The sequence below is a fragment of the Syngnathus typhle genome, linkage group LG6, assembly GCF_033458585.1.
Source record: "Syngnathus typhle isolate RoL2023-S1 ecotype Sweden linkage group LG6, RoL_Styp_1.0, whole genome shotgun sequence".
NCBI lineage: Eukaryota > Metazoa > Chordata > Actinopteri > Syngnathiformes > Syngnathidae > Syngnathus > Syngnathus typhle.
In genome coordinates, this window is record NC_083743.1 from 1,031,735 (window position 1) to 1,157,028 (window position 125,294).

The window sequence follows — 125,294 nt, forward strand, 5'->3', positions numbered from 1 at the left end:
AAACATCAGCAGGGGTCAAAAGGGGCCAGGCGACGCTCTGCGACTAATCGATGCGCGTCACACGACACAAAAGAGAACAAACAAAACCCGGAAACGAGAACAGAAAGCTAATTGGAAGTGACGACAGGAAGCTAAACGTCACGCGGGAGCAAAGTTGACTCGTTGCAAACTTTTTACTTGTTGCCTTGGAAGAACGAAAGCGTTCATTGTTGGACAAAAAAAACGGCGCTCATCGATCAACGAGGGCTTTCCGTTTCTCGGCAGGTGGATTCGTTGATTTGTGCGTCACGTGCCGTTGATGCTTATTGATCACACGTCGACTCGCATTTCAGCGTGACATGCAACTCTTTAGTAATCACATTTATCGCATGCGTTACTATTAAAATTGTTAATTAAGTAACAAATAATTCTTTAGGAATAATACAATCATATTTCAATTTAAAGTAAAATACAACAGAACTCCACTTAGCCACCAACATTGTACGTACACACTTTGAAAATTGGAAAAATGGCTGACGTACAGAAGTTGCTAACGCTACTCCTTCCAAGGCAGGTTCATTATTTTTTAAAAGTTATGCCCAATCCAACAATTGCTGCTTCATCCCGTGGCTTCGAAGCACAAAAGTTGAACCACGAAGAATGAGCGAGCGAAACCGCCTCGATGCTAACGATTTGTTCACGCGAGTACATTTGACAATGATTAGCGAGTGTTGCAAACTTTGGCACCCAATCACTGTTTATCTAAGCGAGCCGACGCGGCCGATAATAGTCGCGCGGGGGCGAATGGAAGAAATTCTAATCAATACCATTCACAAGAGAAGCGTAAAGAAAACTCATTAGCTCTTAGCGCCGCTCTTCAACTTCTCGTATGAAAAAGCCCCAAACAATCATCAGATCATTTTGTGCTTTGTCTTTAGTTAATAACAAATCGATCGCTTTTAATATAGTCGCGCCGACACTTTTACAGCTTTTACATGAATTAATGAAAAATCAGGAGAGTGAAGCAGAATGGCGGCGCATGCTAAAAGGCCAAGCTTGGTCGTCGCTGTCAAAGGACTGTGAGGAGCAAACGGATGGCGCCGTTCCACTCCGCTTGGGTTGTCATCAAAGTGCCGATGGCAACATGCAATTACAGCATAGAATCGATAGAAGCCCTCCTTTATTAATTGCATACGGGCTTTAATGGGCACACGCTGGGATTCCTTACATTGATTTTTTTTTTTTTTTTTGAGAGCTGTGTCCACGCGTGGAATAACATCACTGAACATAAGAGAATTTATAGGGGCATGTTGTCACTGTCCTATTAAATCGTCTATATCATTCTCAAATCAATGAATCAGAATACGCATTTCTATGTAGGAATAAATATAATTAAAATCCGAGAAACGAGCGTTTCATTTGATAGAAACAAAAAAACTAAAGACTTGCTCCTACGAAGAAAAGACAAAGTAGTTTTCTCACGTTTGGCTCAAAGTATCCGCATGCACGTTTTCATGCAGTCGCACATTTTCTGATACTGTGCGGTAATGTCCATTTTTGGGATTGATGTTCTTAAGTGTCGACTCTACTGCGTTTGCATCGCGGGAAGGGTCATAGTCGATTCACATCATGTTGTGAGATGTGAGCTTGCATGCTGGGAAAGGGAGGTTGCATCAAGAGAGCCCTGCAGACATTTTATAGAACATCGGAAGTTCTCGTGCACGCCTCCATGTTTCGCAGGTGGAGGTTGAAGGCTTATCGACGATGGACATCTCGCCTGCTGGGTGGTCCGCAACATGAATTGGGAAGCGCCCTTTGATGCGTGCGCCAATTCGGCAAATAGCGTGACATCATAGCGTGGTGACTCAAGCGCCGTTAAATTCGCCGAGGCCACGCAGTAAACAACAATGGAGGACATTTTTCTTCTTGACATTTATGACAAGAAAAAGACAAGCTTTTGGTTTTTGACATCTTTCCCGTTCGGGAAGTGATCACTCTTTTTCCCTCATCTGGAAATAGACAGCAGCCATGTTGTGGCATTACCTAGTGCAATGTTTTCCAAGATTCGAGCCAAGACGCAAATTTTGCAGGAGAAACATCTTTATATCTAAAAGTTACACGACCTGTTCGTGTTGCAACTAAAAAGTCTCGTAATTTTTTTTTAAAAAAAGGGGCATTTGCTTCTACAACACGCACACACCGAGTTGACTATTAAAATCATTTAATGCTTAAAACAAATACAAGTTACTTCACTGGGTCATCACAATTTTGAACAATTGTTTTTTTTTTTCCATCTTTGTAACACCCTCAGAAATATACATTCACATAGCTGAAGAAAAACAATTTCTCTCTTTTTTTTCCCCATTGCCATCGATATCCCGGAACGTAACGTAGACATTAAAAGCGAACGTATCAACTGGCGCCCCCTAGTAGTGGTAAACTGAGAAACACGAGCGTGGGGGGGAACGAGGGGGGTGGGGGGGCGCTTGACGTCTCTGGGGCTGCAGTTCCATTTAGATAACACCCTAACACACACACGCTCACACACACACACACAGTGGACCTACACTCTCAATCTTATGTACACTATTTACAGTGCGATGAGTACAAAAAAAGCAGGATGGAATGAAGTTACAGTCATTATTATTATTACAAAATGGTAAGACCATGTAAAAAAAATGTCAAACAGCGTCTATGGCAGGACGTTGATTTTGTGCTTGGACAGCGTGCAAGTTCGTAATCTCTTTGATGGGGTTGTGCTTACACATGGGGGGGCTAAGACTTGCTTTTTTTTTTTTTTTACTTGGGGGGGGGGAACAGAACAACTGGCTGTGATAGGCACTGAATGCACCGGGATATTAACATGGAAGGAAAAACTCAAATTTTTCTTACGTGAAAAAGACAAAAACAGACGTCAAAGGTGGAGAAAAAAAAACTTGTTGGGTATTTAAATGGAATCCATATAAAAAAAAATGACACAGAAGAGAAACGTCTTGACACCCTTTACTTTGTTACATTTTTACAAAAACGTTGACATGCTACTCTGAAAAAAAATTTGTAAAACATTCACCACCTAGATGCTTTCCCTCTCTCCTATTTATTTATCTATTATATTTATATATTTATATCGATGTCATAAAAACGCGCTAGCGTTGTTTGTGTGCCCATCAACTTTTGACTGCAAATGAAAACACGCAAACACTCTCTCTCACACACACGCGCACACAAACATGCAGGCAGTGGAGGAAATAACGACTTGATCCCCTGCTGAATTTTTAACAAGGATCATTAAAAGTCTTACATTTGATGGATTTTATGGACACCCTAAAATAAAAGTTGTGACAATGTGGAATTCCGCCAAATCATCTGGTGCCTGTCAACCAATCGGCCACTACTGATCTTAACAGGTCATGTGGAGGAAGATGGCCGTTGTGGGAATTTCAAAAGCTCTCAAAATCCAGACCCAGAAATTAGAAATGCACAGTTTGGTTTAAGCCACAGGCGCTAATCGATTGATTAGAAACCAAAGTTCGGCAGACTTTTTACTTTCTGAACCTGGTCTTGACCGTAAAGTCTTGTGCCTGAACCTCTCGCCCAAGACCAGCTGGGCTACGCTCCAGCACACTCTGGGCTCAAATGAGGACAATCGTTATAAAAACTGGATGGACAGATGGATTCTGTCTTATTACCATAATCAATTCTAGAAATTGGACATTTTTCCAAGTGAGCAGACTTACAATTACTACCAGCAGGGAATCAAATTCTCATTTGTCCCACTGTAACGTAAGGCCTAATACAATTTCTGTATTTTTCCACTCATTAACAGTGATTTTTTTTTTAATATATTAAAAAGACAAACAAGCATTCATTCTCATCAAAATAAACAAACATGAAAGCTGTAGGCAACCTGTCCCGCTCCAAGACGGCCGCCGTTCATGTTGGAATTCCCTTTTAATAGGTTGGAGGTTCCGCTGCAGTCCTTGTACCATAAACAGACGCTTAGCGCGCGACCTCAATCGCAGTGAGCGCTCGAGTGTCATTGATGACATTTGCCACCCCCTTGAGCGCTCTTGTAAATGTCACGACATGGTGGACAAGGGGGCGGATTGAAAGGGGGGGCTCCAGTCCGTCTCCAAAAACGCCCCCCCCCCCCCCAAACCAAACAATAGCTGCTGTCTTTTTGATCGCAATATTACAAACCAAGTGAGACACGTAAAAGAAAACGATTTTTAAAAGCCACGATGAATCCAGTGTCAGACTTTTTTTTTCCCCCATAAATGTGCCTGAAAAAAAAACTCCACCGGCAAGTGATCTACACGATAAGACATTTACAACAAAGAGATCAGAGACACCAATGAGCTCTCGCCTCCAGACTAAAACGGCGGTAAATGATCTTTGACTGGCGATGATTGGTGTCTGGCGAGACGAGCGGGCTTTGACCGACGTGGGTTGGAAATAGACATACCGGAAGAAAAAAAAAAAAGGACCGATGTATCCAGTGTCAAACTTTTTGCCGGGCGAAATCTCTCCCAGCGAGTGGTCTACACCTTATGACATTTACAACATGATGATCAATTAAGTCTGTGTAGATTCTGCGTCTTCCAGGTAATTGGCAACACTTGAATGGCGGCAAGTGGACTCTTCTTGTTGGTGAAAGAACTTTCACATATCATCTAAAACATTTCTTCAGTTCTAAAATTCTAAGTGTGGTGTCCAACAATAACATTTTATCTATACTATCGTGAACCTTGGGGCGTTCAAACCTAAAACTGAAGAATCGTTTTCGATGAAAGTAGAAAGTCTTCACCGACCAAAAAGTAGCCAGTTGCCTCGAATCAATTTAAGCGAGCATGGGTTGTGCCACCGTCCGGGTTCCCCACGCGTTTTTTCCAACGAAAAACCCTTCCACCTGCAAGCAGTCCACACGTTAAGACATTTACAATAAGATAATCCAAGAGATCAAAGACACTAAAGAACCAGCAGCTCTCGGCACCGGGTCAAAGTTTGTGATCCGATGGGGCTCCAGACAAAAACGGCGGTAAATAGAAGTGATTTCGAGGGTCCGGCAAAGGGGGGCGGGGTTAGTGAGGAAAGGACGGAGGGCTCCGAGGGTGGGGGGGTGCAGTTTGACCAGTGTGGGTTGGTGATGGAGGTGAAGGGGTTGGGGGTGCGCCACCGCAGGGCTGGTAGGCTTCCTGGTGGGGGGCGGCGCCCGCTACACGTACCACTCCTTCTTGGAGATGACAGAGCCGTCGGTTTGGGAGATCATGTCGTCGGCTATCTCGGGTTCGGCGTCGTACTGGAAGGCCAGAGTCCGCTCGTCGTAGTCGCGGCTCTCGCCCTCGTCCACCGTGAAGTAGGGCCTCTTCAGGTCCTCGGCTTCTGCGTCAAAATCGCGCTCGCCCCCCATCTGCGTGGGTTTCTTCTCATCGTCCGAGTCGTCCGGGTACTGCAGGTTCTTGGGCATGGGGGGGTGCACCGGGTGACCCCCGCCGCCACCCGCCTTGCTGTAGCCGTTGCCGAACACGTGCTTCTTGGTGCTGTAGTCGCCCTTGAAGGTGCGCTGGCGGCGGCGGAGGAATACGAAGAGCAGTATGGCGGCAACCCCCAACAGGGCCACGCCCCCTACCGCCAGCCCGATGGCCACGCCTGCACTGTGTTGCTCCGGCGGGATCTCATTGCGCCCGGATGGGTTGTTAGGGAATTCTGGGTAGGAAAAGACAGATGGAAGGGAGTGTGTCAGTGCTCTGGTGGGAGGAGGTGTGGTTGTGCAGATGGAAGGACGGGAAAGACAAGGATGGGAAAGCAAAGGGGGAAAGGGAGGACACCCCAAGCCCGTGGCGGACCCCCGAACCACCCGACCCAAAAGGAGGCGGCATGCAAATTCAGACTGGAAAAACAAAAGTAGAGAGCCCCAAGCATAACCAAAAAATTGTGGCCACAATACAGTCATGGTTAACCAATTCCGGACCTTGGACTCCTCTGGTGACCCCTGGTCTCTGGACCACAAATTCACAAACGACTTTGTGAGGGCTGACTGTTTTCTATATTGTGGCCACAATTGAATCCCCCGCCCCGTGCTTCATACAAAAGTGCATCGTGAGTTGAAAAGGGGAAAAAAAAAATGCATGCATGAACTTGGAATTGTCTGGAATTCCACGAGGTGTCATCAGACAAGCGACAAACATTCAATCAAAGCTCATCATCAGCTTGGAGGCAATGAAAGCAAACAGCCAGAGAGCAAACAAAGCAGCCGAGCCGTCACACAAACCAAGACGACCTCCTAAAACCACACCGAGGTGCTTTCTGTCAAATTTGCGTGGCACAAAAAAAACTTTCAAGTCGCAGCCTGCACAACGATGACATCATCCACTTCCTCAGGCCGGGAGAATACCACACCCGACTGACAACAATTTCTTCAGCCGAGAATGAATTACCTGCGTTCCTCCACAATTTACGACACCGTAATTCCATCCACTGATCAATCAGAAAACATATTTTGATGAGCGAAATGCATGAACAAACACATTTGCCATCACATCCCAGGCTATAAATTCTCAATTTTACCACCCTTTGGTCATTATTTAAAAGCAATTAAAATAAAGACATGCTTCTGACAACACATTATTTTCACTGTACCAAAGCGTCTGCCCATCCAGGCACTCAATTTTGTCACCAAAACGTTCTCGGCTATAAATCTTTCACCTAATCGCGTCTGATGTAAACGCGCTATGATGAATGCACTTCTACAGGGCATGGCGCAGTTGAAGCAATAAAAAAAAGAAAAAAAGATACAAGAAAAAAAAAAGGCTGCAGTATTTCATGTTATTCATTGCCCGTATAAATCTATCACACCCCTGGATTGAATTATCGCCTCTCACTGCGCATCTTGGCACCTATTAATCTCAATGGTAGCTTTTAGTGCTTCCAAGTCAAGGTTAAGGCGCTATTGGAATATTTTCTCGGCGCATCGCGAATAGAGGCTGCCTTGTGTTGCTGGGAACAGGATCAGGGCTGTTTTATCAGTCTGTTGGCAGGTGTTGCCGCTAGCGACGACGCGTCGGTGGGACGTCGGCTCCCTCCCGCGCGCTGTCACAGACGATTCCGCACAGGCGACGTCACCTTCAATGTGCCATATTAATAGCGTTTCAATAACGACAAATTAAGACAAGGTAAGGATGCTGAGATTTTTGGCGGAAGGCCGACACCAGTGAGGCGGGGATGGACTTTTAGTTTAAATATATATATATATGTACACACACACACACACACACACACTATTTCATTCTCTCTCTATATATATAACAGTTTATTTTTATGTGTCAAACGCAAAGGATTGGAAAAGATAACATCAAGGCCATTAAATGACACGAGTAAGACATTAATAGCAATTCAATTTGCGTTCTCTTACAGGCAGACAAAAGAACAATGACCAAATGTGTGAACATCTCTCGACAGTTTTGATCCACCGCTTTGTGTTTTAATCCAGATGTAAAAAAAAAAAAATTCCAACACGCTGCATGTCATCGTTGTATTTGTTCTTGCCGACTTGTAATTTCCCTCTTCTCCTTTTCATCCTCACTTTGTCACGTTACCACGCCCTATGTTTCTCTTTGAAAGGACCCCCTCTCGCCCCCTCATCCTCGCAGGGATGGGAATGTCTCATCGAAGCGTGTGCAGACACGCAAGTGGAAAAACGAGCGGCTGCAGGTTGCTTTTGATAAACTTGTTTCCTTCACAGCAGTGTTTTCTTGTCGCATTCTTGCTGGCGTCATGTTTATTTAACGTACGAAAATGCGCCGTGGTGCCTTCATGCCCGAGGGGATAGACCAAAGTCTTTGGACACGCCTTTGAATCAATGTTACATCTGTCGAGGGTGGGACTCCACCCCTTGAATGTTGATTCCTTATCGACGCAAACAGTTATTTGTGTTTGTGAGCCGTAGGCTCATGGCTACACTTACTTAGGTCTTCAAAAGGCCACAGCCAACCAAGATAAAGCTATGAGACTGGGATAAAGCCGCACCGTTGTCCGTATAGTTGAATGCCTTAAAAAAAAACAAAAAAAAAACAACAACAACTGGCAGACCTTTGTCTGCTTTGATATACTCGTATTAGTGCTACACCTAGCTTGAAATGCTAACCAACGTCAACATTCATCGGCTCTTACCTGGCCTTTATTGTTAAAAAAAATCATTTGATACCTTTTAAAGTAAAAAAACTAAACCCAAGCCAACCAAGTGAACCCATGCGGCTATGTAGTCTTATTCAATTCCACACCGATCAAAAGCCACATCTTTGTCGTAGCTGTAAAATCCCCATATGTTGTTGTCAGCTTCAAAGCTAACGTTATACTACCAAGGCAGCGACATTACACGCCCCCTACTGATCAAACGTGAATTAGTCAAAAGAGCACACACGGCAATTTCCATTGTTCTTTTCTTAATCTCAATGGCACTCAATTCAAAGACTTGGTCTCTCTCTTTTACAAAGACGGCGTCTCCAATATCAACTTTTAAGCATAGCAGCTAATGGGATTACAGAGACACAGCTCCTCATTACACACATGAATCAGAGGTCACCCTCCGCAGGAACACCTTGTCCCACCCAGCCAAAAGGGGGATAAATATGGGAAAGGCTTTCCCGTAATCCTCAGCCTTCGATTCACGGGTGCGTCGTCGCTCTCGTTATCGGAGCCTAATTAGCTCGGACAAATGGACGACATGAAAGAGCGCCAGCCGCCCGGTTCCCATAAAAGATCAGGTGATGCCACCCTTTGACATCCGCCTTGGAAATTTTGCTACAACTCACGGCAGGAGAACAGGCATGAAAGAAGCCGTTTAAAGCAGATCTATTTTTAAAAGTTCCCAAACTAGAAATATTAGGATCGTTAGCTCCAGAGGGTTAAAGATCACAATATCTTGCTCTGAAGCCGTTCTACCCGATTGACCGGTATTGAAAATGATTTCAATCCAACTAAATGTTGACATAGTGATTAAAGTCTATTCACAGAAACGACATGAGGGCCACGCATTTTTACTTTGCTTCCCATGGAGGGAAGCCTGTGGAGCCTTTTGCCTTTCACATAAGTCTGCTTCACCTGCCACACTTACTAAAACCCCCAAAGTGGTTTGAAAGAGGCCAATACAAGTCATAACGGGTGGAAAAAAAAATCTAACAACTTTCTTTTTAAAAGCCAAAAGCATGTCAAATGTTCCCCCGGTAGAGCCTCAGCGTACGTGTGGGACAAGATAACTGCGCATCAAAACACCAATGACGTCATCGGTGGAGAATGTGTGGACACAGAGGATGCTTTTTTTATTTATTTATTTTTAACGTGCACAGCGGCAGCCTGCCCAAAAAAATCATTTTATTTTCATTTGTGCAATATTTGCTATTTCATTCATTTGTGACATACATCTCTTCTTTGATTCATTGCTGGCTATTCTTTGTGCTACTTAATGTATTTGCGGAGGCGGCCATTTTGCTGAAGGGCTCCATAATGCGTGCGTCTGTGTCAACAACTCGTCTGGCCTCCTTGATGCACTTTATTGCCATCGAGAGTCTGGAGCGCTGAGCGGACGCGACGTAAAGACGAGTTACTGGGTCAGCGGGTATTCCACCGCGAAGGCTTTTGCTCTTTTTAAGCAAGCGGCCATTTTACCCCAAACCTTCTACTTGTCTTCTTGCTTCTTAAATGTATTCTTTTTCCCCCTATTTTATTCGTTGATCGTTATTATTTTTACATATCTAGAGCCGACGGCGTGTGACCTACATGACGCGCTGTCGTTGAGGCGTGACTTGGAGATTGTGAACCGAGAACGCTCGGGCAGACGCGTCCCCGCTGCTCGTATCCTCGGGAGAAGCCAAACAAGCAGAGCTGGCGGAGAAAAATGTTGATGATAAATGGAGCTCGCCTGTCACGTGCGCTCTCCTGGTGACATTTTATTCCTTCACAACAACAAGATGGAGGAGCATGCCCCTAAGCCCCTTCTCCATCTTGTCGAGCCTCTGTCAATACTTTTGCATTATTTAGAAAATATGTGCTAGCGGGACCAAGGAAATCCAGCACGGATTCGTTCGTTGTTGACGAAAACTGCAAATCTGGTCATTGTTGACACTAAATTGTCTTTAGTAATTGCAAAATTGTACGTGAAATCATATATTAGGGTACTTGGAAGTGGTTTTGATGTTCTACATTTACTACATATAGTCTGATGTTTCGGAACTATACGCTCAGAGATTAAAAATGTATTAGATTAAAAATTGAGATTAAAAAAATTAACATTCAAGAGATTAATCTCATCCTCACGATTAAAAATTGAGATGAATAATTGTCTTTGGCGCTAACAAACAAATTGTACAAGACTAAATGGGATTGTCATGATAGGACGCACAAGTCTGAAGACCACCAAATAGACCTTTCAAGTGGTTTTAATTAGCATTAGCCGAAGCACTAACTCAACTACAGCACGCACGTACATGTGGTCTGGAGGCGCGTTGACGCTAATGCCTCATTTGGATAATGAGGGGTGATCTTGGCCGAGGCAAGGCCTCCCGCAGCGAGGACGCGTCGCTTCGCCGTCGGCCCGACTGTGTCTGCGAAAGAGCGTTTCGGCCGACAACAAGGTCGAACCAGACGAGTCAACCTGCCCCAGTGTGCGATTATAAATATCTTTGCATTGCTACTAGCAGAAGGTGGCGGTTTGGCCTCTGAAAACTCTCTTGGAAAATGTCAAATCTTTTTGTAGATGTTCTCCAACATCCAAACTTTTCATCTCCATTTTGTATTTTTCTCAACACCGACCGCTGCTTTCTTGCTAACATGGGAATCTTTAAACAGAAGCACTGGATTATTCACACGTTCTCCAAAAAGAGGTTAGTTAAGGGAGTAAAGTTTCTTTTGGCCTTCAATCCTTTCCAAAATCCACTTTCATCATGTGCCTGAGCCCATCTTATTTCCCATTTTTTCCTACTGCCGGATGTTAGCAATGCATTTGTCTACTTTCCTCCTGTTCTTGACGGATCTGGTTGAACAAAAAGCTTTAGTGCACCTTGACTCAGATAAAAAAAGAAGCTTCAGATAGAATAAAATATATCTCTGGAAGCTAGGTTCGCCCATGGGCTGAACCTTAACTTCTCTGATATCATCTCCTCCTCCTTGATGGCGATAAAACAAGGATATAAAAATTGTTTACAGCGCAAAGCACATTACAAGTATGGTTGCCTTCCTTAGGCTGGTTAAAACAGTGGAACCGCACAAATGTATAATTGTGTAATAAAAAAAGTGTATAATATAAACAGGCTTATCCTTATCATGAACTATGTCAGTGATTCTCAATTATTTTCTGTTACGCCCCCCCCTAGCAAGAAGAAAACTATTCGCGCCCCCCCTCCCCACCGTGACTATCCTAACTTGTCTTGTAAGTCGTAAAATGTTGCACTGTCGCAAACGTGACAGAAGTAACAATGAGAGCGCCACTGCCCCCTGCTGTAGTAAACGCGCAATTACACTTTATTCTAGTACTGCCAAAAAAAAAAGCCTGTTCCCCAGGGTCACACGCGCCCCCCCAGGAATAGCACCGCGCCCCCCAAGGGGGGCGCGCCCCACTATTTGAGAAGCACTGAACTATGTCAACGTGAATTGATGAGTTTCGTGCGGTGCTTTGCCGCTACCTTATGGCCGTTACTTACATCGCACCACATCTACAGTAAGATGGAATCCTAATAATAACAACAATAAACCCGATAAATTACACAATTGCCTCAGCATTTGATTGCTGTGAGGCTGCGGTGCAAACTTTGAGACAGAACAAGTTTCCCACCTGTGCGATAAAACGTCTCTGTGGGGGGGGTGTTTAAAAAAGAAAAAAAACTAACAATAATAATATTTAAATGAAAATTTCCACAGGTCGACCCACCAGAAGGGCAAATAAATGTTCCCACATTTATCAGTACAATGAAAACAAAAGACAAGAGGATGGGTGATTATGGCATAATTGTGAGGCCTTTGCGAACAGAGAGGCCATTCATTAGCACTTATTGTGTGGGGAAGAAAATGAAGACGGCGGTATCATTTTGCCCACCGCACAAAAACAGAGCGGGCTTGTTTCCGAAGGTGATTAGTGTAAAAAAAAAAAAAAAAGAGGCTGATTTCCGTTTCTTAGATGACCACAGCGCAAGTTCATTGCATGTTTATAAAAACTCGATTAGTTTGAAGTCTCAACATTTTCTTTGAAATGTACGATTATATACGGAATGCTCATTAGGTTGATGACTCGGAACTGTCTTTTGCTTTTACAAAAAAAGATTCATTCAAAACTTAACTGCTTTTGATGTTTAATGAATGCTCAATTGTCTTTCATGTTTATATAAACATACTCTAGCGCAAATGAAAACACTTGTCTTTGTTGGTAATGGTCTTTGATGGTCCCCAAAAAATCCTAAAGAGTGAATCGTCTTATTAATTGACAGTCATGGAAATGTTGAGTTCATTAAAGACTGAATTGCGTTATAAAATAGTATTTTAAAAAAGAAAACACTAAGTAGTCATCATTGTCCAAAGTTGGGCATCACTTTTGCTACCGAGAAGGAATTGGACAAATATCCGACTGCATCCCTAGCAGGAACTCTGAGTGTCAGTATATTGTATTTTTCTTGAAATTTCCGATTTCCTAGTTATTGGAACAGCCTCAAGATTGACAGCTTTGACAGACTTCAGCCAGTCTGTGACGGTGACCGGAATAGGCAGAAGAAAAAATAATGGAAAAATGGACAGATGGATGGATGGAAGCTAGCCACAACTATTCCACACTGTTGCAAAGATGATACACACAGTTGAATTCACCAGCCAATTGCGGATGCGTACAAATTAATCTTGACCTTTCCAATTTGCTGCCTTGATTGTTGAGAATTAGATGATCAAACGTTCCCAACTTCAACAGCCAGCTGTGCATAGATTAATTTTAGAGCAACTATTTTGTTTCCGGGGTTGATTAGCATATCAGTAAATTTTCATTGACAAAAATTTAAGACCTAAGATTTGAGAATTTGCTTGATTAAAAGTAGGTAACATCAATATATTGCCAGTTGTGGGCGCAATTTATTCGAGTCCAGCTATGTAGTTAGCTGCTAACCTAGGCGATAAGAGAAGCTAGTATCCCCATATCTATAGTAATAAGTATGGAAATTTGGCCAAATTACAATTTCACTCGGCTAATTTGCTACCGAGACAAGCTAAGCGACCAGGTTTGTTTAACATCCGATGCCCTTCTCCAACGAGTTGATTAATCGGAGCGGAGTACCTGTCGGCTTCCCTTCTGTAGAGTTGTGAGCGAAATGGGAATAAGCAATTTGTTTTGAAGAAAAACAGGCCTGTTTTTCTTTGGTTTATCTTAAGGGAGAAGTGATTAAAAGACGAAGGTGCTTCATTAGATTGCAACGAACGACGCGCGTCCTTGGAGGAAGCGCTCCGTGCCCGCGTGACTCATTGCGGTTCGACGCCTCCCCCCCCCAAACTAATTGAAACAAGGTGCTCCTTGGCCGTCGCTATCTGCTGAGCGCTGACAAACGGTGGGGCGAAGAGCGAAGAGCTTGATTAAAATTTGCCTCTCTTAAGTGCTCCATCAGCGTTGCTTCCCGGCGCGGTGAAAACAGATTTCCTCGGATACGCAACACCTTGTCTCGGACGTTTTATCTTGGCGAAAAGTGGAAGCAGGGATGTTTTCCCTGGCAGACTTGTACTGCTGTGTCAGTCCACGCTCATGCATAATGCACATCGCACGCAGCGACCGCGCATTCGAATAACATCCCATTTTGATAGACGCCGGACGTCTGATATTTTCTGTCAGCGTCTCGGGTACAGTTCGGAGCCGGCGGGAAAAGGCCAAGGCGTGAACGCGTTATTGACTAAATATGAAATGATTACATTTCTGCCCTTTAAAGCAACATTTGGAAATCAAATGTAAGAGCAGGTAAACAAACTTGTCTGGAAGGCGAGAAACAAGAATTGACCGGAAGCCGACACCATAAAATGAAGTTATTCAACCACGAGAAACAATCTGTTGACATTTTCCAGACCGCAAAATCACATTGCTGCGGACTAATGCTACCTGTTAGCAGGTACGCAATATTAGCTACCAGTTGGTTCAGGAGTCTTCTCATCAAAAGATATATAGCACTTTTTCTTAATCAGTAAGGCGCTAAATGTTAGCTTTACATGGACCTGAAAATTTAACAGAACCTAATACCAAAAAAGTGCTATTGAAAGAGTCGAGAGGTCCTTTGTCGCTAAGCACTCGGCTAGTTATATATAATGTTCGCAATGTTAATCCCTTTTGTGACACACTACTAATCTTGGAGCGAGCAGAAATCAAGCTGTTAGCATTTTAGAGACTTCAAAATCAAATCGCTCCGGATAATGCTACCTGTTGGCAATGACACAGTTAGGTGCCGACAAGTCGCTGCTAAGCTTGCCCCAAGAGTCTTCGAATCAAAACTTAGCATGTCCTCGCTCGTTCTATCCCGACAATATGTTGCTACACATTCGCATTTCATCCAAAGAAAAACCTTTTGCATCTGTTTTAATTCAAAACGCTTAAAAATAGCTGTATGGAACTCAAACGTTGAGATCGTAAACAATCTTGTCTGAGACAAATAAGGATTCCCCTGGAAACTGAGGTGCTTTATGTATTGTAAACAATGCCAATCGTTTTGCAGACAGGTCATGTCAATATTTAGATGAAGCATTCCAAAAACAAATAATTACTTTGGCATTAAGGTCGTTAGGTTAAACAGGCTTATGAGGCTCTTTGCAAATGTACTCTCTTGAACGGAAAGAGTTTAAGAACCTCTGGCTTAGAGCGTGTCTTGCATTTGCCGCTCCAGATAACAAACAAGGAATTGGCATTGTACATTACGAAAACAAGTCTCGACCTGAATCGGCCCAGGAAACAGTTTCATCTCCCCGTCACGTAGCACCTGCAATGTCGAGGCGCGTGGGCATGTTCCGGCAAGCCGCCGCATTCCTCGCCACATCAAACGGCAACCAACCCTGTGTTTGACAGTCATCTGTTACCCTGAAATTTGACAGGCCGGCGTGTTGGAACTCCCAGCAGCTATGTTGGGTTAGACTGTGACCTTTCACCGCTCATATAAAAAAAATTGTGAACCTTTGGGAACTTGTCCAAAACAGATTTTTTGTTGATCAAACTTGAAAACAAACGTTTGTTACTTCACCAGCCACCAGTAAGAACAAGTCAAGTCTGTCCTTACTCGTTGACTAGCTAGATAGGTTGCGCCTCGATTGTGCTTTATCGACCGACTCGCACTCGGCCACTTTCAGTGAGCTACGCAACCAGGCAGAAAAACCAAGTCGTGCATTGAAACGGCGTATGCAAACATCCAGCAGCTGAATGTGCTTAAATGAAGTATCGTCTCTCTAGAGTCACTCAGCACAAAGACACAGACGGCGGCAGTAGAACAAAGCATGCTCATTGACAATAAATAGAGAAAATGACTTCAGTGGCTTTTCCTCTTTGTCTTTGCGTCGCATTGTGTGGCGTTCAGGGGCCTTTCGTATGAGCCGATTGCTTCCTCGCTTTCCTGTCTGGTGACTAACGGCCGCCTCTCACACCTGAATTATCACACAATACACCCCCCACCTCTCCTATCAAGAAAGAATAGCAAATAAAAATAAAGGCACTGTATGACAAGTTGTTCCCGAGACAGGATGTGAGTCACTAACTAGAGTGTTGGTACAGCACCACCCCCGCCTGGGAGGAGCGCAAAAAAAATCCATACGTTTAAGTAAGATGTTTCTACGCCCACCACGATGTTGCTGAATCATCCGTCAATAAACCCGCTACCAACTTCCCCAACGTTATTCAGGGTTGCACAACACTGGTTCATTCCCGCACTTTTATGATATTAGCATCGACGTATCATCGGCTACATCCGAGTGAAGCTAGCTTCTCCAATTTTGTCGCTAACCAATGAAAATCTCAAAACAACAAAAAGCTCACGGCGATGGCATTTTGGCAAACCTTGTCACTTAGCCAGCTAGCGCTTAGCGACTGCGGATTTTTGGCAGCTGCTTAGTCACTTAAGTCCTTCCAACACTAGCAACTTGCATTTTTTACAACTTCTTTCATTTGTCAGCGCTAAGCAATTGCTTAGCGACCCCACCGGTCGCTACACAGTCACTACCACACTCATTCATGAGCAAGCTGTTAGCAAAACATAGAATCGGAGACGGCTTGTAGCTTTGTTAGTAGCTTTTTGCTCTTGCCAGTTATGAAGCCATGCCAGAGAACGGCAAAAGAACAAGAAAGCGCCGAAGAACGGCCGCCTACCGGTGATGTTGACGTCCACGATGCCGGTGCGCGTGCCGATGCCGTTGGTGGCGTCGCACACGTACGTGCCGGCCAAGTCGTAGGTGACGGGGCCCTTGAAGAACAAGCTGTTGTTCTTGATCTCCACGTTGCTCGGCAGTGAGCCGTTCAAGCTGGAAGGTGGAGGGAAAGAGCGTTAGAGAGAAAAGCAGAAAATACGGCACCGCGCACAGATCGCGACCATCGTCCATCTTTCTAAATTACGAGGGAGGCCCCAACAGGGACGTTGCACACTGAAAGCTGAAAATTTATACGAGAAACAAACATCCAATATAGTAAATAAAAAATGTCCTGAAATAAAATGAATTGTAAAAAATGTCAAAACTGGAAAAAAAAAGACATTTCAATGACAAAAAACAAAATATAAATAGCAAAGACACATATTGAAATAAAATGAATTGTACAAATGTCAGAAGACTGAAAATGACGTCAGTATACGAGGGGACTTATAGGTTGTGTTTCGGGGCTTACTTTGACAAACGGCTTATTGTCTGCATTTCATCAGGTAAGCTAGCTGCCCTGCGGGAGATTAGAAACCAGGAAAAAAAAAAAAGAGGAGCATTCGCAGGGCAGAAAATGGGGAAAACGTAGCGTGCATGTCTACGCAATATTAGACAGAGTTGCATGTTGAATGTAATCTGTCATACTTAATGACTGAGCAACCAGATCCCAATAGGTATGCTGCGGCCTGAGGGGGGGTCGTTAAACAGGTATGTAAGTGGGAGATGGAGTCAACATTTGTGTTCGGGGGGCTTACTCCCCCCCTACCCCGGAAGACCAACTGATGAAATGATAACCTGTCAATGAAGTGGCCTCAGGTGTTTGCCGCCACGGCAATGCTTCCGCTCGCTTGATCAGGTCATGCATCGGATAGCCTCTTTATTCATTTACACGTGAAGGAGGGGCCGCCGTGCCTGTTGCGGCCGTATCGATTTCCAACAACAAGTCGCCCGTTTCCTTCGTTGGCTTCATTGACCGCGAATGGACGAGAGTGTCGGACTCTGGCGAGTGCGCTTTGACGGTCGCTGTATTAACGGGAGTCCATTTCCTCGTGTTTGAAATCTTTAATAACATCTAAATAATGGTTAACATGTGTGTTTTATTGTTTTGACATTTTTAGTACTGACCGTTTAACATTTTTGACACATTTTGACACTTTTACTATTGACAGTAGTTAACATGAAGGATTATTGTTTGAATTTGAATGCGGTTAACTTTGTTTTTACACTCTTAGGTGGGTGATTGTTTTGACTTTGTTAACATTAACAGCAATTCAACAGACCTGAAATATGATGTCACGCTAATGACATGAATGTCAGTGGATGCCCTGACACCTCTGCTATGTGCTAAGTGTGTGTGCGCAAGCCCTGGACCAGCCTGTTCCGGACACTTCCGTCACAGCCTTGCGCTGACCTCCAGCGCCGAGCCCAGGGGAGCCTTCACAACAAATTTGGCGTCTGGCTTTCAGCGCCGCAATGGCCGTCCCCTCCGATCTGTCAGCGCCGCGCCCTCGTCTTCCTAGATCACATCTCTCCTATCTGCCGCATTTGATCCCCCCTCCCCCGCATCGTCCTTTGAGTTCTTTATCCGAGCTTCTCTTGCTGAGCGCTAGCTTGATATATATGCACGCATACATAAAAGCGCTAACCGGAGGGAGGCTCACGCCGTGGTTACGATGATCAATTAATCTACGTCTACTCCGCTGGCGTGACTTATTCGTTCACCTCGCCGCCGCTGAGCATTTAGCGCATAAATTGCCGCATTCATCTCTGTGTACTTGGGCTCGACGCTGCTGTTTACAAACAAAAGAAGCCACGGAACAGTTTTTGTGCTATAGTGCGAGAATACAAAAAGATGAAATCGTGGGAAACGTTAGCAATATTTGTTCCTATATGAACTCTAGCATGTTGGCATTCGATCAATATTAGCAGCTACGAGGGTATAAAAAAATAAATAAATAAATAAAAAATATTACATTGTCAACTCGTGAACAATTTGAAAGAGTCTCTGAATTTCCATTCAAGGACCGAGATTGGAACTGTTGTTTGTTTTTGGCATCATTGCTCCAATGGAGCCATTGTGATCGGCCTCGGGTCAGGCTTCTTATCGCCATCAAAACAAACAAGCCACCGGAGAGAAGTAGCACGGCAAGGACACTGAAGATATCCTAGACGTGTTTGTACAACTCCCAAAAAAAAAAGTGTCGAGCATGATACAGAAACTTTGGTCAAACGCACGAAATTTGAGGAATATTTTGATTGCGAAATGCTTTAGATGGATTTAAGAAATGTGTTTGTAAAATGTGTCGCATGTGGAATACTAAGAAATGTTACAGAATTACTGCAATATGCCATGCAGTAATGTTATTTAAATCTTTTACTTCCGAGTTTTATTGATGGGCACAATTGCACCATTTGTGAGACAGTCAAGACTTCTTTAGCTGTTTATCAGGAGGGCTGATTGTTGCGCTGTGTACAGAGCGCATCGACTGCTATGCGACGAGGCCCTGCTGTCATCATTTTAAAAATGCTTCGCCACACGGAGACCAAGCTGAGCGAGCCCACTCATTCTGTTAACTTGACTTCATTATGCGCTTTTATTATGCTTTATTACCCGCGGGGGGTGCAAATTTGTCATACATTAGCCTGCCGTGTCTGCTCGGCACAGAAACCTTTGCAAAACTCAAGAAAAAAATAAAGGAAGAAAATAGAGCTGTGCATCACTCTGCATGAAGCTTTAAAAAGAAAATGTTAAGAACGACAAACGAATAAATAGGGGAAAAACAAACAAACAAAACCTTTGAGTATTAAAAAAAGCCAGCCAAAAAGATCATTCGGATAAAAGAAAAATAGCTTAGGTGAAGTAAACAGACAAACCCCAAAATAGAATAACATAAAAAATGTATAATGATAAAAGAATAATAAAGATAATAAAAAAAGTAGAGGTTTTTTTTGTGACGTGTGGGCACCACTCACAGTTTCCATTGGTAGATGGTGACCGGCGGGTTGGCATCCGCCCGGCAGGTCAGCTGAACATTCTGGCGGTTCAGGTACCAGTTGGCGTCAAAGCCCTCGATCTTCACCTCGGGTTCATCTGCAGAGCGAGTACAAGAGGGAGCCGGGTCACACAAACATGCTTTTGTGGAAAACCAGATTAGAAAAAAAAAATGCAGGAATTTGCTTCCACTCAAAACAAGCGTGTTGAGTTCTGTCCTCGCTGCTTGGCTTCATACCGAAGTTCAGACGGCAGTCTCTACTCATCACGGTCGTATAATTTGTCAACAACTGATTCATTGCCGGGAGCTACATGCTGGTGATATACTGTACAAAACGTTTGACTTGGTTTACTGAGAGCAGCAAAAATTCAAGCTGCCAAGTGTTTTGTTGTTGTTCGAATAGCACGATTAATACTGCTTAACGCTAAACAATATTATTCTTGCTGCTCTGGTCGCCTCTAATCTTCCCCAAAACCCAACAAATTTCTGTAATTTACTCCTCAATAAAATAACCAAAAATATTCATCCAAAATCCAAACAAAATCTCAATATCCTGACCAAAACCGTAAATATAATTTTTACTCCCCTTAAATCCTAGAAAATTGGAAAAAAATAAAAATTCTATCACCGTCCCAAACCCTCCCCCCAAAAAATCTAAAAAAAGGATTAATTGGTGACCAGAATGTATTCCTGCTAAATCATCATCAAAAAATTAATATTGGTCAAACCCTATTTAAAATTGATACAGATCAATTGTTCTGATAGCCCAAATGTCTCCAAGGACAATAAAAGCAAATAAGCGGATGCTTACACTGCACATTGAGCACCACGCTGTCGGTGAACCTCTCGTTGCGGTAGGTGACGATGCACGTCAGCTTCTGCTTGTGCGTTTCCCGGCCGGGCACGACCACGTAGTTGCTGCGCACCGTCACCGTGCCGTTCTGGTTGCGGATTTCCTGGAAGGTGGCCTCGCCCTTCAGTCTGGTGTCCCAGCGGATGACACTGGGCGGCTTGCCGTTGGCCGACACACACGTGGCCACCGTCATCTTGCGGCGCTGCGAGCGGGCCACGATGGTGGGCGTGGTCAAGGTCATGCGAGTCATTGGGCGAGCTGCAGAGGCGGGCACAAAAATATTTCTTTAGGGGCCAACTTAATTTTTATTAATTATGCCAAAAAAAATACAAAGTTTTACCCCTACCTTTGATAATTGAATTAATTAAACAAAAAACTTTGTACATGACGTGCGTTACCTCCCAGGGGGGCGTGCTAAGTAAGCAAAGACGCGCTAATCAAGAAACGTTGTGCAGTGTTCTCAAAGTGAAAATGCAAGTCTCGCAGATGGAGAAGGCCAACGTGCGCACTCATCTTATTGGAAATCCTTTGTGAGGTGCCAATTAGCAATCTCCACTTAGTGCACGCTTGATCTAAAGTAAACGAAAAGAGGGTAGGCTCTTGCGGATGCGAAAGAGCTCAGCACGCTCTAAAGAAGCGCGCAAAGGGGCTCTCGGATCTAAAACGAGAATCTAAGAGTTGTTTGGGAACAAGGGCCACTTGGGGGTATTTCTTTCTTTCAAAGGAAAATGCATCAAGCCTCACATATTGGCTTTGATGAGAATCAATTCTTGTATTTTCTTCTAAAACCAGATGATTCAAGCACAAGTGGGTCCAAAACCTTTCAGCCTAACCGGTAATCTTCTTGAAAAGTGGATTAATCAAAGTTTTCCAGCCGAGTTTAACTCATTCACAATATCGCATGTTTCGCTTTCCTAGAATTTGCTTTCCTGGACATCGCAGTACCTTGAATTAAAATTCAAAGGAAATCAACTCTACATTTGGATTACAGAGATTCACCGGATTGGAAGAAGACATTAGATTTTATTAACATCAAATGAAAAAAAGCAACAAAGTAACACCCCAAATATCTTTTGGAAGGAAAAAAAATATAAGCCTAGTTAGCTGGCTAGCCAACGACACATTAGTTCCAAGACAGCTAGTTAGCCAGCTAGAGACAGCTTGAACTAGTAGTTGACTAGGTTAAATTAGCTAGCTAGCCAACAACACATTAGTTTCAAGACAGCTAGCCAGTGAGCTAGTAAACTAGCTAACTAGAGACAGATCGATACCAAGGAAAAGCGTGCGCCCATTGGAAGTCATTAAGTTACATGGTTTAAACATAGCTGTAACAAGAATATAACACAGAAGCGTGCTGTAGATTCTTCCCGAATCCTGCAAAAAAAAAAAACAACAACACTGTGGTGATGAGGCGTTCAAAAGGAGCGCCTCACCCCAATTATCGCACTCGACCCGTGGCGGCGTCACCGTCAGAAGGCGCGGCGGCTGACACAGAGGTTGCGTTTATGCAAACTGTAAAAAGTATTTTCAGACAAAAGTCTTCAGAGCGGAGGGGGAAAAAAAAGTGCTGCTTGCCCAAGGCCTTCAAAGGCAGTTTGGCCACACAAGCGCCGAATTCAAAATGCGACGATCATTCTTTAAACGCTTCACTAAATAGGAAAATGTACCTTTGACCTTGCTTTATCTGACTCGTAAGAAAAAAACATTCAAGCATTTAGAAGACTAATTCGACAGAAAAACCTTTGACCCTTATTAAAAGGATCTTTCAGCAACTTATCATTTTTGATCAATGGAAAAAAACATTTTTATGGAAGAAGCTCACTGCCATCCTCAAAGCAACTGGTAAATATTCTCAAAATTCAAGTTATTCTCTTTATGAAAGAAGAAAAACGTTTAATATCTTCTAAATGCAACATAGTTATAAATCCCATCTTACCAAAGACGGTGAGGTTGACCATGTTCTCGCGGTTGCCCGCCGGGAAGGTGGTGTACTCGCAGATGTACGCCGCCTCATCGTACAGCTGCAAGTTGGAGAAGACGATGGTGGTGTCCTCCAGCGAGGGCGTGCGGTGGCGCACGGCCGCCTGCTTGAAGCTGACGCGCTCCTTGAAGGGCGCCAGCACGGAGACGCCCAGGGCCGGGTTGGCGATGGCCACGTTCTGCTTGGTGCCGTTGAGCAGCTTCTGCCAGGTCACCTGCGAGATCTTCACCGGTGGGTTGCTGTTGATGAAAATGCAGCGCAGCTCCACCTGGGAGCCCACGAAGCCCGACTTGCTCGAGTCCATCTGGACCATCTGGGAGCGGGCACCTGAGGAGGTAAAGATGAGAACGTTCGTCAGGAATTGCAGCCAAGTTCCGTGACGGCAAGAAACTGCGATCTGCTTTCATAGATAAAATTCAAATTCAAAACGGTAATAAAACCTACATTGAAATCCCCAAAAAAGCTTTTTAGTTTTTTCACTCAAAACTATTAATGTCATGTCTTAATGATGACATTTTTCTTGAAAAGTATCATCTTTTTTTAATTCCCCTGCCATTTACCTCTGCATGATAATGTTTAATTGGCATACAGATTATGAGAAGGTCTTTGGGAAAAAAAAGAAAAGTTTGTAAAGGCCTTGCTGCACAAGCAAATGAGCAAAAGCCTGACCCTGGGACGCCCATTTACCGCTGAAAGTCAAAGCCTGCTGTTTAGGGACGTGCATAGATAGCAGTACAGTCGCTTAAAATGCGCTAAAAGCCGAGGGAACATCGGGGTCCGCCGTGGGTGTCGTTCCTGATGAGAAGGGAGGCTTCCCGCGAGAAGCAATGCATCGCTAATGAACGAGGGCGACCGGCTGACGCCAAAGTCGCCTCGCCGGCGTGTCGTTTCCCACCGACTGCCTCCTCCTCGTGTAGCGCCAATGCTATTGCGCTTTTAATTACCTCCGACTCGCTCCCACGAACTGCCTGCGGCCATTATCAACCATGTGGAAGCTCTTAATAAACGTAATGGGAGCATGCGCATAGAGAAAAATCAAGCTAGCTCGTTTGTCGCCGACATTCAAAGGCTTAAGTTATAAAATGAGGAAAAAAAAAGTATGTTTATTTAACCCACACAAAATAAGTCCCAGACTTGTAGCCCTTTTAATAGCCTAGCAAACAGGCTCGCTACAAGCTAATTTGAGATTATTTACACTTAATGTCCGCACAAATGGGAAACGAATGGTCACTATCTAAGGAAACGTGGTACTCTAACGGCCCCATAAGAACAATTAAGTGAATTAACGTTATCTTTCGTCGGTCACGAAGCCAAACGCCGGCCTGACAAGCGCACAACAGCGTGCCGTCACGTCCAGCGGTTTGCCTCATCCAGCTTTGTCTTTGCTGCATCTTTATTATCAGTCGGCCTTGATTAATGTTCACTTGCAGGTGAAGTAGGATGATGTCCCATTTCCTCCCCCCCCGGGCGTCTCCTCCTGAGAAGCCTCGGATTTACAAGCCGGTTGTAATCAGCCACAAGGCGCGAGCCAGCAGGACTAGCTGCGAGGGGAAAGTCTTGAGTTAACGACTCATAAAGCCACTGCTGAATCATGTCGTAAAAGCTGAGAAAATTTGCTGTGGTACTTAGCAAACACATGGACCCAAAACAGAAAACCTAACCCAGGCCTGAAACAGTCACTTCAAACCCTAACCGGTTTTGAAACCCGAATTCCAAACTGTAACCCAGTTTTGAAATGCTAATTTGATACCTTAAGAGAGTCTGGTAAATGCACCTTGAAACTCTAAGATGGGCTGGAAAGCTCAATACATCCTTGAAACCCTAACCCAGGATCACATTTTAAACATTTACCCAGACTTGAAGCCCTCTACCAAACCTCAACCCAATCCTAAAATCATAATTTGACTTGTTTGGAACCTTGAAACAAATCTGAACATTAACCAAAGTTTCAACCAAAGGTTAAACCCCTAACCCATGCCTGATATTCTGAACTAGACTTGAAACCCTAATTGGAAACTGATGGCTAAACGAGATAGAGAGATAGCGAGAGATGATCACATCAGATTGACAGGTGTGGCTCTGATGTGTCACGGCAAACTTTTCTGTCAAAGCCGTCTAAGCCGCAGCAAATAAACGGCAGCGCATTCCATCTCCGACACACTCATCACTTGCGTTCTGAGGCGGAACGTTGTGAAAAAAGACCAATTCCATGCATTGTTATGGCTTTCGCTCAAGCGCCGCCACCGCCGAAGAGACTTAAGTGACAACCTTTGGAAGTTAGCAAGCGCAACATCATCTTTCATTTCCCCCTCGTCCCCCGCATCGCGTCTGCGGAGATTTGGACTCGCACCACCCACCAGATGACAGATTGATTCACTAACCCGCTTTGACAGCGAGGACTAGCAACCTTGTCATATGTACCTTGAGGAACACCTGTGTCCTTGCGCACCTCTGCTCTGCTTTATCACCGCTAACATTAGCCGGCCTAACGCTAGCAGCCGTGAGATATTTCAGGAGACGGCAAACGCAATTTAGCGCCGCTTTAAGTTGGATCTGGAGCTCCTTCCTCAACGTTTAAAAACAGAACCGATCAAAGCCGTTGATGGCAACTGCTATGAAAACATTCTACGCTAACTTTTTGTAATATTTACAGACGTGTGCTAACGCCAGCGCTAAAGCCTGATATATTAGCTCGTCAATTAAAGGGATGGGGGAAAGAGATTAAAGGTGAAACACCATCAGGCCAAATCGAAGGAAAGCCTAAACCAGGTTGTTAACTTTGATCGTTATCTTCTCTCACCTTGAGGGTGTTGAATACAATTAATTGTCAGGTACATATTTAACATTATGTGAAAAACAATAGAACAAAGGGTGTGAAATTTAGCACTCAACACTTGCTTCACTCATCTCTGTGTGAAAAATAGCTGATAAATGGCAGCTCTAATAGGCTGATTTGAAAAGAAACCATTACAGCTGTGTTCTTGATGCTGCGAAACAAACACGGAAGTCAAACTTTCCGGCAGTATTAAGTTAAAGAATAGCCCAGACGCTCACTCGCCTCGCTGAGTTCTGTGAGAAAGACCCCAGCTGCCACTCCTGTGCCGTTGCTATTTTCCAGAAATATTGGGTCGGTCATGTTCTTTAAAAAACACAAAGCCTGCCAGACCCACAAAATACTGGCAGGAGATTTTCTGGTGTGAAATACTGCAGTCCCTCCCATCATCTTTGCTGCTCTTCCTCCTCTTTTTTTTTCAACAGACTGAAGCTAATAAACAGGCCCTCGCGCAAATGGAAACCAGAGGGCTACGCGTAATTACGCAGCCACAGAGCCCAGATCCCCGCTGTCGAAGGGCCAGGGGGCGCCCACGGGGACTTGAAAACTGGAAGAGTCCTCGCCTGACACGGTGGAGCTGTAATTACAGCGTTACATGGAAAAGGTAGACTTTGGGATGAGTCCTGAGAGAAGGGCGGCGATTGAGGGAGATTTATTATCACGTGGTCGATTTAAAGCCGAGACGGCAGAGGACGTCCAGAGGACAAAGAGAGAGTACGAAACACTTTCAGGTGAGCCCGCTGGGATCGAAAATGGGGCGTCATTAAAGCAGCCGCAGTCGTCTGGCCCCCCACTGATAGTGACGCTCCCTCGGCCTTGCGACCAAGCATTCAGAACCGGTCGGGTCCAGCAAGCGTGGGCTTTGTGTTGTCTGGCAAAAAAAAAAAAAAAAAAACAGCCGTCTCTTAAAACCGCCTTCCCACTTTCTGATAAGAGCCGTCACAAGTACGATAAACATGGGGGAACGGGCTCGACTCGTTTCTCTCATGTGGCTGTGGGATGTTTGCTTTTTCATCTCGGCTGCTGGGAGAGAACGTGTGGGCCAATCACGTTGTTCTGTTCCTCGGTCTTGTGTCAGCGGAACAATAACTGCGGTGGTACCTTCAAGTGTGACCACAAACCAAACTGTCGCCGTCGTAAAGTTTGTTTGAACTGTACAAGCAATGTTTGAAGCCACGTTAACATTCGGAACTGTTACGCAAAATTACTTCTCCATTTGTGTTTTTGTCCTCTGTCACACCCTAAGAGAGCACAAAAGGACAACAGTAGGAGCTAAGGTTAGCCTGGGTTACATTTTTGTAAAAAAAAATAAACATTTGTAAGTTATTAATTTAATCATTTTATGGGATGAATTGGAAATAATAAGCAAAAATCATCTCAAATCCACCATACCAATCACAAAAAAAACTAAAGTTACTAAGTTGATCCGAAGGTGCTGTCAAGCTAGCAAGAAGCTAACACTACTCAGTGCTAATACTACTCAGTACTACTTGGACACCATCTTGCCAAACATCAACGTTAACACTTTGCATTAAAAACGAGGACACCCTTCCCCCTAAAGCCTTTTCTTTTTTTTTCGTCATGAAACAAGCGCTCCTTGGCAGTTACGCACCAATCCAGCTGGCGGGTGCCCAGCCAGCTTTTCATAAGACAATTATTGGCTCGTTTGCTGGCACGCTCATCCCAGAAAAAAACTCATTTGCGCCAGAGTCCAGGCATAATTCACGGGCCGCGACGTTGAGCGAGGCCAAGACGAAGTAGGACCCGTTGCATATTTCAGAGGAGACGCTCATTAATGTCGTCTATTTAAAGCCAAGCCAGGGAGCTTTGGCGGACAAATGGCGTGCTCGGAACGCTAGCGAGACGTCGCCGTCTTTTCAAGGGTGACGTGAACTTTACGCTGCGTTTAAAGTAGTGATGACAACACCTCCAGATGGGCGCAGCTGGTGAACCTTAGCGTAAACGTTTTGGTTAGTGGGACACGGAAGGATCAAACACGATGCGACCCACTCGGGATAATGAGCGTTTAATGCGGTCGCCGTTCCCACGACGACCGTGCCCAGGGTGTCCTCATTGGCCTCTGGCCACACATGCAGCTATTGAGGGTGGCAAGAGAAATCTTTGAAGTATCAGCTTTTATGGAAAAATCTCAAAATGATCACGTAAATCAAATTGGGGGGGAAAAAATGGATACCTAGGCGAATTCCCTATTTGAGGTTTGGCAAAGCGTGAAATGGCTGCTTCGAAACAAAATGGCTGCTTTCTTGTTCATTTTCGGGCACGAGTCCTTGAGACCTTTCATAGCATGCCCAACAAATTCATCAAATTTCATGTCTTTGTTCATGAGAATGTTTTCCAATTACAGTTTATTTCTTTAGTTGTTGTGAATTAAAAAAAATAAAAAACTTCATTCGACAGCACACTATGGAAAATTTGCTTCATGTTTATCAAGAGATTTATTTTTATATCCTGTCATGAAACGATTAGCAAAAATAAGAGAAATATTCTGTGGTTCAAGTGAGGTGCATTTTTCTCATGAGGATAAAACACCAAATCCCCATTTGACATTCAATGTCACAGATCAGACAGTTTTTTTTTTTCCAAGTGGCAATTTGTTTTCCCACAGATTTATTGCGAATCCTCCCGCCCCTTTTGTTTATCGCTCGTGCCAATTAGCGCGCTGCCGCTGCTTTGTCAGTATTTCTTCGTAACTGTGGCACTTGTCGAGGGACAGCAGCATTTTCTTTTTTCTTTGAAATGCGACATTTTGCAATTTGTGGAAAAAGTTCATTCACAGCCCGATGAGGTTTTGATGAATAAATTAGACTTATCGGGAAAATGTGCTTTGACGGCAGTGCATTTAAACGATGACTAATTAATGACAAAACATTCTTCTGTTCTGGCAGAAAGTAAATAAGAGACTTTTTGTCTACTAGGGAAATTAGTTCATATGACAAAAGCTTTGTGTAAACAAAAGAAAGTCTGTAGAAATAATAAGCGGTGCCGACAAACAAATACGATGACAAGGTAGCAAAGTAACTGATGAGATGGTTCAGAACACAACTCGCATTTCAGATGTTTCTTGGACCATTCCAAACCATCCTCACTTCAAAATGTTCATCATCAAAATGTTCGGTTCATTTAAAAGCATTTCTGTATTTCATATTGTCCAAAACAACTTCAGCGTCACATGAAGCTAATTCATTATGTGGCAACATTAGCATGTCAGCAACGAGCGCTTTCAACCCAAATGACAGACTGGACCTGTTTGAAATGGTCCAGCCACCTGCTTTTCATTTCCAACGCGCAACCCACCGAGAACAATGTAGCATCTGCTGCAGCGCTGTAAACGTTAATGATTATCGACAGTATTTACGGCCTTGGGCCAACGTCCCGGACTGACTTCTATCTGCGGCAAACGGTTGTTTGTTTTCAGTGATGGCTACGATCCCATCGATTCTAAGTAGGGATGTTCGATACTACTTCTTTTCAAACCGAAACCAGGACGACTGTTTACCTTTTGAGCAATGATACTGAGCACCGATACAGCTAGCATCACATTTCATTTAACACAATTACAAAAACATTTGTGCGTTTTGCTGAAGATGAGTCAAACTGCAGCAGTATAGCGCCAACTACTGCGGAGGAGGACTTACTAGAATTTTTCCCCTGGTATTAAGTATCGGTGGCTGGTATCGTCATCTTCTGTGAGTACCCAATACCTTAAAATAAGGCTCGATACTGATGTCCAGAATATACCTCAAACAAAAGGAAGCCGTGGCAGTAATTTGTCGCATTTTTGTTGCTAGTTGCAGTTTTTTTTTTTTTGCAATAGAACATCGTCCGGCCTGGGCAACGCTTGACTGTAGTAGTAAATGGTTACCATGGCAACGGCATTTGACTGAAACCACACAAATAAAAATGCCCAGAGCATCTTTAAGGCATTCCAAATGTCAAGGGAATTCATCAGTAGGATGGCTTTTCATGACAGTTCAGCGGAAAGCTGATTCGCCGAAGCGACGCAACGCTGCAAAACACGGCAACTCCATTTTGTCAATTTGGCTTTTTGCAATGGAAATACATGCGCCATTCTCATTCCTACAGAAGAGAATTAGGGCCACATTTGACACCATTCTTATCCATGCCACATCTATGGAATGTTTTTTTTTTTTTAAATAACCAAAATCACCACATTTCCATGGTAATATTTCCCCCCAAAAAATCTCAGGTTAGCTTTTTGCTATTTGCTAGCATACACATTTTAGCACTTGAGCTATTTTAATGAGAAACGATACATAAATTCAGGATCAACCGTATTTTCCTTCATTTCACTTCATTTTAGCTTTTCGGCATTCAGACTAGACAGCATCTTGACACAAATTACACTCTTGAGTTGTAATTAAAGCTTTCTTGTTTACAGACGACACAGCATGTAGTGTAATCTGGGATTTTGCTCATTTTTAACCACAGCAAAGACACACACACACACACACACACATTTTTTTTTGTGGCTAAATAAGTGTAAACAACGCCCCCCAATCCATGGAAGTACTCCCCCCCCCTCCTCCACCCACCCCCGTCTCGCTTCTCCCCTGCAGCTTAACTAAACAAGGGCACAACCGGTTTCGGTGCGACGACACAAAATAAACAGTGATGACGCAATGACCAAATGGTTGGATGACATCACCCACTGATACCCGATACTCAGGGACCAACCGTCTGAAAACAAGAACAGATCCTGTGCATGGGGGTCTGTCCACCTGGTGAACAAGTAGGCTCTCTAATTCGTTCCGTTCTGGACATGAAACTGACGCATTAGTGGTTGAGGGGGGAGGGCGCGTTGGGACTGGGTTGGGTTAGGTAATGCTGTCTAATGGAGCCGTTGTGATAAGAGCAGTAAAATAAAATTAACATTTAAATAAGAATAAAAAATAAAATAAGTGTAGTATTTGGACATTTAATCATCCATAAGAAAATTAGAGGATTAAAATCTTGCCTACATTAGCCACAGCCTGAATATGAAATAAAATGTATTTCATGCAAATAAAATACAAGGTACTAAATAATATAATATTTAGGAGGGCCTAAACATAAATAATTAAATATTCAACAATGTCATCCTTCTATTTGACCCTAATCAGGCACCATAAAATGAATTGTAACCAAAATAAAGTTGAATATTTATTGGCTGAAGAAAGTACGCCGAGGTCTTCGCGTACACAAGCACAGTGGGTCCATACACCCACTGCGAGGTGACCTTTACAAATACTCAACCAACCAGTTTTTTTTTTCTTTCTATTCTGTTTTTCTTCAAAAAAGGCCAGCTTGATATCTCCAATGTCTAAGGATATATATGTACACATGCGGAAGACCCCCGCTGTGCGCCCACCGGCTTTATTAAAGTGAGAAAAGCATACTAGCCTCCAATCAATATTTGATAAGAGGAGCGCATCGACTGTCGCCGAAAGAATCGTGCGTATCATGCATTTTTAAAGACGTGCGAGATGAAACAAACAAGGGCAGCCATCAAAGCGCATGCCTAATGTGCGGTAGGGACCTATGCAGGGCACGCTCTTCCTCAGCTCCTAAAAGCTCCTCCTCTTCCTCCAGCTGGATCCACCGTCTGCTATCAATTAGCTCATCGCGCCTGGATCGGCGACGTCGTGACCTGCACGCGTCGTCGCGTCTGCGCACGTGTCGGGAGGAATTAAAGGCAAATCGACGCGATTATGAATATAGCCCCCCCGCGGGTCACGTCGTTTAGGTACGGATTAGCGTCCCGTGTTTAGCCTTAGCTGATCCACTTAAGACGTGTTTTAGTGCGGAACCTGTTTTTCTCTTTATTGAAATCGGTTTTTCACACAATGAGAATGAAGGTGCTATGTTATCGGCGACCCTTCATCTGTGGCTGTAGTCCAAATCAATTCACTAGATGCTATGATATTTTTTACAAATTGATACGAGGAATGTTACAAATCACTTCTTTGGAGGCATCGTTAAAGGTAGAAGATTTCAGACCTGTCCAGTCACCAAACGCACTTAATCTCTCACTAATCTCGTCTCGTTAACCGCAGTGCTAACAAAATGCTAACAAAAAAACACTAGCGCAGCGCTAGCACATGGCGGTGGTGGCGGCTAGCACGAGAACACACCAAGCTTTTCAGCATAGCGGCTCAGCCGCCAACCTTTGCTGTTTTCATGTGTGTTTTTGATCGTAAATCTCGGCGGTTGTCGCCAGCTCTCCGAGGCCGGGCCTGAAGCGTTTCCTAAACCACGACCGCAGCCCAGTTTGACGAGGCCAGCGCGGCTCCATGTTCCACATACATATGAGCATTGGAATGCTGGCCGCGTCGCATCGCCACATTCGCGCCGCGCCGCATGTGCTCTCCAGCTGCGAGTCCTACTCGCCACTGTCACCCTTCCCCAATGTACTTTTCTCAAGTAGTTAATCAAAACCCAGCTGGAATAAATAACGCCTCTTTGTCACAATCCAGTTCACTAATAAAACTGTCCAGTTCTGGTGACAATCTTAAGAGCTGTGATTCTCAAACTAGGGCCCCAGTTATCTAACTCGGATTCTGGCCAATTGAAAGCTCTGATATGATTGTGATAAATGGTGACAAATTTGATATGAATTGTTGCTGGTTTTAAGAGCAAAGAGTCAATGACTACAGAGGTGTTCCTATTTTTTCAAACATAATGAGACGTTAGGATTGAGAGGGGGGCTCTTGGAAAAATATCAGTCCTGGACCCAAAAACTTCAGAAATTGAGCTTTCAAGGGGAAGGCGGGGGAACCACAAAGCCACAGCAAGAGGGAGAGCGAGTGCAGCTTGAAAGTAGCTTCGAGTTACTCGCATACCCGCCGCTTGTTAGATGTCTGACAATGAGTCGCGACAGGCTGCAACCTGGGCCGACGAGTCGTGCGCCGGATTTCAAGCGATGCGCGCCGCCAGAAAAACAAGACGCAGAGAAAAGGATGGCAGGCTGAGCTCAATCTGAGGGCGTCTGAATCGTTGGGCGAATCCGGGGTGTCGAGGGTTTGCGTAGCGCCGTGGTGGGTGGGCTGTGGGCACGGGGAAGGGCAGGAAATTAACTCATGCTTCCCCCCCAACCCCCCGCTGTCAAAAAAAAACGAGGAGTGGGATTCACATAGCGCCAGAGAAAGGAACCATAATTGCAAACAGGGCAGCTCGTACATCGGAGTAGGTGGGAGGGGGTTAAGCCTCCTCTCATGTTGCGGGTCAAAGTCGGCCATTTTAAATTGAAGAATAAGATAAGCATACAAACTCCTCTGAAGGCCTTATAGCTGTCTTCATTTTTCACATATCTATAATCATTTTTATGAATTTGCTAACAAGATCCACTCTTTCAGCCCGCTAGCTCAATGCTAACGTAGCCATTAGGTCAGAATTTAACCCATGTCATGCACATAGTAACTCTGGAACCTTAATCCCAGTAAAAATTGCAGTATTCCATAATGTCCCCCACACACACACTCAAAAGCAAACCCTTTATTTCCTCCCCGATTGAACACACGCAAGGCACAGAAAAGTGACAAGCTCGCAGGTAACAGTGCACTGAGCGGAGGTAATTGCGCACGTCATGCATTTCGAGCGCGGCCAAATGCTAAGCGTTTGACGGGCGCCCCCATTTGTGCGTTATCAGCGGCAATAAAAAGGGAGCCCAAATTACCCGGCAAGACGTTCGCTAGTCAAAGGTCGTCGCCAGCCGCCACGAGACGGCAAACGGACCTGAATGTGCTGCGACTCGCCAAGCGCTTTGATGAAACAAAGGCAAAAGCATCGCTGACACATCCTGATAGCGTCGTGCTATTGATCACGAGGCGGCCGAGTGAAGCGGGCGAGATCCAGGAACTCAATTAGGGCGTGTTGGAATCACTGTCACTCACCCCAGGAGAACCAACGATGCTAAAGTTCTGCTTTTTCCCCCCCTCCTAGATGAGACAAAACAGCCTAATTAGAATTCTCAAAGCAGACGAGAAGGTTTGCTTTGTTGTGTCACAGAGGGAAGGTTTGTGAATCCGTGGCCTCTTCATGTAGGACAAGATGTTTATCTCCAAATCGAACATCCTTGGACTAGCTTGGGCGTTTGCAGTTCTTTTTTTATTATTGTAATGTACAAGTATATAATTATTTGTTTGTGACTATTTAATTCAATATATTTGCATTTGGTCATAACAGTCAAATACTTATTAATAATTAATTAATTCATTCATTCTTAATTTTATTATTAATTTGCTATTATTAATGTATTAATATTTATTTTCCGTCTTTTTTTTTTTTTTAATTTAGACTTACCCACTACCTTAAATTTCCTTCTATCAGGTCGCCCCCCCAAAAATCTTAACAGAAAGCGAGGACGTGGCTCTCCAATGGAGCGCTTATCTTAATTCCCCATCATCCCGAGTAAATTGAAATGTCCGCTTGTGGATTATGACTCCCGGACAGCACGACCGGTCCATGTCGGACCCTCGCTCGCTGATGGAACTTAATCGAAGAGGTTTCAAATGAACTCGAGCATCTCTTTCATGATCTATAATCCCTCAGCGGGCAACCGAAGACTGAAACGTTATTTTTACCAGTATGTAGAAAAGGATGAAAGAAGATCTGACTCTGCACATTCTGGCGATGGGGGGAAAAAAGCATTTAAAAGACTAAAATCACTTTTAAAAAAATTAATAAAATTAAGATAAAACTAGGGATGTTTGATAGCACTTTTGAAATGTCATCGGATTCTGGAAGTCCTTTTAGCAAGACTTAAAGGCTGAGCGTTAGGCGTCATGTTGCTACGTGCACTTTGATACGCAGGAAACCCATGCAGGGTTTGTTTGTGCTGCCAAAAAATAGAAAACGTCCCTCATCGATCTTGGGCGAGCAAGTGAGGTGGGGACCTCCTCGGCGCGTACAGACAGGTGTTGTTCGATAGCCGTCCCACTTTCTTTGACCTTAAAGCTTTTAATCAACTCGGCCAGGGAGCTTGTCAATCCTGTCAAACAACGCGCGGGGCGTAAACTGGGGGAGGCAGGACGCCCGGGCCTAGAGCTGCAAATAATACTAGTGTGATGTGAGAAAAACGTAACCTTTCGGAGAAGAAAGATAACATTTGCTCAGGCTAAAATGTTACAAGGATGAGGGCAGGGTGTTTTCCAAAATAGTCATAAAGTCAAACTGTCACAACAACAAATTCATTAGGGGTGTATCAAAAACTAGTGGGACCACATGAAACCCTCTCGACCTGATTATTAGCATAATTTAATAGGATGGTAATGCCACTGAAGTGAGACCCCCTATTGCTTTTACAATAGTATTTTCCATCAGGCTTATCAAGGGTCGTGATACATTTTAGAGTCAATTTAGGCTCAACTGGAGATCATTGGGTGAAAATAAACAATGAGATTAATTCACATTCATGCCTGCTGTTACAGCAATAAACCGATTTTTGTGATTTTTCACTTGTCACATCATCAGGCCCTATCCCCTGCTAACAATGCTAACAATTTCCTAGCGATATGATTTCAATAGTTAACATCTCAAGCTAGGGCGACTCAGACACCTTTTATCGTGTTTCATCAAGCGGCTCGACCTTGAAGGCCAGCTTTTCCGCCGCCGTCGGCTGAAAGAAGAGAAGGTGCGTAACGCGGGGTTGGCTTGGTCGCCATTCAATTGCCGTCCACTTAAGGGAAATTTCATAACAGAATGTCAAAAGAGAAATGACCTTCAAGCACGCACATGCTATGCTGCTGTTTGACATAAGAGGAGAATTAGCTACATCATATGGAGCACTTAAAGCTGCTTTTACTTTGCGTGCCACCATGTACGTTCACATGCTATACACTCCGACTGCATATCCCTCATACATAATCAATGTGGATATAATAGCGGAGGAGGCTGGATGAAGGCCAAGAGTTGTTGTGGGCCAAATACACCATGAGGCTTTTGAAAGACGGATTTACCTTCTTTTTGCCTTGTTATTAGGTACTGACCATCAATGCTAATTTCAGCATAAATCAGCTAAACGTAGTGTAGTAGTAGTAGTAGTGTTTATAAAGTTTATGAAGAATGCTTAGAATACACAACCATCAATAAAGTTGATTAGTGTTAAGTAATATGATCGATTTAGATACATTTGTAGTACTAATTGCTATCAGCAGTAGCTAAGTTAGCCGCGCTAGCTAAAACAGTGAGTGCTAGAAATGAAAGCTATGGAATTCACCCATTTACGTCAACAACGCTTGACCAGTTTTGTGTCAAGATGACGATAACTAAGTAAACAGTGTCTCCATGTAAATCAAAGTGATTTGTGATGTCTTCCAGTGTGTATATTTGTACCAACAGGTAGCATAGATAATGTGAATCTAGCTAATGCTATACGGATGCTCCATATTTAAAGGCCCCAAATCACCGGCACAGTTTCTGAGTTGGAAATCAACCCTCGGGCTGACCCAGTTGTACAATTTGTTGCCCTGTTGAAAGAAAACAAACTAAAAATAAAGATGAAAAGAGAATCAAACCCTGAACCTGAGGAGTGCGAGACGGGCGTGCTACTCACTTGACCATTTCCCATCATGTCCAACGAGAAAAATATTTTTCAAACACATGTAGTTGCACTCATTTTATTCATGAATCATCTCACCGGTGCCGATGAAATTCCGACTAACCAACTCGTTTGCATTTAATTGCATATCTTTTGTCCGCGCAAAAATCAAAAGATATTGTATTCCAACTCCCCAAATGGCGCCATTTAGTTGCCATTATTTTGCCTGTGCGCTTTATTTCATATACACACACGTCCTCTTCATTGCCCTTCAGAAAAAAAACAAAATGCACGCACACACGTGAATCGCTGTTAAATATTTATCTAGCTACGAGCTCCTCTCGCTCACTCGCTTGGCTGCACTAAAACGAGGCTGACCTAGTTAGGGGCTGAGATCACGTGACTGCGGCCGCGCCCACCCTGCCACAACGCGAGGGCGGCCAGGCGGAAAGCGGCCGTGGCGTGCTAAGCGCTTTCCTCCAAAAAGAAAAGAGTCACCTTAGCTATCCACCTCAAAAAAATGCAAAGTCCAAGTGAGTGACTTTGCGGCATTAAAACAAATGTTAATCCGCTGCAAACAAAGCAATTTGTTTTATAATAGCGGAGGGACCTGAAGTATGGAAAACAATATGTTAATTCAGTTATTTAAATGTTGCTTGCTGCGTCCCCGAAGGGGAATTTCTGTTCTACACTTTGAAGATAGATGTTGGGGTGTTTTACTTGTATTCTCAAGCTAATGCACAGTGGAAGTGTTACATAAAACCTTCACGGCATAAAATGCCTTCGTCTCAAAACAGATTAAAACTCAAATTTAGATATTTAAAGCGGCAACGATTAATCGACAATTAATTGATGATCAGATTAAATCTTTTTTTCCCAAAAAAACAGTGATTCGTACAAAGCAACAGCATCAACTACTGGCCTGGCATGCATATTACATCGTATTTTCTCATCCACGTGATTGGTGTTTGTTTCTACAGCTTCTATACTTTCACTTTTTTACATTGTGTTTTCGCATAATCTCACAAGCCCACAGGGTTCGCAAGTCCTAACGGGTCGAGCCGACAAGGCCGTCTCCGTCTTGACAACAATGGTTGCGCCACAGTTGGCAAGCAAGTCAGTGGAAGCGGACACGTTGCCGACCTTCGCATCGGCGACACACTCGGATGCGCACCTGAAAGATCCACGCAGGCATTGTTGAGACAGGCTCATAGAAGAAAAAAAAAAACAACAACAACACAGCATCCTGATTTACCTCCCGGAAAACTTCCAAACCTGTGATGGCAGGAGCCGAAGGCGTCAAACAGCCAGGGAAAGCTGCTTCACAAGTGAACAAAGCAAAGGGACGACGATAACGTGTTTGAATTAGCATTCTTGTCGCTTGCGTGCGCCATCTGCACCTGGAGCTTGAAAGACTCAATGCCACCACTTAGGGAATCTCCCAGCATCCTGCAGTGGTATGATTTTTTGTATTGTTTTTTTTTTTTCTCATTTGGAGATAGAATAATCAGTTGCAAACTCTCTTCCTGGAACGGAATTCATGATAAATGTTCATGCCTGGGTGAGCCATTGAAAAACTTTCTAGAATGTTTGAAAAATAAAAATAAAAAATCGTCCAGCAAATGAAAGAGACAGGTCAAAAGTTGAAGCAAGTGAAATTTAGTGTCTTTTCTTCAAAGACACTTTTGCAAAATATTTTTTCACAATCATGAATTGAAAAACACATTTTTTCCTTTGAAACATTTGAAGGAATTTACAGTACTTTCTACTCTTCTGCCGGCGCTGATTCTAAGCAAGCTAACATTGAAAAAGCAGCCCAGCAATGACAACTGGCACATTTTTTGTTGTAATTGTCGGGTCGCAAACCTCACATAGTTATTTTGCAATCAGCTGCTTTTCTAAATAACTGCTTTCATAATTGGTTTAGCGGGGGAATAAACCCCGCCAGCGGTGTTTGTAGCGCGTCCACATTCACTCGAGCAAAATTCGGAATGCATGAGGTGACTAACAAACGACAACTAATGAACTAACTAAAATCAATATCAATAAAAAGTCCAAATCATCGTAGCCTCCGAGTCAACACGTGCCACAGGTAAAAATTTAGACGTTCCCATCAAAGCTCAGCCTCATTTACATTCCAATGTTGTGCTGGCCCTGATTATAATGAGCAGGCAGCGTGTTGAAATAAAAGCTTGGCGGAGACAACTGACACATTGGCGGCTCGCAAGTGACCGACCGGATGCAAGCCTGTGGTTATTTTGTAATCAGCTTCATTTCTAAATAAGACCTCTCGGAATCGGTGGCAGATGCTGGCGTTTTCTCCGAGGTCATTTCACTTTTGTTTTCTATTGGATGATGTAATTAATCACTGACAACATCATTTGATTATTACAGATTGTAATATATACAAAGGGACTTCTACATACTCGGATGTGACGTACGCGAGTTTGTGATGTAGCGCCCCGCCTCGGTGTCCTTGTTTAAATATCAACAAGGCATTTCTCATGAGATACAGCAGGATCCGAAAAGTGAAATTCCTGCATGGAGCCAAAACTATTCTGACGCCGCAGACAAGTCAAAGCCAGGCTGGAAAACAACAACAACGACGACAAAATCATAAGATGAAAGGACCTTGACGACGGAGAACTTGAGTTTTTCCATTTGCAAAAAGAATGGAAAAAAAATCCCGTAAGCGAAAGCAATAAAAGAACAAAGTCGCACAAAAGCCTCAAACACAAAAGCTTGATAATAAAAAAATAAATGAAACGCTTGGCTGAAATAAACATAGTCGAGATGAGTGTTATCATCATGAGATCAAAACCAGTGAACTCGCCAAAACTTCAAGAGAATATTTGTAGCACTTTTAATCAGCTGTTTGATGCAAACAATCTGAAGAGCGTTCATGTCGACACCGGCATGAATTATTAAGAATAAAGAGGCGATGGCTTTTGGCTTTCCCCCCACATTACCATGATTTGACACGCGCCAAGTTGACATTTCTATTTTAGCCACGCTGGCATTTGAAAATAATTAATAAGACGTATCGCCGTCGAGCTCTTTGCTAAGTTAAAAAAAATGAAAGCCCCTCACTTATTACTTCGTCCATTTAGTTTAAGATCATTCACATGTGAGCTTACTTCTTTATTCTAATACATTTATTTACTGTAGCTACCTACAGAAATTTAACTAGCTAAACAGTCAATTAGTGAACGTTCCACCCTAAAGGATCAATAAAATATTGATGTATTCTAACTAATTCACTCACTCAGAGGATCAATGAACTTTCTACCCAACTAACCTCATGTTCAAACTATCTCACTAGCTATCATGGTAGTTCTGTGAAGATGCAAAAAAAAAAAAAAGAAGCGCGAAAAAGAAAGAAAGAAAGAGAGAGACGTCCTTGGCGTGACCACGCAACACCTCATTAATCCAAACTATGATTCACTAGAGCGGCCGCTGAGATCTAAGCGGAGAGGATGGGGGAAAAAAAAGGTTCTACTCTGTTTAGAATTATTTCAAATTTTAGGACCGTCCGTCTTAAATATAATCAATCTGTCTGTCTCCTCTGGGATAGTGCCAACAGCCTTTAAAACCGCTATCATTAAACCGTTACTTAAGCGACCAAATCTTGACCCGGACTGTCTCAGTAATTATAGGCCAGTTTCAAACCTCCCATTCATAGCAAAACTTCTTGAAAAAGTAGTAGCGCAGCAGCTTATTGATTACATGGTCGCCAATAATCGATACGACACTTTTCAGTCTGGTTTTAGAGCTAATCATTCCACTGAGACAGCACTTGCGAAAGTGACTAATGATCTCCTCGTAGCTATGGATTCAAACATTTCGTCTGTACTGTTACTACTCGATCTTAGTGCTGCCTTCGACACTGTAGACTTCGATATTTTATTAGGGCGTCTTAAAAGTTGTGTTGGTATTTCAGGGTCAGCACTAGGCTGGTTCCATTCCTATCTATCAAACAGGACGCACCGAGTGGTCCATGGCAATGCGTCCTCGGAGCTCTATAATGTTACATGTGGTGTCCCACAGGGATCGGTTCTCGGACCAATTCTTTTTAATATTTATATGATTCCGCTTGGGGACATAATACGTAAATATAATATTAGTTTTCAATGCTATGCGGATGACACCCAATTATATATGCCGTTATCGATGACAGATCCGCGGGATTGTTGTAATCTTGAGAAGTGCCTTGCGGAGATCAAGCAATGGATGTCTCTCAACTTCCTTCGTCTTAACCCAGATAAAACTGAGATGTTGATAATTGGTCCAGCTCGTTATCAACACTTATTCAAGGAAACCGCTATAACTATAGATAACCGTACTATCACTCAAAGCGATACTGTAACTAATCTCGGGGTAATATTTGACCAAACTCTCTCCTTTCAAAAGCACATTAAGAATATAACCAGAATTGCGTTTTTTCACCTTCGTAATATTGCAAAGATTCGTCCGATCCTCTCGACCGGTGATGCGGAAACTATTATACATGCGTTCGTCACGTCGCGCCTGGACTACTGTAATGTACTATTTTCGGGTCTTCCTAAGTCCCGCATCAAAAGTCTACAGTTAGTACAAAATGCCGCTGCAAGGCTGCTCTCTCGGACAAGAAAATTTGATCACATTACCCCAATACTAGCCAACTTACATTGGCTTCCGGTCCATTTAAGATGTGACTTCAAGGTTCTTCTATTAACCTATAAATCGCTGCATGGCTTAGCGCCTTCATATCTCGTCGACCTAGTTGTTCCTTATGTTCCGTCTCGTAACCTTCGTTCGCAAAACGCTACCCTTTTAGCGACACCGAGGGCTAAGAAAATGTCTGCAGGCTCTAGAGCATTTTCTATTCGGGCTCCAGAGCTTTGGAATGCCCTACCAATGGATATTAGGACTGCTACCTCAGTAGAAACATTTAAGACACGTTTAAAGACACATTTCTATGACATGGCCTTTAACTAACCTGTAGTGGCCGATTCGGCTGGAGTTTGTTTTCTCTCCCTCTACACCCCCTCCCTCCCCCCTCCCCGGCCGGGGAGGTGGTTAGGTGGTACCCATGCTGACAGCGGCTATCTGGATTCTCGTGGCCAATTCAGGATAGGGGAACTGCAGCTCAACCTCCTCGAAGAGCACTGCCAGGACAATTGAGGGCTCCTTTCGGCAGCCCTCTGCTGTGACATGGACATCCACTTTTTATTTAATTGATTTTCATGTTGTATCATTTGTGCCCTCTCTGCATCCATTTCAACCTGGTGATCCTGAAAGGGGGATCCTTCCATCTGTGGTCCCTTCTCAAGGTTTCTCATTTTCCCCCTGCTAGGGGTTTTTAAGTTTTTCCTTGCCCTTTTGGGAGCTTAAGATCAGGGGATGCTTTGAGAATAATTGTCAATTTCTGTCTATGTGAAGCCCTTTGAGACTGCTTGTGATTTAGGGCTATACAAATAAACTTGACTTGACTTGACTTGTTTCAATGAATATGAAAAAACATGCAGGCTGGCTCTGCTGAAATCCCATCTCGTCTGAAAGCATTCAGTAAATAAAATGGTGGTTCTACAGCAAGAGTGGCTGCCGAGGCCTGGCTGCAATATGTTTACTGGACGCAAAATGGCTAGCTATATACGTCGTCACGCTAGAGTACAGTTCAGTAATATTTGCGCTAAGCAGCTAACCAGTAGAGTTTAGCGGTATCGTATGCTAATCCCTCCCAAAGTTTACGTTCCGGACCATCTAAACACTCAGCTAAAACACAATAGACAAAAAGCAATTAGACGAGAGGGCAATTTTGTAAACAATTAGCTAAAAGGCTAGCTACCAGAGCCCAGTAGCACTACTTAAAACCGCAAAGTTCAGCGGACTTCACTTTTCTTTATTTGGGCTGAGACGCATCAAAACATGACAATCAAGTGGGTAGCTAGAGCGGCAAAGAAGAGCGCTTTGGCTCCTCGGAGACTGATTTTATTAGACAACAATCCTCTTGTTTGCTTTCCTTTTTATTTTTGTGTTCACTTTGCTGGCAAATACTCCTGCGTTGTTGAGAGAAATAATTTAATTCAACACTTCACCTGCACTTCACATGTATGCACTTTTAAAAAACTGCAGATATTCGGAGAAGGTACAAATATATTCCATCTGGACAGTGAATTCCACTATATGTAATGAAAATGAATGAGTGCTGCTGTTTTGGTTAGCAAAACATTTCAATACAGGCTCCTTAGGTAAGTCTGTTATCAGAGTCTACAGAAAAAATAACAGTCGTGACAAAGACGGCGAATTCGTGACATGTACCGAATGTTCAAACAGGCCAAGACATTTCCCATCTGTGATATGAATAGAGGCAACTACTTTTTTTTTTTTTTTAATCAGTTAAAAAAAAGAGGGCTGTGTTTGTTAGTTTTAAGCGGAACGTGCATCTAACATTAATATGTCTATTACAGTAATGACCACTGTGAGAGTGCACTTTAATTGGACCGCTAAATTAGCAAAGACAAGAAATATATATATATTAATCAAAATGTTTACACAAATTCAAGATCTTTGTTTTGATACATTTTAAAAAAAGAACTAAAGCTAATAATTTGATTTAATTTGCTGGATATGTGAAAAGCAAGCAAGAAAGCAAAGGCCCTTGAAACAGCAGGTACTCAGAAATAAAGAGAGTAATTAAGACGATGCCACCTTTCATCTGTTTTAATTAAAAAAATAAAGTAAAAAAAAAAAAAACCAGAGTGGAGCAGAGTGCATTTCAGAGAAGCACTGACATTTTTTCCAAAAGAGATCTCAAAGGTCGGCCAATTGGAATTATTTTTTTAATTCTCAGGGTGTCGCCCCCTGCCGACGTAGAGCGAAAAGCAGACGGCCGACATGACGGATCAGCAAAGAGGCAGGATGAAACATCTGGCAAAGCGAGAGCGGGGGTCGGGGGCGTGTTGAAGCGAGCGTGCCGTGCATGAAATTTTCATCGGAGCGTCAGTGGAAGTGCATTATGGAAGCAAAGCAGCAGAAAATTTCCTGGAGGAAGACGAGAATAGGAAGGAAATATATTCCTTATTTATGGCGTGCGCTGGCCAAACAGCTGACTGCATTCATTAAGCTAATTAAAAGATGTGTCGCGTTACATCGCGATGTATCTGTGTGCAAATGTGAAATATCAAAATATCGTATAAAGCCTCAACCAAACTGGTCACAGCATTAGGTACACCCAGATAATACAATGACCTTCCTCCTCCCATCCGAGTCTTGTATAAACCCTGGCGCCCTCCCCAGTGCAATGTTATCTTTACTCCCGGCTGTTTACTCTGCTTTCATGTCAACTGAGGTTCTTTTCCGGACAAAACATAACAATGCCGAGGTCGTCCGGGCCAGGTACCAGCTAAGAAAGCCAAGTGAACCTGCTCACAAGTTCCGGCTCGTGGACGTCTGAGGATTCCAGTTTGAGAGCAACTACTTTATGATATCGTCTCCGGGCTGTGTGTGTTGTGCGGGCTGGGCTCTCTTTATTGACCTCATCTGAAGCCAGCGTGCCTCTGACTTATTGTTTTACGGCTCGGGGGAGTTAAAAAAAAAAAAGACAATGGACATGCCCCTGTGTTGCTTGTACTTTCTCAAACACCATTATATGGCAGCATGACTACATCAAATGTGCGTTGCGTGTATAGTATGTGTGTGCGTGTGTGGATTACAATACATGTGCGCCCCCCCCCTCTCATTTGTTTTACACACACATTACACGGCAGCGCTTCCTCTCCGCGGCACATCTGCTCGCCGCATCTGGGATACGAGGGGAGCCGAGTAGAGGGGGAGGAGGATGAGCCGAGCGGGGATAGAAAAGCAGGTGTGTTGCTGAATTGTCGTTTGTCAGCCTCAAGGGCTTCTATCTTTTATTTAGGTCGCGCAAACATTTGGCGCTGTGCTTCTCAAGCTTTTGGGGGTCCTCTGTTATGTCAATTTCACATTCATATCTGCCCCTGAATGCCATGACATTTCTTTAAATGAAAAACCTATTTTCAGCTTTAAAAAAAATAAAAAATAATTCAGAGTCCCTGGAGAACGCTGCTATAAAGTAGATGCATATAAAAACAAAGTCACAGCCGCCGTAAATGCACAATTCTTTGTGCAAACTCATCTTGGCTAATCACTTGCCAGGGTTTGAATGAGACTCTCGATGCGCTCCCGAGTGCAGACAAATCCCTAATGGACGCGCACGCTCCACAAACACGCCAACGCGTGCGGCAATCTCGAACCAGTTTCGCGGCCCGCAGCTGAGCCAGACTCGCGTGGGGGCGCGGGCGCGGCCGTCTTGGCCCACGCCGCAGACTTGGCTTTTTGGCCCCACCGGCGTATAATTTGCACACGTTTGGCTTTGACCGCGACACGACACAAATGAGAGAGCCGCACGCGCCGCGGCAACCGTGTGTGGGTTCTGACCCGCTTGATTGTTGCTTCTATGGGAACCGCAGCGTGCGAGCCAACATGCGTGCGCAAAGTAGCGAGAAACAACGCCGCTATTTCTTAGTGTTTTAATTTGTGAGAGAACATGTTTGATTTATGTTTAAAAAAATAAATAAACCTTGACAAGAATCTGTGCTTCGCATTTAAAACAAACAAAATGGCAGCAGGTTTGTTCACCAAATGGTTGGGGAGCAGCGGGTGTGTGTGGTGGTGGGGTCGTTTTTCTTGTGAGCTGACAAGGAACAAATGTCAAGGTGTGGAAAAATGACACACAAAGAACAACAGCAGCAGTCGTCGTTATTATGAGTAATCGTTTCAGCCGAGGAGACAGCAGAGTCGGTTTGGCGGGTCGGCCGCGGCGAGCTCAGACTTGTCCGCCTGTCGCAGATGGAAGCGTCATCTGATAAATGCACGCCCGCCATTATTTATTCAAAACCGCCAGTGAAAATTTTGCGACGTAGCATTCTTGAGGCCGAAGGGCAAAAAAAGAAGAAGACGAGTGCAGCGGTGCTGATTCCAATATTTGGCAGAAGAAATTTGCAAAAAACAATTCAATAATCGATTGATTACAGAAATTGGTTCTCTCAATGGTGTTTACGAATAATTGTTGAAACTTAGCTGAAAACTTGGCTCATTGTTCAGATCTCACTTCCTGTAGAGATTTGAAATAAATATTAAAACAAATTGCGCAATCATGCCTCTGAAGAAACCTCTCGTGTGAGTTTTTAGCAAACTTTTTCAATCGCATACTGCCTTTCTGTCGCTCGAATTGACTGCCGGCCTGATGGCAACTGCTGAGGCAGCGGAGTTGCGTTGGCTGTCCGGCGGTGTGCCAACGCTAACCGCAACAACACAACAACGGAGACTTGCAAACAACCGCAATGCAAAGTCGACACGGAGCACAGCAGACCGCTCTGATTCCAAGACGCCTCGTGTTTTGCCTTCTCCAGTGTGTCTTTGCGTTGCCACACCCTAGTTCAGGGAGAAACCCAATTTTCTTTTTTTGCATGACACAGGCCAACCCCATTAAAAAACGTCTGATTTATTGTCAAAGAAATGGGGGGAAAAACAGAAAACTGCTCAACACAGTTTACAGTGTTGATTATTTCCCAACAGTTTGTACATTTCAAAATTAGATTCTTAATTGGATTCATTGAATTTAATTCCAAGCCCTTCCTCACACACTGCCCCCACCCACAAACATGACACCAACCTCGAAGAAAAGTTCTCATTAGGGCTGGGGCACATGCCGCCTTTTGTAGCAGTAGCACATTAACAGCACAAAGTCTATTTGCACTCATTTTTACACCCTCTGGCAAGCTGCCACTTCTGGAATAGACTTAATTCCGGAGTGTCGCATTTCCACAAACCGGATCCAACGTGCCCCCCCCCCTCTCGCTCTGTTCTTTTGCATACTTCCAAGCATTCATCACTGATTAGCTACGTTCTTGAGCTCATCTCGGAAATAAAAGGTTCAGTAACCTTCTGATTCCAGAGATTACAAATGTGCTAAGACTGAAGTTAAAATTCAACTCCTTTACTTAGTAAATAAATACTAATTATTGACAAAAATAAACATTTCCTTGTCCTGAAAATGATATACAATAGTTTCCCTTTTTATTACCTTTTACTGAGCTCATGATGAGGAGCATTTTGTCATCTTTTGACCAACAGTCAATATTTGTCGCAGTTCACAGCCCCACTTTCTAACAGCCCCGCCCCCAACATGCCCCCTGATAATTTCCCCAAAATCCGCCGCTGTACTTTAGTGTCACACTGCTGCTCCTCTCTTTCACAACCTTTTAGAAGCTTTGCCTCCCTCCTCTAATTGCACCAAACTGGTGCCGCTACCTCTTTTTACACCCACTCAGCAAGGGGTGACGGGGGGCTTGATTACATGGAGGTTTGGCGGAGAACGGGTCAGTGACACAGCCAATTATTTTCACCTATACGCCGCCGACATGTAATCTTAAACGGCCTCTGTGGTCCCAGTACAGTTTTTGTGCCCCTTACCAACGCGATGCCGCTAACCCCCAGAGAGTTCGGCTGCACAAACAAAGCCCTTGCTAGCTTCCGCGAGCTCCTATTAAACCTGCGCCACCTGACTTTTCAATGAGTAATGACTCACATTTTATATTTGTTTATTCCCAGCACAGAAATTGCGGATGAATACGTATATTGGTGTTTCGAGAAACAACCCAATTAACTTTTCAATTAAGATTTTTCAGATGGCGCTGTACGGCGGCAGTAACTCGGCTCTTTTTATAGCAAGCGGCCAATCGGGGGATAGTGAACAATTGTTCAAAAAAAAGTATTCAAGCTGTTTTTGCCACTAACAAATGAAGTTTATACCATCAAACTAAACATAATACAAAGAGAATTAAACTACTGGGATTTAAAATAACCACATAGCTTAAGATAGCTTCATGTTAGCGCTAATATTTAACGCTAATCTATGGATTGCCCATTCCTAGCCGACTTTACAGAAAGTTTTTGTCATTCCAGTTGAAATCAAACTTTCCTGGTCAACTGTTTACATGTGACACAATTTATTCCGTTATGCCGTTTACGTCAACAATCGTTTTGGGTTTTTTCAGTCGTATGAAAAGCGTTAATTGATGTAAATTGTGTGAAACTGAAGTTCATTTGTCTTTTTAGCGCAGCAGTTTCAATTTTTTTAACACTAATTAAATGTGCAATTGTTTTAACACTTATTAAAATGGACTGCCTGATAAAAACAAAACAGGACTGAATCAAAAGTGGAACATTGATCTAATCCACTGACCTTTAGAATCCTCCATGAAAATAATCGGTCCGTATCATGCTTACGTCACATTACACACAACTACGTACAATAAATATTATTATAGTAGTCTGACATAAATCCAAATCAACTTCAGGCATAAGTAATAGTAATAGCATTATTAACAGCATGCAAGCCGCATTATTGCTTGGCCTTAGTAGGATTCATCCCTCCCAGGACGGCCATTCCAGTTCTGCTCGCTTGGCTAACTTCACTTACAGAACACGGCGCATTATATAGTAGTGTGACTATCATGTAATGCGCCGTACGTGTGTGGATGCAATTTCAGCTGTGCGGCGCAAAGAAATGGGCAGATAAAAAGCAGAAGGATGCTTTTACAAGCCAAGCATCAGGTGACACCAACGTCTCTCCAGGTGCTTGCTAAAAATAATAAGACACGCGGCCGTGCGAAAAAAAAAGAAGAAAACACCGTAAACTTTCACCCTAAAGGAGAAAGTTGAGCACCCTGTCGATAATGAGTCAGTTTCCCCTGACCAGATGTCACCGTAGAGAGAAAATAATGAGGGAATGAATGTTGAGAAATGTGTTATATGGAACTAGGAGTGATCCTGTAAGCTAACAAGCTAACAACCTTCACGCGAATCCCAAACAAAGCCTTGAGACACTGACAGAAGGGAGCCAGCCAGAATGACAAGTTTGCAAATGAGCCAACGCTAACCTGCAGTTTTCTAACACTACATTTGCATACTGTGTCGCATTTTCAACAAAAGACAAGAGGGGAAATGGATCCAAGCGAAACTCCAATACAGACACTTGAGTGGAGGCAATCGTGAGGAGAATCCACAAGAACGCCACTGTATCTGCGTCACACACAGAATTAGATATGCTTCGATTGAAAGGAAGGATGCTGATGGAAAACGGAACTGTAAATGGAAATCGGATTGAACGCGTGATAATATTAGCGCAGTTATCGAAATACACATTGAACTACACGTATCGGCTCCAGATATTTTTCTGAAAACACTTAATGCTAAAACCAATCAAAATTTAACAAAAAGAAAGAATTAAAACTAATAAACCTGCTATAAAATGTGATTAAAATGAAGAAAATTGAAACAACAAAAGTTAAGAAGAAATTAAAGCTAACTGTAATGACAAATACATAGCAACTATTACATCCCTAATCTGATCCCAACCAGCCACTCGGCTGTATTGTGCCACCGGGTGGAAAATGGGTTTCATTATGTATTTATATTAAAAAAAAAAAAAGGTGTCCTCCTTTATATTCTCCCCTCGATATACGGCGCTAAGAAGTGCGAGGCGGCAGCTTGTTCCCAACAAATTGAAGCTTTTGAAGCACTTTCAATCATAGAGAACACGGCCAGGGTTTCCATGGACGTTTCAAAGCGCGTCTTGGACATCAAACCGGTGACAGTCGGGGGTGTCAGGAACGCCGACATAATCTGACGGCGGGCCCCGTAAGTCCCGCCGAGCCCCCCAGCCTTTATGGAAAACAGCGCTGTCAGCCTCCCGCCCACCCTCCCCTTTTTTGTCACTGTCATTTTGCATCTGCGGCCGCCTATCATGCTGAATGCCAAGCCGACGCTGGCTGCGAGCGCCCGCATCAGACAGGATGCTGAACAAAGGCGGCGGGATGATAGATGATGTCGTACAACGCTCGCACTCTTTGTCAGGAGGACGGGGAAGGCCTCTGTCTGACGTCTACTGATGGATACCGCGCTGAAATCACAGAAGGGGTCGAGACGGAGCTATCGCGGGTTGCAAAAAAAATATGATCCTACTCTTGATTTTTACGATTACTAACTCTTTGTAGAAACAGGGGTTGGAGAAATTTCTAGTTGTGAAAAATTAACTCGTACCTGCAGAAATAACTTTTCAAAAAATATTTTCTCCATGTTCTCTTTTGTAGTTATATTTACCACCACTACAAAATGTCTTCTTCCACTGAGATGAAAGATATGATTCGCACTTGGGCTCCCTCTAGTGGTACCTGATCGCAGCCTAAACAAGCCATTGTGAAACATTACGCGTTGAGTTTAGGCTAAGTTGTATTAAATTTACATTCATATTTAAACAAACTTGATTTTGCACCTGACGTTTTAAGAACAAAGGTGGCTCGCTACCTGCCTGATGGGAATTGACTAAGTCAACAGAGATCTTGAAGCAAAACGGAACCCGGTGCTAAATGACAACAATTCCAGCGCAGCTGTTGTGTTGAGAACTGCTCCAGTCGCACTTTCTCACCCACACATCCCCCCCACCCCTTATAGTATATGTGTTTCCGGGTGCTCAAGTGGAGGCAGAAAAAGTACCCACACTCTCTACTTGTGCAGACGAAAAGAAACTGGTTAAAAAGCAATTTCATCAGGGGAAAATAAAGAGCTAACTGTCAAAAGAATTTTTATCTAAAAATACAAACGATAATATATTCAATTCAATTATATTGAGAAAGCCTTGGGCATGTGTCAGTGCTTTTGTTTATTTCTCAGACACGCCCTGTCTCGGCGTTTCCCATTTCATAATTTGTCTGTACGGTGAGAAGTTGATGGGTTAAAGAATAAGCACAGGCCGGGTTTAGCTAGCATGTTGCACATGAAGTGCTTCCCCTTTAATAATCATGGCTGCTGCGAGGTCAATTTATAGATTAAGTGCTATTCTTCAGCATAATTAAACCTTTACATTCAGAAAAAAAAGCAAACGTAACACTTTTAATGATGTGTGAAGATCGTGTTCAACGCAGCAGCGATCCGTTGTGAAATGCTTCATTGCTAATAGACGCGCCATAAAAGCTTTAATACCTACAGGAGGCCAGCGCGAAATGAACGTCGATAAGCGGCCGAGAGGCAACGGTAGTAAGCGATATCGACGTTTGCCGCTGACCTGTGGACAATTCCTCGTGAGCCGCGCGCGCCATAATTGATGGGAGCGGTGAGGGCGTTTTTTTGGGGTTAATCCAAATAGAGTGTTGGATTGAACTATTTTATCAGTCAGCCGCTCCTTCAACCCACTCAGCTCACGTTGTTGCCCAAACATGCACGTTTATGCGGGATGGAGCAACCGAAACTTTGACGTGATGTTCCGTGACGCAGCTTCTCAGAGAAATGCCTTTTTGTTTCTGCCCAATGTTTTTGCTTTTAAGGCTATAAAAATAACTGAACTCTCCAACAGAAGGCACCATCGTTTTGAAATGCTGAGGTATTGAAAGAGACAATTTGGTTTTTATAAAAACAGCCATGCACAAAAATGGTTCCATTTGGTGCGCTTGTTAATCATGAGCAGACCCACACAAAAAATACAAGTCTTACAAAGTGCACTTGCCAGAAAAGAGCCGTCAAGTCTGCAGCCTTTTTGGTTTGAAGTGATGTGGCTTCTACTCGTACAGCACCTGAAGACTTTTTTTTTTTATCTGTCCCTCAAAGAGTGTCTCATGTGGGGACAGGAGCTCCTTTCTTTTTGCGGTGTGTATTAAAACGTTCTTTGTGTCACACCATGTGAAAGGCGGGACAAAAGAAAAGAAGTCCAAGTGTGCTCAAGCACACCTGGAGACGGCATCGCTGACCCTCTTGAGTAGCGTTATTAACCCTCCCTCGCCCTTCTCATCACCACCTACGTAACGACAGTAACCCCCTCTTCTTTGTTTTCCCGCCGGCATCTGCTTCCAGCCAGCAGGAGTTAATGCAGCACTGAAGGAAGTTGGACAGCTGCGATGTTGGAACGGCCAAGGGAGTGGGTGGAGGTGGGGGGGAGACTTTTATGAGCCTAATGTTCATATCAACACAAGCGTAAAAAACGACTAGACTGGACATTTAATAGCCTCCCCAACGTGGGAAGTCTCCATCTTAAGGTTCCACTACTTACTGTGGTTTATAGAATTGTACTTTTGGAAATGTATTTATTTATTTGTTTGTTGACTTTGCACAGTGTGTAATATCTAATGGCACGATCGTGGTAAGATTTAGATTTTTTTTTTTTTTTTTTACACGTTTTCTGGAAATTACTTTCTTCAGGTGTCTGATCTGGCTGACCATCGTAACCATTATTTTTTTTAATTGGCAAAACGTCATCTGCACGTACGCTGACATGTCAATCAAATGAAGGGTAAAAGAACATTAACCGCTAAAAAAAATAAACATTAATAAAACACCAATCTGACTTTTCTCGCTACACAATTGGAAGCTGATGTAGGAAGGGGAGGGGGTGTGCAGGGAGGAGACGCCGAGCGTAACAAAGCATGTCAGCTCCCTTTTCCAAGGATAAAAATACTAAATCTCTCCCAATTTTACGAACGGATCAAGAAAAACGTTTCTGTCTCTGCTTTATTTGTGTCGGGGAAGTCAGTTGGTTTTTTCACAGTAAGCCGCCTCCCAGATAAGTCACTCAGTCTCCCGTTTACGGCGGCCGTGATGCCGCCGAGCCTAAAGCCTACTCGTGCGCACAATGAGGTCAGCACGTGACCCAGCGCACCCCCCGCCCCTCCCCGCACGCCTTCCAGCGCTGGGTACAAACTCATCCCTGTGCCCCCCGGTGTTGAGGACCATCTGACTGAATCTTTAACATGATGCCACCCCTGACACATTGCATGGGAAGCAGCCCATTCCCGCAGCTAAAAATAACTCCACATCCCAACGCAACTTCGAGAAGTCGACCTGAAAGACATCCATGCGCACACGCTGTTGCCATGCGTGCCTCCTTCCCATGTAAAAAGCACCACGGGGAGCAAGAAGCCTTTAGTGAACATTTTAACCGACGCACCCTTTTCAACATTCCGACAAGGTTCGTAAATTCAGCTCCAATGGCATCGGGGAATAATATTTCGCAAATGTTTTATACCACACGCATTCTTGAACACCGTGAGGGAGTTGGCGCACCACTTTCCCAAGGCAACACAGTCCAACTGGCCAAAAATGAATTGCAAGAAACTCCAACGTGCAATTTTGTGTTGATACTGACACAGAATAGCTAACTCCATCCAGCCAGCAACAGAATTGGCGCACCACTATTCAAAACACTAAACAATGTAAAAATATTACATCAATATATATCATGGAATGTGATTTCCCATTCAGCTCAGTGGCCTAGTGGTAGAGTGTCCTCCCTGAGACTGGAAGGTTGTGGGTTCAAACCCCGGCCGGGTCATACCAAAGACTATAAAAATGGAACCCATTGCCTCCCTGCTTGGCACTCGGCATTAAGGGTTGGAATTGGGGGGTTGGATCACCAACTGATTCCCGAGCGCGGCACCGCTGCTGCTCACTGCTCCCCTCTCCCCCAGGGGATGGATTAAAATCACACGGGGATGGGTTAAATGCAGAGGACAAATTTCACCACACCCAGGTGTGTCTGTGACGATCATTGGGACTTTAATCTTAATCTTTTAATCTTAATATATCTTTTATACCATGCGCTACTTCAAACATGACAGAGTTGGCACACCCAAAACAACCCATAGTATGCTTTTAAACATATTTTAAATATTCATAATATTTTGAGAGCATGAAATGTACTCAAACTACTCGGCTATAGTGCCACGTTAATTTGACAACTTGCCGATATTTAAATTACATCCAACATTACAATTTTAATCCAGCGCACCCCCGGAGGGCACACTGGTAATCCCCCAGATCACAGCATGGGGTGCAAGTGGGAAGGTTGCTCACTCCATAATTGGCTCCTTCTTGCACACCTAGGTGGGATTTCTTTCCCTCTCCTGCTTTGGATACTGATTTACGACATCACGCAACTCTCCGTGGCTGAAGCCTTGTTGATTCATCGTAGGCCGCCGGCTCCTGACAACCCCCCATAAATATGAATCGTAAATCTAAGGTCGAAGTTACGGCGGGGGAATAATCTGACATTACCGACTCGGAATATTAAACGAGCGTATTTGAATAATCCCTTCTGGATGTACTCCTACGTGAAGTCATCTCCGCCTGTTAGCATGTTAGCTTGACATTAAGATAGGGATCCTTTTCTTTCCTAATCAGAAACTAAAATTCAATTGAGATCCCTTTTTATTAAGGACTGCGGAGCTGTGAGAACCAGATTCAGACCGAGCAAAGTAACTGCACAAAGAGGCGGAATTACAGCAAAGTTACGGTAAAGCCCGTAATCCGCTCATCTTTCACAACTCTCGCGTCTGTAAAAGACAAACAAATGAGTCGGTGCATTGGAGTACAAAGAGGCAATTCATGGCGCTGAGATCCTGAAATGCTTTTAATGCACAATAACAGCACCCAACTCCAGCGGGACTTAAATACTCGGATGTATCGCGGAGAAAGGTTGTTGCTATTCGCAGTCCAGCCCAGAAATAGTCGTGGGTCTTTTTATTCAGACATCACGCAGATGACAAAGTATTTTCTTGCAAAAAAAAATCCATTGGCCAGTCCACCCGCCGACTTTATTGCCACAAGTGTCATCTAGTTGGAAAATAACGGCAATGGCGGCCTGGTTTTAAGCAGCCTCCGCCCTCCCGACTCGCTCCCGCAGCGATTGTAGTGTTTCTCTTTTGATATTGTCTGCTTGTTGTGATTGCAGATGGGCTGATTTTGCGCTGCTGGGGGTTCACAGAGAACACGGCGGGAATGCGTATATTCTCCACACGGAGTCTTAGGGGAGATGAGCCGGCTGATGAATACCGAAGACGCTATTAGCCGCAGATATGTATGACAGGGTGGCTGTTAGCATTCATCACAGAGCCGAGTGGAAGCTTCGGAATTAGACGATGCTTTTCCACTTCTTTGCCGCGAGCCAGCCCTGGGCTTTACATTTCACGTGGTTGCTATTGCAGTTCACAAATTGGATTTATTGTTTCTAAGGTATGTAACGTCTTGCGAAAGACGTAAAGTGAAGTAAAATACCAACAAGAGGAAGGCACAGGGAATGTGGCATGCCTAAGTTACACTGTTTTAGATTTTCCAACTCGTACTACAATTGCTTTTTGTACAAATAATATACAATGCGTTTTGGGGGATTTTTTTTCTGATTAATTGTATATTCTTTTGGAATATTTTGGTCACCCAAAGGGCAATGTTACATCTTGTTTTCTAATATTTTAGCTTTAAAATATTTTTGTAATTTGCTATTTTTAATCTAACGAGTATTTTTATAATATATATATATATATATTTTTTTAGGGTTCTTTTGTGTGAAATTTTGCATAATATTTTGATACATAGTTATCATTTTTAGGTATCTGTGTCTAATATTTGTCTAGTTTTAATATTTGTGGTTTTCATATTTGTAATTGTTGTCTCAGCATCATGTCCTATGTGAGATATTTTTTGTCTATATAGTTAGTGTGGGGGGGGTGGGGGTTCCAATAATTTTTTTCCCAAATATTGCCCTTCAGATTTTTCTATAAATTCAATAAAGGTGGATTGAAGCCTCCCAGTCAGGCAATAATCAAAACCAGAATGGGCCGCTGTAAAGCCAGAAAATGTAATGATGCAAAACAGAAGCAAGGCCACAACCTGATCCGAAGGGCCTTGTTTGCGCAAGAGCGGCCAATAAAAGGCAGTCGCCCAGTTAAGAAGAAATGAGGCAGGCGTCCTTTGTCTAAACATATCACAAGCTCGAAGAGTGCTAATGAACATGGCCGCCGTTCAAACCGCAATCAGCACTTTGGCAAGCGCAATCGGCCCCAGTTCTCCGTGATGCGCATGGGGCTTAGCGCAGCCGGTAACCTCAAACTTTTTAAGTATCGCACAAATTAATTACCATCCTCCATAGAGCTAGCATGTAATCTAGCACGTGGTGATAAGCTGCCACCAGGGGACGGACAGACGTGATTTGTGACCTTCATGGCCAGAGACAGACATGTGTCTGACCGTGATTCTTATTTTTTTCTATTATTTTTACATTTTTAATATTTCCTCATATTTTTTTCTCTATTCAGTTTGTATGTCTTTTCCGAGGCATTCAGGGGCCCATCCTGAGTTGCAAACAGTAGCATCTTTGTGACACGAGCGAAACAAACGCCGGCGGATTTCTAATGAGCTATTGACCTATGAATGGCGCCTCAGAAAATGACAGCTACCAATACTGACCTTTTAGCGAGACGAGTAAACATTAAGAGATTCCTGCAAAACCTCACCACGTCATTCCGGTCCGTGCCAAAGTGTCTGTTAGAAACATTAACTGGGGAAAAAAAGGCAAACTTAAAGCTTAAGATGGAATAAAAAGGACGCGCTTTCCTTGTTTGAGGAAATTACAGCATGTGGGGGAGTCATGATGGGGTTTTTTAAAATTATTTTTAGTTTTTAATTAGTTTCGTTTTTTAGTTCATTTGCTTTTTTTCCTCCATAATATTTGTATATTTTGCTTTGCATCTTTCACAAAAACGGCCCCAATATTAAATAGATTTCATTTAGGATTTGTGTAATGTATTTTTGGGATGGTTTTCGTCACAGTTTAAGCATTACAGCGTTGGCTCTTCCATTGTGTCGTTGGAGATGATGTCGAGTGCTACGTTAGCTTCACGTGCTAGCCACTGTGCATAATTCACTTTCCAGGTGCTGTCCTAGCACCACCTTGTGAATGTCCGGCTCACCCGCCCCGGCCCCGCCCATCGCCTGACCTCCATTTCGCTCATGGTCACTCTACGGCAAATCCGAAAAGCCTCCCGGCATCTCCATAGCGACCGGGCCTCAGTCGGAGCAGATGGCCTCAGTGTGCCGCGCGGCAATTAAACAGCCAGCGATGAGCGGCGAGGAGAAAAGTGGGTCAGGATCGGAAGGCGGGGCCGGAGCGGCTCGCGTTTGGGACGTGCTCCACGGTCATGCCTTCGAGGCCTAACACGCCCCCGCCCCACACAAACACACAGTTAAAACAAACACACGCCCAGGGAGTGCACTTCAAAATTTGACATTCGAAAAACAAGGAGTGGTGAAAATTTGGAATCCAACAAACTTTTCTGTCAACATACGATCATACAAATAAATATACACACACATCCCACCCCCCAACAAAACAGAGTGAGGAGAGCAGAACTTCAGGCAGGATTACGGTGGCAAATCCCGCCATCCAATCGATAGAATTAACCCTTAAATCCCTCCTCCAGATAAAGAGATGGAACACAACACAACTGGATTTCTTTACTCGCCTGAAGCAAAAATGTGGGTCACTGCCAGCGTCGTGGTTCGCTCAGCTGACTTTCATTCAGACCAGCTGTGGGTGGGCATGCGAGTTTGATTGGTCGCCAAATGCCCTACCGCTGACTGGCGACCAATCCAGGGTGATGGTGGTCTCGTTTGTCATTGCGACTGACCGGGTAGTGGCTAATGCAGATCCACTTCAGGGGGTGAAAAAAAGGCTCACTCTGCCTTTGAATAGCTCATTAGATTCATTTAAAAAAAATAAAAATTAATTCCAGCAAACGACGGCGCTGTTAATTTAATTCTCACTTTTCCATGTCATTAAGTCACAATTACGCAAAAAAGAGAAAAGATAGTGTTGAGTGGCTTTCCCGACAGGGCGGGAAAAAAAAATACAGCTGGAAAAAATTAATGAGCTCTCATTGATACAAGCGTCCTCGACATGTTCAAAGGGAGACGACGCCAAGAAGGGGAGAGCGAGGCGAACTAGAATCCTGCTTGGACGTCGGCCACGTTGGGGAACAGCGGGTCCAATCCCCCTGCGGGGCCAACATGAGGATCTTCATCTCCTAACTTTCCTTTTTACATGCAAGCTTTGTTTTATTTTTATTTATGTTTTTATAAAGCCCTGATGGCAAATCGACTTTTTAATTGCTTGTAAACAAAGAGCTCTTTGTGTTTTTGTTTTTTTCCGGCTTCATCACACAACCCCAGGTATGAGTTAGCTAAACTGTACCAGCCTTTTTTGAGGCTGGCAACTATTCTTTCCTGTTGATTAGTTACTACAAATTACATCATATATATCTTTATTATTTATTATTATTTTTATTAATTATTCCTATTTTTATTATTATGTTATTAGGATCCAGCACATTTTAACGCATCCATCCACCAACAAGATCAAGACAGTCTGGCGCTGCTTTGCCACTTCAGCACCTGGACAACTTGCGACTTTTGCTAAAACTATTTTCTTCTGTCTGCCACAAACTCCAGAAGGCGAACGGTCGCCAACCCGAAATTCCGTGAGTCTTACGAGATCAGTCGAAACGCTCTAAAGTGGCTTGTGATACGCACAAGTCCGCTCTGAAAAATGTTGGAAGTGAAAGCAAGACGCTCCACTCCCCAGCCAGTTGTTGCCGCATAATTTAGCGTCATGTTAACTCTGAAACACACGTTTGACCTTCAGGGGTCGCCGCCCTCGACGTGACATTTGTCATCTTCTCCGCTTGACTGACAATCACGGCGGGATACAAAATGGCTCCCCCAGCGTGATGCGGGCTAGCAGGATTTTTCAAGATCCCGCTCGCTGAGGCAAGATGTCTGCGTGCGCTCCCATGTGGAAAAACCCTTGAAAAGTTATTCAGCTGCAAGAGGCGAAGGGGGAGGCAGGGAGGGAGGGCGCTATGCGGAGGTGGGTGGCGAGAAGAGCAGGAATTTATTTCGAGGCATGACTAAAGATGCTAAAAGTTCAATATTTTGGCAGCGATACAATCTTTGCTTTCCGAAAGGGCACATTTCATTTCACAATTTTACCGTTGGCCGTTAAAATTTCAAAGGCTAGAACGTTCTTGTCTTCATTTACTCCCAAATGTATTTCTTAGTAGATTGAACAATTGTCCAATCATTACAAGCTTCACATACGGCATAGAATGAACGTGTAAATACAAAAAGGAGTCTGTTAGGCGCATGCGTCTCTCGCGCTACACTTGAAATTAAACCGGAGCCAAAGGCACAAACAAACATAATCTTGAGACGATTTAATGAGCTTAACCCAGAGAAGAAAGTCAACCTGTGGCTTTACTACAAGACGTGAGCTCCTTACTACAACTCAACATGTTTTCCTCACCAAGTTCTAAAAAAATAATAATAATAACACCGGATTTATTCAGGTTTGTGTCAGCAATACAGCAAAAAGTAAATAAATAAGGCGAGTAGGACTCCTCCCTCGTCCGTCACATAAATAATACATTTGGGATGCGGCAGTGGCCTGGTGAAAAGCCTTCGACTCCGGGGGCGCAATCGTCTCGTCTCTTTCACGTCAGCTCGCTCGGTGTTGTGTGTTTTGAATTAGCGTGTTTGCTTCGCTTGTCTAATTGCGTCGAGGGAGCCCGGTGCTAGCTTCGCCCCTCTCCCGGGTCTTTGGATTCAAAAGCCAGCCAGCTATTTGTGTAGCGCATTTTGTCCAAAGAGGCATTACAGGGCGTCGTGGTGGCTAATGAAAGCAGGCGGGTGAAGGCCGCTTGACACCTGACGTTACGCAAACATCGCACTGAAATGCAGCGGGGCTTGAAAACCGGGCGATCGATTGCTAGCTGCATTAGTGCCGTTTGGATCCGGACGGCAACACGGAAGGATCAATGCCACATTGCAGGCCAATGTGTTGTTTATTTTCACTCCACTCACAATAATATATATACATACAGTATATAAATCAATGTGAGGTAGCTTAATGCTAACATATGATGTGAACCGCTGTACGAAACGCTAACAGAAATTAGCCAACCTGTTTTGTTGACTTTACTCATTTGGAGTAGCGACACAAAGGTTTTACGCTAAATGAATACCGTAATTTTTGGACTATAAGTCGCACCGGAGTATAAGTCGCACCAGCCATAAAATGCCCAATAAAGTGAAAAAAAAACATATGTATACAAGTCGCTCCTGAGTATAAGTCGCCCCCCCACCCAAACTATGAAAAAAAAAACACGACTTATAGTCCGAAAATTACGGTAACTGAATCTCTCAACCCTGCCCTGCATGTTAAATTTGGCAACGACGCTGTGTTGCTAGCTTTGCACGAACATTCACAATAAAAAGTAGATTTCAATACCAAGCAAAGTCAAGCCAGCTGTTTCTATCCTATCGTTTTCCATTTGTTTTCTATTTTAGCGGAGCAAGTCCCAGGTCCTAAAATAGGCAATTAGAGACTCAAGTCAAGTCTCTCACCTCTGCTACGAATCCCGTACATCCCCCAGCGGGAAACAACAAACCAGTGTTATTTGATGCAAAACCTTCCTCACTGCTGCCAAAACCGCAGCAGACACCCGTTTACAAGCACGATGATACTTTGAAGCCTCGTCATCTCCCGGAGAGATATCATCGCAGCATATTAAATGAGCCAACATTACTCATTTAAAAAAAAGGAAGCATTTCATGCAACAAAGCCCCCCCTTTGTATTGCGAGTGCGGAGAGCCGAGCTAGGAGACGTTTCGGTGTGTGTGTGTGGGGGGGGGGGGGTTTGAAGGGTGGGCTCGGAAAAAGATGTAAAAGTCTGGCAGCAGAATCTGAGGAAAGAGCCACACGCGTGCGTGCGTGGGGAGGATGGAAATTTCATCGCAGCTTACTTTTGTGGAGCGTGAGGTTAGCGCTACGTTTTAAGAGTTAAAGACTTTCATCAAAGGGGATGGAGGGGGGGGGCAGAATATGGAGGAAGGCGGGAACGGATGGTTTGAGTCACGATTTGGATGTGGCCACCATTCCAGAAATCTGAAATAAATCTCACGCCATGCTGGAAAAGTAAGTCGGTGTTGACGTAACGTCGTCTTCATTCGAGGATAAAGAAAGACAGGGTCATTGTTTCAAATATTTCATAATCAGGAAAACAACCAGATGGGGAAATTAATCAATTGGTGAGTTCAATTCAAAATGGTGACCGGGAGACTTCCTTGGGGTCATTTTTTAGAGTCTTTGTTTTTCCAGATTGACAACTTATTTTTATAGCGCAACAAAAAGATCCAAAATAAGCAAAAGCAACTTTCAATTGTCGGCTAGCCAGACCTCACAAATGTTAGCCATATTATTTACACAAAAAGTCATTATATTTTATAACCTTATCTAAAAAAAACAAAATAAAGATTTAAGCTAATGTTTTTTGGGGCGGGTCAACAAATGTTTTTTTGTTTTTTTTTTAATAAAATAGTTTCTACCTCATCATTCTCAACAGCTTGACGGCCACCCGCTATCGGATAACCGTATTTTGTTTCGTGCTTGTGTCCTCCTAACATTGCTGCAGCCCACATCTTATTGGAGGAATGGTTACAAAAACCAATGGAGGAGAGCTAATCTGGTTTATTTTAAAAGCCTACAGCCTTCAAAGTGTTCGGAATTATCGGCCTTCAATGTCTTACGAAACAACGATTTAACGCCCCACTGGTGAATTTGAGGTGTTTGGATGAGTACATGAAAAGTCTGCATTTGCTTCCACGAAACATCACGTAAATAAATAGATAAATATCATTTGCTTTGTTGTCGATGTAGTGTATGCTGAGAAAGGTGGTCGCTATGGTAACAACCAAAGAGACTTGTAGCAGTCCTAGCAGCTATTTGCAAACCGATTAATGTGTTAAAAAAATATATATATATATAATAATAAAAAAAGAAAAAGTCAGCTGTCAGATCTCCTCTAACATTACTTTGGAGAAGATTAAGATCAATTTAGGAAGCATTACAAGCCTATCAAACAACGCCGGAACCGACAAACACAGAAGAGAAAGCGCGCAGGACGGAGTCAAGTCGAGCGAGATTTGAACCGTTTAATCCCTCGACAAGAATCTGTCTGCTAAATAGAAGAAGAAATGTTGAGGACAGATTAATGCCGAATCAGAAAAGCTTGGGGCGAGATTTGATCCCCTTCATTGATTTGCCTGGCTTTGCTGATTCCGCCATTCCGGTTGAAACAGAGTGGAATGTCAAGGCTTTAAAACAGAAAATTGCACAGAGCTGGAATTCTTGTTCTTGGAATTGCGGTTCTTTTGTTCATTAACTTTCCAGAGAGGGCAAATTAAAGTCAAAACTATCTGCTTCAAACCAAAATGGTTGCTTTTCCTTTCAGTTTCTGACATCTGTCCTCACGAGTTTTTAGATAGGGCTAAATGTCAGCCCGATTTAAGATTAACCAATTTAACAAGTGTTGAGGGCTAATTTATTCCAACTTTCCAGGAGGTGCTGCTAAGTGAGTGTCTAGCAATGAGCATAAAATCGTCTTCATTAAACCGATGCGTGGGTTTCGCCTACAAGTCGTCAAAATACTCCAGGTGATATTAGCCTGAGCGCCCAGGCATAATTTAAGCACAGAGAACAAATTCACGGCTAAACTGCTCAGCTGGGAATTTCAACCATTCATTTATTCCTCATCGTGACTGGAGTCTCACCCGTAAGCAGATTCCGGGCTTGGGCCAGGCAGGGGTTGAACTTAATTCATCATTCATTCTTTCTCTCGCGATTGTATTAGCGCGCGGAGGGCCGGAGCTCTCGCTAGCACTCAATTTTAGCGCTTTCATGTCATGTTTTATTCAGGCCCGCCCGTCCAAATGCGACCTTATAAGCAAAACGCTAAGCGGGCCTGTTTGAACTCCAGCGTGGAAAGAAAAAAGAATTTAAATACTTTTAGTGAAAAATAACTTTTGAGAGTGCAAATTACCGCTAGGCAACTAGCTAGCCCGAGCAGAATATAAACTTTGTTTTGCTAACAAAAGACAAATATTTCAGAAGGTTTTTTGGAAAACATGAATGTTTGATACCACTTTTTTCCGACTAATTATAGGCGCAATATAGTGCCCCCTACTGTCAAGGAGGTCTCACGCAACAGACACTAGCGTTGTAATGTCCGCTAATGCTAGAAGTTGACCTGCACTCTTTATTTAGGGGTTAGGTTTAGAAGTGTGGCTTGAGTGTGAGGCAGCCACATTACGCAACCGTTACCAAATTTATTCCACAAACGGCGGCGTGGAAACACAAAGAAAGCAATTCAAATATTTTTTTGACTGAATAAAAGTGGTTTTGAAAGCCCGGATATTACTGCGGGGCAAGTCGTGGCAGACAAAACGGAATCTAAACTTTCCATTTCACGCAGCGTTCTGGGAGAGATTTGACAGCAGCGCCGCCGCCGCCGACAACGAGCCCCGAACGCTCAAAGACAACTCGGAGCGAGCGCTTCCATTAGTTCCCGCCGGCAGCGCCTGCGAGAGAGAGAGCGCCGCGGCTTAATCTCCCGTCAGCTCGCCTTCAAGCAATTCTCCCGGGGACGCTGCTGCCCATCCATCACGAAAGGAGATGCCCCCCAGAGGAGGGCGGAATCACAGCAATTAGTAGTCACTCTCAAACTATCAAGCCTTACAATCCCCGTGCGATTTTGCCATCGGCGTGGGGGACAAATTGCCACAAACGAGCAAATAAGGGAAACCCGACTGACGCTAGCGGATCTCCGCCAAGGCAAGTCTTAATTTGGTCCTGCGCCAAAATGACAACACACGACATCATACATTTGAATGGATTTTCGATTTTCATTCATTTTCAAGGAGTCACTTCTGCGTGGCTGAGGAAATTCCTAAATTGACCTAGACTCTCCCCACGTCCCATTTCGGTTAAGCAGTTCTCAGTTTATCTTAAATCGCTGCATCAGCAAATGAACAAGTACATGCCTCCTCTAGCAAAGAAAGAAAAGAAGGTGTTATTTTGGATTGTTAAGCAAAGTAGGGAAAACAAGCCCTGGATCAGCTAAAGAGCTAAAGAGCAGAGTCATACAACCACCACCACCAGGGCTCCACAGTCCTCATGCACCAATCACTGGGAAACGAAAGGAAATGGCGGGAAAGTCCACCAAATCGAAGGAGTCTCATCACAACAATGTGGAAGAGCTTTGTTATTGTTGGTTAATTTCCAGCAAAAAACAAACCGGGGCTTACCTCCACCGAGGCTCGACATTTGTGATGCATCATTTCCTGGGAAATTGAGAAAAATTCAGCAATGTCTCATGGCTTCTCATTCAAATATTAACTTTCAAGTGTGAAATTCCAGAATCTGAATTTTGGGCAGGTGATTGCTAAACACCTCCAAGTCCCCAAAACTGAATGTATTACTCTGAGAAAATTAAGAAAGTTTGGCGGAATTGTTTTTATTTGTTCATCTTGACGCCTCTTAAAAAAAAAAAAAAACAGCACACCGTCCATGCCATTAAAGATCGTGATTACATTTACCTGATTGCGTTTTTGCAATTGCAAAAAAAAAAGAAAACCCAGACAACATTTTTTTTTTGCAAGATGGCACAATTAGTCCTTCATTCCTGAATCCAAACAACAGTTTGACTGCTCAACCAACAACGGTGCATACCTCCACCAAGGCCCAATTATGCTTCGAAATAACACTCTGGGGAATGATGTCGCTTAACAAACAAGTTCCCGCTTTCTCAACGCTGTGTCAAAGTAATTTGGATCACCAGCAAACCAACAAATGGCTGAGGTCAAAAATGTGCAACGTCAGCATGCTAATTAAAGACACGTGTATCCCCCCGGCACTTTCCTGCCATAGTCATCATCAAACATTCAGAGTAAGACCTTCCAGTGCCCCCGTGGCCTCCGACCCGCCCGACCGCACTCGGCTTTGGTCCGAAATCCACGGCCGGCCACCTAAACAATGGAGCCGTCGATCACGACGACGCGTGGCTCGACTTAAAGGGCCAGCCGCGCGGAAACACGCTCTGGCGGCCAACGCGCCGACTCGCGCCAAGGACGTCCGGGATGTGATTTCTACTCGCCCTACGTCTTGGTTAATAACTCACTTCTTCCCGCTAAATAAAAGAGACATCAGAGCCGTACCTCCGCCGGCCACCACCTGGCGGAGGATACCAATTAAACCGAAAGTCTGGACCCGCGGCCTGCCAAAGACAGCAGGCGCTCGTATTACCCGCGCGCGCCGATCATCGTTTTGGCGAGCCTTTGCTGTTTTGGAATCTGGCGTGTGGGTTTATCGGGCAGCGTTCCCTCTGACGACGCAGGGCGTCCGACTGCAAGCCCGGGACACGCCCACTCCAGTGAGGATCGACTAGGGAACAGGCTGTATATCAATAAGGACTTAAAAAAAAGAGGCTGGGCATTTACAGCGACGCCCTTTAACCCCCCGGGGCCACTGAGAGCAAATTCTTGTTGCTACGTGTCTGACAGACAATGATTCAGGCAGCAGCTTTTTTCCATTAACTCCCAGTTCGAAATAAAACAGTGGAATAAACCAATTTGGGCTCTTGATCGTTTCATTTGGTCTGAACAATTAACAGGCTGAATCGGTATCTGCGTGTTCACACATCTCCACTTCCTACTGCTCAGGTCTTGTTAAAAAAAATGAAAATGACGGGATGCATCGGGGTTTTTTGCCTCAATTGATTAACGACGGCAGCTCCGCCGTGCAAATCCGATTTTTTAAGCATCTACGACCTCATTTGGATGCGATGCCGATTTCCCCAAGTGTGGCAAAACATCAGAATGGTTTTTGCGTGCGTGTAAACGCACCCTTAGGAGAAACTCATTTGGCACCCTTCCTTTCACTTTCCCCGAAACGCCTCAAGTACAATTCTGGACACATTTTCCACACACAGCCTTGATTGAACTGCTTCACATGCCCCCCCCCCCCAACACACACAAGGGAACAGGACTAATCCTGATCTTCTCCACAACCAAAGGGATCATCTCACTGTAAATCACACGGAGCTCTTTGTGATCAAAGTATCCAATCGCTGTTAAAACACACCAGCGAGCAGGGTCGACATCTTCCTTGTTTTTTCACCTTGGAACAGGAGGAGGAGCCTGAGGGCCTTTTTTTAGGGGGTGAAAAATGGGGAATATGGCACATTTTCCATGAGGAGCACCACTAACCACAGACATTTATTGAGTTTAAATTGCCTTTGACAGGCTTTAATGTGCAAAAGCACATACAGCCAGTAGTCAGTGGCTGGAATATATTCCGAGACGCAACATTCCCACTGCAACAGGGTCGAATCCACAAAGCGGAATAAAGGATTTGGACAAGAGAGGATGAAGGGAGGGGGAGTCATTACATTAAGGAGATTCATCCCATTACAACTGGAGAGCAGAGGATGCTTTTATTCCAACTCCCCCCACTCAAATCTAAATTAGCCTAACTTTGCAGTGCCTCGCTCACAACGCCATCTGCCGATCTTCCACGTAATTACACGCGAAATAACTGCTCTGCAGCAAACACACTCCAAATGTAATATTATGCGGATCGGCCTGCGCATTTATCCATGCAATGACTAAGAAAGTCCGTGACAACAAAATGAAAATAAACAGATAAATGCGGCTAAAAGTCAGTTTTCTTTTGTTTTTAATGGGCATTACCTTGGACGTGCAGCACCAAGAGGAGCACGCAAATCCCCGCACACAGCTGCGCCATGGCACCTCAGCTCTCCCGGGGGTCTTCTGAGTTAGAACCGTGCACAAAGAGCGAGCATGCAACTTGCGCAAATCCCACTTGTGGGGGCAAAAAAAAAAAAGAGAGAAAGTGGGGGGTGGTCCCCTGGACTGAACTGGACTGCTACCTCCAAAGCCAGAAAAAGAAAACTAGATGATCATCTACAAGTCAGGAGGAGGGTTCCACGCTTGACTTCCACCGCGGTTTCGATTTGAGCCTCAAGCGCGCCGCTCTGGCTCCATCCAAGTCTCTGGATCGATGGCCGGAGGGGAAGTTTCCCAACACTTCGGCGTCCCGATTCCTCTTTGCTGGGTCAAGTTCTCCGCAGTGGCGCTGGGAGAATGGCGGGGAAAGATCCGCGAATTTCTCCCGGAAAGAAAGTCGGGTTCTCGATTTCCGATTGGCACCGTGGAGCTCCACGCAAGTGACGGCCGTGTGCTCACGGCTGCTTCCCGAACAGTCGACTACTGGCCGGCTGAGTGAGCGAGCGAGTGAGTAAGTGAGCGAGCGAGCGAGCTAGCGAGTGAGCGTCCCCTCCTCCCGCGCTACCTTCCACGGGGAAACTGACGTCACAGCAGGGGGAGGAGTCGGGACGCTGGAAGGATGGGATGCGACGCGGCCCGCCAAAATGCGCGTCCACGCGAGCGCGCACCAGCGCTTCGAATTATAGTTATGTACTGTTTTACGTTTGATGTACAGTACTGTATTACAAAATATTTGCGTGTGAATGGGGGAAAAAGTATTCAAATCACAAGTACATTATTAGTGCATTCAAACTCTGGCGAGTTTTAATATATTAGATAAGCTCACACAATCAACCAAGCAATCATATCTGATAATGGTCTCCAGCTCCTCACATAGGATACAAATATTCCCCCAAGTAGCCAGAGGCAGTAAAATCACGGCAATTCTTATTGGATCCTTTAGGAGTGTAGCCTCCAGTTATATACATGCATAAGCACTTTAATAATACCCACACCAACTGTTGTATCGTTTCTATGTTCACTCTTTTTGCAACACCACTGGGAAGCATTACGTAACTGCACAATGACCATGAAAGTGGCAGCGCCACTTTAAATGACCAAAACAAAATGGCCAAATTGGTTTGGTAGCTCATTACAGTTGCCAAGTTTTGTTGTCTCAAATGCCGCATGGCTGTCTTCAAAACACCCACCGGGGAAGAAGCATTCGACTATCCCACCATGTGTGCATATTGTAAAGTTTCCGTCTCAGTCGCTGTAAAAACACAATATTGAGGAACAGGTGAGCGAGTTCACATTATACGCCAGTTTTTGCTGGGACACAAGCACAGCATGCCGGGGAAGCATAAAAACACTTGGCTATTCCTGGAAAATAACCCCCCCCCCCCAAAAATATAAATGAGGCTGTAAGGTTTGATTTTATACATGAATTAATGCAGAGCTCACAAATCGTTTTTTGGTTTTGTTTTTTTTAAACCGGAAATAAAACAAAAGATAAATGCAAGCCAGAGTTCATTTCAAACTAGAGATGTTCAATAACAAATTCCACAATAGATGTGAGTCAATGGGATCTCAAGGCAGCAATGGATTGTGAGGATCAAAAGTAAAGAGTCGTCAGAAAAATACTCAAACCTGAAAAACCGACAGTATTTCTTCCCACCAGTTTTTGTGCCATATATTACATGTAGTGTGTATTTTTATTTTTTCAACTCAGCCTCTCTGGCATTTTAGGAAAGAGTTTCCACTTCAAGACTAAACTAAACATTGACTTGGCAGGATCGCAGCTTCACTTTGAAGTGAGTGTGCAGAGGCGTCACATTCACTTGTCGGCGTCACGGCTTTACATTAAGATGCCTTGCGATGTTTGCACGATGTCGACGTTGAATTCCAACAGGAACATGATGTAGCCTAATTAGCTGAATATCTTTGCAAGCGCTTTGATGGAGGTATTTGTGTGTGTGTTTTTTAAGCAAAGGTTTTATAATGGCTCAAATTGAAACCTGGAATGAACTTAATAAGAGTGATGGCGGAACATTTCACGGAGAGGATCTGTTGGGGTTTTCCGAGCACGTTTCCAAGCCAAGTTGTAACAAAATCACGGCTGATCCAAGCAATTCTGACGCCCGCTTTGTGTATTTTCACTCTAAATTATGAGCTGCGACATGTGCCACTGCATGACAATGACACGTGTTGGACGCCATTTGTGGCGCCGCCGTGTGTGCTTTTGAGAGATCAAATGTCCCTGAAATCAAGTTGCCAAAAATCATTCTTTTATTTGAAATAATTGCTCCCACAGCACTTGAATCCAAACTGCCATTAGCAAAGGAGCATTAGCTGTGGTGAGTTTTAGCTTTGCTACAGTGAATGCTAGCTTTAGCTTGTTGCCAAAAAAAAAAAAAACTTTGTTAAATTAAAAGCTTTCAAAAAAGGTATTTGTCAAGATTACCTGCTTTTACTCGCCTACCATGAGTAACTGACTGTTATCATTCTAACTCTGAGTTAACGGCGACTAGCCATTAGCTACTTGCATTAGCTTATGAATGTTAGCTATAGTGGGGACTTTTATCATTCAAACCCAAACTTAAAAACCCTTTCGACCATTAAAGCACCCTGCAGTGCCACGTTTACAAATATGGAAAGCTCTAATGTAAATGAACGCAAGGCACAAAAACAAGAAGCTCCGAATGGATTGGTGTCGAGATGCGGCAGGAAGGATGCGGGAGTTATTTTCGACTCCCGCCCCGAGGCGAGTCGTTTTATTTCGATTATCCGAAAGAAGCCCATCAATAAAAATATTTGCATTAAGACACTCGGCACTGTACGCCTTCCATTTACGTCCTGTGATTTATTTAGCCTCAGCATGCATTCATCACCAAGGCCTGGCTCACAAGGACACTTCATAGATGGCCGTGTTTGCCCACTGCAAAATTAAAAAAATAAAATAAAGCATCCTTTAGAGTTGTTACTGTGCATAGTTTCATGGGACTAATGTCTAAAAGCGCACAAATTGCTTTTAGCAGTCACTTCATGGGCACTCTTCTTGGTAGGGAGTTGTCAAGTTAAGCAATCATCCAAATCTAATCAATAGCTTTTATGTGAAGATCTCAGTAAAAGCACAGCAGGTGGCGGCTTTAATGTACTTGTTTCATTCGAGTGTCGCAGAAAAAATACCACGCAAAAAACTCGATGGTCCATTACGACTTGTTTCAAAAAAGATTGTTGGGGCTGTTTTGTAAAAAAATCAAATCAAATCTCTTATGACAACACAATGACAGACGATTGCCTGAACTGGGGCTTGCAAAAACAAATTGATTATTTTTGTCCCACAGTTGATCCACTGTGTCAAAAACACATTCAAGTTGAAAGTTTTTTTTAATACATTACACAGCTTTGATTGGGCCTTGGGAATTCACAAATAAGCTCCCACCACATTTTAGCGCTGTCCTTCATATTTATTCCGAATCACATTTCCAAGAAACTGCTGAGTGCGTCCATCCGCTGCCGTTATGCAAATTTTCAGCAGGGGTTGTGTCTTAGAGATAAGCCAAAAGTTGGTCTCTTCTCTTCCAACACAAGCCGCCTCGCTGGCTCGCTGGGCTTATTCAGTCTGTATCGAAGCATGTATCAAAGTGGATTAATTAGCCGAGGTTCACTGTCACAGCCAAAATCCGGATTAGCTATTAGCGCGTAGCGTAGCTCAAGGACGGTTTGCGAGTTGCCGCTGATAAAGAGCGTCACTCATTTCCGTGATGTGACGTTCTATTCAAATCTTGGAGTCATGTCATCACAGAATGAAATCGCTGTCGGAATTACAGCGCAAGTTTGACATTTAAACCCTTTAGATTTTAATAAGCACCATCCCTTTTTGTGGAATTTTTCATCTGAGGTTTACAGTATATCCCGCTACTCTTGAGAAATGGAAGCCAAGCCCTGCCCCTCAAAAATGTTTCTGTTGCCCATATTACGACTTCTACATTCAAATATTTCCCAAATAAAACTATAGTCCCTAAACATTACAATTTCAAACTCATATTAGGGGCAGAAGTGATTGTGCCCCATGAAAACTGCCTAGCAACAAGTGTCCATTCACGTCACATGACCAGAAAGAAGAATATAGACTATATGTTAAAAACACAACTGAATAGTCATTCATTCAAAGAACTAAAATCCAAATGAAATGAAGGTGATGTGCAACGGGCGGGTGGGCCTGAGTGGAGCCAGCAATGGGCGGATGATATCTGCAGATCTTTAATTTCTGTCTCGGGCTTCAAAGAACTGCCGAGGGAAAATGAGAGCGCTGCAGAGTGACCGGTGGGCTATCGGTAAATGGGTGGGCAGTGACACCGGGCTCATCAGCAGAACCGTCGCAAGGCGAAATGATTCTGTCTGAACGATTCTCGCTGTGGGCGACAGAAGTCTCCACCTTATTTCATGTTGAGGTCCAGGCGTCGGAAAAATACATCTCGCAGTATGAACTCATTTATCATCCTTGATAAAAACTGTACCGGGAAACATGTACTTTTTTTTTCATACTGCCTGACATGAATGTCAAAAAGTTTCTTTTAAGCTCTTGGTGGAACGTGCAATGAAGAGAAAGGGTGAAACCATTTAATTTCCTTAAATTTGTTACCATTTAGCTCCACTTCCAGCAGGTTCAGGGATTCGCACGACTAAAAAAAAAACCACTATTTTTTTTAAAACATGACCTCCTGCTCTTGGACCTGCTTCACTTAAGACTCCGCGACCAAGTAACTGCAGTCAAAAACATCTGCGTTCTTCGATCCCTTTCAAGGCCATCAAGATAGCAAACAACTCGAGTCCTGCGTAAGAAAGTAGATGACCTTCTAAAAAGTGTCTCTTTGTGCCACTGTTATCGTAGTCGCTTCTTTGTCCGCCTCATCTGTGTAAACCAGCACATATTTCTTACATTTAACCTCCCCGACCTGACCTGACTTTGTAATGGATGACACCTAAAAAAGCACCTTCTGGTGAAGTTGAGCAGATTTATAAATATTTTTTATTTTATTCATCTTCGTACTCGTACAGGGCTACATTTTTTTTCTCAACTTTTTTTTTCTTTTTCTTTTTCTTTGGGCTAAACCAATAATACAAGTCCAACATTTAAATAGACGTAAATAGATTTTTATGGCCACAATGTTAGTGAAGGTCTTAAAAAAATTAACTTAACTTTTCATTGTCAAGTCTCAGCGACTGGAGTTGAGTTCACATCCCTGGTACACATTTTCTTTTTTTCGCAATACAAAGACTGTTTTCAATTAGCCATTTAGCCAACGCAACCCACGCAGACGTCAAGCCGAGGTGCGGTAATGGCGCCGCTAATGTGCGACATGCCGATTGAGAGCTCAGCTGGCAGGACGACGGCCTCGGTGCAGTCTGCTCCGACCGATAAGGCGCAATCTGATTCAAGGAGATCAAGCGCCGGAGGAATATAAGTCGCCTAACAGCAAATAAATCCCAACCGAGATGAATAAATACACACACTCAATTGGGCGGGAGGGAGGATGAAAAAATAAAATCAAATCTGTGACAGTCCAGAGCCCAACTGATCCATCCATTGAAAGTTAGGTTATCACCACTCACCTTGCTGGTAACAAGCTGTCTCATCAAGTTGACAAAAAAAAAAAGTTATTTCCACCACAGGAAGCAACGTTTGAGAATTTAAAGATAGCAGGAGGGGAATAAATAAAATGGCAATGGAGGGAGTCGGTTGATGCTGGCGGTGGGGAGGATCTGCAAGTGCAGATAAGGCACCGGTAGCCAAATTGATTACATCCTGTTTTCTTCAGCCTGTGAATTTATGGCCAAGGAGGAGGATGGATTTTTGTCTCCTTGCATCACTGATGCTTGTCTAAAAGTTGAACGGCCACTTAGGAACAACGCGAGGTGTCGAGGGCCTCCGTGATGGCTGCCTTTGGGATCATTTTTTTTCTACTTCATTCCTCAAAAATTGACATTTTTCTTAAAATTGTTCAAACCAGAAATAAACAGTTTAACATCGTTTCAATTGGCATAAAATAAGCCATTTAGAATCTCGCATTGCATAACTACAACTTTTTTGCCTATGCATTTACAAGGAGGAATTAAGATTCAATGAATGCAACGCTTTCAGATACACATCATTCCATGCCATTTTTTCTTCCCAGTGTGACCTAGCGGAAAGGTGAGCTTTTGATATCACACTTGCATTGTACTCATTGTGAGTGACTTTTTTTTTTTTTTTTTCTGAGGCTTAACGTGTGTGAGCAGCAGCTGTCTGGCGCTTTCGCCAACACCGGAGCCTCGCTATCTTTTTGGCCGTGAGAGCTGATAAAACGACTTCAGCCTCCTCGAAGAAAGGAGGGCGGAAAAAAAACAAACAAAAAACTTCTTTAATCAGGCCGACGCGCTCGGCGAGCGGCGAATGCGGGAATTGAATTGAAGAAAAGTTGAGGTCAGATAATGAGACTTACATCTGTAAGACACAATACCCGCATCCAGCTGAAGGAGGGAGAAAAGCTCATTATCCTTATCGCTCGTCAGGAAGGCCCGATATCGATATTATGCATGTTTTCGGAAATTAGTTTAATTCTTCTTTTTCCCGCGCTTAGCGTCGTCCGTGTCCATTTTCACGCTTGCCGCTCAGAAATGCATGAGGCCACTCTTTCAATTGGTGGCCCCGGCGTTATCGACCAGCTTTATTTCGGTCTGTCTTTTCATTCATTTCGGAGAAAAGCTGACAGTTAATTGAACAGATGGATGATAATCGTAAACGTGGCCAGCTAGCGCACCCCCCTCCCGTTTCCCCCAGGAGAGAGTCCTCTCCCTCTGCTGTCATTTTTTTTTCTTATTTTCTAATATCCTCTGAAGCAACGGACTAAATAAAATGCAAAGGCTGCCGCGAAGGAACATTTTAGCGAGCCATAAAGGAGACATGCAACGTTCAGAAGCGTGCTAGCAATTGGGCTGATTAGCATTTAGGCTAACGTAGCATTTTGTAGATTTTTCATATCTGTTGGTCTTCAGCCACCAAGTTAATGAGTTGAACAGTCAATCCATTAGTCAATTTACTTTCTGGGTTAAGCAGACTAAAAAGTGAAAAAAATAAAACATTAAAAGAATCCTTGTGACGTAACGAGTTGAATGTTTGCGAGGCGCTAGGCGGGCGGAATGAGCGGTTAATTATAAAGTACATGCCGCCCGTCGCTTGTGGCCTGACATTTTGTCTGTCTTGAAAAATGAAGCCGACGCGATGCCTGTCTGTCTGTCGCTCTCCTTTCAGACAGAGCGGAGGGCGACAGCTTGATTTCCAAAGCGCATAAATTCGGGTTGATTTGTAAAAGGGCTCGTCTCGTTTACATCAAGTTCAAGCGGTGAAACGAGGACTTGGGGGAAAAAAAAACGAGAAAAAATGTAAAGGCATACGCATTCGACAATAAAAGGGGGGGCTGTCCTATGCCCGCCCCCCCCAAAAGATCAAATAAAGATGTGCCCCCAAAATGTGACGATGCAGGGGCAAAATTATCTGCCAATAGTACGAAACATTTGACACAGCAAAATCCCTCAAAAAATTAGCTTGCCTCGAAACACACCCACTAATTCTTTAATTTCATTTATTTAAAATTTTTATTTTATTTTTTCAGAAGGTTATTTACACATTCGGTACATATTTTTTTAAGATAACCTTGTAGTTCTATTAGCTTTTAATATCCAATCTGTTTTTAGTCATAAATGCTTGAAGCGAGTAAAACGCTCTTGCACAAAAAGTGCCTGGCAGACAAAGAACAAGCAGATTTGAGTTATGTAATCTCAGTCAGATTTGTACTTTCTTTGCAGGCTGCTGCGAGTCTTATTTATTTATTACTTCCACATAGCAGCAGCAGCAGCAGACCTTGATGCTTTCGGGTTTATTAGGTTGCAGGCACACGCAACACACACACACTTCCAGTTTCCAGTCGATCATGCATATGTAACGTCTCACCTACATTTTGTATGAGCAGCACTACGGTAACTCGGGAGATGCGTGTCGGGGTCGCTAAGATAACTTGCAAATGGAGGATTAGGTTTTCAAGGCCGGTGTAGTTTATAGGTTACAAATTCAAAAGTGAGGGTTTAAGACTGGGTTAAGGTTTTAAATTAGGGTTGCGAGACAAGGTTTAGGTTTCCAAGGAAGGGCTTCAAGGCAACATTAGGATTTGAAAACAAGGTTTGGGTTTCAAGTCAGAGGCAGATTTTTTATTTTTTTTTATAGCATGGACTTTTTAAGTTCATGTCAGGGTTAGGGTTGGAAATTAGCGATTGAAGCCACGGTTAGTATTTGGCGGCGGCATGGCATCTACTCTTCCGAGCGTTACATAAGAGACGTCGAGGCGGGCCGGGCTGATGTGCCGTTGATGCGACAGGCAACTCTGAACACTCCACTTACTGATTTCCGTTCATTCATGTTTCAAAAGCTCCCATGGTACATCGGAGACAACGACCAGTTTTAAAGCTTTGAGCTTTTTAGTTTATTAATTCAGGTAACGCAATTGAGAACAGATTTGTTTGTTTTTTTGCAATGGCTTTAAAAGGAATTTCGAATCAAGACCCTAATATACGTATATATGCGCCCAATGAGCCAAATTGTGTTACTGGAGAGACTCGCTAGACAATTCAGCGCACTTGTCGGAAGTGGACCCGAATGGGGCTCGCCAAAAGCTGCTTCGGTGCCGATCATGTCATCATTCGCCTCAAGCGAGGTCGTGATGTCACCCGTGTGACGAGCCACCATGTTGGATGTTTTTAAAGGGAAGGGGGTGCTGGGGTGAAGCATCCTTGTCGTCATAGCGATGGAAAGTAGTTTTGAGTGCTATGCGACAGTGTCGCCAATATTAATAATTCAAATTAAAGTCCCAAACCGGGAGTCTGTTTCATTTATTTCACAGGGTTTGTTTGTGTGAACAAGATGGCGCCTAGTGTCAAATGCTAATGTGTGTGTGTCCATGAAAACTGCCAAATTTTCTGCTCTAATTCCCTCCTTTAAATTAGGCAAGAGGCATAAAATATGAACAAGGCTGAGATATTTTGGAGAGGTCATGTGACATGCAGGGGGGGGAGGGAAGTGTGGGACATAAATCCTTCAAAGCGCAGCGGCCATACATGATCTGGAATATGCATCCTGGTCATACATGTGCACATGATCTTGGTCTAAACTAGGGCCATTGTTTGAAAATTTGGATTCAAGCCGCACTTTGAGGTTTTAGGACAAGATTGAGGTTTCAAGTTGTGAATTTAGACAAGGTGACTCTCCACTAACAACCCAGGCCAACCTCAATATGCGTATTTTGTAGCGACCCGCTAATGTTTACGAGTTTTTTTTTTTGCAATTCATTTCCCTCAAGGCGGCAGTGTGGCAGAGAGGCCGGTGAGCTACGCGGGAGATCTATTACTCTGCGGCGACAGGCTAAGACCCGTCGCTGTGATTTATTCCAAATCCCCCCCGCGCCTCGGACCCGGCGTCTTGTCAATCCCGCCGGCATCACCTCGGGGTCGCGTCGGCACGGAAAAATCCCAGACAGTTGTTTAGAAAAATCTTCTACTTTGATGCCGTTGAAGATTAGGCAGTAAATTGGGGCTGATGTTTTTTCTTTTTTACGGACAAAGCTGAAATGTGAAGAGAGGCTGACATAGCGCAGATGCCCCACGGCTTCATCAACAATTTGAATCCAAGGGTTTGCTGTTGCGCTAATGCTAATGCTAATGGCGTGCATCCATTTTGTGTGTGTTCATATCATGTGTGCTCATATCCTGTTTCCAGAGACTGCTGAAGTGTCACATGAGGACAGGCGAGCGTCCCGCACTTTATAAATAGCACGGCTGCAAGCAAAGAGAATCTGGGCTCGTCGTTGCCGATTGCGCCCACCCACGCCGGTCGTGCATATTTGTTGATGACTTCCGCCCACCGCCGCTAATGGGAAACAGCAGCCTACTGCTTGCGTTGATAAGCGACAGCCAAATTTGTGATTGACGCGGTCTGCTCAGCCATTTTCTTTAATTACGCCACCGCCTTGACTTGCGCGCCTCATCGGTGCCGTGAACGTGTTTGTAACTCAAAACGCTAAAGATCACCTTTGCCAGTTCAAACGAAAGACGTTTTGTTTCGTGTAATTCGCCAATTTTACAAATCCGGCCTTAAGGTCCCTTCATATGAATATTTTTCCTTTTGTCCATAAAATGTCAAAGATTAAATTGTAAATTGTCTTTCTATTCGTCGTCACACCTTTGATGGTCACCGTGTTACCCTTTAAGTGATAAAAGCAGTTTTAATGGTCTTTTTCTTGCAAAGCATCCTAATGTGCTATCGGATTGCCATTGAAAGGCGTCTTTGTGTCTCAGTGGGTGATTCCAGCTGGCGATATGGAATCACGCTGATTGCAGCTACAGAAAGCCAAGGTGATTATCCTGATGGACTCCATTGCTAAACGTAGCCTTTAATTATGTGCACCCGGGAAAGGGTTGATTAAAATGGATAAAGAGTCGATTGCATTCTTACATACGTTTTGATGCAAACTTAACGGCAGAAATCATGAAATAGACTTTGGTTGTGTACAAGTGAAGCCGTAGTTCTTCTATTTCTTTCATGCTATTTTTTTTTTCTACAAAAGTCTGTTGAATTCCTATAAATAAGGAATAAATAAGGAAAAATAATATTTAAAAAAAAAACAATTCTATTTCTTTCATGCTATTTTCTATTAAATTCTGTAGAACTTCTATAAATAAGTAAAATAATATTTAGAAAAAAACTAATATTCCCGAAATATTTTGTTAAAAAAAAAAAACGCAAAAAAAAAAAATATATATATTTTTTAAATGAATTTAAAAAATGATTTTTCATAACCGATTACTGGCTGGCATTTGCATTCATTTTAATGGGAAATGACTTTTTCTGCTACAGCACAGGATAAGAACAAAACGGATGCAAGCCTCCGAAACACATTACAAGCATCAGCTTTGCAGCCCGCGCTCGACCCTACTCCTCCCTCGACGCCGTTTGTGTTTTTTCCGCCCTAGATAAATAACAGCCAAAAGACATTAGCCAGCTCTCCTATTGCCGACACTGGAGAGGAAGCGCTGCCCCCCCCCCCCCCCAGGCCATGTCACCATACGTTAGAATCATCCGCAAATAGGTACCGAGGATAGGACACGTCAGGCCGGTTTAGGTCAGGAGGAAGACGGCCTTTGCGAGAGAGAATAAAAAGCAGCCCAAGTGGCTCCCGATATGGTTTCCGTACTGCCCCTTCATCTCCACATTTCTGCTTCTTAACGTGGCTGACTTGCGTTTACTCGCCATTCGTGTGTCTTTAGTGGAAGATGGCATCATTCGGGGTCTGCTGGGAAAGAGACGGGGGGCGCAGATGAAGTAGTGAGTGGACGCCTTCCCAACGCCTTCAAATATACAAGCCTTCAGGCACCGGAAGACCTTTATAGGCCAAGCAAACCGTATTTGGTTGTGTTAAAGAGGAACACTTGCAGCCAACAAACAAAGGAATGTGTATAATATTAAATAAATCCACCTACAGTACAGAAAAGTCAAAATTACATATATTTTTTTGTCAGTTTAGCGCAGGATTTTCCCGAATATATAAATATATACTGTACATAGATTTGATGGCATTTTACAGGATATGCTGGTGGTTATTGTCATCTGTTCTGTTTAAATGTGTTGCTCCACCATTTCAAATGGTCAGTCACTTGTAGTTGTAACGTAATTCTCTATGTTTAGCTTGACAAATTTAGTAATTCATAAATCATCGTCCATCATAACAAGTCGACTTGGGGTGAAGCAAAGTCGTTTTTGTCCATTATTACTAACTACTAAATGAGTCTCAATATGTCCACTGGCTACTTTGCTTCAGCTCATCATTGTACAACACACCAAAGTAGTTTCATCTCTATTCTAATATCAATCACGCGGCCCCCTGCTAACAAAATGTGACGGTCGAGGCGGAGCCAACGGCAAAACTGACTCTTTAGGCCATTCCACGAAATCATAATTCATGCAAACCGTCGGCCGATCATCAGCCATCCGTCTTTTATAGCGCCGCTTCCCTCTGCGCAGGTTGACAGCAGCGGTAAAACACTCGGCCAGCTTTTTAGATTTACCTTGTTAGCGCATAGAAAGGGCCGGCAAAGGAGTCAAGTGATTGAATATGGCTTTCTATTTCACCTCGCATTTTCTTAATGGGAGGCCAAGCATTAGCTTTATAGCTAATGAGATAAAAGCAACGTTTTACTCAAGCGGTGTTTTTCATTCTCAGACTGCTCTCGTGTATTTATTCGCCTCTTGCCAGCTTTGAACGCCACGCTTGCATCATTGGTAAAAAATAAATAAATCAATGCTGGTGGGAGGAGTTACAATGATGACGGTCTCTATATTATAAATATATTAAAGTTGAAACAAAAAGTATATTGATTTCTAAATATCGAATTATTTTTTATCTTGAACAAAAAGCTCCCCAAAAATAAATCAAATAAAAACAGAAAATCTGAATTTAAAATAAAATTTGATCTATGACTTTTTTATGAAAACATTGTTCCTTTAAAAACAAAAAAAATCTGCAACGTTCTCAAAAATTCTAATCTTGCAATTTTGTTTTATTGGAATCATTTCCAATTCAAGGGGTGAGTGAGTGGGAGTTGTCTCATTGCTTCATCATATGCGTCCTGCTGGCTTCATTAGAGCTGTAACACGTGGGATGACAATCATCTCATCCGACACGCACGGAACAACAGGATAGTCGAGCTCGCAGAACATGAAAAATGTCACGCCGCGTGTCACATGACTAATCAATGGTGATGCTTGATGGCCACCGGCGAACGTCTCGCGCCACCGCAGACCAATCAAACTAAAACAAAGTGGAGAGCTTTAATCACGTATCACAATTTTGTCACATAGCTTGATATGACAAGAGGATCACAAAGCCTATGATCAACTTTTTTTTTTTTCAAACATGCGCTTTCTGTGCCGCCGAAGACGGTTTTATTTCCTTTTAGTTAGCTTGATGACTGAATAACAAACGACCTCATTAGTATCCATGCCATTAGCAAGTTTAGCTAGCTAGCTAACAAAGCTAGTTCGTGGGACCAGAGCATTTCCAAAGTAAATAGAGAGATAGCTAGCTCCACTGGAACATATTTTCCCCTTAATATTGCCGTCCAACGATAAAATACAGTATGTCCTTGCCTCAAGCGTTGTTCCAACTGTTCTAAATCAAAACCGAAGTGGTTTATAGGAACTAAACAACCTGAACCGCTAGCAGTCATTTGCTGCTGTCGCGAGCCCCGAGCAATTTGTAGCCACTGCCTGGTGATGACCGTTATTACCGTGACACCTTAAACGGAGGGCAAAGAAAATCAAAATTACCCCACAAGTGACCATTTCCCGGGTGCAGTTTCTCACACTGACAGAATAATATAGATTTCTTAACTTTCTTACTGTGTTAACTGTCCATAATACAGTTCATTTCCTTTCAATGTTTTCAGTCAGTAAACTTGGATAGGATTCATTTTCCTTTTGTGAAGAGGCAAAAGATTCAAGAAGACTACGCTATACGTAGCTTGAAAGCAACAATGAGACATACCATCAATCATCAAAGTCTATCAATTTCAATCGTATTGATGTAGATTGTTCCCAGCACAGCCGACAGAACCCCCGGGAGGTGCGACGGCCTGCTGAAAAGAAACCAGGGAAATGCCGAGTTCACTTTGTCTACTGTAATCTTCTCTCGGGGGAAAGTTATTCCAGAAGAAAGTAATCCCGCCGAACCTGGACGGGCGCCCCCTCGCCGCCCCGACAGCACAGATGCTCCAGCAGGCTGCGACTGGTCATAGAGTGTCAATCACAATCAGCTTCAGAGTGCCAAAGTGCATTCATCCAGAGAATGCCAGATTCCACTGTAATCACTTTTTTCTTATTCCATCTCCTCGTCTTCACCCTCATCCTCCGGCTTTCTCGGATTCCGAGGACAGGCTGTCGCTAGGTTTGACCTTGGGGTCTGACTGACAGCCCTCGTGACAAACATTGGCAACGGTGAGCGCCAATCGAATTCTGTTGATGAAAACGTCTATACGTCGCTCTCGCCTGTTGGCGCGCGGCAATTTCCACACAAATTAAATTCCCAACAATATCAGAGCCAACAGCACGAGTTGAAGCTGTCCCTGTTTTCTGGTTTTTGGCAAACGGTCTGTATGATCTAGTCTTTGTTATGAAAGTCAAAGAGGAGTCGGACAAGCTAGGAGGAGGAGTGCGTGCGCATTAGTTAAACTTGGGTTGTCCTCTGCAACCTGCTAATGTCATTGTAAGGAAGAAATAAATAAAAATTCTGTCCATTTTGGAAATAAACGAGGAGAACAGAAAGTCATTTTGGCATTTCTGGTGCATAAATGGCCGCCGCAAACAGACTGCAGACGATCTCACGGGAAGCGCATAACAATAAAAATCAACTCTTAAAAAGGGCGGCATCTTTATGAACGCATCCTCAGTTTTTCGGCCGTACCGCCAAGAAAACAAAAAGAATGACCTTCCACCGAACCGAGTCAAGTTTCAGCAAACAAAAGTTCCCATCTGCATGCAATCTAAAAATTCAGTCTGATTTGCATAATTCCAATTTGGAGCTGAGAGAGAATCCGCCCCTCGCGTTTTAAAAGTTAGATGAGGCAGCCTTATGATACCCAGCACACCTTAAGCGTCCACATACAAGCGCTGCATAATGTAACACTCCTTATCTGCAAACAAGTGCGTGCGTGATCTCGGATAATGGCGGCATTTGATGAGAGCGCAGTTGGAAGATAACGCACGTGCGGGAATCAGGCTTGTTGTCGCGTAAATCAGACAACGACATGGGCGGAAAATGCCATTTGTAATCCGACGGCCGCGGTGTAATTCAGATTATTTCGTGTACGAGGCCAGCATTAATCACGGGGAGTACGTATTTGAAATGAATGAGGGGTAAACAAAAGGCAGCTCTTTTCCCATCCAATAGGCGAGATAGAGATCATGTGATAGTGAATAAAACATAAGCGAATGAATCAATCTTTCCACATGGGTGTGTTTAGCTGATAACACAAAGATAGCGCTAAGGAGACGCTGCAAAAAAAAAAAAAAAAGAAAGAGCAAATCATGAAATATGGAGTGCCATTAAATTTGCCTGATGAGAAATGCGCTACGCAAACTTATTAATTAAATCTTTATGTGATTCCTGATGTCGCAAAAATAAAGTTACAAGTGTAGCATGTCGCAAGATCTGCCCAGCAACTGGTGAACTTAGTGACTTCATAAATCTTTCTTGTTTTGTTTCTTAACTGATTTTTTTATGCTAATAAGATGCAAAAGTTATGACAAATATTTTGTCGTACACGCTGAGATAACCTCAAGTTTGGCAACTGAACTGCAATTTAAGAAAGTAAGTCTCGGGAATTGCTTGGAAGTATCTTTCTCATTCCGTCCTGTCGCCGCTATCGCAACAATTGTCACAGTTGGGGTGTCGCGTCGTAATAATCCTCTTTGACAAAGCGGAAATGTACTTTATGCTCCTCCGACTACTTTTCCAGGAATGCGGCGGAAAGTGCTTCCCTTCCTTTGCCGCAAACGCAGTCAGCATGCTCAAAACCGAAAAGCTCACGTTGGCGTGTTTGGGAAATCGTCAGAGGGTTTTTTTGTTATGCGTTTAAATGTTTGTTTTGGCCGCTTGGATTGTCTGTGTGTTTTGGTAAATGGCACATGAAAAAAAAAGAGATTTTTTCAACAATACAAAGCCTTCTTCCAACCATCCTCCATTTACACAAGAACTACAAATGAACCCAGTTTACAATATTGGAGCGAGAACGCGAGGCGTTTACCCCCCCCCCCCTTCATACAACCCTCCACACGGCAATCCCGCTCAAGGACATCCGCGACCAGATCTGTTTTCTAGACGTCTTTCCGGCATTCCGCCATTCATCATCTCAGAAGCCATCTCCAGTTCCAATACGGTGGCGATGCATCGCCCCGCCGGGCCACAGGCGGTGATTTACAACCCGCGCCGTGGGCCTGTCACCGCGTCGCCGTGTTTGCAATTCGGCGATGGAGTGCGCTAACAGGAGATGTGCCGCCGACGCGCTTGACGGCCTAAAAGTACGCCGATTAACACGCGGGCCAGCGCGAGCGACTCGCTTGCATGATTGAAGCAATTGTTGCTCGTCGGCCGTGTCGAGTCAGCGGGATGTTTTATCACTTACGCGGGCAGTATAATGCTCACTTTTGACACCGTTGTAGTTCTACCGGTGCGCACCAATGACTGTCTTGACATCCGAGGTGACGAACGGCGTGGGTGTTAATATTTTGTCCTCAATGGAGCTCACCTAACTAATAAGACATCTTTTCTTGGAAGTATCAATCAGTTAGATCGCTTTTGTTTTTTGGGAGGCAAAAAGCCGGAATGGATTTCCAGCCACCTGTGCCCGCAGGAAATATTTCCCCTCGGCACCATTTCAACTTGGCTATTGTTTGACAGCCACACATTTGTTTAATAGCCTCTTCAGTCAGCAAGCATTTGGCCAAGTCCAACCACCCCGGGCCAACGCAAAATGGATGTTTGTCTTTTTAATGAAGGAAACCACTTTTGCAGTTTGAAAAGATGTCACGCACACCCGTGTTTGGACGGCATTATTCTTTTTTTAATAGCTGGCGTTGTTGACGTGGACCAGCTGGCCTTAGGGCTCATTTCGTTTGTTTTTGTTTTGTTCAACGCTTAAAGAAGACATGTGATTCACAATCCCCCTCCCCGCCCCATTTGATGTAAATCAATGTCGCGACTCGCCAAACATGGTTGACCCGTAACTGTCAAGCGTTTTTACATTTTTAATCTTGTCAGATCAGCAGCCATCCATTTGGCCGCGCTGACACCTGTGAATAAAACAAAACATTTGGGCTGCTGACAAAGAAACAAGAGCATCAGCATCCTTGGGGGAATTCTGACGAGCCGCCGCATATCACGCAAGTTTTCATTTCCATAAAGCCAAAACGCAAGACAGGAAATCGTTTCCCGAAGCATCAAAAATGCACAACGTCCTATAAATCACACGGCGTTAATAGTAGCCCTGGAATAAGATATTCCGCTTCCCAATTAAGGTGCCGCCGGCTTTTAAACTGAAATGATCTTTGCGTACGTGTGAGCGAGAGTCGTCTCGTTTTGCCGAGGGACTGCAGCGCGTCAGCAAAAAGCCACAATAACGCTTTTGAGGTGTTGAAGAAAAGGAAAAAAAAAACTTCACACATCAGCGAGAATCTTCTGAAACAGGCAATTACATTTTTAGAGGGCGGCATGGCAACGAGGGCTTTGCATTTACGTCTGACTATTTCGTTCTACTTAAATATTTTATTTTAAATATATTATACATATTTGGTACGATCAAAATTGTTTGAACAGACGTGCGCACACAAAATAAATTCCTGCCATTGAGTAAATAACTGCCAATGGCCACACCTGCTAATTGCTAACTTCATTTGCTTCACAAAACTGTGAAATCTTACCACACATTTTGCAATTCAAAAAGTTGCTATCAAGCACGATCAATAAAAGTGTTTAGGACAAAGTTTAAACACGTAAGTCATTTGTATTTTGGTTTTTAAATATTTCTTACAAAATATGTACTTGTAAATCCAAACAAATTTCACAACAGGTCCCAGCTTATAATTGACTTATTAATTTAAAAAATGACAATACAAGCAGATCAATATGCAATTACACACACCGAGAAAGAATCGTTGTCTGTCGCCCGCTCAATTATTTTTGTCCAATTTTGTGGAGCCTTGCTGGTTAACCAGCTCATTCTTTGTCATTATGGAAATGGGCAACGGCTCTGACAATTACGCTGTGCCAACGTTGTTCCGTCACAATGCCATCAAGGAATGAGCAAAACAAAGCATCTGCTCGCCAATTAAAAGATTGTTTTTGTCTTGGTGGCAAACAGGAAAAAAAAAAAAAGTCAAAGTAGCTCAGAGGACAACGAGATATTCATTTGCAGGTTTTTTCAAGAGACGCAGCGCAGCATGTGGCGCGCTCGGAAGCCGAGTCAGATAACTTTCTCGGCTTGATTTGGGAACTGCGGAACCAAAATTGATAAGGTTTGGGTACACGCCATGATAATTTGGCCCCTTTATGAACAAAGGACATCAAATGCCAGACGGCCTTGTCCTATAAGATTATTCCCTTTGGTGTGAGGTGTGTTTGTGTCAATAGTTGGCTTCAAAACGAGTCTGGGATGACAATGTTGAACATTTACAAGCCAAGTTTTAATTGACTCGGTGGACTGTGTAACACGAAAGGAATGCAACCATCCAAAGAAGAACTCTGACTGATTAACAGGAGATAAAAGAAAATATGTCCTACCTTTGATGCTGTTTTGTTTGGTTCACATGTCGGTTCCTTGGTGAGAAAATTCCAGACCATTACTTGATGATGTCGTTTCCATTTTACACCTCTGGTCCTCTTCAAAAACATCTGTTCTTCTTGTTTTTCAGTGCTCACATGCAAGAATTCTGCATCAGAGGAATGTCATTCTGTGGGACAGAATTTATGAAAAATGAGGTAAAAGACCAGTACTTCATTTTGTTTGGTCATGTTATCCTTCTCAGCGCATGTCACTGTCTATTCCACCTGATTTTCCCAGCCCGGTTCTTGTGTCCACCAATCAGCTTCCTCCAGCCACTTGTGTCTTCTCCATGTGTGCCTCGTTGTCTCCTTGGCGTGGTTTTGTTTCCTTTTTGTTGGTTCGTCATGTTTTGCCGTTGTAAGTCGTGTGAATTAAGTCATGGTATTACAGTATGTGACTTTGCTCTCTAATATTTTCTTTTATTTGTATTTTGCTGTTTTAGGGTAGTATGCTGATATAGTTTTTATTCAAAAAAACCTCTCCACTCCTGTAAAAAAAAAAGTTTCAAAGTAGCTCAGAGGACAATGACATACTCAGACACAACAAAACTACCTAAAGGTGTGTGTTATATCTTGGATCAGAGATGGACAACTGGCAGCGTCTCAATTTTTTTTTAAACATAATAAAATCTGAAAAACACTGACAAATATTCAATGTTCGATCTCCACATAAACAAGAGGAAAAAAATACAGTGGAAAAAAAATGACACAGATGCAAATAGGCCGAGAACTGCAGCATTTAGGTGTATTTTCACCAATCACCACTAGATGGCAGCCATGACTTAGTTTACTTTTAATGGGTCTTGCAATGCTTTGAATGTTGTAAAGAAACATTCCCGGAGTTAAAATGTCTCGTAAATTGTGTTTTCATCAAATACTTCAGCCTCCGGATTAAATGTGCCACACACCGTGACAATATGCGTCTTTTGCTTGACACAGTCTCGTAGCCCAACAACCTCATCATAATAAATATCATGTCCCGAAGTCAATCCAGCATCGCGAGGAATTTAAATGGTAATGAGACCGACCGGGTCGGAGTTTTTACACAATTAATCCCTGTACAAATTAATCTTGTTGACAGCATTTTAAAAAAATAATAACATCAGACAGCTATCATCTGATTTGCATGATTACCACGTGAACTTTATTTACCTCTGTGTCATGAACTTTTCCTTTTCTTTTTTGTTTCCAGGCTTACTTTGTAAAGTGGAAAAGTTTGGAAAGACCGGGTCAAGCCAGTAATATCGGCTTTACTTCTGGCGGGTGAGAAATGCGGCCATCTTGACATATTAGATGACATTGTAGCACGCTAATTATGGTAAAATTTCATGCTGTCTTCACTTATTATAGATACGAGGTTGTCCAATAAAATCCATTACATCTAGGTCAGGGGTGCTCACACCTTTTCAGTCACAAAGATCTACCCATATATCTATTTATTTGTTTTTTATTACCTGAGTTTAGTTTAGTTTGATGACTTGCACTGAAGTGAATCAGCCAGGGTCGCATAATTGACATAAATGACATTGTGAAAAAAAACTCCAACTCACATTCCGTATGAAAGTTTTACGTTTTTGGCTTCTTACTTGGTCCAGAAACCCCACACACTTTTGATGGTCATAAACTTTCTTTCGTTTAAAAGAAAAAAGCGAGTACTTACTATCCGTGCGTTGATGCGTCGTGTGTTGATTAGCTTGTTAGCTTTGGCGCCGAGTTTGTGTTTGCGCGGCCAAACCTGCTAGGGTGAAGGAGTGTGGTCACTTCTACTGCGCATGTGCGGTTCACTCTGATTGCCTCCTGACAGGCTTACCTGTATGTCAATCAAGCGATGGGATGGATTCTAGCCAATAGAATTGTATTTTTTTCTTTCTTTCTTTCTTTCTTTCTTTCTTTCTTTCTTTCTTTCTTTCTTTCTTTCTTTTTATTTTATTTTATTTTATTTTATTTTATTTTATTTTATTTTATTTTATTTTAAATGTCATACGATGACAGGTCGATCGTGATCGACGTAATGAGCACCCCCTAAAAAATTTTAAAAAACTATAAAAAAAAAAAAGAAATAAAAAAAAAAGAAGCTCTGCTGTACTTTTATTGTCCAGAAATAACCCCCCCTAAAAACTGAAAGGCTCATTTTTGGTTATGTGAAACTTTTGGCTTATAAAAGGACGATATTAATCCTCCCGTTGGGTTTGTTTCTCAGGAACAGCAATAATGTCCCCGGGTCTGAACCGTTACAATAAAAGTGCCATGAATGGGGAGCCATTATTAACTCCATTACCGCTCACACATCATGTTTCGATGAGAATAATCTCCAATTCCTTTATTTTATTTTCCTTTATTTGTTCGAGAAGGATAATGAACACTAATGAGCATCTCAACAATGAAATGTAAATGCACTCAATTAGAACCATAAGGCTCATTTCCATTGGGACTCCCCCTAACAGAATGCACACTAAATTTGTTTGGAGGCAATTGTTTCTTTTGTCATTGATTATTCAAATGTGATTTATTTAATAAATACATTTATTTAATAAATAAATCACAGGAGAATTTTTTCTTTTCCTTTTTTTGTTTTTTTTAATAATTCAAATTAGACGCCGCTTCTTACTCTGTGTCAAAATGACCCACATACTCAAAATGGTGACAAAATGAACCATTTTCATTGAACAGCAGAAAATGTTGGGTCAGTTTGACCCGCACAATAAATATCCTTTAAAGCAAGATTAATTGGCGGGATGAAGCAATTTACAATGTTTGGATTTTTAGTTATTTTCTAAAAAACAAAATGCTATGTAAAATTAAAAAATAAAATGTTAGCAACCCCTCAACCCCCCTCAATTGAAAGGCACATTTTACACGTGTTTGACACTTTGGGTTTTTAAATTGGCCTTTAAAATCCTCCTGTTGTGTTGGTTTCTTAGAAACAGCAACAATGTACCCAAGTTAGATTGACACAAAAGGTTTTAGCAGTGAAGACAGGTTTTAAAAAAGCTAATTATCCATTACCTCTCACGGAACATGCCTCGGTAATTATTATTCCATTAAAAATGCATGTTAGAAATGATTTAAATGTAATCACTCATTCTTTTACTTTGTTTATTTTCTCATTCTGGGTCAAAGCGACAAAGGACTGCAAATTGTGGCAAATTTTCTTGGAATACACTTGGATTACACCAAGCAGACAAAATTGCGTCAAATTGACCCGCAACATAATAGGCGGTCTTTAAAGCAAGGTTTCCTAGCAGTGCTCTCTTGACACATTTAGTTTTTGCACAAATGAAAAAATATATACAAAGTACTAAAAGAAACACGTGACATGTACCAAGGGGTACACAATTATGATAATCACGTTAGAACTATGAAGGGGTCTTTTTCTCCTTTCAGGAGACTTTTCACCCCCCTGGCATAGCAACAGCTTGTTTAGATTCCAGCGTGCTGGCATAGAAATTGAGACAAATCCTCACGGTGTGTTTTGCTGGCTAAAGAAATCCATTTACCAAATGAAGTGTAACAACAAATGTGTGTGAATGTAGAGAAACAACTGTGCTGCAGGCTTTCAAGCTTAGCAGAGGCCTTAGTGAGGTGCGTGACCCCCCCCCCCCCCCAACAACAACAAAAAATGACAGAGTAAATTCAGTAAACAAATTACACTGGCAAAAAGGCAACGTCATTTGGCCCGCTGAACACCAGCCAATTTATTATGATTATTTTTAATTTTAGCGGTTGCGTTTACACCATACGGTTTTATAAGGCCGGTTGTAGGTTTAGAGGAATAAAGTGTCTGATTAAGAACATTAAATTATGGAAACCTTTAGGACTTAATTGTAATGACTAGCCAAAGTATATATTTGTAACAAAGGAGAACATAGCTTTCCTCATGAGCGATGCTAACTTGGCCTTGCTAGCATGTTACCTTGTAAGAACCTCAGGAATATTGCTTACCTTAAAGCAGACAAAGGTATGCCTGCAAATTTTTGAAGAAATTACTAAACCAAGGTGGGTTTATTTGGGGAAAATTAAATAAAAACTATGAAAATACTTCAATACAACAAAAGCCAAAGTCAACAAAGCACGTAGCTAGCTAAGTAGCAGTGTTGTCATGACCGAAAATATCTAGGCCTTTACGTGCTAATACGTAAATGGTACACTTTGGGCATTTCAACATTCATTATTTTAAGTTTTTTCCTAGGATTAGAAAATGAGAGAAACGTGGCTAAAGTGTGATTTAGTTGTTGTGACTAAGCTTGTCTGACTTATGACTTGCCTAAAGTAAAGTCTTAACTCAACTTGCTTGAAATTTAGTGGGTGCTCGACTCGACTTGTCTCGTTTGATTTGTGCGGCGGTAACTTGGGGATGCGCTTGAAACTTGAAGGTTAAAACTTGAGACTTACTTATGACTGGCAAATATCTGACTTACTGCCACCCCTGGATAGCAGAGATGAAGCACAAGCTATTGATCAGTCCAAGAGATCAGAAGGTGGTTACATTTCAGAGAAGCTTCAGCGATTGCACGTCTTCATCATCGGAAACGAGAGTGACTTCTCAGCGACATGAAAGCGGCAATAAGCAATAACCATCTCAAGCATCGAGAAATTCTCAATTAGCGCCGAGTGCGAGGTAATGCAACGGCACTCCTCTTTAATTTTGAGATTAAAGCCTAGTGGATTCTTTCTCTCTCGCTCTCTCTCGGTCGTGTCTTAACGACATGGAGATTCGCCGCGCCAGCGCAACGGTGACAATAGGAAGCCTGACAGCCACGAGAATCAAACAGATGACAAAAGAACAAAAAACATCTAAGTGCGTGCGTTGTACCTCAAAATGGTGCTTTAATCTCGGCAAAGAGAACGCTTGTGCTCCACGCGCCTTGAAATCCTTTTTCATCTTATTAGCCAAAAGACCTGAAAGGCCCATCTCTGTACCCCCCCCAAAAAAATGACATCAAAAAGAAAGAAAATGACACTTTCCTTGAAAAATCATCTCCCGTGCCTAAAAGCCCACCACGAAAGAAAGCGGTCCTAAAAAGTGTCCCTGGTGAAGTTGATTTTCAGCAGTTCTGAGCTGCGACGCCATCGATCGGCTCCGTTTGTAAATTCGTCTTTGTGATAGTTGACAGTTGCCCCTGAAAGTGCTTTTGATGAGCTTCCAGTTGCGCAGTTAAAAAAAAAAAGAATTAAAGTAAGACATTTGTGGATATACTTGATGTGACACAGAAAGCCAACAAAAAAGAATGAAAAGCGATCCAGGGCCCAATCATGTCTGGGACTGAGATCGAGTATAAGTCAGACAATTTTCTTTTGTGTGACGTTCCTATTTTAACGAACATGTAAAAAAAAATCCAGACATCTATGAAAATTGTTCCAAATGTAAAACAGTTCCCAGTTTATGTAGAGTCCAGTCCCAAAATATGTGGACTTAATATAGAGCCTTGTGGAACACCACGAGGTCTTATAATGATCAAATGCTTTTATGCAATATAAAGCATGATCAAATGAAAAACAGTGATGGAAATCTTGGATAAGGTCACAAAGGCCGTCGCTTGAACCCAAACGTCTGAGTTTAGAAATCCCCAGACTGCTACTGAGCCATCCCGTCTCTTGTGCAAACAATTCAAAAATCCACTTCTCCGTAATAGATTCCCTTAATGTCTAATTAGCTTCAGCATACTTCATTAAGGCAAATGGAGGGCAGTGGGAAGCTCAGTCATGTGTAAGAGAGACGCCGTTGTTTATCGTAGAACTCAATGCTATCCGCGACCCGCCGAATCGTACCCACACTTTCCCGAGAGCCGAGGCAGGCGGGAAGTAAACAGTTATGCTTTTAACATCCCAAGAGAAGCTTTCAAGGTCAAAGCCGTCCAGGAAAAATGGATCTCTTTGGTGTCTAAACACTCCCCAGAAGCGTAGCGAAGCTTTTATTCAATCTCTAGCCAAGTGTCTTTAAATGTTCCATCAGGGAGCTCACGTGTGAGCACGTCACGCGTGGCTTACGTAACGGCCAACATCCCCTGCAGTCGGTCGCATGGAAAATGTTGTCTTCAGCTCAGTGAGGCGTGCCAGCCTCTGACAGCCATTACTGCCGCTTCCTTGTACTACTCTGAGCACAAATACCCTTTCAATGCACTGCAAGAGTGGTCTTGAAAGCTAAATAAAATGCATCAGAAACATCTGCCAATATTTATTTGGTAAGATTCTTACAACAAGTACAGCAAAATCTAAAATTAAACCAGGATGAGAAAAAACAAATTATTTGACCCTCGCCATCCTGTTGTGTGGCAAGACGTGGCCGGTTCGAAACGCTGACCTCAGCAAACTTGAAGTCTTTGACGATGACCGCCTCAGGCGCCTCCTTTGCTGCCGCCATCTTTACCGTATCCGCTCAGCAAGCCTTCGCCAGGGATGCTGACTTGACGCTCTCGCTGCTATTCTCCTTCAATCTCGCCCCCGGTGGTTTGGTTATGCAACCTTACCCAACCTCCCCTTTCAACCTGGTGAAAGCTCAGGCAGTCGGGTTGTTTGCACTTCAAAACATCCACTGGCTCGAGCACCCCGCCCCCTCCCCCCTCCTGTCCATATTCAGGGGGCTATTATTGGTAACCCCCACATATTTGTGCTTCACTTCTTACAAATTCAGCTATTTGTGTTTATTTGTTTTCTGTGGCACCTACCTAAAAACGAATAATAGAAAATAAATAAATAATAAAAAATAAATAAATAAAATGAAATAAAATGAAATGAAATTAAATAAACAATCAATAAGCTAATTGATTTTAAAAAAAAATTCATTACAGCCCTATTTATGAGGGAACTTGGCTTCGAAAAGACATATTGCTCCTGTTGGATTTTCCTCCCTCTTTCACTTCCAGTCCATCTATTACGCGTTACTCGGGGCAACAACAACGACAAAGGCTCAAGGAGATGAAAGCCTCAAACCCAGGAACGCCAGTCGTGCTTACATTTCATCTACACCTTTTCCCATACCTCAAAGGTCTAGCAACATTTTTACAAAAATAGTTGCAGGCAGGATTCCGTCTTCACTATGCCAAAATGATTTTAATCAAGTTATTTGGCCTGCAATAGCGTGAAACGACTCATACGAGCTTCATCCATCACCGATAATACGCTTCATCATTTCTCTTACCTTTTTATTCTTTAGTCAAATTCAGCAAAAACTCTGACGTAAAAATTTCCATTAAACAAAAACGTATTCGCCCTGGGTGCCATATTGCATTTTTTCCCTCTTTCATTAAATGCTGCTATTATCTCGTCAACCAGGAAATTCAAGTTACAAATTGTTAAGGAGAACATTTAGTCAGTTTTGATTTATGACAGTATAGCAGAAATCTCAAATGCAGCCATAAGTGCACAAGTGATCGTGGCTTCATCCTCAAGACTGACATTTGTGCTGTCATGTTACTCCCCCTCCCCCTCCCAAACGGCATTCAGGTAGTACAAGCTTCAATTTTCTGCTCCAACTGTTCATCTACACATTCATCAAATCGGCCCGACACTTGCTTTGGCACAACGCCGTGACAAGGCACAACTAAGACACCATCTCGTTTAATAAATGTCAAAAGTTATGTTGGAAGGCTGAGTTTAAATTCTCAGACAAGAAATCCAAAACATAAAGTCAATAACACTCGGAAGGGCGTTTAACATTAAATTATCTCTGAGTGCATAAAGATGACTCTCTCCAATTCGTTAATGAAGCTTTCTTTTATACGACCGAAATAAAAATTTCCTAAAATCAAGCCAAAAAAACTCAAAGCGAGTCTGACATTTCAGGTTGAGTTGTTTTGGTAGTGCGACGTGTTTTTTGTTTGTTCAATAAGATAAATTGCATTTTCCTCCGCAGCACACAAAGAGACAATAACATTTGAAGACAAATATTTTATACTAAAGGACATTTTGTTTATGAGCAATAAATAGCTGGGAAATGAAGCAGGTGTACTTTTCTGCTTCCCTCGTTTTGTTTCCGCTCTGGGCGGTGGGGTAATGAAGTGGAAAGCCCTTTAAAAAAAAAAAAAAAGTAGTAAACTTTGCAAGTGATGACGCTTGTGAAATGTCTAAAAAGAATTGATTGGAATTCTACATCCAAATAGATTTAGATCTTTAATTAGGTTTGCCGGCGTTTGGCCAAATGTAAATGTGACATCTGACTTGTGATGGCATCAAGATGTTGATGAAAGATTCCCACGGTGCCCCCTGGCAATGGAACGCCATTGTGTTAGCGAATCTGATTATCGCCAAAGAATTGTGGCTAGCAAAATGACTGCGCGTTATCCGTGGCCAAAAGCAATCAAACGTAAATCTAAAGCCATTACAGCACTTTTAGCAAATGACCGCACTTTATAACTGAGAGAAAGGACTTTAAATTAAACTTTTTCATACCATTACTGTTATTTTGTAACGGTACTGAGGTTATAAAGCCAGTCTGTGGATTTCCTTCGTATTTTGGACCCGCCGGAAAGTCTTACTACTGAGAGAATTACAGTAATTCAGTCTAGAGGTCACAAAAGCTTGGGCTACTTCTCCAGCATCGGTGAGAAGTGAAAAGTGCTGTCCTTGAAACTTTGAGGTGGGAGTGGAACGATAAATTTGATCAAGGTTCCTTTAGGCGCTGCTGGAGGCGAGCCCAAAGTCGTCTAGAGCAGCTATGTCATTACAGGCATCAGGTAGTCGAGGTCTATAATTCCAGTTTTACCGGAATTCAATGGAAAGAAATCGCAGGTCATCCGAGATGCGGTGGGAGTTTTGATCGTGGGAGTTATCTACATAACAGTGCGAGTTCACAAGAGTTCTTCTAATAAGACGGCAGAAGAGAAACTCGTTAAGACGGATGAGTAGTGGTTCAAACACGGACCCCTGTGGGACACCGTGATTGACATTTACACAGTTTGTATTGCTGATATTTACAAATTGTAAATAGAACAAATAATGACAAATTCCTGAATTCAATTCCTAAATTATCAACAGACATCCTCTTTAACATTTTTTTTAAATTTCTTTTATAGAATGTCAAAATTGACGGAGAACATAAATGCAACGTACCGCGCTCCATCAGCCGTTTTATAAAGTGTCGCCGTTGTTGTTTTGACACGGACACAAGCCAACGCAGCCACTAGGGCCATTTAATCAATCTTGGCAAACCCTCAGAGGCTTAATGAATGTCCCTGCCAAGTTTCATAAATGGGGATCAATTATAATTGATTTGCCAGTCTGATACATTTATTAAAGTGACATCCATTTATTCGCCCGCTCACCTGCCCGCGCCGCCGGGCCAACCAGCGCACCATCTCATACGTTATTCCAGCTATCACTTTCACATATTTGTGCGATAATTGGATGAAGATTCAATAGCCCATTTCTCAAAATGTTTATATGGTTCTATGATTGGCCCCGCAAAGTGACATTTGGTGATATATGGTGGCAAGATCCGACAAAGGCGATTATGGTCAGCATGCTGCAAAAAATTGCTGCAGTGCCTTTGTCAACGGCGACACTGGGGGGAAAAAAAAGGTCTTCATCTTCAAGTTCCAAGTCATCTTTCAAAAGCCTAAATGATAAGAAATTGACTTTTGTTCAACACGATTATACGATTTGTTTGCAAAAATAAATGTTTTTTTTTTTTCACGCAAACACAAAAGTACTGGAGATGAGAAAGTGTTCACATAAAAAGTGACGACCACGCTTCAGTGATTTCTGTGTGGTTTTTTTTGTGCGTACACTGCAAATTGTCTTTTTTCGCACTGAGATGAGCCAAGAGCGAGACAGATGGTTGGCTCTCCTAAATCCTCTCCGACCGGACGAGCGGAACCGTACCGTGACTTGTCAAGGGCGATAATCAAGATGTCATTCCAAACGCTTTTGAATCAAATTACCACAATTTAGCCTCGTATTGGTGATTCAACATTTTTTTATTTTTTATAACACTTACCCTTTCATGCTTTGTTGGCCAGTCCAGAGAAGCACTGAAAGTCCTCGGGCAAAGTGGTCAAACAAAACATAAAGTACAAAGTTAAAACATAAAGTAAGCAACAATGGAGCACATTAAAACAGTGAAACTTTACAGGACTGACTTTCCAGTTAGCGATTGACCGTGACCCCAAATGGCTAAGAATCTACACGAACAAATCAGATTTTGTTCCAGCCGGCGAGCACCAAAGCTATCAAATTTCAAGGGTATATAACCGAGGTCAAATAATGAAAGCTGCACCTGTTCTTTTCCAGCCTCAGAAATGGTCCAATGTCGGAAAACACGGTACACAACTCGTTGCTTCGATAAGAATCAACTCATTTTGCAGTTATTCTCAGCTGACGCGGTTTTATGACATTCATGTAGTGTATAAAACCGCAAAGCGTCTGTGGACTGAGTAGCGAGCCCTGTGGTACGCCATCAATTTTCTACTGTACCAGCGAGTGCATATACCGTATTTTCCGCACTATAAGGCGCACCGGATTATAAGGCGCATCTTCAATGAATGGCCCATTTTAAAACTTTGTCCATATATTTGGACACACCTGCCGTATTGGCTCAATATTGGTCCGTATATAAGGCGTACCGGATTATAAAGCGGCTTTTGAGAAAATTGGAGGTTTTTAGGTGCGCCTTATAGTGCGGAAAATACGGTAACACTTTGGAAGAATATAGTGCTAAAATATGAGGACTTAGTATAGAGCCCCGTGGAGCCTCAACAACAGTAAATATTTGTATACAAAAAACTGCCTAAGCGATAAATATAAAATGATCAAAATTAAATCAAAACTGGGGTAAGTGAGCATGCCATCTTGTTCCCTTGACGATTCATCGCCCAGCAGTCATAACCTTGAAACAGATTATGTCGACACTGCTGTAAATCAAGGACCCGCTTCTGTTTGTGTTTTTGGCACAAGGTTGAACGAATGCAGAAAGCAGCACACAGTAAAGGGATGCGGCATCTTTGCCTTCAGGTGCCTATATCTGAACATCATAAAACTGCTTTCTGGTTCCCTCCCTCTCTCTGGCACCATTTTCTAAGCGTCTGCTGCCGCGTCCATTTGTGGGTCGTCGCGTGGCTCTCGGTGATGAATTCGAGCAGCACTGAGGTCAGCGCCTTAGCCTTCAGATGACTCTGAAGCTTCACAAACAATATGTGAGGATCTGTGGGGGAGGGCCGAGTCCTGTGAGAGATGTAAGAGCAGCATTAATAAGCATCATTCTATTAATACCTTGTTGGTTAAACGGTAGCGACTATTTATGGCTCGTGAGAATTACAGGGATTAGATGCGCACAGAAAGGAATGATTCTTCAAAAGATCGTTTGAATTATATGTTGCTTTTAATGTCAGGAAATTTGGAAAAAGAGTAGAAAAAAACAAGCCAAGGCCAACTACACCCCATGTCATGTTGCAACTTTATATTTGTATTGTTTCCTTCCAAACTGTCACTATTTGTAATAGCAATTTGATTTTCTTATTTCAGGCTATTTCGTGTGTTCCATCATTGTCAACTCAGCCATATGAGCTGTGTCACTTGAAATGTACAGTACACGGGAAAAAGACATAGGATGTATGTATGCAGTGTAAATTCAGACTAATACAAAATGGCTCCTCTCATCCAGACGCGTCTTGATGTTGTTGTCTTGCTGAAAGCATACAGAAGAGCCATGTTTTATTCAAGCGCGAATGTGCGTGTGCGGCTGTTTGTGAGTGCGTGTGTACACGAACGCCTCATCCGGAAGATCTTGCTCAAAAGGCTCAGTGTGATAGCTCCCCCTGTCGGCGGCTTTACGTCACTGCACATAGAAGAAGAAAGTGACCATCCGAACGTGAGGCCGTCATATTCTTTTTCGTCACGATACCTTTCTCTTTTTTCAAATGCGTAAAGCTTGTAGCCGCGTGACATCAAGTGTTAAATAAGCTTCCGGGCCGCGACTCGATTTTGAGGCGAAAAGCAGGTGAAAGCGTCTCCATGGATTTCCCCCGTGAGCTCATTTCCCTTTCAAATGGAGGACATTCAAAGACCTGCTTGAACGCACACGCTCACTCGCTAAACCCGAGAGCAGTTTCTCGAATACATCCTGCCATGACAACACTTGACTCGGGGCGGATGGAGAGCGGCGGGGGGCAACCATTTTGTTACACTGACTAAATGAAGCTCATCCCTTTGACTGCAACACAGTTCCTTGGCACCTAGCTGCCACAAGGCGGCGCCAAAAACAACAGTTTTAGATTAACTCGTTTAGTGCAGTTCACTCAAAATGACATCAACGGGAACCCCGCCCCTTTCCCCATAACTCGTCACGGGGAAAAAGAGAGCTTGTTTGTTGCTAGTTAAAATTTGCTGCCTTTTTTTTCTAAATTTCATTGGGGACAGGTGAATCCGAGGATTACATACTGTCTGCTTTTTAGTAATATTTGGTGCTTTCCCATACGGATTTCCCTCGTAAAATGTGTGCCTTGGCTTTGTTAAAAACGTCATGAAACACCGTTTGAGCACATGTGCTACTCCTTAAATTGAACAGTAATCTGTTGCGGCGGCCTTGGCGGAGGTAACGATCCCCAGACTTCAAAGTGAACCGATGCCAAAATGGACTTAAGCTGCTTATGAAGTGACACGTTTTTAAAACGTCTGCTCCCTACTGGAAAAAAAAAAATGCAGTGTGAATTCCATCTGGCGTGTCAGCCAGTCCTTGGAAGCTCAGCGGGATTCTCGTCCTCGGGCCTCCGAACTGGAACACGGCTGACAAATAAAAGTGTGATGACACAGCTGCATGCACTGCCCGACATGCTCTCGTATGAATCATCTGCTGACTTTCTTATTTGACTCCCTTTCAAATGGAGCATTGGCTATTTATAGGCAATTGCGGACATGACTGGACAAATGCACGCTTTTGAAGGAGAGAAAATACTCGAGAGGTCAACCGATGGCGCCTGACTAAACTCTTCTTAAAACGCCAACCAAGGTTTGAAACCCTAATTTGTTAATCTGGTAGTACTTGGGGAACTTTTTTTTTTTCCAGTCCTACTTGGTGTTAATTTTCAAGGTGTTTATGAACTGTCTGAAAACACAGTCCGTAAAAGCAACATGCTTCAAAAATTGTACTGTGCACACTGGAATACAAGCAGAGCCCCATACGGCTGAAATAAGAAAAGAAATATTGCCCTCTAGTGGTAGACGATGAAACTTCGAGTGTTTTATTTAATTTTACTTTTATAAAAAAAATATAAATCCTCCAGGTTTAAGGTTTATTGTCCTGATTAACTAAAATAAAATAAACTCAAATAAAACTGAAAATAAACAAAAAATATTACAAATAAAATTGAATGAAATTGAAAAATAACAGCTTTAAGAGTCAATCTGACATTTAATTAAAATAAATTTAAAAAACAACAACAACATAAGCCTTTGCAGCGTCATTGCAGCTAACCACACACAGATGTGCTCAAAGTCCACCTCCTCTCTACCGCCCCCTCACCCGATTGGCCAATCCACTTTTTCTTCACCAGGCCCAAATCATCCCTTTCTACTCCTGCTGCAAACATAACTGTTCTTTCCTTTGTTTATTTCTCTCCACCCTTTTGCTCACGATGGCATCGGAGCACGACCGAGCGGTGCTGCAGGCCATCTTCAGCCCCAACACCCCATTTGAGGACGTCCCCGGCCTGGACCAGGAGCAGGACCTAACAGATGACGGTGAGCCTTGATGGACCAACACGTTCCTTCCTTCCTTTATTGTTAATTATTCTATATTTAATTTTGTTGTTATGTTTTTATAAACCTGCCAAAATCTTTCGGGTCCATTTTGCAAGCAATTTATCTTCCCCTCCTGCCAGACGGCCCCTTTGACGCAGACTCACTGAGGCAAGTAAAGGACTTGGAGAGTCGCGGGGTCTCTGCGGCCGAGGCGGGGGATTTGCAAGGAGCCCTTGAGCTGTTCGGACGGGCCATACGCGTTCTACCCCGGCGGGCGTCGGCCTACAACAACCGGGCGCAGACCCTGCGACTGCAGGGCGACACGGCAGGTACAAATAATAATACAATATTTGTCATTTTCACACAGGATACAAAATATACTCGGGTACTCAGTATCAATACAAAATATGTCTTTTTTAGTTCACAAATATGATCTTGCGTGTCCTCAGGTGCTCTGGCGGACTTGGACCGAGCTGTTTCGCTGAGCGGGTGCCGTGGGCGGACGGCCTGCCAGGCGCTGGTGCAGCGGGGCCTCCTGCACAGACTGGGGGGACAGGACGACAAAGCGCTCCAGGACTTCCGGGAGGCGGCGGAGCTCGGCAGCGAGTTTGCCCGCCAGCAGACGGTGCTGCTGAATCCGTACGCGGCGCTTTGCAACAAGATGCTACGCCAGGTCATCGGCAAGCTACGCAACCCCGATGGGTGCGAGCCGTCACTTTAGACGCAATCAAGAAATGAAACTTTTGATATCAAATATGTACTTTTTAATTGTTTGGATACAAGTTCCAAGTGTGAAATCCAACAACCGAGTAAACGTTACGTGAGCTGCCGATTCCAGAGAATGTGTTCTTCATTTTGTCAAATTGTGACATCACTATCCAGCTGACTTGTATTATACAGCCCAGGACTGGGAAACTAGGCTGGGCGAAGATCCAGAGCCACTTTCAAGCAACAGCCGCTCTGTCTGATAGGCCAAAAGGTAAGCTGAGCTGCACTGAGATTTGTGTTGTTCTCACCGCACTGACACTTGGTCTGTATTTGAATTGCCAGGATTTTCCTCTCATCCTTGAACCTTATTTGAACAAAAACAGAGATTTGTTCAAATTGCACTTTCGTTTTTCACCGTTAGATGGCAGTGTAATCAACAATTACAGGCATTTGTGTGTAGTGTAGCAGTGACTAACCGGACATTTCATTAGGTACACTTGCTCAATCAATCTTTTAAAACTTAATTAAAAAGTAACAACCATGCACTGGCGAAAGGACATCTCACAAAGACTAAATAATGCGGCTTAAAAAAAACTGGTAAATGAAAGTGTAGCGAAGAATTACTTCACTAATGATCTTCCTCCGTGCAGACTTCCAGCAGGCCACTTAAAGCCACGGGCTCCGTGCGCCGCTCCGTCTGGTAGTAGGGGCACGTTCGGAGGTGCACCGCCACGGAGGGCGAGTCGCTCAAGTGCCATCGCTCCACGGGGCAAAACAGCGAGCTGAATTCCCAAACCTGCAGAGCACATCACATGACAGGGATGAAGGATTTGATGGCTTGTAAGCGGAGGTACACACGAGTTTTACTATATTCAGTACAGGTATCAGGTTTTTTTTTTTCCCTCAACAACGCGCAACAATTTACGACCTTGATTCGGGTGCACATGCTCAGCTGTCGGTCACGTCGCGTTATCATCGTTCCAAGAGCATCAGCGAATGCACGCACTCGTGATCCCCGCAATATGCCTTTGCACCTCATAAAGTGGACCCGGTCCAACTTCTTATTAAAGTCACAGCAGAACAATTTCAAAGTGTGCCACAACTTTTTCATACAGTCAGTCCCCTGGTTGGTCAAGAGAGAAATTGTCCCAATATTTTTGTCTATCAGGTGTATGTCACGTGAGTTGGCGCATATCTTAAACATGACCTAGTGAGGTCTATAATTGTGAAGTGATGAAATGTTGCCAGCATAGTTTGTATTGTTACTGAGGCGTACCGGGCCTTGCCGAGGGTCTGGCTGGCTGCTGTTTACAATGCGGCAGCTGTTAAATATGGCTGACATTTTCCACTGCCAACTAACGAGGGAAACCATAGGGACATTTAGGCAAAAACACATTTCGTCCCAAATTAAATCCAAAGACGGACATTTTGATGCAGGGGAGTCATCAATTCTCATCAGTTCCAATCGTGAGTTCGGTTTCCTTCCACCATGCAATATTATTCAGTTAATTAAAGAACTGCATTTTTTTTCACAATAAACTCACTCCAAATTTTGATATGATTTTCGTCCTGCATATCATACCAAATATTGGCCCTACTCCCGTTGCAGTGTTAAAATGCAATGGATGTCTGCCCTCTAGTGGTGAGACAAGAACTCCAGAAAAACGATGGATGGATACTTACTTTCTTTCGGCTCTTCCAGGAGCTCCCCCCGTGGGAATACGTCTTCTTCTCCCACTTGAGGGAGACCATCCCTCGGCTCTGCAATAAAGTGCCGCACACCTCTCTCATCGGACGCGACACCTGTGACAACTGCGACAAGGCGAAGGAGTCCAAGTATCTGGCGACGTGCCGGAGGATCTCCGCAGGCAAGTGGCTCAAGCGATCTGGGGGATTTGACGCTTTGGTACCCTCGAGCAGCTCCCGCGGGACGTCTGGCCGGATGACCAACTTATCCACGCCGCGGTGGTATTTGACCTCAGCCGGTTGGCCGTCCGGGCGAAACCTCGTTTGGGCAAAAGTGCAGCCGAGGTAAGCCAGGGGGCAACGTTGCAGGAACCAGCCGCCGAGGCCGGCCTGGATTTCGGAGTGCACGTTGCGGAAATGCGAGGGGTACTCGTCGCGGCGGAAGAAGAGGCCGCACGTGTAGCTGAAGACCGAGCTGGTCCTGTTGTGTCGTCTAGTCACAGACTCGGTTTGCGTACGGACGTGGAGACACGCTGCTTTACCGGCGACCGCGTCTGCGAGCGACGCCTCGGCCTGGAACGGCGCGCCGTCCAAGTTGTACGTTTGCGTCCCGACGTTGACGTAGAGACCGTCCAAACCGGTGCTCTCCGAGATCTGATGCCCTTTGAATTCTTTCTCCAGACAGCACAGCAACGTGACGCTTACCTCCTCGCACTTTGGGAGCTCCTCGAACGAGACGTCCAGATCGGCCGTGTCGGCGCTCCGGTGCGCCACCTCTATTTTGCGGTTGGGGTCCTTCAGGTGCCAGCGCTTGGCTCGGTAGCTGCTAGGAACGTTGAAGGAGCGGACGGACTTGACTTCGATGGGTTCCAGGCTCCCGTAAACAAAGTCCTTCTCCCTAGGGGTGCAGGCGGCCAGCTGTCCGAAGTTGATGAGCATGGCTCCGTTGTGCACCAGGTACATGTTGTACTCGCCGATGTTGGCCTCCTTGCCTAACTTCTCCAAGACGCCGTCTTGCCAAGGTGCCAGGCCAGATGTTCTGTTCTCGCATGAGGAACTTTCTCTCACTGCCTCCGTTTTCTTCCCGCTCTCCTCCGTTTTCGCTGCATTTTTGCTGGTCTGCTCACCGTTCATCTCCTTCTTGAATATTCTCTCCCAGGAGCTGTACTTCTGAAGACTTTCCCTGTCCAGCTCATCACTCGGTTCCTCTTCCATCATCTTTGCGCAGACATTCGGTGTATCTCCAGCAGAAGCCGAACATAAATCCTCCCTCGTGACCCCAACGTCGATATCTTCGGGATCCGTCAACTCCGGGAAAACCCTCTTCATCTTGATGGACTTGAACAGCAGCTCTTGATCCCTCAGCGCCAAGGCGACATCGAGCTGCCGTTGGCTTTCTCGGGACACGTTCCTGTAGAACGTCAAGTCATTGTCCGGAACGGGCCAGCGGTTCCACTCCTGAGAGCAGCCGACCACGCTGGCGGGACACGCCTCCAGGTGGCGGGCCCGCCGATGCCGCGGCATGCTCAACGGGCAGCCGTAGCCGGCGTTGAGGCAAGGAACCGTCTCGTTGGGGCACAGAAGGCGATGCTCGTCCTCTTTGCAGGCGTGAAGGGAGGAGCCGCAGTCGTTGGGGCAGCGGACCACCGCGCAGCCCAGGGAGAGCCACGACGGCGCCGGGCAGCGGATGGCGTAGCAGTGCTCGCAGTGCTCGTGGCGGACCGCTGGCATCCTCCTGAACATCGACATTGGCTCACATTCAGTGGCGAGAATCAACAGCACAAATATTTCATGAGTCTACTTCAGACTTTTTGTTCTTGACGTGAGGATTTTGTTTCCTCACAACTTCTTACAATTAGAAACCGATGCGTCTATTCCTTAGTTTTGTCCAAATAGCCTTGCTATGTTTTTCAACCTCCGAGGCTAATGTGCCAAATGGAGCCACACTTGTTTCATTTGTTAGTTCATCTGACACGTCTCAATGTTAGCTCAGCTACGCTATCCCGTTCTTTTGAGCCAATGCTAAAAAGCGCATCTTCAAAATGAATCAAAAGAACATGTCAAATCTTTTCCGCCATCAAAAACATTAACAGCCAGTGCAGCGAATGCAATAAATATTTCTCACCTTGTGTTCTTGAGTTGATGTCACCTCACGTCGACTGACCTCTTGCACTGTGTGCGCTTTTATAAATAGACGAGAGTGGACCGCGATGGCGATAGGAGGGTCTGGACGGGGCGCCATTGTCACAACTTTACAGAAGGGCTAAGGTCAAGTTACAGCCGCCAGTGGCTCTCATTTGTGTGCGATAAGCCCACCAGTCACTAAACACTACTGCGACACGCTCGTGCTGGAAACTGTCACCGCTGTGGAATTTTGGTGATGTCACTCTTAAAATAAAACAATATGTATTTGGATATCGAATCATTCAAAACAGTTCCTTGGCTGTTTTCTTACAGCAATAAAGGGACTTTTGTTTTGACAAGATGAGAAGGATCTTTTTTTTCCCATAGGAACAGTTTTCATTTAAAACAAGAAACAAAACTATATTTGGTAGTAAACCAGTTTTGTTGAGTTTTCAGCAGCCACAAGGGATTTTCACGTTTTTTTCTACTAGGTGACAGTCTCACTCCGTTAAAAGAAAGTACAAAACACTACAGCAATCATTTTTCGCCCAGATCTTTTTATTTCAAAATTAATCACTATATCATTTGTATGCCCCCTAACAGATAAGTTTCAGAAGTATGTGTTCTGATGATTTCTTTTTGGATTTGGTATATTTTATGTTTGTATCTTCCATGTTTTGAACATAACACTTTTTTTTATATAGCTGATAGAAAAGCAATACTGCATATTGTACTTTATAAAAGCAAGAGAAACCACATCACTGAATAAAATGCAACACATTAAACAGTTGCGCATCACCATTGATAGCTGCATTGCATTGTGCGGCTTCTTCTGTTGGCCACCAGGAGGCAGTATAATACAGGCATGCAGACAAACGAAGAAGAATAGCACCGCTGTCACCTCAACTCAGATGTCGTAATTAATTTGTCCTTTTTCATTAAGGATGAAGACTATAAGACAGTGAGTATTGTTATATCATATGTCTACGTTTGGTTTTTGCTTATTTAAATATTCATATCAATGAAAATATCAATATCCAAATATTTGTTGTTTAGCGTTTTATACCCGCCATTACATCTGATTCTGATTATTGATGCTAAGTGTTAGCATGCTAACGGCGTTTTCTATTTTGAGTTAGCATTGTTTCCTGGTTGTAAATACACAACGCGCATTAATTCTCTTTTGTTTCAGGTTTAGTTTTAGAGTAAAATTCAACTAGGACTGGCTTTATATAACCTGAAGCCTTATTTTTGATTAATTCTTAACTATTAGCCAAATTGCTACTTATTGTGAACTGAATTAATTTCCCCCTCTCTCCTCAAGTCAAAGCAAAAAAAAAAAAGCTCAGCTTGTAATTAAAAAATCTTGCACTTGTATCTCAAGGCACCACTGCATATGTAATACATCTACTGTGTTGGTCACATTTATGTGCTGTGATTTGAGGCAGCATGAAGATTCATTGTCCCGGTCCTGTAAGCTGACTAATGGCATTGATTTGCACCGACTGCACCATCATCTATTCCCTTGCATGGACCTCCTCCTCAAACACACACACGCATACACTGGAGAGCCACAATCTACAGTGTGCATCATGCAAGTCTCCACCGGGCCCGACACATCCACAATGGAGACGCTATCAGAGGCAGATGCTTGCCTGGCTCTCCTGCGTGTTGGTGCCGCAATCAGCATATATTTGATTTTTATGGGCAGGCTTTCTTGCTGTAGAACTGCGTGGCGGTTCTGCAGGCGTCCGTCTATTGAATTATCCAGTTTAAAGGTTCAAAGGCAGTAGTGGAAACTAAAGTCGTTTCTGAATTTGCCATGGCTTTGAAGTCGGATAAAGATCTAGCTTACGCATGTCGAACTGAGTAGAGCTTCGGGATCCAGCAGATGGCACTGTGGTAATAAAATTAAAAAGTTCTTGGCTTTTTTTATATGATTACAGAAAGCCCTCTCCATGCCTCAGTTGCGAGTTCGTAATACCTCTATTTCGCAATTTTGGTAGAACTCTTGATGGTATTGGGTTTATTTACACGGTGGACCACTAGATGGCGGTATACGGTTTAGTTTGAGGTAATGTAAATTTGGAATAACGACAAAAAAAACACAAATCCGAACATTCCAGCTTGGACCAAAATCTATGTACATTCAGAGCCAAATTGCTCTATTAAAAAAATCTAACTACTGCAAGTTGCTCATTTGATTAGCCCGTCTGCGTTGTTTGTTAGCATTAAGCTAGCATACTTGTCAATATTCACGTTGATCATTTCATTTTCAGGGCATTGGATGGACTGCAAGTGGACTGTTGTGGTTGTCTTGGAAGATGTTTCTCCTCTCATCTGAGCAGGCTTCATCATTTCATGCAAGAAGGGCTAGTTCGGACTGTGCCAGTCTGAAAGAAAATTTGGTAAGTCATGTGTATGTGTGTTGTGTTTAATAGTTGTATACATTCATATAATATAAATATATTCACCGTCTGATTATATAACCTGCCAATATTTAATTCATTCATTTATTGTCCTGTTGAAGCACATTTAAACTGTGAAACAGATACTCATGATGTCATGCGCCATTGCAAAAGTAATCCAATAAGATTTTGTGTCTAACATCCATAGTGCGGCGCTAACATCCGTCTCTTGTAATGCAATTAATTTCCCCGCTCATCTCACGGAACGCGCCATCCCCAAAGGAGACTCATTCCAACAAGTCCATTTTGTAGGCCACAGGTTAAGCGCTCACAGAGGCTCTGTGTCATGTTATTTAATGTCCTGAAATATGACCGCGCGGCGTTAGATGGCGGCGAATTGCAGAAGGGGGGAAAAAAAAAGAAAGAAGAATCCCCCTTTATTAAAATTCAAAGCCAGTCATAAGGTGTCAGCGTCACGGCAGGACTAATAAAAGCGTCTCTAGTTGAAAGTTTGGGAAGCGAGCACATCCTTTCCGGTCTGCAGAAGCTCCTATAAATCTTCTCCAATTCCTCTTATTGCCATTCCTCTTAAAGATTGGCCCCGTTTGGGAATTTCCATTTTTATTAAAGCCGGCAAACGTGTTAATAAAGGGGCCAAAGTGATGGGACAACAGAGCTGAGGCAAAAAGGAGGATGCAGGGTTGGGGAAAAAAAAAAGGGACTTTATCACACAGCTCAGACTTCTGAAAAGTTTTTTTCTCGACAGATTTTTCTCCATATTTTCAAATCCAAATAGTATATATCAAACTATCCTCACTATAAAGCCTTTATTAGTAAAGGAGAATTAACGGAAATTTGAAAATGCATATTGTCAATGATCACTCTGTATTTTGGCAACAGAGACTCTGCACGCTTTGCTTTTAATTTGCATATGAAATTCAGACTATCGTAAGGTATTGTTGTTCAACACAATGTTTAAATGTTGAATTGGAGAGATATTTTTTTGTGAAAGCTCATGGCAGTTAGGATTTAGGAGTTGTACAACCACAGCTTGACTTGAAAGGCTCTTCTCAATCTCAATCTGAGAGGAGTGCAAAAGGTCTTTACAACTAATTAAAACGGGAAATCATTGGTCATTACGGTCTATTTAACCCGCCACCATGAATCACTCCGACGCTGTTGGCTACGTTTAATAGGAAATGCTTTGAGCAGAATATGACATGGGCGCCTTCTGGACTCCGTCTTGTGACATATGGTCGCCCCAAATAGGTCACAGGTTCCAGCCAGCCGACTTCCTTATTAAACACCCCCCGTCAATTTGTCAAGATGGGCTCACGCGTGTCTCCTCGCCATCCTTCTGCGATCCAAGCCTCGGCGCAAGCGAGACCGTTGACCAATTAACACGGAAATGTTTATTGGCATATCAGTTTTGCTGTCGGCTTTTCTTCGGCACCCTTGATTCGTCTTTTAATTACAAAGACTAATTAAAAGAAGCTTGTAATGAGGCCCATGTAGGTTCCCCCTCGGGGCAGGAAGTGCGCTTGTGTCACTTTACATCATTAATGGAGAGTACACCGACAGAATGGAGCCCAAAGTTGTAAATGAGATATTTCCCTTCACTCATTTGCAGCGCTAATAAGAAGGAGCCGCCATGGAAGTTGGCGACGGCAGCGGCACGCCATTTCACGCCCGATATACCGCCGCCGTAATAAATGACAGCTCTTATAAAATTCATGAAAGCAGTAAAACAACTTGTTGTGAGCGAGTCCAGTGATAAAGTGCAATGACACAATTTATCTCTTTGCTCTTGTTCCACCCCAAAGAACTTTTATATGAGGGAAAGTTGCTCAGGCAACCAGTCCAAGCAACGGCGTGCAAGCGGAAGTTAAAAAAAAAATATATATATATATGGGCGTAAAATAAATGAGTGAGCAGATCACCGTGACAAATTAAATCAAAAGATATTTTCTGCTATCATTCTGTTACTTGTGCTCCGGTGACTTGAAGCTAATATTTGAAACTGCTAGAAGTCTCACCCGACATTGACACGTTAGGCAACGCCAAATGTGTGGCGTTTATTTTGGAAACCATTGAGTAATGTGCTCGCAAAAGGTACGAAAACTTCCCGCTGCGTCGGCCTCCAATTACCGCCAGCCATGTTTACTCGTGAATCAGCGCCGATGAACACAGCGTGGCCTCTCGCCTGCAGCTCCCATTCAGGGGCTGTGACTCAACGTGCCAAATAGAGAGGAGGGGGCGGGGCGCGGTGAGGTGGCGGGTGCGACCGTTACTCTCACACTCCATTAGGCCTCGCGTTGCCAGCGGATGAAGAAAAATGTCTTTGCTTCCGACGGACGTCTCCACGTCGGCCGCTCGTCCTTTGCGCGATGACCTGGTGACGACGGAATCCCGATTGCGGTCGAATGGGCGGAGCGAAGCGCGTTTTGGCACGTCATGGAAGTAATGGGAGGTCATGAAATACAAAGACTCGTAAGTTCACTTAATTAAACTTAGCTCCTCCCCCCAACATTCACATTCCAACAATCTGCTCTCATATGCACAAATGTATCTATTAACTCCTTCACTGCCATCTCATCTTAAGATAGACCTTTGACGTTTTTATCCGTCATTGGCAGTGAATGAGGCTTTTTCTAACTTCATTCAGCTGTATTCTCGAAATTTCAAAGGAGCGGCGGGCACCAGCGACGAGTCACGGCATCACTTGAAACGTCCCGTGGGAACCTCTGTCGCTTTTTTTCATCTTATACCAACAATCAGAAGAGGTCCGTACACTGCCTGTCGAACTGGTTCAACCCTAAGGCAACAAAAGAGCAAACGTGACACCAGGAAGCGGATGACGGTGGCGGGCAGGAACAGCGTGACAAGAGCGCAGAGAGCAGGCGGACGCGCGGCCAATTCCAGTGGGAAATCACAGAACGGCCCAACTCGGTTCCGCTCCAAATGGGACGCATGACGGCACCAGCCATCACTTCACTGCCGCAGTATCGATTACCAATGCGAGGTGTCTGCTTGTCTTTCCCAAGCCGCAGCGGCGTGCTCCACGATTGAACTCGTGAACGTCGGAAGACCAAACTAGTCAGGCGGCGATTGCCTCGAAACAGTCGAAAACTCGCCGGGGGGCTTATTGAAGGCCCGACCCCCGTGCAGTGCTCATTAAATTGATTCATGGATTCGATAAGTGGGGCACAGGTGTGGACGTCAAGGGCTCGGCGGCATCCATCATTCTGATCAAGTGGCTTCTCCGCGCAGATGTTGCAGTTTTGGTTGCATGTGCATGGAAAGAGCCTGATAGGGAGAGGGTGTGCACACTTGTGCAACCACTGTAGTTTCTGTTCTTTATTTCTTCTTCCAATCGCTACAATATTTTCTGCAGTTGTTACACGGGTTATAGGTTAAGTTTCGAAATGATTTCTTGATTGAAATAAAAAAAGAAGAAACCAGCCATTTGATCTTTTTATATACACTGTCGCCATTGAGCCCCAAAAAACAAAAACAAAAAACACTGGAGTCCTCATCCTGACTTGATTACCTGCGTAGCGTTGAAGGCCAAGCGAGGCTACGGGAAGAGCCGCTTCATCACACATCGGAAGCGAAGTGCCTGATCTAATACCTTGGCTGTTTTTTCTTTGCTTTTTTTCTTTTTCTGAGACTTTCTCACCTCCTTTGAAGAAGTGTGAGGAAAGAACAACAAACAGCCTCCAGTTAAACCGTCGCATTTATCCGTCACCTTGGAACTTGTTTGACTTTTGTTTTAGCGCAACCATCGCCGCAAGAACATATTTGGGATATTTTTCTCTCAGATTATGAAATCTCGGGAAGGAGCCCATCTGGCCCCTTCACGTTTGTGAGGTCACGCTCGTAGCTTTGGCATTTCGTCGCACCTTGCTTGTTGCGATCTCGGCCAGCCAAAACAAGACCGTGAAAAGCGGAAGGCCGCGACCTGCTGCCTTCATACCGGAGAGCGTTTCACCTGCCGTTCCTGCTCTTCGCTCGCTTTTAATGTCACGCAAATGTCACTGACCAAGCACTTCATGTCAACGCATTCCTAATGCAGTGAAATGACGGAGGTCATGATGGTTAAACTTAAAATTCAGCATTTTGATTCGTCTGCGTTTACCGTTTTGTTTGAAAATATTTTCTTTCCGGAGCTTACTCCTGCCTTTTGCTTCCACACCAAAAAATCGCGACAGGGTTTCTCCACTGTCAGGTGTAACCCCAGACGCCCCCCCCATGAATATATAAATAAATCCCACAGACCATAGAAAAATGCGATATTGAAAAAAAAGAAAAAAACTCTGATAAGACAATAAATTAAACATCTGTGCATGTCAGTTACAGGGTCTAACTTTAGCTCATGCATGAAATCCATATGTACAATCAAGATATTACAAAAAACGCTTTTCATCCTCCTAGGAGCATATGCGCCTAAAAGTGTGTGTGTAGTCGAGCACCTGGAGTCCAGGGACACTCCATCAACATGACGGTTCTTTAAGGCGCCGTGGACGACTAAACTCTCTAAAAATATATATCAAAGTCAGCGTGCTCAGATCACAGCAAGGCGACGGGTGCTTCGCTCCGCTCGCTTTAGAGGGAGTGGAGAGAAGAAGAAGAAGAAGAAAAAAAAGGAAGCTTGGGCGCAATGAGAGAGAGAAATTAACAAAGTGACGTTGGCATCGCTCAGCCGGTGGCGTTGACGTGACTTGAAATAAACTCGCAGTCCCATGCTGTGAGCGTGCGGGCGCTTCAACTATGCTGGACTGAATTTTGAGCTTTGCCATTTTGAGTGAGGAACATTTAAAAAAAAAAAAAAGAATTCTCGGGTTAAATTTTAATGTGAGTTCTGAGTTGTTGCATTGTCTCTTCCTTCATCAAGACCATCTTGCAGCATGAATGAATTACTGCCCCCTTGTGGATCATCAAGGCAATACAAGTATATCGTAGATTCTGGCTTTTCAAGAAAAATAATAATAATTGGAAGCCTTAAAAAGTATCACATTCGATTGATTTGGAATGCTTTAAAGTGTTCAATGTCAATGAAAGTGACAGCTGATATTTTCCTCATCACAACTAGCAAATTAGTATGCAACATAATCATAGCGAAGAAGAAACACTGTCAATAAATAAATCACTGTCTCCAAAGGCTGCCCTCTGACTTAGCGACCTCATCATTCATGCCGGCGACTGTAACATGCGTATCCTGGCCACCATTCTGGTTATTGATGGCGGCGGCACCCCCGGTCATTATGCATGCTGGGAGCGAGCGTGTGCTCTTCTCCGTGCTCTTGAAACTCATCTGGGCTCAAACGACTCCTGATAGCACTTGCGTAATGCAAAATGCCACAGATGGGCTAACAAATAGCATCTTTAGCACCGCGTTCTAACCTTACGGACTTTTGCACACAAATGGTGGCGCAACACCTTGAGACAGATTATGTATTATTTTATCCTCTGCTAAGAATAACAGCGGCTTACTCAGGGGTCACTAACTGAGAGCGACTGTGGCTTTTCTGTATTTAAATTTTAAAAGGCGCGTCGCTACAAAGGTGTCACCGTGTCACACTCCAGAGAGAGGCGCACTTAGCATGCCCCCGAGCCAACAGCCGTCAAGGACGAAGATTAGTTATCGACTCGGTCGCAGAATGTCACGTCGGCACTGTTATACTGTAAGACGTCGTAAAATTATGATAGGATAAAAAAAAAAAAAAGCCTTTTGGCTTTTTAGGACATCCTCTGGTAAGAATTTATTTCTACTGGCTCTTCTTTGTTTCTTTTTATGGACATCAATTTGTGAATTGTGGCCTCATAGTTAATCATACCGAGCGATTCACAAAGTTTGTGGGAACAGTGCGTGATGCCGAAGGTTCTTTTCAGGAAATAGCGTGAACCACAAGCAGCTCGTGTGTCGGCACATTTTTAATCATAGCAAAGAAAAAAAAACAACAAACACAACAACAACAGAAGCGCCTGGTGAAACAAAAGCCGTGTGAGATGTTGTACTCGTTTCAGCAAACTGTCAAACTGCGTTTCAGCTTTTGGTCAAAACGACATGCGGATCATTTTTAACGACCGGGAAATGTCAGTGAGAACAGTTGCATCGCTTGTATGGCAGATTTCCAAACTGTTTTACACATCCACGCTTTTTCGCACATTTTTCCTCCCAAATGTGTTTTTAACAGGAAAAAGTTTGAAATCGCAGTGGGGGAACATTTTGGTTGTAAATCGACATGTCTATGGCAACGGTGCAAAATTGGCTGAAGTAAATGTCACATTTGCATTTTGGTCACATTTGCAATGTGGGCAATTTTGTCTCTTGTTTTAATCACATTTAATAGAATACCTCCCTCTAAATAATTTGTATTAAGAGTTCCATGTTTTGACAATTTTTTACAATATTGTAAGTATTTTCCGAGTTTTTGTTTATTTCTTCACCGACGTATTTATTGATGTTATGTTGGAGAAAACAATATAAGATCATAAAAAAACAGAATAGCAAACAAAAACATGTAAATGCATTTGCAATATGTTTTAACTTTTTGTTTTACGACAAAATGTCATTTATTTTGTAATTTTCTTGTGTAGATTTGAATTATTCAAAAATTTGAACTTTTTAATGAATTCCTGAACCGAATTTGTTGAAAAAAAAGTTTGTCGAAAAAGATATATTTTGTAACAGTAAATTGCTTTATAATAAATTATAATAAATTAAGAACTGAAGAAAGGAATAGTCTCGCATCGTAGACTGGCGCAGCTATTTATTGATGCATCGTTTTGTTGAAGTGGAGGAGTGAAGTGACTGAGCATTCAAACACGTGCGCTCGCGGGAGCGTGTTACCATGGGGACAAAAGTCGGTACGAGCTATTAATCATCCTCGCCGTTGATTAGCGCGTTGGGAATGTCAGGTGCATCACGTCCTCTGGCTTTCCTTACACCAGAAATTTCTGCAGCGCTTTCTTTTACCGTCCCCTCCTTACACGATGCGTTCACCTCGGAGAGAAAGCAACACCCACACGTTGGCGGCCGCAGCTCCAAACCTCAACATCAGACAGGCCACGCTGAATGCATCGGGTCTCCGAGGCCCAATTTATTGGCAATGTGAACATGCTATCGTGCCTGCTTTTTGATGCTGCGAATCAATAGAGGGCAGCGTGTCACCGGAATGTTGAGCTAGCTAGCGAGCTATATATTGTGTTAGGAGTGTGGAAACCTTTTTTAGGGGGGCTTGGTGAGGAACGTAACTCCTGTGATTAACGAGGAGTTGACTTTACATATGATGGCATGATTCTAGTCGAAGCTTCTCGAGCCGCCACAAGTGAGCGCCTCAACCATGTGACGTTCCGTAGAAGGATCCGGCTGCTGTGCGCGTCCCTCCACGGGTGTCTGCAGTACACCTGGATGCACCAAGTTGACGGCTATTGTCGGGGCACTGGTGCAAAGCACCTGGGCAGTCAACGGGGCGCATCGCTTGGCATTTGGACGCATGATTAATTGCTCCCCCCAACCCGAATGTCAGCCCAGGAGCATTAGCACAGGCGTCAACAGCTATTTCGAAATAGTTCCGACGAGTAAAATGCTTCGTTTTTCCGTCGTATTCGCACCGTGCACCGTAAACATTTGCGCTCTGCCAGACGTGTGATTGTTTCCGAAGAGTGGCAAATTTATCCTCCCGCTGCCAACGAAGCCCGGGCCCTATTTTCTTGTTCAATGGAGTGCAAGTGGGCGGTTCAGCTCTGTTTGCCGGTGTGTTACCAAAAGAGATCTAATGCAAACACAATTAGAACAGCAGCCCCGAGTTCTGTTATGCATAAAATTGATCGACAATCGGAAAGGCGGCTTTTGCCAAGCGCGCTCTGTAAATCGAAGGAAACAATCGCATTGGGTCGGAGGAGGGAAAAGCAGAGTTGCGTTGACTTCATCCTTTGGAGCTGCGGGTTATTATTCTGGATCTCCGCACGCCTCCGGGGGAATTCGACTTACAGAGCCGGTCGGGTCCGAGCAACCCACAGACGACTGTCGGATTTCTTGGCGCATTGCTGCATATCTAACCATTGTTAGATCTCGTGTTCTTTTTTTAGAACAACTCGCGCATCGCCGCTTCCACACACTTTTCTGTTGCGGCGGCTTAGAAAGCCCCCTCGCAGTCCGAGGCTTTGATGCAGGGCAGCACTTTCAAGTGGCCCACTGATACGTTTATTGATTGCTCTGTAGCGCAAATACTCCCCTCTGCAGTTGTGCGTTCCCTTCCCCTCCGCTTGGCGGGTGACAAATAGCGAAACTACGCTTTTAACAGCACAATCGAAAATAGCTTTCAGTCAGTGAGTATTCTTTCGGTTCCACAATGCGAGCTGATAGATTGAATTTGGCTTTACGTGGGCTTCTCCTTTTGAAAACCGTTAGCTTGTTTGACATAGGGTTGCGTTCCTTGTCGGATCATTTCACGGTCAGCCGTCCTTGTACAGTGCTCTGCGTTTTTTTTCCCTCAGCCTTCATTGAGCCGAGGCACACGGTTTATAGATCGGTTGCCAATCGCCAAAACAAAGACAAAGCCTTCACGCCTATGTGAAATTAAAAAACGTTAATGAAGCTAGCTAGCATGTACCTGAAGTACCTGAGGAAAACAAGCGGCGGGAGAACAATCAGATGAGAGCCGGAAGAACCACTGAAATTAATTTGCGAGAGCAGCTGGGTTGGACAATATGACACTATATAACAATATTGAAAGCTAGCTAATGGGACGAATTGCATCATGCTCTCATTTTGGATTTAGTAACAGACAATTTTGCACTCCGCGGGTGATGATTGAAGTGGCGAACATTTGCGTGTTCGTCTTTGAATTATTGAGCACAGGGCCCTTCATCCGAACGCCGCCGCTGTCTTTAATTCACTCGGGCTGACCGGGAGATCGCCGTGACAACCCCAGTCAAGACGCACAGACATAATGCGGCGCTCACGCCTGCATATGAATGAGCCTGTTACCGCTGGGGTCTATCTACGTGTAAATAAATTGGGGTTGACTTTGCCAGGGCCCTTTATGGGTGAAGATGGAGAACGTGTAATATTCAGATGAGAGGCGACACTCGTGAGCGTGGGGAAAACCATCGTGAGGCCTCTTCGGTCCTTTTATGAATCCGAAACAGAAGTAATGGCTCACGTACCTCTCCTCCGATTTTTCATTCTATGACATTGAAGCGCAAAGCCTAATTGAAATCATCATCACGTTATATCGCTGCAAATAATAACGAGAGCAGTGCAAAGCATCCTGAAGCTGATCATTAAATTTTGAGCAGACTTGAGCAGAGATTTATCGTGATGCTCAATTAGTAATCCAAGGGCAAGGAACGTGGCTATTTGGCATTGCGCTAATTAGTGTTGTCGCGGTACTCAAATTTTGAATTTGATACAAAAGTACGTTCATATCTATAATGATACGATAACGTCGCCAAAGTCTAAAGCAGCGATGTCATTGTCAAAACTTCTTATGAATACCAAATAAGTAGAGGAGCATCAAGCTAGCATCATCATTACTATTAAGCTAGCAGCCTGGTTAAAAAAGTTATGCTCGTGAGTCCGCTACGCCAGCATGAGAATAAGCGGTCAGCCGAAAGACAGAGGAAGTCCGGCTCCTGGGACTGACATGAGCCATGCGCGTGTGCCGACAGCATGATGAATGAGGACGAAAGACTGAGGAGCCCATAAATCAATATCACCTACATCCTTTGTGAGCTTTAAAATCCCGAGTGCGTCTTTCTCGTTTCGACGATGATGGCGGGACACCCGGAATGTTAGCGGCGGTATTCCCCACGGTTCCCCCGACCCGCTGTTTGCCGCTCCTCCCACGGAATATCGTGGCCTCGCGGCAAAAGCAAACTCGACTAATGAGTCTTCCTCCGGGGCCAGTCGCGTACTACCTCTAAATGCATCGCTCTGACTCCATGAATGATTTATCGCAGGAGGCTCCCATGAGCCAATGAATTGCGAGCATTAATTCCATACAGGCGGCATTACCGCTGAATATGGACGTACAATATTCATGCAGCTTTGGGTGTAATATGCACCCCTGGTCAAATGGCAGGTTTTTGTAGAGAACAGAATGAGACCAAGATAAATCATTTTACAACCACCAATAACCTATACGATCCAATACAAATAAAAATAAAAATAAACAACTGTGTTAGTTTTATTGCCCAATGTGTATACCTTTTTATAACTGAGGACGTGTTGCATTGAAATTAAATGTAAGCTACTAAACGTTTGAAATCTGATTTCAATAATGCTTTCGGTGTCTTGGATTCAAAATCATGGTATTGGGTATTTGTTGTAGCGGTACCCACATCTTTTATCCGATCCTGTCGAAATCAACACATAGAGTTTCCGTTCGTCTTGACAGTCAGCGCATTTTGTTGTCGCTGCCTGATGTCAAGAGGCAGAGTGAAAAGAATTGACCCAGTGCGCCGCATGACAAGGATGTGAGCGCCATTGACTGACAGCCGCCGAGTGAAGATTAAATGTAACGTACATCCCTTTTCCCAAAGCTGCGACGACAGAGCCGCCATTGAACCTCGCCGTCGGCGGGAGGGAATTTGTCACGCTCCGGAGGAGCCTGGATGGACTCCAAAGAGCTGCCCCCGTCACTTTTTAGTTACTCTCCCCTGACAACATCGGAGACCAAATATTTGTTCAGAGATGAGTCGGGAGAGTGCATCGGGGAAAAGGTTCTTTCGTGGGGGGTTTTCGAGGGCCGTGGATCTCCCGCTTCAGGCTCCGAGAGAGATAGCCATCCCACGGTGTTGCTGTCAAAGACGACACGAGTGAAGAGAAGGTCAACACGGCGAGTGGAAAACACACTCCAGGATCAGATTGTTTGGGGAGGAGCTGAAAGAGAAAGAGTAGCTGATGCTAATCTGTGAAACCAGCAATGCTGCATCTGTGGTTAGCTTTAGCCTATGACATGTTGTGATCTGGCGTTTGGTCCAGACCCTGTCGGGAAGGAGCTTGGTGTTTAACCTGGGTTGTCAGTGAAAGTTAGTTCCATGTTTTCTAGCGACGTAGCATCACCTAAAAACAGATACTCAACCTAAGTGGGACTTGAACCCACAACCCCCAGCTCCTGAGGGTGATGCCTGCTCCATTAGGCCACTGGGTCATACTTTTGATTCTGAATGTTCAAAGTAGCATAACGTACAATAAAGTGGCAGATTGTCAGCCTGCTCATGGTTTTCATTCTTTCTTTTTACAATTGAAAACCATCAAAAATATTGTTTATACTACTTAGTTGTTCTATCAACACAAATGTGTTTTTCATCCCAAAATGAGCAAACAGCCTCATAGCTTCATCCTGCATGTTGAAACTATTCTTTTTCATTAACATCCTCTGCAAACACCATAAACAAGCATCTTGTCAACAAAACCTCTCGATGGCCGCCGAGGCGATTGTCTCATTTGCAATTTGGGCTATTTGACTGCAAGCGCGAGTCAACAGCTGCTGCCGCATTGCCTGATTCTCAGACCGGAGAAATTCATTCAGATCTTTGCTCTGATTTTTCCATCGCATCTCTTGCCGGCGCCTCCCGCCCGATCCAGTCTGCTGAACGTCCTTCAAGAACAATCCAGGGCTGATTAATGAAGCCAAGCCGTTTGCGAAGGCGCAAATTGAACCTTGCATTCTTTTCGGAATCCATCTCCTTCTCGAAAGCAACCACGCTGCTATTAAAATTTCCGTGCAGATTTTCCTCAGTGCGCAAATATGTGACCAGATGTTGTCTGACAGCTTCATGGTGCCACAAACAAGCTGTAGGCATTTGAAAGCTTTTATTGCAGACAGATAGAAAACACAAAGCTTCATAGCTCTTAGTAGTACTGTCGATACAGGAACCCACATAACTGTACATATTAGCATTCTACCTCCCTTCACCGCTGTTACTGCTAATCAAACCTACTTCCTGCCCAAAAAAACGGATTCAGACACTTTATGAAAAAAAAAGACAGTTAAAACAATAAATTAGGGGCAGCAACGACAATGTAAACAGCAGTGGCCCTAACAGTGAACCCTGTGGTACACCAGAAAATAGTGGGGCGGGGTCCAGCGTGCCAATCAAAACCACTCCAGAGCACTAGCAATAAATCTAAAGATTTCTGCTGTGTCCACCACTTTTTAACGAAAAAAGAAAAGCCTTTTTGGAATTGGGGTTGCACCACCCTGGTGGCTTAATCTGGCAAACCACATGCTCTTAAAAAAAAAAACAGCTTCAAAAGAATTCAACGATGTTCCAATAATAACGACAACCAGGATCATTTTGACAGCAATAATCGGAAATGATCACCGTTTCATCAAGACTTGCAAACTAATTAGAGCTCATCGGCAAAAAAAAACCCAAACATGGCAGGGGCCACCTGTGTCATTCTGATGGAGAGCATGTGTCTACGCCAACCCGTGACCTTCCCTCCCACGCTTCTTAACCAGATCAATTACCCGTCGGGAACAGACGCGACGAGAAAGGCGAGACGCTAAGACCGTGACCTTGTCACAGCGCCGAGGGTCACGGTGAATAATTCCTTTGGAGCGCTATCAAAAGCTAAAGGTTGAGCTCAGGGTCGGGGTAGGGTGGAAAGGAAGTCGAACAAAATAAGAGCAGAAGGGCGTGATAAAGTCGTGAACATTTTCCATCAGAGGGTTCGAAAAAAATAAGTGGCTTTTTCCCAAGGACTCCCACATAATCCTCACGCCAGTTAATCTCAACAACCTCTGGTAAATTTCCATTAGAGATAAAATCAGAAAAATAAAAACCGGGCGTCAATCACATGACGCCGTAGACGACCCCTGACGCTCGACACTTAGTGTGGAAAATTAGGCCGCCACATTTGTTACAGTCCAGCCCTCCGCGGCCATGTAAACACCGTTAGGGCCACTTTCCTCGGCAATGATTAATGTCGGCTCTCAAGACTTTCACCTTCAGGTCGCCCCACACGACTGCCAACCGGTGCCTCCGACAGACCGACCGACTGGTCGTTTACGGCGCCCCGCCAGCTTTGGCGCACTATAATCACCTATAATGGCTGTTTTATACACTCATTGAAAATCTGAATCTGAGTTTAAAGCCATACTTATTAATCCTAAAATGTGTCTCCGAGGGCACAAATGCTACTCGGAGCCATTTGAACAGCTTGCCGCTGTGTGAATTCTCCTCTTTTAGAAGATATTATTACCTTTTGCTGCTACATTACTGCTTGAGATGGGGTTTGCATATTTGGGATGGTTTTTAAAGGAGACAAATTATACTTGGTTTTGTCTTCCCTCCTTGTCAAACCGTTCCAGGTGTTTTGCTTTCGTGCATAGGGGTCAAACCCAAGGCCTGCCCGGGAGGCCAGATACGGCCTGCCACATCATTTGATGCGGCCCGCAAAGACAAATTTTGCATCAACTTTGACATTACTACAATTACAAATTTTCTTCACTTTTTAAACCTAGATATTGCTATCTCAGGTTATTCATCATTTTTTTTGTGTAGTCTATACTGTATGTATATAGAAGACGTTGACAGTCTTAATGGCCCTCCGAGGGAAACTATGACTACAATGCGGCTTGTGACAAAAATTAATTTGACAACCCCTGGTTTTGTGGCATGTTTGTGACTTTTCGTCCCTAAAGCTTCCCTAAAGAGTCTTTGCTGCATCTACATTTGCTTTTCTCCAATAGTTTACTAATCCATGTGCCATTTATCACGAAAGACGGTTTTGAAATGAAAATGTTTTTGAATAACAGCAGGTAAGATGTTTTTTTTTTTTTAATTTAAATACTTGACGGGTGGGCAGGCACTGCAGCGCTAGCTATTTGTATGCAAGCTATTAGCAGCTCCAATCTCCATAATTTGTCGCCTTTAAGTCTAAAAATGCAGATTAGCACAAGAGGTGTCTTTTCACGTATGGCCTTTAGCCAGCTAGTCAACCTGCTGTCTTATTTATGCTAATTGCCAACAGACGTTTTGTCTTGTTTCACAGACCACAAGCTTTCTTTTTTTCCCCCTTTTCTTCCTTTTTTCCTCCCACTTCAGATAAAGTTAAGATCATATCAGCTCGTAATTAGTATTTATTGAATTCACTGCATTTGTGAGCATAAAAAATAGTCATCTGCAGGATCCATCGCCAATAATCTGGAAGTTTGGTTTGAAATGCAAACGGAATACAAAGTAGCCAACCAAACTATTTGGCGAGCACGGTCATTCCGGCTGCTTGTTTATTTCCGACACATCAATCACGATCGCCTCCCGATGACTTATTCATTAACTTGTGCAGAGCGGCCCGTCGTGATGATGAGAGCGTTAAGAAGCGTGTTTTTCAGGACGCGCTATTCGCCGAGCGGCGTGTCAGCATTCCTGTGGAATTAGAACCACTGTTAATCAATTCTAGCAGACCTGGCGCACGTCCAAGATGCAAAAAGATATTTGCCGTCAAGGAGAGAAGATGATGGAAAGCGTAATACCTTCTTCTTGACTACAAATCACTGCTGATAGTCTTGCTCAATCTGATCAACAATTAAAATCTGGAATTTGCCTCCATATGCTTTGTTATACGTTAAAAAACATTCATTTTCCAATCAGTCGATCGGCCGCGTTAATTTACCCGAACTCCATCGGGATGAAAGCTGAGACGTCAAACGTTAACGCAAAGTGACAGCTACCGCGGGGAAAGTCATGTCTTGCGTGTGTTTATCTGGAGCGGCGTACACGCGTGATCAAGGTTGCTTTCAAAGTGCTGCTGCGGGATACACCCCCCCCCCCTCCCCGTCTATTGCCCCCTGCAGGGATAGGAGGCCAACGTTTGCCCAGCTGTCAGGCGCTTCCTCTGAAGCAAGCACGACCTATTCCGAAAAGTCTATAATATCAGCGGGTCTTTTACTTTGTGCCACTGAGCATTTTCTATGAAACCCTGTTTATGTCCGTAGGGGCACTTTAGCTTTCACAAATGTCCTCAGAGTGTAAACAACAGGACAGTTTCAAGTACACGCTATGACCAAAGTGCTTTATTTGTAGGTCGCAATCGTGTCATGGAGCCAAAATTCTGTTTTGGCCCGATGGCATTTAAACGCCCGTGACCATTTGGTCACTGCAATTTTACTACTCTTGTGATTCAAATTGTACCGCTACTGTCCTGGATGGCAGAGACAAAGGCAGTTTTTTTTGCAGGCACTATAATTTGTCGGAAAGTCAACAGAGGTGGGAAATTGAAGTTGGATTGAAGGTTTGCTTTTGATGAACGGAACATGAACAGACGCTTTTTGGACGTTAAGTCACAATCAAGTTTGATGGCTTGACCTTGGCGGAGTTTAAAGACATTTACTACAGCACTGTGACTGGTCAAGAAGATCAAATAAATGTCAACTGGAGATACTTGTAATTCAATCTTACCTTGCCCTTGGACTTTTTTTGTTGTTGTAGATTATAGTTAGTCTTGCTCAGGACTCTAACTCTTGACAAACGGGATGGGGACTTGTAGAATTGAGCGATGGCAGCGAGCAGCGACCCGACCTCGCTCGGCTGTCTTGCGACACATCCGTCCGCTTGCAAAGTGACGGCGAAAACAAAACAACAGACCTCAGCCATATTCAATCGAGTCACTCGGCTTTGCCGGTAAGCGCGCTGACAATTCCTCCTGTCTCGGTAACCTTGACGACTGAGCTCCTCTTTGTCGACCCCATACTGACTTTGGGGTCGACCGCGAGACCGCCCGGCGACCCGGCGAGACAGCTCGACGCGATTGTCACCGCCGGGCTTTGACGACGACGCGGCTTCCGCTTTATGCCATGTTTATCTCCTGTGATTCGGAACTTGGACACAAGGTAGAAAGAGGGCCCCGGCCGGCTTCCATTAAAGAGGCTCTTGGCGGCCCGCTGACACGAGGATAATCCAAACAGAAATCAATCATGGCATTGTTATCGGGGTAATAGGTGAGCAAATATGTTTCCTGCTGGCCGTCCTTATTATTCCAGGCTTGGCAGGCCCCCGGGAACCGGTGAGCCAGATGGAATTGAGTTGTTGTCACTACCGGGTGAACGGGTAATGAATTACTACAGGACAAATGGGACGCTTCACAAGAGATGAGGAATCCTCCCGCAAGGACTGCGAATGACAGCATCCACAAAGCCTTCTTTAGCGACTATAAATACATCAATGTTGGACCAATGGGAGTTCTTTGTCATAAACAATATTTTCCAAATCAAAACAGACAGTCTTGCCAAATTTGAATATTTGTCTCTTTTTGTGAATTACCTGTGTTTGTGATTTTTTTTTTTTTGACGATTGTGACTGTTCAAAATGGCGACTATTAACCAAGTCCTAAAGTGCTGTCCATGTCAAGTTTGGCTGATCTACTGATTATGATTACATTCAGAATAGATGGGAAATAACGCTAGCCAAGAAGCTAGCTTGTACTGTCCGGTTAGCCTAGCCTAGTTGTAGCATGTCTTCCTTGACTCAACTTCTCTCCGATCATTTTTAATTGTTCTTTCTGTCGCTAGGTATAGCCTAGCCTGCTTTAACTTTTTCTCCACACAAAGCAAACCTTGAAACCCCGCGACCGAGGCTTCCTGCGGTTGACGAGCCAATCGGTGACGGCGTCCGGCTAATGGAGCTTCTCCGGTGACACTCATTGCCGCAGGATACGATTACGCCTCGATAATTATGAAGTCGATTTGCCATTCCGGCTGAATGAAGTCGGACTGTATTATTTGTGACAGCGGCGCGCTGACTGTCTGCGGACGACGACTTTGATGGGGAGCTTCGATGATGGGTGACACAAACCTTCTGCTGGCACGAGCGCTGATAAACGCGCCTGCGTGTTTCAGAGGTGATGCCGCGCGCAATTTCTCAAGCAGACAGCTCCGCGCGCTCGCCGAGGCAGATGGCCAACTTTACGAGTCGGTTAAGCAAAACGTTACCGAGCGGGGTAGATACTTTGCACTTTGTGTTCAAATCAGAAGTGAAGGTATGCCGGCGGAAGGCTTTCGGCATATGTTTATAATGTTTCAAGGTTGGGGAGTGCAGCGTTGATGCCGCGTTGTCTTGACAAACCAGACATACGACTGTCCTTGCAGTTTTTCATGTTACTGTTTTACGCGTATAGCCTGGAAGTGTTTAGTGCAGGGGTGGGCAAACTTTTTGACTCGCGGGCCGGACTGGGTTCTAAATTTGGACCGGAGGGCCGAACCAGGAGCAGATGGACGTAGGCTTTGTGTGAAGTCATATAAGCGACCTGTAAAGGTCATTGCATAAAAGATTTTGGCCTTTAGTAGGTAGTAAAGCATGGATATTCCAAACAAGTTTTTTGAAAACAAATGCATTTATTAACAGCATTAAAAAAATAATAATAATCATTCACTAAAGAACTGCTGATTCTCATAAAATACGACACTGTTATTATGAATAACAGTCTCCATCACTTCAGTGCCTGCAGGTCAGATTAATGAAAGATGTTTATCTTATGAGATCACATCAAACGGCAAACATTCTGACCAAATATATCATCTTGAAGAATCGGTGAAAGCATACATCCAAATAAAGTAATCAAAACAGCAACACGGTGAGGGGTATTTGAAAATCAGAGCAGAGTTTTAACTCACAAACACTTGGTCACAGAGGTGAGGAAACGGGAAACACTTGCTTAAAGTAAGCCTTAAGAACTTTACAGGTTAAGATTAGTCGCAAATAGGTGGTGCATCAATGTCCTTGAGCATCCTGCATTGTTTGAAAATGAGAATGGTCGCTAGTTTCAATCCCTGCTATGTGTACAAATCATGTTCAAAATGCATTTTTTTACAATAAACTTGAGCCTCCCGTTCATTTTCAGTGGGAACAGTGTTGTTGGTCTCGCTTTTTTGCTAGTGCGTCATAGTCTGGAGTAAAATTTGTTGTGGCAATTCTTAGGAGAGATCCGAGGTGTTGGTCCGTTTACCTCGATCTGTAATGGGTTGATGTTGATGTGGCTGAACGTCACGTCGCGTACGTCGAGCCAAATTGGCCACTCTTTTTTTAACATTCGGCACTCACTTCTTTTTTTCGGGCCACTCATTTTAATGGAAGGATTCCAGGGGAAGGTTTGTGGGCGGCTTTAGCGCAAAACTGCATCTGAAAGCTCAGCGCGCGAATTACAAGAATGCTATCGTCAAAGCCCACGCTCTAAATTCGGGACTGATACGAATAGAGCGAGAGTGCGCCATGTCCGTACTACTGAGTACGTACACGCACTTGTGAGTGTGCACCGAGCTTTCTGACACGGCTTCCGGTAGTAAATGCGCAGGCGAGCGCTTCGCCATCTACTGGGGAAACGCAGTCATTGCAGGCAAAATGACCCAAAAAAAAGTTTAATAATACAATTTGTTCAGGGTTGGCGGGCCGGATTAAACGGTCCCGTGGGCCGGATGTGGCCCGCGGGCCGTAGTTTGCCCACCCCTGGTTTAGTGTAATAATCCATTGTTATTAAGTCTCCGAGTTGTTTTCTTTTTTCCCCATTTCCGCCATCATTGCAACGCTTGAATTATTGATGCAGCGTTTGTGGCCTATGCGTCTACTGTGCGCAATAATGTACATCGGCGATGTTTTGCTGACTGCGTTTGCATCGTTTTGTTGACGTGATGTTTATGCAAATGTTCTCGTGAGGCACACCGTTCGTTGTATTTCATAGCCCGCTTGCTAACCCAAAAGTTGTTAACAGCAACGGTCACGCATGAATAAAACACTGGCCGCATTACTTTTATGTATGCCCATCCCTCCTAATAAACCCCCATAATGTGAATTTAATACAAGCCAATATACAATATAATACGAAATAATACAGTTCAACTTTTTACTCAATTGTTATTTCCCCGCACGCACCCATCAGTGACTCTTGCACGTGTCGAAAGCAAGCAGATGTGGAGGCTCCCAATAATGAAAAGCATCCGTCTAGCAAACAAATTCTAATTTAGCGCCGCCTATATAGTCGGCATCTGCTGAGCAATAAATATGAAATGCTCGCATTTGCTAAGCATGTTAATGCAACGCACCATCTGCGCCGGCGTAAACGACAATTCTTAGCCCACGCTTAAACGTTGAAGGACAGACACGCTCGACAAATTGAACACGCATATGAGCTCACGCCGGAGTGCATTTTCACAACATTCCAGACATTTTGTACTTTTTGTTTCTCTCCCCCTCCTGTCTCGGTTTGGCACTGACACCGCCGAAGAAGCCTCACGTCTTAAATGTTGACGTTTTCACTCCCCGTAGATTTTTCTGCAAATGTGTCGCCCGTCGCAGATGTCGAGAATTTTGTGTTGGCTGGAAGTGTGAAATTGTGCATGCGGAAGGATTACGTAACGGGGACACTCCGTGTTGTTGTTGTTGTCGCTTTTTAGATTGACGTGCATCTTAAGTATGCTCTGGAAAATTCTCAGTCTGGAATCTGCCAACTGCCATATGGTCCCTTTGTTATTTGACTGAAATTTTTTTTTGATCAAAACTTGAGGACAGCTAAACACGTAGAACTGATCTCACTTCAGAAAACCCGAAATGACCGGCATTTGAGAAAAAAAAAAGAAAAATCGAGTTTGGTCTTTGAGGATACGCCATTGCTTCTCTGTGATGTTCACAAGTTGGGAAGAAAGTTGTTTCCCCACACGCCAACCCTTTCGGTCAGCCTCTAATTTATTTCTAAGCCGCTTGCAAAATGCACGGCGCTGGCTTTAATTACGTGTGGCTGCTGTCGTCTGGCGGCTAACAACCCGCTCTATACCGCATGACAGCTTGAGCCCGAGGTTAGCGTAGCCTTCTTTGCTTGTGATATTTCAAAAGGGACTTAGCAGGTAAACTGCGTCAAAGGCCAAAAAATAATTGCGACTCGTCAGTAAGACTACAAGCTCCCATCCGATGTTTTAAGAAAGCAACTTTTATTTAAAACAATCAAATTGAGGAACCCTTGCTAACAAAAGCAACACATTTAATACAACTTGACTGGCTTTGGCACATCTGTGTTGAAGACACTGGAGCGAACTTTGCAAAAAGCTGCCATTACGTTGTCAACACGCTCGACAGAGACCAATTTTTGTCCCGACGTGCCAGAAAGCATGGCTAGAAAAAGCAGCTCCAAACACTCTCAAGCAAAAGAAATTCCTTCCTTTGCTAAGATAATTGCTATTTTTGTTGATGTCAGCCAAATGTATCCTCCCTATCAGCTGTCACCTGTAATGGCGTTATTTGCGTGACGTGTCACACCCATGACACGCTGAGTCAGCAGCAATGAGCAAACAACACTGGGGACTTTGGCCCATTTTACATTTTTGATTCTCCTATTGTCCAGTTCGACGATTCCTCCATTTTTTTTACTGCCTCGTTATGTTTGCACCACGGAGACGACGCTTTCAAAGGATGACGATACATCTAACGGGGCAGTTTTGGCGCACAACAGCAAAGGGGAAACACCGTTTCATCTGCAAGACTTTGAAAGTCGCGCCCTCGCTAACTACCAAGCCAAAGACACCGCCGACAATGCGGACCGTGATGTGTTTCTTCGCCGCCTGCGATTTGCAAAATTCTCAAAGGATATCAGTAACGTCGTAAAAAAAAAAAAAAAAACAGACCTCTAATTATCACTCCTCAAAAGTTGGTATCTACTAGCCGATAAGAGAGCGCCCGAATTGATTATTTGCACAATAGGAAACGCGCTCCGTCGCGGGAACTGTTTAATTAATGATGGCGGACAAAGATAGGCCGTTAACTCCGCGATGTCAGTCAAACGCTTGGAGGCAACTGGAGCTTGTTAAGTGATGCCAGAAACAGAGGGAGCGGATCTACAGGATATCCGCTAGTTTGAAAGCGTTAACGATGGGCCCGAGCGCGGACTGGCGCCGTCAAACTTAAAGCCCAAGAACCAAATCTGGCCAGCCACATTTTTGATTTGTGTTCCGCTCAAAAAAAAAAATAGTGGGTCTACTTTGTTTGATTTGGCTTTTGTTTTTGGTCCAGAACCTGTCCCAAAATGGCGACCGCGAAACAGCAGACCGGACATCCGTTTCCCCAGCCACTTCGTGTTCCAACCAAATGCCCGAGCCAGCTCCAATTTTCCAACTCTGATTTCAAATTCAATTTGTTTCCATCAATC

At 43.7% G+C, this 125,294-nt stretch overlaps 3 protein-coding genes and 1 long non-coding RNA gene across 5 annotated transcripts; 2 read left to right on the forward strand and 2 right to left on the reverse strand.

Moving 5' to 3' along the window:
• Positions 1-2,183: 2,183 nt before the first annotated feature.
• LOC133155470 (nectin-1-like) lies at positions 2,184-65,661 on the reverse strand. Its single transcript, XM_061280815.1, has 7 exons — positions 65,053-65,661; positions 62,611-62,646; positions 22,154-22,525; positions 20,176-20,475; positions 19,345-19,462; positions 16,331-16,482; positions 2,184-5,685 (listed from the first exon to the last, which is right to left on the reverse strand). Exons 1-7 carry the CDS (start codon positions 65,105-65,107, stop codon positions 5,195-5,197), a joined length of 1,524 nt encoding a protein of 507 aa, XP_061136799.1. The 5' UTR covers positions 65,108-65,661; the 3' UTR covers positions 2,184-5,194.
• A 31,356-nt stretch (positions 65,662-97,017) lies between these two features.
• On the forward strand, positions 97,018-98,065 carry LOC133156095 (tetratricopeptide repeat protein 36-like). Its single transcript, XM_061281860.1, has 3 exons — positions 97,018-97,223; positions 97,364-97,552; positions 97,673-98,065. The coding sequence occupies exons 1-3, from the start codon at positions 97,118-97,120 to the stop codon at positions 97,942-97,944; spliced, it is 567 nt and encodes a 188-aa protein (XP_061137844.1). The 5' UTR covers positions 97,018-97,117; the 3' UTR covers positions 97,945-98,065.
• LOC133156093 (F-box only protein 40-like) lies at positions 97,965-101,972 on the reverse strand. Of its 2 annotated transcripts, XM_061281859.1 has the most exons (4): positions 101,743-101,972; positions 99,615-101,352; positions 98,556-98,727; positions 97,965-98,295 (listed from the first exon to the last, which is right to left on the reverse strand). In XM_061281859.1, the coding sequence occupies exons 2-3, from the start codon at positions 101,346-101,348 to the stop codon at positions 98,560-98,562; spliced, it is 1,902 nt and encodes a 633-aa protein (XP_061137843.1). In that variant the 5' UTR covers positions 101,349-101,352; positions 101,743-101,972; the 3' UTR covers positions 97,965-98,295; positions 98,556-98,559. The 2 variants fall into 2 exon arrangements, with proteins under 2 accessions (XP_061137843.1, XP_061137842.1); XM_061281858.1 differs by having other exon boundaries at positions 97,965-98,727.
• On the forward strand, positions 100,305-101,744 carry LOC133156096 (uncharacterized). The gene is made up of 2 exons (XR_009714781.1): positions 100,305-100,574; positions 100,777-101,744. It is a non-coding gene; the product is annotated as an uncharacterized LOC133156096 (long non-coding RNA).
• Positions 101,973-125,294: the final 23,322 nt, after the last annotated feature.

Excerpts from the sequence above, each read along its gene's own strand:
- LOC133155470 (XM_061280815.1), bottom strand. The coding sequence starts at position 65,107 with ATGGCGCAGCTGTGTGCGGGGATTTGCGTGCTCCTCTTGGTGCTGCAC. Across the intron at positions 22,526-62,610 it reads AATGTCGAGCCTCGGTGGAG|GTGCCCGCTCCCAGATGGTC; the intron begins GTAAGCCCCGGT and ends TTACCTCCTCAG. Across the intron at positions 19,463-20,175 it reads CGTGGTGCTCAATGTGCAGT|ATGAACCCGAGGTGAAGATC; the intron begins GTAAGCATCCGC and ends CTCGCTCTGCAG.
- LOC133156095 (XM_061281860.1), top strand. The coding sequence starts at position 97,118 with ATGGCATCGGAGCACGACCGAGCGGTGCTGCAGGCCATCTTCAGCCCC. Across the intron at positions 97,224-97,363 it reads GCAGGACCTAACAGATGACG|ACGGCCCCTTTGACGCAGAC; the intron begins GTGAGCCTTGAT and ends CCCTCCTGCCAG. Across the intron at positions 97,553-97,672 it reads ACTGCAGGGCGACACGGCAG|GTGCTCTGGCGGACTTGGAC; the intron begins GTACAAATAATA and ends GCGTGTCCTCAG.
- LOC133156093 (XM_061281859.1), bottom strand. The coding sequence starts at position 101,348 with ATGCCAGCGGTCCGCCACGAGCACTGCGAGCACTGCTACGCCATCCGC. Across the intron at positions 98,728-99,614 it reads CCTGGAAGAGCCGAAAGAAA|GTTTGGGAATTCAGCTCGCT; the intron begins GTAAGTATCCAT and ends TGTGCTCTGCAG.